At 41.5% G+C, this 141,161-nt stretch overlaps 13 protein-coding genes and 1 long non-coding RNA gene across 16 annotated transcripts in view; 7 read left to right on the top strand and 7 right to left on the bottom strand.

The window, feature by feature from the left end:
• The first annotated feature begins 8,912 nt into the window (after positions 1 to 8,912).
• Positions 8,913 to 12,230, top strand: LOC127782921 (probable protein phosphatase 2C 44). The gene is made up of 5 exons (XM_052310202.1): positions 8,913 to 9,050; positions 9,152 to 9,299; positions 11,197 to 11,331; positions 11,409 to 11,563; positions 12,132 to 12,230. The coding sequence occupies exons 1-5, from the start codon at positions 8,913 to 8,915 to the stop codon at positions 12,228 to 12,230; spliced, it is 675 nt and encodes a 224-aa protein (XP_052166162.1).
• A 21,191-nt stretch (positions 12,231 to 33,421) lies between these two features.
• LOC127781661 (uncharacterized) lies at positions 33,422 to 35,147 on the bottom strand. The gene is made up of 3 exons (XR_008019041.1): positions 35,000 to 35,147; positions 34,748 to 34,807; positions 33,422 to 34,443 (listed from the first exon to the last, which is right to left on the bottom strand). It is a non-coding gene; the product is annotated as an uncharacterized LOC127781661 (long non-coding RNA).
• On the top strand, positions 35,024 to 42,979 carry LOC127781659 (cycloartenol Synthase-like). The gene is made up of 18 exons (XM_052308666.1): positions 35,024 to 35,218; positions 35,468 to 35,653; positions 35,776 to 35,865; positions 35,983 to 36,180; positions 36,518 to 36,602; positions 36,993 to 37,159; positions 37,510 to 37,698; positions 38,444 to 38,557; positions 38,652 to 38,771; positions 38,851 to 38,973; positions 39,379 to 39,477; positions 39,900 to 39,956; positions 40,436 to 40,482; positions 40,555 to 40,698; positions 41,193 to 41,370; positions 41,829 to 41,909; positions 42,092 to 42,175; positions 42,582 to 42,979. The coding sequence occupies exons 1-18, from the start codon at positions 35,024 to 35,026 to the stop codon at positions 42,780 to 42,782; spliced, it is 2,358 nt and encodes a 785-aa protein (XP_052164626.1). The 3' UTR covers positions 42,783 to 42,979.
• A 2,054-nt stretch (positions 42,980 to 45,033) lies between these two features.
• Positions 45,034 to 46,796, bottom strand: LOC127781660 (putative disease resistance protein RGA1). The gene is made up of 2 exons (XM_052308667.1): positions 46,477 to 46,796; positions 45,034 to 46,168 (listed from the first exon to the last, which is right to left on the bottom strand). The coding sequence occupies exon 2, from the start codon at positions 46,152 to 46,154 to the stop codon at positions 45,126 to 45,128; it is 1,029 nt and encodes a 342-aa protein (XP_052164627.1). The 5' UTR covers positions 46,155 to 46,168; positions 46,477 to 46,796; the 3' UTR covers positions 45,034 to 45,125.
• Positions 46,797 to 48,578: 1,782 nt separating this feature from the next.
• On the top strand, positions 48,579 to 53,597 carry LOC127781425 (serine/threonine-protein kinase STY13-like). Its single transcript, XM_052308378.1, has 3 exons — positions 48,579 to 48,889; positions 49,407 to 50,384; positions 52,847 to 53,597. The coding sequence occupies exons 2-3, from the start codon at positions 49,471 to 49,473 to the stop codon at positions 53,184 to 53,186; spliced, it is 1,254 nt and encodes a 417-aa protein (XP_052164338.1). The 5' UTR covers positions 48,579 to 48,889; positions 49,407 to 49,470; the 3' UTR covers positions 53,187 to 53,597.
• A 521-nt stretch (positions 53,598 to 54,118) lies between these two features.
• Positions 54,119 to 58,017, bottom strand: LOC127781424 (YTH domain-containing protein ECT1-like). 2 transcript variants are annotated; one of them, XM_052308377.1, is made up of 9 exons: positions 57,891 to 58,017; positions 57,115 to 57,185; positions 56,868 to 56,994; positions 56,453 to 56,529; positions 56,083 to 56,380; positions 55,894 to 55,961; positions 55,297 to 55,782; positions 54,930 to 55,142; positions 54,119 to 54,796 (listed from the first exon to the last, which is right to left on the bottom strand). In XM_052308377.1, exons 2-9 carry the CDS (start codon positions 57,178 to 57,180, stop codon positions 54,443 to 54,445), a joined length of 1,689 nt encoding a protein of 562 aa, XP_052164337.1. In that variant the 5' UTR covers positions 57,181 to 57,185; positions 57,891 to 58,017; the 3' UTR covers positions 54,119 to 54,442. The 2 variants fall into 2 exon arrangements, with proteins under 2 accessions (XP_052164337.1, XP_052164336.1); XM_052308376.1 differs by having other exon boundaries at positions 56,868 to 57,039.
• A 5,105-nt stretch (positions 58,018 to 63,122) lies between these two features.
• Positions 63,123 to 68,549, bottom strand: LOC127783246 (chloroplast envelope membrane protein). Its single transcript, XM_052310485.1, has 9 exons — positions 68,392 to 68,549; positions 67,494 to 68,261; positions 66,815 to 66,900; positions 66,405 to 66,578; positions 66,146 to 66,260; positions 65,557 to 65,654; positions 64,549 to 64,684; positions 63,964 to 64,104; positions 63,123 to 63,671 (listed from the first exon to the last, which is right to left on the bottom strand). Exons 2-8 carry the CDS (start codon positions 68,097 to 68,099, stop codon positions 64,036 to 64,038), a joined length of 1,284 nt encoding a protein of 427 aa, XP_052166445.1. The 5' UTR covers positions 68,100 to 68,261; positions 68,392 to 68,549; the 3' UTR covers positions 63,123 to 63,671; positions 63,964 to 64,035.
• Positions 68,550 to 74,919: 6,370 nt separating this feature from the next.
• LOC127781214 (glucan endo-1,3-beta-glucosidase 6-like) lies at positions 74,920 to 79,996 on the top strand. Its single transcript, XM_052308140.1, has 4 exons — positions 74,920 to 75,035; positions 75,123 to 76,068; positions 78,521 to 78,851; positions 79,096 to 79,996. Exons 2-4 carry the CDS (start codon positions 75,722 to 75,724, stop codon positions 79,900 to 79,902), a joined length of 1,485 nt encoding a protein of 494 aa, XP_052164100.1. The 5' UTR covers positions 74,920 to 75,035; positions 75,123 to 75,721; the 3' UTR covers positions 79,903 to 79,996.
• A 3,307-nt stretch (positions 79,997 to 83,303) lies between these two features.
• Positions 83,304 to 88,894, top strand: LOC127782218 (26S proteasome non-ATPase regulatory subunit 1 homolog A-like). The gene is made up of 12 exons (XM_052309307.1): positions 83,304 to 83,569; positions 84,512 to 84,681; positions 84,779 to 84,893; positions 84,979 to 85,147; positions 85,277 to 85,411; positions 85,501 to 85,820; positions 86,085 to 86,220; positions 86,317 to 86,565; positions 86,660 to 86,880; positions 86,999 to 87,257; positions 87,357 to 88,064; positions 88,188 to 88,894. Exons 1-12 carry the CDS (start codon positions 83,418 to 83,420, stop codon positions 88,515 to 88,517), a joined length of 2,964 nt encoding a protein of 987 aa, XP_052165267.1. The 5' UTR covers positions 83,304 to 83,417; the 3' UTR covers positions 88,518 to 88,894.
• Positions 88,895 to 93,836: 4,942 nt separating this feature from the next.
• LOC127781732 (ethanolamine-phosphate cytidylyltransferase-like) lies at positions 93,837 to 98,443 on the top strand. Its single transcript, XM_052308741.1, has 10 exons — positions 93,837 to 94,004; positions 95,230 to 95,633; positions 96,108 to 96,343; positions 96,474 to 96,646; positions 96,936 to 97,007; positions 97,115 to 97,182; positions 97,309 to 97,426; positions 97,558 to 97,617; positions 97,710 to 97,832; positions 97,952 to 98,443. The coding sequence occupies exons 2-10, from the start codon at positions 95,263 to 95,265 to the stop codon at positions 98,021 to 98,023; spliced, it is 1,293 nt and encodes a 430-aa protein (XP_052164701.1). The 5' UTR covers positions 93,837 to 94,004; positions 95,230 to 95,262; the 3' UTR covers positions 98,024 to 98,443.
• A 278-nt stretch (positions 98,444 to 98,721) lies between these two features.
• On the bottom strand, positions 98,722 to 100,208 carry LOC127781735 (uncharacterized). Its single transcript, XM_052308744.1, has 3 exons — positions 99,968 to 100,208; positions 99,354 to 99,621; positions 98,722 to 98,938 (listed from the first exon to the last, which is right to left on the bottom strand). The coding sequence occupies exons 1-3, from the start codon at positions 100,067 to 100,069 to the stop codon at positions 98,928 to 98,930; spliced, it is 381 nt and encodes a 126-aa protein (XP_052164704.1). The 5' UTR covers positions 100,070 to 100,208; the 3' UTR covers positions 98,722 to 98,927.
• Positions 100,209 to 100,568: 360 nt separating this feature from the next.
• On the bottom strand, positions 100,569 to 103,199 carry LOC127781733 (uncharacterized). Its single transcript, XM_052308742.1, has 4 exons — positions 102,887 to 103,199; positions 102,669 to 102,729; positions 101,799 to 101,943; positions 100,569 to 101,119 (listed from the first exon to the last, which is right to left on the bottom strand). Exons 1-4 carry the CDS (start codon positions 103,077 to 103,079, stop codon positions 100,868 to 100,870), a joined length of 651 nt encoding a protein of 216 aa, XP_052164702.1. The 5' UTR covers positions 103,080 to 103,199; the 3' UTR covers positions 100,569 to 100,867.
• A 1,843-nt stretch (positions 103,200 to 105,042) lies between these two features.
• Positions 105,043 to 108,543, bottom strand: LOC127781734 (reticulon-like protein B23). Its single transcript, XM_052308743.1, has 4 exons — positions 108,229 to 108,543; positions 106,161 to 106,302; positions 105,508 to 105,577; positions 105,043 to 105,377 (listed from the first exon to the last, which is right to left on the bottom strand). Exons 1-4 carry the CDS (start codon positions 108,447 to 108,449, stop codon positions 105,262 to 105,264), a joined length of 549 nt encoding a protein of 182 aa, XP_052164703.1. The 5' UTR covers positions 108,450 to 108,543; the 3' UTR covers positions 105,043 to 105,261.
• Positions 108,544 to 138,251: 29,708 nt separating this feature from the next.
• LOC127781475 (glycosyltransferase BC10-like) overlaps positions 138,252 to 141,161 on the top strand; it is a 10,900-nt gene continuing 7,990 nt past the window's right edge. The window contains exons 1-3 of one of the 2 annotated variants that reach the window (XM_052308433.1): positions 138,252 to 138,493; positions 139,740 to 140,217; positions 140,697 to 140,795. In XM_052308433.1, the coding sequence (XP_052164393.1) occupies positions 139,885 to 140,217; positions 140,697 to 140,795 (432 nt within the window). In that variant the 5' untranslated portion in view covers positions 138,252 to 138,493; positions 139,740 to 139,884. Of the gene's footprint in view, positions 138,494 to 138,544; positions 139,144 to 139,739; positions 140,218 to 140,696; positions 140,796 to 141,161 lie in introns of those variants that run through there. The other variant, XM_052308434.1, reaches the window with a different exon arrangement.

The following is a 141,161-nucleotide window of genomic DNA, read 5'->3' on the forward strand; positions in this document are numbered from 1 at the left end:
CATCACCTGTACCATGCACATCACCATGTGCATCATCTACAACATCTTATTTGGCTTCTTGTGGAGCTGCAACTGTAGGAAGTGGATCTAAGTCAACTTGACACTGTTGTCGAGGTCTCTTCTTTGTCTTTACAATATCCTCAATTATTTGGTCTTCAACAAAGACAACATTTTTGCTTCTCAATACCTTCTTTGCTACTAGATCAAACAGCTTGTAGCCGAACTCATCCAAACCATAGCCAAGAAAGATACACTGTCTTGTCTTTGGATCAAGCTTAGACCTTTCATCTTGAGAGATATGAACAAAGGCTTTGCACCTAAACACCTTCAGGTGGTCATATGATATGTCTTGGTTGTACCATACCCTGTTAGGAACATCTCCCTGCAAAGGAACACTTAGTGAGAAATTAATAAGATAAACTGCAGTCATCAAAGCCTCACCCCAATAATACTTTAGCAACTTTGCATGTGACAGCAAGCATCTAACTCTCTCCTCAATTGTCCTGTTCATCCTCTCAGCAACTCCATTCAGCTATGGTGACTTAGGAGGGGTGAATTGATGCCTAATTCCTTGCTCCTTGCAATAAGCATCAAATGGCCCTATATACTCTCCTCCATTATCAGTGCGAAGGCACTTGATCTTTTCCGCAGTTTCTCTCTCAACTGAGGCTTGAAATTGCTTGAACACAGCTAGCACTTGATCTTTGGACTTCAAGACATAAGCCCAAACTTTTCTAGAGAAGTCATCAATGAATGTGAGAAAGTATTCAGCTCCACCAATTGACTTTGTTGTCATCTTGCACACATCAGAGTGAACCAAATCTAGCACCTCTGGCTTCTTGTGAGGAGGAAGACTCTTGAAAGCAACCATGTGCTGCTACCCTACTAGCCAATCTGAACACTTGTTCAAATGAACACTTTTCATCCCTTTCAGGAGATCTTTCTTCACTAGCTCAGTCATTCCCATCTCACTCATGTACCCAAGTCTCTTGTGCCATAGAACACAAGAGTCTTCTTTCTCTAGTGCATTCACACAAACACTAGAAAGCTTGGCCGAAACATGAAACAACAGTGAAACCATTTCACCTCTTGCAACTACCATGTTACCCTTGGTGAGCTTATGCTTCTCTTTGCAAAGCAAAGGAACTAAAATTATGTTGAGCCGAAGTGCTTCAACATGTCTCACTGACTTGAGCACAAGTCTAGTACCGTTTGCAGTCTCCAAATGCACATCTCCCTTTCTATCAATAGCTGCTTTGTTATTGTTGCCCATCTTCACAATACATAATCACCCGATGTGTAGTTTGTGGAGTACTCTCTATGGGATGTGGCATGAATGGTAGCACCGCTGTCCGGTATCCAAATCATCTCATCATCACCAACATGATTGATGGCTTCCTCTTCAGAAATGACTCTGACTCTCTCCTCAACAGTGGAACTTGTGCAATGTTCTGTCAAGACAAGCATGTCCTCAACTGCAGAAGTAATGCAATCAACATCACTGTCACTATCAACGTCTTGATTCTGAGCTTGCTTCTTTTTTTTTTTGTTATCTCGCTTCAACTTACACACAATATGTGCAATTGATCTTTTTTTCGTCTACATTTAATACTCCATGCATGTGTCCAAATATTCGATATGATGGGTGAAAAGTTTTTATTTTGGGAACTAAAGAGGGCCTCAAGCTCAAGCTCTATGTCGTCGCCATGCAGCTACGATCTAAACTACAAGTTCATCGAGACGTCATTGCCTCTAACAAACGTGCCGTCACGTCGCTTGCCACCGGTAGTCTGTTGGTATTTCTTAACGACATTACTATAAATATAATTCCCAGCAATGGTGCAGAAATACTCCTGGTATATTATGGTTATAGAGTTCATCCGCAAGCGCACGGATATACCATTATAGCATTTTACCCGAGAGTATTCCAAGGGTATCATATTTATTTAATCCCGTGAGAAGATCATAGTAGAGAGAACCGGACTAATAATTTATATGTTACTTGTAATAATCATAGTCTAAGTAGGGGTTAAGATAAATCAAGGGTAGAGTGACACACAAGCAGGGAGCTACTCATTCTCAACTAAAATATCTAATCTAAGTGGAAAGAAAATAGAAAGAGAATCTATTCCTATACTTCTAGTATACATAATATACATATATTCTAGTTAACTAATACCCTCTATCTGATGCCCTCCTGGTACTTCGAGAAGCCACCTCTGACTGCCGAGTTCTTTACGACAGCCAGTCATGACCATATAACCGGGGCTAAATATGGAGGAGTACCCTCCCCAGGAAATTAACTTAGGACTATATACACGCGCGGAGGAATACCCGTACTGAGCTGTCACCATCAGCGGCCCACCACTCATCCGCAGCATATAACCCCAAATAATGATATCCCGTAGTTTAGACACCACGCCTAAACTACCAGATACTACTCTAATATCATCGTCATGACATAGAGTAATTGCATAAGCAAACATTATACCCGTACTGATGCATCTCCTAGATAAGCTAGCAGTATAATCAGTATAACATGAACATAATGTAAAGTTGGCATTCATATACTCAGAAAGTATTCCAATACCATAAATGTATAAAGAAGTGTATTCTAATAAAAGTACAAAGCTTACAAAAGAGAAAAGGAGAGCAATTAGAGCCATACCCGAATTCTTCCGAAGGCTTCCGGACTCCGAATTCTACTCTATTCCTACTCCACTAGCTTAAGAACACTAAACTAAACTTGAGAGAATATGAGAGAGCTTTGCTTGAGGTGTGTGAAGAGAGTGAGCACATGAGAGCTCCTTTTATAGCGTCCCAATGATGGTTATGGTAGTTCGAATGGTCGGAAATGCCCTCTAACCATCATTGGGGAACAATCCTGGACGTCCACGCCATACCCTGCATCCAACGGAGTAGATGGGGGTTCGGCCAAACCAGCTGGTCCAATCCAGCCCATTTTCGGCTGGCGGCCTCCTGGACTTCTCCTCTTTGCAGACTTGTGAATTTTGACCCAATTGGTCGTGTTATTTCTGAGTTCTTGGCTTATTCATACATAAGTCTGATTCTCGACATCGTCCGATTGATTTATCGTCTGAGTTTATGTCGATTCTCCTCCACTTTATGGTTATTCTCTGCAAAAGGTTAGTAGACCTAATACTAGTGGAATATTATTATTCTAACATGAATATGCATTGCAAGCATAACTAGTTCTCCTCTATTTTGGTAATATTGACGGTCGAAACTGATCGCTAACGACCGTCAACACAGTCGTGCCTACCCTATGCGCCCTTCACTGAACCACGGGCCCCACAAACTGGATGCACACGAGGAAGATGAGGACTCAGGGGCACTTTGGTCATTTTGAAACATTATATCTCTTTCTTAATTCAAAAATAATAATATAATAGATGTTGTATTCAGTAGTAAATAACCACGTTTTGGTAGTGTCTTTTCCAAAAAATCAACTTCTACGGTGTCTACTAGTTAAAATCGCGAAGTCGAAGTGTCCAGTTACAAAAATTTAGCAGAAAAGAGAATTAACGTACCGAATTTTCTGCACACCTTCCTGAACAATTGTTCAAGCCTAGAGGATTTGAATAGGCGATGGAAAACGTTATAGAAAAAGTAAAGCGGAAGCGGGATCAGATATTCCAATCTAGTGTAAAACAAGCAAGCGAGCCACCACTATTTAGTTGTATCATAATATCAAATCAACCAATACATACAACTAGTTACTTGCGGCAACACAAAACAAAGCTACTCACTCCGTCCCATAAAAAATGAATCTAGTACTGGATGTGACATATCCTAATACTACGAATTTAGACATAGGCTGTGTTTAGTTCGTGTGCCAAAATTTTTTGAAGTATACGAACACACATTTGAAGTATTAAACGTAGACTAATAACAAAACAAATTACAGATTCCGCTTGTAAACTGCGAGACAAATTTATTAAGCCTACTTGATCCGTCATTACCAAATGTTTACTGTAGCATCACATTGTCAAATCATCGCGTAATTAGGCTCAAAAGATTCATCTCGCAATTTACATACAAACTGTGCAATTGGGTTTTTTCGTCCAGATTTAATGCTCATGTGTCCAAACATTTGATGAGACGGAATTTTTAGAAGTTTGAAGGGAACTAAACACCGCCATAGGTATGTCCAGATTTGTTGTACTAGGATGTGTCACATCTAGTACTAGGTTGGTTTTTTATGGGACGGAGGGAGTAATTTGCAAGGAGTATAGTAATTTTACCGAGAGTTGAACCGACGATGTATTTCATATAGTTTAAATCCTTGATGATGAGACTCTACGTATCACACTGGTGGAGAAACCATCTTTACTCCCGGTTTATAACCCCCTGTAGAACCGGGACTACGAATCCAGGACTAAAGATAGCTATCTTTAGTCCCGGGTGAAATAACCAGGAGTAAAGATCGATCTTTAGTCCCGGTTAGTAACAAGGATCTTTAGTCCCGGTTAATGCTACCAACCGGGACAAAAGAGAGGATAGGGGCAGTCCCGGTTGGTCCATTTTCTTTTTATTTTCTCCCAAATCAAGTGGGATGTATATACCCAGATCAAACAACAAATCCCCAAATCGAGTGTCATGCATATACCTAAATCAAACCCCAAACCCCAAATTCAAAGTAACATCACAAATCATTCACATCACAAATACAAATCCTAAGTTACTTACACACAAATCAAATACATCACAAATCTTAAAAAAATTACACACAAATCAAATGCATCACAGATCGATTATACATCTCAGATCCATGCAATGAATCACAAATTCTAAAAAAGAAATCATGCATTTCTCAATCACAAATTATAAAAAAAAAAGAAAGAAGAGCCGGCGCGCTGCCGCTCCGTGCGCGGCCCCGCCGCCCGCACCACGCGCTGCCCCACTGCCCGCCACGCGCTGTGCCTCACCGACCGGCCACCGCGTGAGGGCGTGCGAGGCCACCTCCGTCGCCGCCCGGCTGCCGCATGAGGGCGCCTCCGCGCTTCCCGGCCACGCGAGGCCGCCTCCACGGCCGCCCGGCCGCCGCCGTCTAAGAAGTGGGGAGGAGACGGGAGGGGGCGGATCCAGAGGAGTTGAGAAGTGGGGAGGAGAGGGGAGGAGGCGGATCGAGAGGAGGAAGAGGAAGAGATGGGAGGAGGAAGAGGAGGAGATGGGGTGAGTGAGGAGAGGAGGAGATAAAAGGTCAGAACTTATTAACTGATCCTCCCGTGCACCTCGGTCCTGCACCTCGGTCCTCTCGATCTCGCACCGTGCATGTCGATCTAAATAGATCTTTAGTCCCGGTTGGTGTCACCAACCGTGACTAAAGATAAAGGAGGGGTCTGACACCACCTGCCGTCTTTTAAACCGGGACTAAAAATGATCTTTAGTCCTGGTTGATGTTACCAACCAGGACTAAAGATCAAAAAGTAGCTCTAACCTTTTGAACCGGGACTAAAGATCATCTTTAGTCCCGGTTTTTAGTGGAACCGGGACTATTGTGGATTTCGGCCGACCGACCAAAGATGGTTTCTCCACCAGTGTCAGTTGAGAACCTCGAGACCCCTTTTTTCTAACCTTATCCTCTATTAATGCACTCCTCTTTCACTAAGGTATCTCTTTTCCTTACCGGGGGAGGGGGGCGGGATTCGGCATTTACAAACTTCATCAGCACATCACACACATTAATCAGTGGCTAAAAGATGACTATCCTATACATTCTGATTGTAAATCTAAACTGAGAAGTCTCTTGGTTTAGGTTTAACCAGCGACGGAAGTACTACTACACACGCATGTTTCTTTTCTATTAGACATGCATGTCTTTTTCCCCTTCTAATAAAATTTTCTCTTAAATTACTTATCCGATCTATAATTCGATCACACTATTATGTTCGTTGCAATTAAATGATCTTACATGATTATGTTTTGATGAAAAAATATTTATATTTGTAAATTACTTTTATTGTATACGTAAGTTACTTTTATCATATATATATATATATATATATATATATATATATATATATATATATATATTACTTTTAGATTTGACTCAATTACTTCTTATACATTCATAATGCTCTAAGTTGATTATTTTCGTTATTATTTTTAGTCAATTCTATAATTTATGAACTTTAAATTTAATTTTTAGATAGTCCATATTTTTTTCTCCCTACAACGAATTTACATCTAATGTTGTAATAACTTACTTCAATTTTGTGCTAAGTTACTGTTATGATTGATGTAATTTACTTTTAGACTTTATTATGCTAAGTTACTAATGACTTTATTAAATTATAGATCGGATAAGTAATTTAAGAGAAAATTCTATAAGAAAAAAAAGACATACACTATTAAGTAAGTATCAATCAAAGTGAGGTCAACTAGGTATATGCATGTTGTGTGTAGGACCCAATGCTTTTTTTTTTTTGAAAACCACGTGCAAAAATAAGGTGTGATTTCATCTTTAGTAACACGGTGGTGGTCACGGATTAAGACTAAAACACACTACTAGCGATGTGTAGTCACGTCCCATAAAAAACATAAACTGTACCGTGACAATCCTATTGCTAATTCTGGTATTTCTGTTAAGTTAAGCTTCCCATCGTTCAACAATCTTCACTTCAGCTCCCTCTAATTTCTTCCCTTTTTTCTGTAATTATTATTATATTTTTATTACTACTATATTATTATTAATATTAATATTATTTTATTACTTGCTCATGCCGGGCTCACCCCAGAAGCAACCAGCCAAGACGAATTCCTCGCCGAGGGTCGGGACCCAACATCGGCTGTGGAATCCGAGCTCGATCCCGGCGGCCATGATCGGCGGGCAGCCGGCGACGGCGTCCTCCTCATCGCCGTCGACCTCGTCGGGGCGGCGCGGATGGCAGCAGCCCGACATGCTCCGGGTAGGTAACGCTGCTGTTAACCTCGGTGGATTAGAGCACCCCACTTCCCTCTTGGGTTAATTCAATTTCCACTTTGCTCCTCCGCCGCTGGGTCAATTAGGGTTCGATCCGTCCGGCCGCGTCTCGGTCCTTACTCCTGTCATAAGGCTGTATTTTTAGTCTGCCGCTAATCTGAGGAAAAGGAATTTCTGTAGCCAACTATCTCTGACGACCATATGCTCCAAGACAAAGCAGAAGGCCCGGTTTGTTTTTGGATTTTATCCTCCATGAAAATAACTAAAGTGTGCTGCATTCAGCCTCGATTTTTTTTTAAACCTAAGGCGGAACTTTGTTCCATTTTTATATTTAGAAGAAGAGAATTGACCCAGTTAATATAAGGAAAACCGAACCCGAAAACTATACAACTGCACGGTTAATTACGGAACCGGCTAAAACCCACCACATAGAAGAAAGCAAGGGACCTAGCTACACAACTAGCAACGATGGCGGAGCCCAAATATAGGATATCATTGCCAAGCTAAAACACAAAAGCGGCCCAAACAGCTCCAACATCACAGAAGAGGTGTTATCGTTGCCGAGCTAGCCGCCCAAGCGACCCAGCAGCGCCAACTTCACAACCGCAACGACAATGAAGCCGCGAAAGTCGCCAGAGCGAAAGCAGCTCCGATATCCAATAATGGACATCAGCCAAGCCACCAAAGAGCCACTTCCTTCATACGGCCAGCACTAACTCCTTGGAAGAGACTGCAACTTATCATCGTTGCCAAGCATCGCCGCACCCCATCGGTGAGCAGCTCCGACTTCATCAGCAGAAGCAACCAAAGAGCGTATCGCCTACCACAAGAACGAAGCGGACCCAAGGAAGCGAAGGCCTCGCCAAACGCCAAGGTATGAAAGCTTTAGAACCGAAAAAGACCATCCACGGTCGTCGATGCATAGGAACTTCTCCGAAGTGACGCCCCCAAGGAGGACACGACGCGTAACGTCGTCGCCGCTCGTCCGAAATTGGAAAAGGTTTTCACTTGGAGATTTGTGGGGAATATGAAAGAACACCATGACGACGTCTCCAAGAAGGTTAACGGCGCCCATGGGCGGCGACGTCATCGAACTGGCCAAAGGCATGGCAAGGCTTTCGCCAGCGTCTTCACATCACACACACAAGCACCCCACATCGACGACCACAGAATAGTCCATGACGTCTCACAAGCAGTCATACCTCGATGTAACCAAACATGCCAGCGCATCCACATCCACACATCGCGAGCAGGAGGCTCGCCGCTAGCGAGCAACCCTGCCGGAGCCCGCCTCGACTCCGCGCAGCCGCCGAGCTCGCCGGAGCCCTCCCAAGCCGTGCAACGCGGCCACACACAACCGCCGCCCACGCCACGCCCGCTCCCGATCTCCTCCTTCCCCGCCGCCCAACTCCTTCCCCACTTTCATATGCTGCCGCTGACGTCGACGCGCCGTCAGCCTCGATTTTCAGTTCAAGACTTCTGCGGGGCTCTTGACCTTACTACTGGATTGCAAAAAATGTTAAATTACTCAATTGAAATATTCACTGTCCCCCCTCATATTTAAGTAGACACATTATGAAATATAAGTATAACTTCCATCCTTTTCGTTTGTCCTTTTTCCATTACTTTTTGTTACATTATATAACTGAAATTTATAAGTAATACTACTAGATAAGTATTTTAATGATAGCTCTACGGATGCGATTTCTATGTCCCAACTTTTATAATTTTACCTCATGGAGTCACACATCCTTCTATTGTTGATTTTGTTTTGCGATAGTTTGGTTAACTTAGCCTTGTCAAAAACGATACTATTCACGGGCTTCCTTGTTCCATCTGCATATAAGTAAAGAGTGCAGTGTGTCTCGATTCATCATCTTCTGATATTGGAAGGGGACGGAGTAAGTTGTCAACCAACAAGGTAACGCATGGATTTCATCTACTGGAGGGAAGATCTGGCCATGACATGGAAGACTACCATGTGGCAGAGTATAAGTATGCAAATAATCATGAATTTGGTCTGTTTGCTATTTATGATGGCCATTTGGGAGATAAAGTGCCCAGCTATTTGAAAGCCAACCTTTTTAACAACATACTGAAAGAGGTATCTCTGTAAAACGTGAGATATTGAGAAGCATCTTATCTTTATTCCATTATTTGTTTTTTTGGGGTATTTATTTTGTAATATTTTTGTTCTGTTTGCAGCCTCTCTTCTGGACGAACCCTCAAGAAGCAATTAAAAATGCATACAGCTCTACAAATAAGTATATTCTGGAAAATTGTAAACAACTAGGACCGGGTGGTTCAACTGCAGTTACAGCTATTGTAGTTGAACCGAAAAAGACCATCGACAGTCGTCGATGCATTGGAACTTCTCCGAAGCGACGCCCCCAAGGAGGACACGACGTGTAATGCCGCCACCGCTCGTCCGAAAGTCGGAACAAGGCTTTCACCTGGAGATTTGTAGGGGATATGAAAGAACGCCATGACAATGCCTCCAAGAAGGGAAACGGCGCCCACGGGCGCCGTCGTCGTCGAACCGGCCCAAGGCACGGAAAGGCTTTCACCAGCATCTTCACATCACCCACACAAGCACCCCCACATCAATGACCACATAATAGTCCATGACATCCCACAAGCAGTCATACCTTGACCGTAACCAACGGCAAAGACGGGCCCTTGGCCACCCTCGAAACGCCATCAATCCGCCACAAACTTCTACAGCAAGCCGGAGCCTCCGCCCTCCCCTACTGTTCCCCACGACCAGGATAGGGTCCGGCCAAAGAAGGGGGGGAAACCGAAAGGAGGGAGAAACACTCGGCCGACAACGAGGAAGTCACCACCGCGGACGTCAAGCCCCATTCCTGCTTCGCGCCAGCACAAGCCATCGTCCCGCCAACTCCACATACGCACGTCACCGCCTCACGCAGCCGCCCCGCTGACCGGCTGCCCTGGCTATCCGGCGTAGAGGCGACGGATCCGACCACGGACTAGCCAGCCAGGGCGGTGCAAGCCGGCGACCAGCCAGGCGGCGACCACAAGCCAGGGCGGCGCAAGCCAGCGGTCCACGCCACCGCAGCCACCCATCGTCGCCGCTACCACCGCGCCACCACGACGGATGCTAACGCCGACACCGCGAAGTGCGAGCGAGCCGCCGTTGCCCGCCAAACCGCGACGTTGCCCCTCCGGCGGCATCCGCACCGCCGCAGCATCTGCCGTCGGCCCGACACGCTGCCGTGGACGGACGCCGACGCCGACGCCGCAACCACGGCGCGAGCAAGCCGCCGCTGCCGTTGCCCACCCACCACGATGCCGTCCCTGCCTGCCGCCGGTCTCCGCGCCGTCCAGCACCGGCGCCGACCTCTCCCCCGCCACCAGCCGCCACCTCCGGGCGCCCCGCCAGATCCGGCCGGAGCCGGCCCGGATCTGGACGGGGAAGCTGCCGCCGCCGCCTCCTCTGGAGGTTCCCCCGGCCTGCGAGAAGCCCCACCGCCGCCGTCCTTGCGGCCGCGCGGCTTTGCCGGCGGCCGCTCGGGCGGCTGCGAGGCAGAGGAGGAGGTGAGGGAGGGCTGGTCGCCGCCGCGTTCGTCACCCCAGAGCTGCCCTGGGTGGGCGACGCGAGGGTCACGGGCCGAGTCTCAGTATGCGACAGGACGTTCGGCGAGGCCTTCGCCTTCTTGGGTCCACTTCCTTCTTGTGGTGGGCGACGCGCTCTTCGGTTGTTTCTGCTAATGAAGTCGAAGCTGCTCGCTGATGGGGTGCTGCGACGCTCGGCAACTATGACATGTTGCAGTCTCTTCCAAGGAGTTTCTGGTGCTGGCCGTGTGAAGGAAGTTGCTCCTCGGTGGTTTGGCTGATGTCCATTGTTGGATGTCGAAGCTGCTTTTCGCTTTGGCGACTTCGTGGCTTTAGTGTCGCTGCGGTTGTGGAGTCGGCGCTGCTAGGTCGCTTGGGCGGCTAGCTCGGCAACGATAACACCTCTTCTGCGATGTGGGAGCTGTCGTGTAGCTTTTGTGTTTAGTTTGGCGGCGACGTCCTACGTTTGGGCTCCGACGTCGTTGTTAGTTGTGTAGCGGTGGGTTTTAGCCGGTTTTCCTATAATTAACCGTGCAGCTGTATGGTTTTCGGGCCCGGTTTTCCTTATAAACTGGGTCAATTCTCTTCTTCTAAATATAACAGTGGAACAAAGTTCCGCCTTAGGTTTCAAAAAAAAAAAGCTATTGTAGTTGATGGTACGGATATGTGGATAGCAAATATAGGTGATTCAAGGGCTGTTGTGTGTGAAAGAGGAGCCGCTAACCAACTTACTGTTGATCATGAACCCCACACGACAAATGAACGGAAGAGGATTGAAAAGCAGGGTGGTTTTGTTTCTACTTTCCCTGGTAAATGTTTTGTTCTATCATCGTTGTTTCTGACCACGACATAAAATTTCATTGATTCATTTACCATTTACTCATAGGTGATGTTCCTCGAGTAAATGGCCAACTTGCGGTTGCCAGAGCATTTGGTGATCAGAGCCTCAAGGCACACTTGAGCTCAGAACCAGATGTTAAACATGTACCTATAAACTCGAGTGTAGAATTTGTCATACTTGCTAGTGATGGATTATGGAAGGTATGTATTTCCCTTGCCAAGTTGCTGCTTCACTTAAGCTTTTATAGATTATAATGCAAAATTATTGTATTACCTTGTATTGGAAACTGGATTTCCAATCGAATTCCATTCCCTCATGTTCTTTCTTTTGGCCAAGTTTATATTTACCATTTTTTTGTGGAAGATAAGAAAAATCAGGATACCTTCCTAGGACTGATGTTACTTACTCCGCCACTTAGCTTGATCAATGTGTCTTTTCTATAACTTGTTGAGCTGTTCCTGTAGTCCTTTTTTTGTTGCCTGGCCCTATTCATGTAGTTTAGTTCTTGACCTCACATGGTAAACGGTTATGAAATGACTAAAGTCTCGTATAGTCACTTATGACGTGTTCTTCAAGAAGTTATATCACCATTGCCTACAATTGCATATAATTTATTTATTTAAGTAGCCTCACATTTTTCTGTTTGTCTTTATAATAAAAATCCATATATTCATGCACAAGAAAACCAATATGTGAGCCATATTTGGTCTCTGACATTTTAGTTGTAAAAATCAGTTCGTCATTATCTCTTTGCTGGCTTGAGTGAAGGTAATCAAGAACCAGGAAGCTGTCGATCTGGTGAACTCTATCAAGGACCCACAGGCCACAGCAAAGCGACTAACATCAGAGGCTCTTGCGAAGAGATGAGTAAGGATGACATTTCATGCATCGTCATCCGTTTCCAATGCTGAATTTCGTGCCATCCAGCCAGTGAGTCAGCAGCATTCTTGCCGTGAATCTTCCTGTGCCCAGAAGTGGTTATTACCCAGGTATGGTATTGGTTATTTCGTTTTGTGGCTCCGTGTGCCAGATCTCTGTACATTGCGTGGCTTGTGGCATCTGGACTTCTAGTAAAAGACAGGTTTTCAGCCAAGCAAGGACAAAGTAAAATAAAGTTTAGGTTTGGGTGTTCATCCTTCTGTAAATAAATAGTATATATATATAGACACACACACACGTTAGAGTTGTAGCCTTCCTCTGATGAAAATAAATAAAATTCAGTAATGGACAGCCGTAGACGTTGCAGATTGTTGTAAACTTGTAAATTGAGTGAGTTGAACTCTTCCTGCCAATATTGTACTGTACTTTTGTTATTCATGGATGGAATCATACTCTGGCTTGCAAAACTGTTATTCCCCTCCAAGACTTGATATGAACAAAATTCAGAAAAGCTCCTTGGACTTGTCACTAGTACAGATCCTTCCATCTATGACGGCCCCTAACAAGACTGGAATTTGCGGGCCGTCACAAGGAAGTACAGCCATGGTATATCGGCATAAAACTAAAGCCCGTCACGGATGACACTTATCTGTGACGGGCCATAGTTGAGGCCCGATTGAGATGAGAGTTCCATATCTCAATCGGGCCCTAAAAGAAGCCCGTCACAGATGACAGTCATCTGTGACGGGCACCAACTAGAGGCCCGATTGAGATAAGTTTAATGCCCGTTACAGATGATACTCTTATTTGACAGGCTTTTATTAAGGCCCGATAGAGGATTACTTGTATACCCGTCACGGTTGATTGTTTTAGGGCCGTTACAGATATTTGTTGCACAGTATAAATACCCCCCACCACCTAGTGTAACTGTATCCCACTGTTCACTATTTTGGTGGGAGGCTGTAGGAGGCGATTTTTTGTCTTTTTTCCAAGGAAAACAGAAAATTCCCAAAAGTGATCAAAATGAAGCAATCAAGTGACTAATATTAATCATTAATTGAGCAATTTCATCACGTCTTACTTTTGCAATACTGATCTTATAAGATATGCCTCTAATTTTTTTTTATTTTGTAGCAATTGATCGAAGTTGGATGTATGCGAAAAATTTGAAACGTCATTCTACGGAGTACAAAAAGGGTGTAATAAATTTTATGAACGCCGCGGAGGAGGATCGGAAAAGAAGAAACAGTGATTATATATGTTGTCCATGTGCAGATTGCAAGAATGAGAATATGTTTGATAGCGGAGAGGATGTACATGGTCATCTGATACAACGAGGATTCATGAAGGGGCTATACATGTTGGGTGAAGCATGGAGAGCAAGAATCAGGAAGTGGAGCAGCAGCAGACAGAAGTGGTGCGCATAATCAGGAAGATGAAGATGAGCATGACATGTTTATACCTTCTCCATTGGGTGGTGAAATGGTTGATGTGGATCACGATCTGCTGCAAGACATGTTACGTGACGTTGAGGACCCAGCCCAGAATGAGAGAGATGGAATGAAGTTCAGCAGGTTGGTCAGTGATTCTGAGACGCCTCTGTACGCTGGATGCAAAGCAAAACACACTAAGTTGTCAGTTACCTTGGACCTAATGAAGCTTAAGGCAAGTAGTGGATGGACAGACAAGAGTTTCATAGATCTTTTAGGAATTTTGAAGGCTATGTTTCCTACTGAGAACATATTGCCCGAGACGACATACGAAGCAAAGCAGGTTCTGTGTCCACTAGGGTTAGAGGTCCGTAGAATTCACGCTTGTCCAAACGACTGCATATTGTACCACAAGCAATATGCAGACTTGGATGCTTGTCCTGTCTGCAAGGCTTCTCGATACAAGCGAAAGAAAAGTGCTGACAAAGGAAAGAAGTCAAAGAGGGGTGGTCCGGCAAAGGTTGTGTGGTATCTACCTATCATTGATCGTTTCAAGAGAATCTTTGCTAACCCGAACGAAGCGAAGTTAGTACGTTGGCACGCCACAGAGAGAAGGAATGACGGTATGCTTAGACACCAAGCGGATTCGATTAAATGGAGGAATATCGATCGAAAACACAAAGACTTTGCTGCCGACCCTAGAAACATGAGGATATGTCTGTGTACGGATGGCATGAATCCTTTCGGTGACATGAGTAGTACTCACAGCACTTGGCCAGTTCTTATTGCAAACTATAACCTCCTGCCATGGTTATGCTTTAAACGGAAATATATTATGTTGTGTTTGTTAATCCAAGGTCCGAGGCAACCCGGCAATGATATTGATATATTCCTGGAGCATGTTATCGACAATCTTGAGATTCTTTGGAAAGAAAGTGTGGAAACTTGGGATGCATATGGACAGGAGAACTTCAAGCTAAGAGTTCTATTGTTCTGCACCATTAATGACTACCCTGCACTCGGTAATCTTTCCGGACAAACTATAAAAGGAAAGAAGGCATGCTCCGATTGTGAGGAACATACACGAAGCCGGTGGCTGAAGAAATCATGAAAGATGGTATACATGGGTCATCGGAGGTGGCTCCCGCTACGTCACGCATTTAGAAGAAAGAAGAATTTTTTTAACGGTAAGAGAGAACTTCAGCTTGCTCCCAAAGATTTGTCCGGAGATGAGGTCCACAATATGGTCAAGGACATAAGCAATGAGTTTGGGAAGAAAAGAAAACGTAGCAAGACAAAGGAGAAGGGTATGTGGAAGAAAAAAATCCATATTTTGATGGCTACCTTACTGGAAAGATCTTGATGTCCGTCATTGCATTGATCTCATGCATGTAGAAAAGAATGTGTGTGAGAGTTTGGTTGGCCTAATGTTGAATATTCCCGGGAAGACAAAGGATGGGTTGAACACGCGCCTTGATCTACAGGACATGAATATTCGCAGTGAACTCCAGCCCATACGAGATGCAAAGACAGGTAAAGTGTACCTCCCTCCAGCCTGCCACACATTGTCGAAGGATGAGAAAATCGCAATATCATGCTTGAAGGATATTAAAGTTCCGTCGGGCTATTCAGCGAGGATAAGTAAGTATGTTAAATTGGATGATCAAAAACTTGTTGGAATGAAGTCTCACAATTGCCACGTGCTAATCACACAAATCTTGCCAGTTGCTATCAGAGGCATTCTACCACCAAAAGTGTGTCACACGATCCAACGTATGTGCGCCTTCTTCAATGCAATTGGACAGAAGGTTATAGATCCAGAAGATCTAGATGGGTTGCAGGCCGATATTGTGAATACCCTCTATCACCTGGAGATGTTTTTCCCACTGTCTTTCTTTGATATACTGGTTCATCTCCCTGTTCATCTGGCGAAGCAAACAAAACTATGTGGCCCGGCTTTTCTAAGGGAAATGTGGCTGTTTGAAAGGTACATGGGAGTTCTGAAGTCGTACGTTCGTAACAGAGCTAAACCCGAGGGGAGCATCATTGAGGGTTACACGACCGAGGAGGCTATTGAGTTCTGTGTCAATTACATGTCTAATGCCGATCCTATCAGAGTTCCTGCGTCTCATCACGAGGGAAGGTTGTCAGGTGTTGGCACAATCGGAAGGAAAAGAATTAGGCCCGATCAAGCGTCCTACGCACAGGCTCATTACGCTGTGCTCCAACATATGGCAGAAGTTGGCCCATACTTTGAGGAGCACTTAGCGAAAATCCGAGATGAGAACTTGGGGCGATCTGATGCATGGATTAACAGAGAACATAATTCTCGGTTCAACTAATGGTTCAAGAATCGTGTGACAATGTCCATGGATGTCCCAAATGAGACAGTACAGTTGTTGGGGATGGGACCGTCTTGGACCGTAGACACATGGCAAGAATACGATATAAATGGATACACATTTTACACCGTCAAACAAGATGACAAAAGCATAGTGCAAAACAGCGGCGTCCGTATAGATGCATTCCAGGATCAAGTTGGTTCAAACACATACTACGGCCGCATTGAGGAGATCTAGGAGCTAAACTACGTCAAGTTCAAGGTTTCTTTGTTCTGCTGCCGTTGGGTGAATCTACGCACTGGTGTCAAAGCCGACAAGGAAGGTTTCACTTTAGTAGATCTATCAAAGGTGGGATACGCCGATGAACCATTTGTACTTGCGAAACAGGTCGAGCAGATATTCTACATAAAAGACCCTTTAAACAAGAAGATGCACATCGTGAGGGATGGAAAGCGCCGAATTGTAGGAGTTGACAACGTCATCGATGAAGAAGAATACAACCATAATCTTCATGTAAGACCTCACATTGACCTTGACAATGATCCCCAAGAGCCTGTGGCATATGTTCGTTCAAATCATACGGAAGGCATAACCTTGTGACCGATGCATTTGTACTTATCTATTGTAATGAATGAAGTATTTTGTTTTATTACAAAGACTTGATATGTGTAGTCATTTATATGGCTAATTTTGTTTTATTACAAATGACTAAAATAAAAGTTGTAGATCTTGATGAGAGGATCAACTTTGTTGTTGACCATATTTCCATTTGAAATCATTTAGTATTTACAAATGTTGTTTAGATTTGTCATATATTCAAATTCAATTTCAAACTGTTGGGAAAAAAGTTATATAGAAAAATGACCAAAATAAAACTTGTAGATCTTGAAAGGCTCTACAACTTTGTTGTTGACCATTTTTCCATTTGAAATCATTTACTATCCGAAAATGTATCATGACTAATAAAATGAATTATTACACAGCAGCTATATATTTTGCACTCACAAATACAAATACTTCAAATGGAAAGATGGAAAATGAGTCATCGGTGACGGGCCTTAGTTTAAGGCCGATAGAGATTAATCTATCTCAATCAGGCATTGCCGTAGGGCCCGTCACAGATGACTCATCGGTGACGGGCTCTATACTAATGCCCGATTGAGATGACATTCAGGCCCGTCACGGATGACTCATCTGTGATGGGCCCTAAGATAATGCCCGATAGAGATAGATTAATCTCTATCGGGCTTTAACTAAGGCCCGTCACCAATGACTACTTTTCCATTTTTCCAATCAAGTCTTTATATTTGTGAGTGCAAAATATATAGCTGTTGTATAATAATTCATTTTATTAGTCATAATACATTTTCGGATAGTAAATGATTTCAAATCGAAATATGGTCAACAACAAAATTGTAGAGGTTATCAAGATCTACAACTTTTATTTTGGTCATTTGTCTATATAACTTTGCTCCCAACAGCTTGAAATTTATTTTGACAATATGACAAATCTAAACAGCATTTGTAAATATTAAATGATTTCAAATGGAAATATGGTCAACAACAAAGTTGATCCTCTCATCAAGATCTGCAACTTTTATTTTGGACACTTCTTCATCCGACAAAGTGATAGTTATATTATTCATAAAAATCACATTTCTCTCATTTGGTTTATAAACATCAACACAGATATGTCAATTTTGTAAACATTGGTACTATCACTTTGTCGGATGAAGAAGTGACCAAAATAAAAGTTGTAGATCTTGATAAGTTGTACAACTTTGTTGTTTATGCCTTTTCCATTTGAAATCATTTAGTATTTACAAATGTTGTTTAAATTTGTCATATATTCAAATCCAATTTCAGGCTGTTGGGAACAAAGTTATATAGAAAAGTGACCAAAATAAAAGTTGTAGATCATGTTGAGAGGATCAACTTTGTTGTTGTTGACTTTTTCATTTGAAATAATTTACTATTTACAAATGTTGTTTAAATTTATCATATTGTCAAAATCAATTTCAAGTTGTTGGGAACAAAGTTATATAGACAAATGACCAAAATAAAAGTTGTAGATCTTGATAACCTCTACAATTTTGTTGTTGACTATATTTCGATTTGAAATCATTTACTATCCGAAAATGTATTATGACTAATAAAATAAATTATTATATAGCAGCTATATATTTTGTACTCACAAATATAAAGGCTTGTTTGGAAAAATGGAAAAATAGTCATCGGTGACGGGCCTTAGTTAAAGCCCGATAGAGATTAATCTATCTCTATCGGGCATTATCTTAGTGCCCGTCACAGATGAGTCATCCATGACGGGCCTGAATGTCATCTCAATCGGGCATTAGTATGGAGCCCGTCACCGATGAGTCATCTGTGACGGGCCCTGCGGCAATGCCCGATTGAGATGACTCATCACTCTACTATAACTAGGGTTTCTCAGATCGGATCGAAAATTTTTCTAAGTCCCGCTAGAGTTTCCTGCCTCCTTAGAACCCTAGCATCGCCGCTAACTCCTCCTTCGCCGCCGTCGTCCTCCCTCGCCGCCACCGCCAAACAGCCCACCACCGCCGCCACCAAGCCCGCCGCCGCCACCGAGCCTCTACACTGACCGGCGTCGGCCTTCCTCGTCGTCGCCGCCTGCCTCTTCACCGACGCGAACAGCTGCCCCCATGTCACACCCTAAAAATTTCAAATATATAAATTGTTGTTTAATTGGAATTATTAGAATTGATTTTAAAAGCCTAGAAGAGAAGATCTATTTTTTAAATAATAAATTCCAATATAAAATGGGGCCAGATAAAATTTTATTAAATACTTTGCTTAATTCTATAATTCCTAGATTTTTCTGGGATTTATTTGAGCTAAGGAAGTATTTTTAATAAATGGAATTGCATTTCATGAATAATTTAAATTGGAAAAAGTTTTAAAAAGTCTCTTTTGGCTTTGGGCCGAAAGTCGGCCCAAAACCCTCTCTCTCCTCCTCGGCCCAAGTCGGCCCAGTCCGCAGCCGCTGCTCGCGCGCGCGTCCGCCCGCTGACAGGTGGGGCCCGCCTGTCAGGGTCGTCGTCTTCCTCCCGACGAAACCCTAGCTGCGCCGCGCCGCCGCCGCCATTCCAAATCCGGCCGATCCTTTCCGTTTCCGATGAAATCGATAGAGGGGAAATGATCTTCTCGATCTCCTCTATCTCTTCTCTTTTGGAATCATCGGCTAAAATCGTTTGGAAATCCGTGGATTCGATCTCGAATCGGATCGGTCTCTCTCCTCCGAACCCTAGACTTTCCTTCTCGTCGCCGGCCGCCGTGGGCCTTCGCTGCCGTGTTCTTGCCCCTATAAAAGGACCCTCGGTGTCTCCGCTACCCGTCGCCACCCTCGCCTTCGCCTCTCGTCGTCCGGTCATCATCCGCCGTCGCTTTGGTCGCCGGTGAGTTCGCCGTGCCGTCTGCTACCCGTAGGTGCTCTCTGTTCGCGCCGCCACGCCGTCGTTCGCCAGCGAGCTCGCGCGGTTCGGTCGCCGCCGGAGATGACGTCATCGCCGACGTCATCGATACCGTCCGCCGTGGTCCGGCCGTGGACCAGTCGATCTCGGCCGTTCGTTTTGGATGGATCGATCTCGGCCGTCCAATCTTGTGAACCGTCACCGTGCACCCGGTCCACCGCTAACCCTAGCCGCTGACGCAATAAATCCTCTTTTCCTTTTCAAAAATAATTCATTATTGCGTCATAATTCAATTAAAATCCATATAAGTGTTTTAATCCGATTTAATCTTTAAAAATTCATAACTAATTCATCTTAGCTCGGATTTAGTTGGTTCAAGTCTCTAATTTTTTCTAAAATTGAGATCTACATGTTAAAAATATCCACATGTACTGTTCATGCTTGTTTATGTGTTGTTTTGGTGTTTTGCTCTTTTCTGTTTAGATTCCGACGTTTCCGGAGAGTCCGTTTTCGCAGGAGAAGAATTTGAAGAGTTCCAAGGCTAGCAAGGCAAGTCACACAGATCCCAAACACAATTCCTTTGAGCATGTTGATCCTATATTTAAATTCTCTATTTATTTCAACTGTGCATTTAATTTTGAATGTCACCGGGTGGTGTGAACCTGTTTCTTTGTTATGGCCAATTTGCATTGATTACCCTATTTCTTGATTACCTTGGGTTATTATAAATTGACTAGTTGAGCTTTATATATTAGTTCAGCTAGATATTAGATGTGATTGCTTAGCCATGCTTAGAAACTTTAGCACACTATTGGGATAACTTATGACTCACTATTATTTAATGATGGCTTAATGATGACTCATGATGGTTAATCATGATTGGTTAATTAATTAATTTGCCAACTAAAACCTGATAATGGTGGGTTGTGAGCACATGGTTTTGATGGTCGTGCTCATGACAATTAAGGACCGGTTCACGAGTTTCGGTTGTGAAACATTAACCGTGCCAACCACAAGCCAGCGTGGGCAACGGCTTTACCTTTTGTATAGCATAGTTCATTGCGGGGCACCAGACTGAGAAGTGGCGGAGATAAGCCCACGGGGGTCGCTGGGGAGTCCATGCCTTGTTTATAAGGGGGTGATTATGATCCAGGAACGGTGCGCTGTGGTGGATTGTGTTGTGCGAGGGGTACTGTCACAGCTCCTTTCTGAGGTACCGTGATGGTATCAAGGCGCATGGTGACATGTCGTGGGGCTGTGTCTTGTGGGTACAGTGGTACACCTCTGGTCAGAGTAAAACTATTCGAATAGCCGTGCCCGCGGTTATGGGCGGGTCAAACAATGTCTTTCGTGATTAGTTTCACACTTCTCACCATAATAAAAGATGCTATAACTGGTAATAATCTGATTAACTCCTAGTTTGGAATGGTATATTCCTGGTTTGAAGATAGAACTGTGCAGCCGGGATTGGTTGTTCAGAATGGTTGGGCCTATGCAACAGGGTATGTTGTATAGCGTTGGATTAATACTGTTTAACTATTACTTAACTGTTTTATTAAATTCTGAAATGTTTATTAAATGCTGTTTATGCAAATGAAACCCTACTATGCCATCCTTTGTTATCCTGTGCACTTGCATAATTGCTGCGTGGCTTGCTGAGTATGTCATATACTCACCTTGCAATCATTCATCAGAGGAGGAGTTCTACAGTGATGCTGATGGTGTGGAGGATTAGGTGTAGCCCTGGTCAAGCTGCCTGTGGAGTGGAGTCGTCTGCGCCGTTTATCTTATTTTTTTTCCCGCTGCTTAGATCTTTATTGATTGAGAGGAACTATCTACCTCTGTAATGACATTTTATTCGCTTATTAATTAGAGTAATAATTGTACTCTATTATCAATTTGTTATTGTGTGCCTCGGCTGATTCCTGGACGAGGGTTCACACACATGTAAGCGTTTGGAATTTTGGATAGAAATTCCGGGCGTGACACCCCACCAAGCCCGGCGACGTCCTTCCTTATCGCCGTCGCCTACTCCTCACCGACGCCCGACGCCACCCGCCCGACGCCGACCTGCCCGACCAGCGTCTACACCGACCGGCGCCGCCCTCCACCGAGCCCGGCGTCGCCTCCACCGACCGGCGACGCCCTCCACCGAGCCCCCTCCCCCCCCCCCCCCCCCGGCCATCCTCAGGTGAGTCCTCCATCGTGCCGCCCTCTGCTACCTGTGGTGAATGATGAAATGTGGATGTTGGGATAAATTTAGTGATAGATGATTTTAGTGATTGATGACATGTTGATGAATAGATGAAATATGGTGCATTAATGAATTTAGTAATAGATGATTTTAGTGATAGATGATTTTAGGGATTGATGATATGTGGTGAACGAATGATTTTTTTGATTGATGACATGTTGATGAATAGATGGAATGTGGTGCATTAATGAATTTAGTGATAGATGCATGATATGTGGATGAATAGATGATATGAGGTGAATTTATGATTTTAGGATTTGATGATATGTTTAATTTATTTATATGACAAAACCCCTAAGGCTGCTCAATGTATATCTCTTCCTCCAAATCACCATAAAGAAAGGCTATCTTCACATCCATTTGCTCAACCTCCAGATTGAGACTTGCTGCCAAGCCACCAAGGATCACTCTAATTGATGTCATCTTCACAACCGGTGAAAAGATCTTATCAAAATCAACATGTTTCTGTTGGTTGAATCCTTTCACTACCAATCTGGCCTTGTACCTTGGATGTGGTGTGTGCTCTTCATGCTTGATTCTGTAGACCCACTTGTTCTTCAAATATTTTTTTCCCTTTGGCAACTTCACCAACTCATATGTGCTATTCTTATGCAAGGAATCTATCTCCTCTTGCATAGCTTTCTTCCACTCCTTATGCTCATCTTCTATACGAATCTGATAGACATGTCTGTCTATATATATTCGTAGTACTATAATGTGTCACATGCACCTAAATTTTTTTATATTTTACTATGGAGGTAATGTGTCACATGCACCTAAATTTTTTTATATTTTACTATGGAGGGAGTACCTTATATGCACAGTACCGCATGTTGAGTGGCACGTGATGAAGTTATACATGCATGTTGGCATGTGTGCGCTGCCAAAGCATTTTTCTGTATTGCTAATTTATGGAAGCGACCCTTTTGGTTTATTGCTCATTTCATTCTATTACTGTGAGATGTGCAATTTAGTTTATTTATATGTTTGATTTATTTATAAGTGACATTCAATTCACTATAATAGTTTGTAGCACAGAATTGTGTATTTTCGTTATTTTGAAAAAAAGTAGACGATGCCTCAGCAAGGCGAACCAATGTCGACGACTACTAGTGGGTCCTCAAGGGCACGTACTCCTAGGACAGGGAACAAAATCCCTAAGGAACGGTTCCGCATAACAGCGGTGGACCAAGTAGGGTTGCCGACATCTCCAAGGAAAATATTGAGCCGATTTAGGTCTATATGCGGGGTCATAGGGAGGCAGAATTCAGTATTCTGCAAGATGATATCAAGCACGTGCCGGCCGCAGAGAAGGACATTGCTTGGCTAACGTTCAAGGAGAGCTTCGATTATCCTGCGGAGCATGAGGACCGTATCAGGCGGGCTGCTTTCAAGGTTATGGGCAATGCTTGGAAGAACTTCAAGACTAAGCTAGTCGGCAAGTTCGTCTACAACCCGGCGAATCCAGATCCAAGAGAGAAATTTCCTTGGATCACAGAACAGGTCTGGGAGGAATTCCTTGCGAAGAAGTCGACCCTCGAGTCCAGAGCTAGTAGCGAGGCATATCACTTGCTCTAGACCAAGAACCAGCATCCGCACCGGCTTGGCACCGCCGGATATGCCGGTAAGGAAGAGGAATGGCAGCATGAGGATGAAGAAGCGGAGGAATCGAACACGCCGCTCGTGTTTGGCAATATCCCACACCCTCGGGCTAGGAACTGGGCCAGGGCTAGGTACCAGAAGAATGCTGATGGCACAATCTTCATGCCAAATCCAAAAGATCAACGAGTGTACGAAGCTATAGTAAGTATCTAGTCAAACTAGATGTTCGCATTGTTTCCCATCGTGCAGTTTATATAACCCCACTAAATTGTAATGCAGAAGGAGTTGGTTGCCGAGCAACAAGCCTCACAAGAGGCCTGCTCTCAAAGACGCGAGGACGACCTCCTCACAAAAGCGTTGGGCAACAAGGAACACCGTGGACAGACACGGGGCGTTGAGTCTTCCGTTTCCTGGAAGTATGGATTTCCAGACTATGCGTGGCAGTACAAGAAGCGGACTTCCAACAAGGCGAAAAAGATGCACGCCTTGAAGCCAAGATCCGGGCGTCGATAAGAGCTGAGCTGACATCTGAATTCGACGAAAAGCTCGAGTCGATGAGGGCCAAGATTAGGCAAGAGATCCGAGAAGAGCAACAGAACCCCCAGGCCGCCGCTGCTGCTGCGCACGAAGAGTTAGAAAGTCCCACCCAACAACACAGCAGTTGCGCATCAACTGAGTTGGCGAAAAATCCAACATCGGTCGACAGCGCCGTCGACCACATAACAGTAAAAATTTCATCCACAATGCATGAAAGACTTAACAAATCCATATGATATATAATATTCTAAAAAAATTGATGAATCTATCGCAGGAACTAACGAGCTGCACCCTCACAGTTAGGGTGATGCCGACCTTCACGGTTCCAGCAGCCGAGGGACTTGCGTACAAGCCGACCCCAGAGACAAGAGTGCATGGAGCGTAACTTAGGGGCGATTGTGCAAAAGTTCAAGTCGACTCGGTGAAGCCCGAATACGAGCTGTTCCCACTGAAGTATCTACCGAACGACGAGGTCCTCTCACTAGGAAATGCCCGTGGTACCTTCATCCAATGGCCCAAGGACCTCATTGAGATCAGGGTTACAGTGAGGCCAACCACTACACCAGGCGGTCGTCCACCAAAGAGACCCGCCTCTGCTCCTTCAGCCCCTCCTGCTCAAGATCGTCATGCACAATCTTACGATGTGCAATTGTAGTACAACACGGATTTTGGGGAGGACCGAACGGAGGCCGACAGCAAGGCGATTCATGAACCCCCACCGATGAAGAAGAGCAGGAAGGCACACTCTTCCCCTCAGAGAATTACTCTTGATAAACCCGAAGCAAAGGGGAGAGGAAGGGGAGGAAAGGTGCAGGCCTCGCTTCTAGCTCCAAGGAAGCTAGATCTGGGCAAGGGCCAGGAAGAGACTAAGGGCAAAGAGGTCAAGAAGAAATACGTCACTCCACAGGAGTTCCAACTAGGCATGCCATTGGTTGGAGATGACGTGCTTGCCGCAATGGGCACCGCTTGCAAGGACCTTCACGTATACTACATGGAGAAATCTAACGCCGGGAGGCCGAATAAAGCTACCGATATCCTTGGAGAGCACGATGGAAAGCCATTCCTTGGTCCAACAAATTATATCGTGGTCGACTTCAAGGATCTATTCGACCTCTACAGGCTCCGAGTGGTGGACACAAGCCTCCTTAAGTGCTACTCCTTGTAAGTATTGTCGCCCAACTCAATCTGGTAATAACAATCGGTTTAACTCGCTTACAAGATCGTTTATCCTGTGTGTAGGTTAAGTTGGCAATGGTGTCAGAAGAATGCACCGGAAGTTGCCTTCCTTGATCCACAAGTGGTCACTGTCACAAATCTCCAGAATGACCGTCAAGGAATGGTCAACTACATCTACGACACCTTGTGGTCCCGCCGAGACAAGGAGTACATCATGTGCGCCTATAATCAATAGTAAGTGTGTTATCTAAATATACACAACAGCATGACACATTCCTTCAGTACTTAATTAACTTTCACTATATTAATGCCGTAGTGCCCATTGGATCCTTCTGGTCATAACACCTAAGTGGAGTACATGTCACTACATGAACTCCAGAATTGATAAGAATGCATATGATTCGACCCCAATTCAACTAGCGATAGATGAAGCGTGGGCCCAATACGTGCAAAGAGGAGGCCTCAGGAAGACAGGACATGACACCCTCATCCACAAAAAAGACTTCCCGGTGAAGCAACAAATAGGTGACCAGTGCGGATTCCATGTGTGCTACAACATGCGCCTTCTGTACAGAGAAAAGGTGAAGACTTTGGCTGAGTTTGAGGTCGCTGGTCTCAATTGTGATAGACTAACTACATTTTAGTACTTATACATGATCGATCAACTAATCTGGAATTATGACAATGTAGGGCACAATAACCAAGTCTCTGTCTACCAGCTTTGAGGAGGTTCACGAGGAGATAGTGTTGACGAAAAAATCGAACACGCCGGCCTGGGAGATCTTCTTAGCTCCAGTGCAGGTCCAAAGATTGGTGAGATGTAGGCGTGCCAGTCAGTTTGATCCTGCAACTGACAAGATATGTAAACGGCAGATAAAACAACCGATCGGCTGACAAGCCGATGGAGTAGTTCCAGTCGATAGCCGATAATAGCCGATGCCGATACCAGCCGATAGCGATTGGGTTTAAGCAATCGGCTATATGTCCAATGTAGATAATGATATAAAGGCAATCGGTTGATGATGATGTAATAAAATAACAATATAATACAGTGTAAACCAATCGGCAAATAATGATATGATAAATAAGCATCGATCTGAAGGTTAAAGCGTACATCAGCTGGAGGTCCGATGTCATAAAATCCACAAGATTAGATTAAACAGTGAAACCTTTGTTGCGATCGGTTAAATCCAATTTATATGTATATGCAATCCTTACAAGCCGATGCAACGTCCAGATAACTTATCGGCTAGCACCCCGATAAAACATTAGCATGAACCTATTGACTTAACAAGACTTATATTATCAACAACAATCTAGTAGGTCGAACCTAACCGATGCAGCACGAGATTGTATATGATAATCTAATACTCGATGAGCCGATAGATCTGTCTAATGTGATGGATATAACAAATCTATTTAGAACAGCATTATGATTGTACAGATATATCGGCTAAGACAGGAGATCAGACCTAACCGAGACAGTCCCAACTAAACCGATGCGTCTCTAAACACAATACAATTAGAGATAGAATTGAGATATCAGGTAGGCAAATATATCAACCAAACCAGAGCGATCCAAGAGATCGAATCGAAGTAGCCTTGAACAACACCAACGTAGCCGACAGATTCACTAGGGCTCGATAGAACGTAGGACTTACCCCTTCGCTGGAGATCGAAAGCCGATGCAGCCCCACGTCAGGTGCCCAAATTCCGCCGGAAGATAAGTAAAAGCCTCAGGGAAGAGGGTGGCGATGCGCCGAGAGTATTGTTGATCGATAGATTGATAGATTACAATGACCCTGGGTGTACATATTTATACCCATAGGGAGATACTAGTCCTTGTCGGACAAGAAAGAAACTAAAAAGGAAAAGATAAAGTCCTTATCGGACACTAAACATACTTTCCTAAAGATAAAAGGAAACTAACAAACTATGCGTAATTAATAGATAAAATGTCATGTCGCATCCTTCTTGAACTCGAACTCTTCTAGATAAGCTTCCTTTGATTGATCCGACTCCACCAAGAACACGACATCATGGCGACTTGACTCCCATCGGCTGATTCTAGAACTTTGAAGCCGATACTGACTCTAAGCCGATGGTAACTTTGGGCTTACCAAATTTCATTGTTAACAGATAGCCAGCTTCATCCTCCGCGAAATAATTAACCCCAAAGGAATGTTTAGGCTTAAACTAAAATGATGAACAATGTTGAACTTTTATGTTTAGGCAATGATGAACACTTATTATGCAGCTGTGATGATGTAACTGTGATGCTTATATTTATGTATATATTTGATATGTTTATGTTAAGACTTGCTAAATAAATATTTGATCCAATTAACTCGGTTTTGCAGGTGAAATATGATAAATATTTGAATGGATATGAAATATGTGAATGGATGTGAAATTTGAGATGGCTGTGAATGTGTGATTGTGCGAAATATATTGATGTCTGTGTATGTGAATGCATATGTATATGAATGGGTGATGCTGGGGAGCTGGGGATATTGGATATCTATGTTTATTTCCGTCATTTTTGCAGCGGGCATGGCTAGCAAAGGCCTGAGGCTAGCCAAAAAACAAAATTTATTTTTTTTGTGGATTATAGTCATCTGTGACGGACCATAACTAAATGCCCGATTGAGATGATGGTCATCTGTGACGGGCTCTAGTTTAGGCCCGATTGAGGTCAGTAGTCATCTGTGACGGGCTCTAGTTTAGGCCCGATTGAGGTCAGTAGTCATCTGTGACGGGCTCTAGTTTAGGCCCGATTGAGATGAGTATCATCTGTGACATGCTCTAGTTTAGGCCCAATAAAGGTTAGTAGTCATCTGTGATAGGCGCTAGTTGTGGCCCGATTGAGATAGGTCATCTGTGACGGGCTATAGTTTGACTGGTCGTCTGGGTCAAAGCTATCGGTGACGGGCTTTACTTAGGGCCCGATTGAGATAGATTCATCCATGACAGCCGTTTGCCCGATTGAGATAACTCTTCACATCAGTGACTTCTAGCTTGTGACGGACGCCGTGCCCGATTGAGATGGGGCTTACCGCCCGATTGAGATGAGGGTATCCGTTCTAGTGTATCTAATTCTTGCCAAGTAATGAGGTAGTTAGATGAACATATTTTTTTTCCCATGATTCATATGTTTTCCTAAGTATATTCCACCACTTGTAGCTTGTGCACTCAGGCAAATTGGCATGATATGCAGTGACACTTCCAAAGTACCACGAGTTAAATATGCCAAATTTCAATTGTGCACCTCAAATAAGTACTTTGGAGTTTGGACTAGTTGGTTTCCAACTTGAGCTTGAAGCCATCTCAGAAATGTGAACTTATATTGGAAGTTATGAAGACAAGAATACTCAAAAAGGAAACAAGACATGCATTAAGGGGTGTGTGGTTTTAATCGTGAGGTCATATCTTCAATTCCCAACATAGTCATGATTTCTTCTGTAAAAAAAAAAGTTTGGAGAGACATCTCTCCCTTAAAAATCTTCTTTTTTTACTTTGGATTGCTAGCAAGGGTGGAACCATGTCACTCCCAGGTTGACCTTTTCAGGGCCAGCCCTGGAGGGAGGCGGGCGGACCATATAAGGTGCCACCTGGGAAAATCCATTTTCGCAGGCAAACAGCTTAAGAGGTGCGCTTGTAAAAATACCTTTATTTTGGCTAGGTGATCCGCCTGCGAAAATTAGTTGTGGCATTTAAGTAGACGTGGGAGAAATCTGAAACATCATATATTTCTAAGTCCCTCACCTCTCCTCTCCCTCAGGTCTCCTCTCATCAGCGAATCCGGCGGGCTAGGGAAGGGAGTAGGGGTGTCGCTCCATGGCCACGGTGAGTTCGACAGCGGGGGCGGCAGTATCCGGCGACGGCGACGCTGGTGGGGGGAGGAGGTGGATTCGGCGACGGTGACACGTGGGGGCGACGTATCCGGTGATGGCAATGTGAGGGGACAGCGGATCCGGTGGTACGGGAGCCGCGTCCGGTGACAGCGATGCGTGAGGGCAGAGAATCCGGCGACAGCGAGGCAAGGGTGAACCTTGCTCGTGGTCGTCTTCCTCGTCATCATGGAGGCGGTGGCGCAACCCCCTCTCGGGTGGCGGCAGAGGTGCAGCTCCCCTCCCCTCCCTCGCCCTGTCCCTCCTAGATCTGGTGGAGGGGCGATGGTGGCGATGAGCCCGGAAGGGGGAGGGCGGTAGCGGTTGGGGAAGGTGGCATTTTTTTTTGTTCGCCGATAACATGTTCGCAGGCGATTGACTATAGCGCCTGCGATGATGGAGATGCCACCTGCGAAAATGATTTTTGCAGACGGGCCGCTGCGCTACCTGCAAAAATCATCAGCCTTTGCGTACAGACGGGCCTTTTCCCCAGCCTAGGAAAATGATTTTCATAGTAGTGACCGTAATATGCTAGATCAGGGATGAGCATCTGTAATCAGTGTGCCGGGAATGTAGGCTACGGTTGAAGTTGAACCTCGTTAACAAATATCGTGCCTCTTTATCGTCTTCAATATTGGATCTTCTATGGTGTTTCTTTCGCTTTCAGTTATCGATGTGCTATCGGACTATGGCTTTAGTATAATTTAGAGCAACTTGCTAATTAATTTCATAATGTTAAATGGCATGTACCACTAAATATAATATTTATCCTTTGTGGCTAAAAAGTATTTATCGTTATATTGTTGTCATGCAAGGAAACAAATTTGATAGTGATATGCCGATCAAATAAATAGTTAATCGTGCCAACGTGAATGTCTTTTTAGAAAATTAAGATCAAGCTCTTCGCACGGTGACAAAATCACCCATAAAAAGTGCTAGAACTGATTGTGCCGCTATAGGAGAGTAACCTCATGAAAAAAAAAAAAAAGGAAGGGCAACAGAGGAGAGGTTGCATGTTGCAACACCTGACCTGGTTCCCTCGGCCATGCAGGGAGCTTATCCTGACCATAATGTTACACATTGACTAGCTACCGTGTATTGCTCCTGTCCAATCTAGCAGATTGCACATGTATAGCATGCATGCTTAGCTGCTATATTGATTGGAGTGCATCACTATCACTATGTGTTCTATAAGCCTGTGTATCTATCCCTCTCCACTTGTGGGGGAGAACACCGGTTCTCAATTCTTCGAACGCTTCCGCTTTGTACGTTTGGGATGGTTGTGGTTGAACAGGTGTCGTAACTTGCTTGGACAAGAAGGGGCCCACTGTACGAAGTCAAATTTAGCTAGAGGCACGCTCTAATGAATGTTATTAAGGTAATTAAGAATATGGCTAATATGTTAGTATGATCGGTGGGGTCTAACCTGTTAAGAAAATATAATTAAAACATACTTAACCGTGTGAGTAACCAACATATGGGCCCAAGGCCACTAATGGGTTAACTTGATCGGTCAACACATTGACCGTGGTCCCACATGTCAATAGCCCAAGACTTTTCTAATTTTTTCAATAATTTTCATATATAAGATGGGCAGGACCCAACGGTCAGCGATTCAAATTTTTCCTTTAAGAAAATAATTCAAAAAAATAAAAATATAATTCCTATGCAAATCAGCAATTATTTTAACAAAATGAAATGTGAAGTAATCTTTGAAAATCGTAACTAATTCAAGTCAACTCCAAATTGAGTGAAACTTGATTCTAAAATTTTGTAAATTTAAGCCTTACATTCTGATTTAGAAATAAAAACGGTCAAAAATATGTATGTATGCACTATAAAAACTAGCTTTACACAAATAACACTAAACCATCCTTGAATCCCTATATGCACAAATGTGTCTGATAATGGTGGCTTGTTGAGTACGGTTGCTACTCACATTTACTTACTTTATTCTTTTAGAGGGAGAAGAGTAGGTTAGAAGAGAAGACCTTGCTAGCATGTCCCTGTGTTTAGTAGGATGAACGGAGTGTCAGATGATGCTTGTGGGCATGTTGTTACCCACTAATTTGGATTTCCGCTACTGTTTATCTGATAAGATGTGACATCACTAGCCTTAGTAAAGGTATTAAACTTTTTAGCCTAATTTCACTTTGATATATGTTTTGTACTAGCTATGTATGTGTGTATAACTACTGATTCAAAGATTAATATAGGAAAACGCATGAGGGTTTATTTTTCTAGCTTATTAACTGTAGCTCAACGAATTTTAATTAATGAGTAAATTACGCTCGTGGTATAAGAATTAGTATGTGGGTGCAATTCAGATAGTCAACTTGAAAATTGAGCCGTGTAATGCAAGAACTTTGCTGGTTTATGCGTTTTGGTCAAAAACAGTACTACCACTGCTGGGAAGGATTTTTTAGTCCCGGTTTGCAATCCCTTTTAGTCTCGGGTTGTAAACCGGGACGCTCAATCCGGGACTAAAGATACCCATCTTTAGTCCCGATTAAAATAACCGGGACTAAAGATGGTAGAGCCACATGGTTGGCGCTATCATCTTTAGTCTCGGTTAGTGTTATCAACCGGAACTAAAGTTTTTTTTTCATTGTTCTTTTTCCTGCTTGCATCTATTCATTTCGAGCACCAACGCCGTCACCCCCAAATCCCCACATATCATTCACAAAATCATCCACAAATCTTAAAAATTCTACAACAAAATTTACCAATCATTCACAAAATCTAAAGAACTCCACAAAGCCACAGCCGCCACTGCCGCCGCTTCCGCCGGATTTGGCGGAAGGGAGGCCGCCGCCCACCGCCTCGTGCACCGCCGCCGATTCTGCCGCTCGGCTTCCCCTCCCGCTAGATCTGATGGGGGGAGGCCGTCGCCCGCCATCGCCCTCGTCACTGTCAACGGAGGAGGGGGAGGGGGAGGGGGAGGAGAGGGGAAGGGGAGGGGGAGGAGGAGGAGGAGAGGGTGAGAAAAATGAGAGGGGAGGAGGAGATAAAGACGAGGCGGGGAGGCGGATGAGCGCGGCTCGGGGGGCCAGGGCAGCTATTGGCGATTTTTTTTCTAAGAGTAAATTGCACTTTGAGACACCTTTTTTAACCAGTCTTGCATCTTGGACTAGGGATAAAGTAAGCTTTTCACCTTGGACTAGGTATTTTTCCCAAAATGTTTCAATTTAGGCTTCTTGTTCCTCTAGCTCCCTCCCTCTTTCTCTTCACTCTACTGCCGGAGATCGATCACATGAGAATCCTGACCTCTTGCTTGAGCACATTGCCAGCATTGTTCACGCTTGAGCTCTATCTTTATTGCTGCCGATATCGTGATGGGCTAGCTTAGCACGAGCAAGGGCTGGTGAAGATGGAGGTAAAGCCGGATAGCTCGTCCAATGATCTTGATTTTGGCACCTATCTCAGCGCGCCTGATATCGGTCTGGTGGAAAATTTGCAGAAATAATTCGAATGGAAATAGAAGAGGAATCAAGCGAAGGTAACATCAAGGGGAGGCAACAAAAGAATAATTTTATTGGCCTCTTGCTCTCTGCTGCCTTTATCATTACCAAGAGCCACTGCCTTGCCTTACTTCGCTTCCTCTAATCGACCACTGAGTACATGAGTGTGCCTCACTCACCAAGCCCGACTGCTGCTAAGAGCCATTGCCAACATAAAGCCTACCACTGATGGAAGAGTTTGGTGATCGGAGTTTGGGAGAAGACAGGGTGAAGGAGATGAAGAGAGAGGGGTGGTCTAGAGTGCAACAAAAAGGAAATATTAATTAGTCCAAACTGAAAACATAGGTAAAGGGGTAGTTCAAAGTGAAGCTTGGTAATAAAAGGTGGTCCAATATACAATTTACTCTTTTTTTAATTTTGGTTCCGGTTGGTATAAACAACTGGGTCTAAAATGGATCTTTAGTAAAAAAATGATTTTTTAGTCTCGGTTAGTGTTACCGATCGAGACTATAGATAAAAAGTACCCCTGAACTTTTGAACCGGGACTAATATAATTTTTGCATAATCTAGCAAAGATCATTTCTTTAGTAATGTACCAATGATTTTGTTGATACGCATAACGAGCGGGAGCACACTGATTTACTCTAGTTGATACGCATGACAAACGGGAGCACACTGATTTAGTGTGATTATGTGTAGAACACATTTCTGAGACTATTTAAGCTCAATCCCCATTCGATTATTTTATTGCAAAATTCTTTCGTATTTTATTTTCAGCTGATGATATACACCTTTTTTTCCCGGTGCACCACAAATCCGTCATGAGGCAACAAGGTTAAGCGATCCTAAGTAGCATGGGCCGTATGTTATAGCCAAGGAAGGCAACTCACATGGCTGCCGTACCCTAGCTGACAATATTTTAAACTTAAACACAGTCACTAGTCAAAAGTTGCACTAAATTACACCCACTTATCAAGTTACTATAACCCACCTATCAATTTCTTATACCGTGAGCTTAATTTACTCGTTAATTAGGCTATTATGGTTTAGAATGCTTTCTTCAAGCAGACAGACAGCAAATCATGCTACAGCTACAGGAGAACAAAACACTTCATGTCAGTATGCCACACGTACATGTCTTGCAGCTACTACTCTCCCAAAAAAACGAATTCCTAGCTACGAACCTGGACACACATACGAATCTGGACACATGTGTGTCCAGGTTCGTTGGTAGAATTGGTCTTTTTTTAAGACGGAGGGGGTATGAACCAACAGTGCTGTCTGACAGAAGAAATTACTCTGTCAAACAAACTCAAAATGTTAGTAAATTCAGCAACAAATGTACGAATTCAGTACTCTTGTTGGGAGATGATCTAAGGCACCTGATACAAAATAACGCCGGTACGTCATCAACAAAATGTTAGTACAATCTGGTAAAATTTTACACGAAGATCAGATCGGCATGCGAGCGGCTGAAAACCAAGCTGTATCAGACCGTGAAGACGATCAAAATGTGTGAAATCGCAGCAAAGTTAAAGAAGAAAATACATCGAAATCAGGGGTTTGTGATTTCTAAACTTTCACCAGATCTAATTGCGCCCGGATAAAATTTCAGATAAACCATTAGCATGGCTGATCCCCTCCTCCTGAGATAGATTTCAGTGGTTGGTTCTGGCTCTCCCAGAGCTCCAATTGAACAAGGAGGCATTTGCTTGCACACACATGCACCCAGTTGCATCAGACTCGCATGACCAGGAGGCAGAGGAAGCCAGAACAAGGTTCATGCTCATCATGCACGCAGAAGCCATTTCTCTCATGCTTTCAGCTGCCAAGCTTCACCCAGCACGGCTTGCGGTTCGCTCCTCCCGTGCGTGCACAGCTCAAGTGAAACCGCCTCATCACTTCCATGTGATCATCATCCTCCTCAGCTCCCAGAATCCTAGGGGCATAAATAATCTAGCCGTGGCATCTCCATTCGATCACCCTCATCGATCGATCCGCCCGATTTGGTCTGGCCAGCTTTCGTCTTCTGATAGATGGTTGCTTTTATACACCTGAAACTAAGGCAATTAAAGCTTAAGTGTAAGTACAATGCCCCTCTTTGTTTTCCTACATTTTAGCATCTGTTTATGACCATGATGATGATGCATTGCTGCTTTTAAGGTTAAGGTGCACATCGAAAAGATTTGCTACTTGCTTGTAGACAAGAATCGCATAAAATGTAACAATGGTTTCAGAAAGGAAATGCTCATACTAACGAAAGTTTCATGACACAATATTTCAGATCTTTCAAGGAGGAATAAGAATCAACCTGTCAAGTAAAAAGTTTTAATATTTGTATGATCAGAAAGGGCATACACCAACCTAAATTTGCTGTGTAAGAAAGTAGCTAGCTGTGCCAAATCATTGTCACCTCAGTCAGATCTGCCACAAGCACGTACACATATATGTGAAACCGACTAGCTTTCTTGCCGCTGGAAAAACTCCAACGTACAACAGTAAATGATATAATCTCAATATCTAGATATAAAATATCCTTTTTGGAAACTTCTACAACGATAATATATATCGGTTTGTCCTAAAAACTCTTTTTTTGTTCCAACAGGTAAGACTTACAAGTAGCAGAATAGTTTCTACAATATGTGGAAGCTCAAGATTGCCGAGGGAGGACCATGGCTAAAGAGTGGAAACAGTCATGTCGGAAGAGAAACATGGGAATTTGACCCAAATTTTGGAACAAGTGAAGAGCGGGAGGCGGTTGAGGCTGCACGGATAGAGTTCCAGAAGAATAGGTTCAGAACAAGACACACCTCTGATGTTTTGGCTCGCATGCAGGTATAATGAAAACTTAAGTTCAACTATTGCAAAGAGCTTGATTCGTACCTCGAATCAGACCGCAGCAGCATCTGTATAGCTCTATAAGAAACTCACGCCAGTCCTTGTAACACCTGACATTAGCCACAAGCATATGCATTTATAGATGTGTAAACAAGCATGAAACTAATCCTGAAAAACAAAACTAAACAGCAAAGGGAACAGCACAATATGATGTTTAGTATCCATCTGGAATTTTCATTTTTGCAGTTAGCTAAGGCGAACAACTTCAGTATTGATCTACAGAAAGAAAAAGATGGAAACCCCATAAATATTGACACAGCTACAGTATCAGATATACTGAAGAAGGCACTCAGTTATTTCTCAGCCATACAGGCATATGATGGGCACTGGCCAGGGGATTTCCCAGGCCCACTGTTTACCACTGCAACCATGGTAAGATAGTAACATACACAATCAACTTCATGTCTCCTGGGATTACCATCATATCATACATCAAGTTTCCAGCATCAATTCAATTTGACAGGGATCCTTATGTTTGTTTGTTCCAACTGCAGATCATAGTTCTATATGTCACAGAGTCATTAACTATTACACTGTCATCGGAACATCACAAGGAGATCTGTCGATATCTGTACAATCGTCAGGTAACACTCAATAGTTAACAGGAAGTTAATGGCTACTTTTTAAGTAAATACACCTAAAAGATTAGTTATATTTCATATAAGATGTGAACAAGACTTAACTCAAAGTTTGTGAACCAGAACATCGATGGAGGATGGGGACTACATGCAGAAGGTGAAAGTTCCATGCTTAGCACAGCTCTCAATTATACTGCTCTGAGACTACTTGGGGAGAATGTTGATGATGGACCAGATATATCCATGCATAAAGCAAGAAAATGGATACATGACCATGGAGGTGCAACAATGATACCGATCTTGGGAAAAGTGTGGCTCTCGGTAACAATACTTTCAGCTGTATCCTAGTTCTATACTCAAATACGTTTTCAGCTAGTAATTTTACTAAGGTGGCTTGGGATCTCAAGTTTCCACAAGTTAGTTTAATTTATCAAATATAATAATTACCTCACCTGAATTAAAGATCTTTCCACCTACAGAAATCAAATGGTTAATACTAGTCAATGAGAACATCAAAATGATTTGGAAAAGCAAGGTTATCAAAAGTATCAAGTATTGTTTTAGTAGTATGTTAGTTATGCAAATTTCATTTGATTATGGGAGTGGATCTTCCACTATCTACATTCCCCTATTGTAAACTGTATATTTAATATTACAGGTGCTTGGAGTTTTTGACTGGTCAGGTGTAAATCCTATTCCCCCAGAATTATTTCTTCTTCCATCTTTCGTTCCTATCCAACCAGGTAAAATTTTCTTCCTTGCTATATGTTCAATTATATTAGCACAGATCTTATCACCAGACTTTGAAATGAAACATGCTAGTTAGAACATATAGATTATGTTTTAGTTCCTGAGGTCAAGTCGTCTTCTGCAATTACTGAGCAAGAAGTCCATAATAAAGCCCCTATTTAGAGAGATATGTTGACAGGAAAATTACAGGTGATCACCATCATCAATGATGAAGTGAACTTCATTAGCATAAAAAGCATTATCAATTCACTCATTAAATGTTGATAATTTTGTATTATTCCATTACTTTATCTTACAGTTGTTCCATCTGTAGAAATAGAGTAGCTATGTAAAATAGAACAAATCAAATATCATTATGGGTGCAATTTTGTTTTTGTATGCAGGACGATTATGGAGTCACTTCCGAATGGCTTTTATTCCCATGTCTTATTTGTATGGAAAAAAGTTTGTCGGTCCTATAACAAGATTGGTTATATCATTAAGGGAAGAGCTACATATTCATCCCTATAAAAAGATTGACTGGAAGGAGGCACGCAAATTATGTGCAAAGGTCAGTTCACTAAACTTAACACATTTCTGCACGTGTTTGATACATATTTCTGATTAATCGCACGAGAAATTTAGCAAGGTACTCAGCAACAGGTGCTCGCTAGGCCACCTCAGGAATATTTAGATATAATGCCAACTAATATTATGGTCTATGTATAGACATCTAGATATGTCAGATATTACTAACATCATATTATCAGCTACTATGAAATAGAGCTAAGATGTGCTCCAATGCTTGCAATATTCGCATGCTTGTTGTAGTTAAATATCAGATTGTTTATCAGAAGATTCAAAGTCCGTATAGCTTGAATCAACTGCAGTAATTTTCTTTCATTGTGAATTCAAATGTAGGAAGATGCCTATAATCCACATATGTGGCTACAAGAGTGCCTATCTGACTGCCTTTATAGTTTTGGTGAGCCGTTTCTTACACGTTGGCCAATTTCCTACATGAGAAAAAGAGCTCTATACCAAATTGCTGAGTTCTTGAAGTATGAAGATGAAAATTCTCAGTATATCTGCATTGGTGCTGCACAGAAGGTAGGAGTTCTTCCTTGTCAAAATGAGACTCATACTTACCCTAGAAATCTCAGAAGAAAAAAAAGCAGTAATAGCTTCTTATTCTCAGTTTCCTTTTAACAGATTGAGAAGCTGAATTACCAACTAGTATTTTTGTCCAAAAGTTTCTCATGAGCCTGCAAATCCTGCATCAACTGCATTCATTTGCTTTACAAGCATCCCCATGAAACAAGAAGTACATAGTATAGAGAACTTGGTTGAAAGTTAAAACTGCATATCTTTAAAAAAAAAGGTCGAAACTGAATATGCATGTGCAGAGCGCAGACAAATGCAAAACAAAATAAGACTTTGATATTTAAAATTAATCAATTTTCATGGAGATGCAAAATCTTACACAGATTGTTAAATCGAATACACATTTAGCATATATATAAGGTTTAGCTAAATGTTTATTCTCAGAAAGTGCTTAAAGGTAAATTTCAGGCTTCCTTATACATGCATAGTGAAAGACACTATGTTCAGCAGACTTGTTTTTACAGAATGAGTGCACTTCTGAAAATGCGTGGTAAAATTCTAGCATCATTTACTTCTGAAAATACATGGTAAAACTCTAGCACCAATTTTACCATGTATTTTCATTAATTGAACACTGCACAGTGCACTCATTCCATAATAATGAGCCTGCTGAACATAATTTCTTTTTCTATGCATTTCTTTTGACCTGAATTTTAAGCTCTAGCATGTGAGTGAACATTATTTTGAACAGGCATTATCCATGTTGTGCTGTTGGATTGAAAATCCCAATTCAGATGCATTCAAGCGTCATTTGGCTAGAGTAGCTGATTTTCTATGGGTTGGCGAAGATGGCATGAAAGTTCGGGTAAATATAAGATCAGTTCATTTTATACATCTACATCGGATTGCAATAATTTGTGCGCCAAAATTGGTAAACACAAACCATTGTCCATTCAAAGGTCTGTGCGGGTCAATTATGGGATGTTGCTTTCGCAGTCCAAGCGATATTAGCGTGTAGCATCGCAGAAGAATTTGGAAGTACCCTTAAGAAAGCACATGGTTTCATAAAAACTTCCCAGGTATTTTTGGCCAGAATTGAAATTATATTAGTATCTTTCTCGCAACTTACTGCTTAACACTACTAACTTAAATTTTAAGATTATGGACAATCCTTCTGGTGACTTCAGCAGAAAGTACCGTCACATATCTAAAGGAGGATGGGCCTTCCAGGTTGCAGATCAGGGGTGGCAGGTTTCAGATTGCACAGCAGAAGCTCTTAAGGTGCAGATCAAAATTTAAATATTAAGTGAAGAACAAATTAGCGCTACCTGATGCAGACATGGGTCAAGCAGGGTTGATTTTCCATTTCTATTCATCTGTCTGAGTTTAATTGATTCTGATCGATTATGCTCGAAAGTAAAACGAAAACTGAAAACAAGAAAAAGGCATGGGTTGATTTTCCAAGTCTATATTCATCTGTCTAGGTTTAATTGATTCTGACTGATAGCTCGAAAGTAAAACCAAAACTGAAAACAAGAAAATGGAGCATGGCACATATGCACCTAAATTCCCCCCAAATCTGGTGTTAATGTCTTTAAGTTTACGATACCATCTGATATCATTATACCATACATGGAAGATGGAGCACACAAATCTACAACAAAGTAATACAGTTTATTGTTTCAGGCTTTGCTACTGCTGTCAAAGTGTTTGTCAGATGGTGCAGATTATCAAACGGAAACCTACTGCTACTTTGACGCGGTGAATGTATTACTCTCGTTACAGGTGATTATTCTGCAGCGCAGACAGTACCACATACTATAGCATATGATTTGGACAGAGTTCACCTTAAAAAAAAATCTACTGCCCAAATAATTCTCTAGTTCCCTAGAACATTAATCATTTATTTTGCTATCCTATCTGTTACTCCCTCTGTCCCAAAAAAAAAAGTAGCTATTTTTGGTTATGAAGCCAGAAATAGCTACATTTTTAGGCACAGGGAGTAGCTAGGAAAGTAAGGGCCCTATTCTTGAGGTCAAGTACTATTCATGTCATCACGCGAACGGTGAACAGCACCCATGGGTACTGTAGAAGTCCAAGTTATCATATAAAAGGGACCATGAAACTCCATTGTAATTAAAGCAATGAATAGACAAGAGAAAGGATAGATGTAGAGTAATAAAGATTTGACTCTGAATTCTATGCAGAACCCAAATGGTGGGTATGGAGCATGGGAGCTAGCTCGCACATATCCATGGATGGAGGTAAATCTGCTCAGCACCTCAACCTAATAACTGTATCAATGCACTAATAGTGTAACTGTAATGGCCTACGTATGCTACTATCCTCTTTCTTTATTATCCTATTATTTGATTTAGGAATTATATGATTAACGCCACTGCATTCTGTTATTGTTACACATATCTAGAATATACTGTCAGCTCAGAGTTCCAAACATAGAAAAGAAGTGAGAAAATATTAATGTGTTATTCACAGTCACAAGGCATACTTCAGAGCATTAGGACTATCAAAGGTGAAGGAGAGTATGCTATGACTTGCAGAATTCACATTTAGGATACATAAATAAGAGAATATAATGGAAGCAAACTAGCTGAATAAGTTAAATACTTAGATGGCACATAATATCAAGGATTTAAGGAAATTAACGTTAGAGGAGCATGGCAGTAACAAATTATATACATCTGAAGCACTAAATAATGAGAATTTGAATTACGTTTTGCAGATTTTCAACATGACAGAGATATATGCAGACATCATTGTGGAGCATCAGTGAGAATTTTACAATCTTTCTTTCTCAAATTCTCCTATTGCAGAATGCTATAACATGCACACATACTGCAGGTACGTAGAGTGTACCTCATCAGTCATCCAAGCATTGGCATTGTTCCGGGAGAAGTACCCTGGGCATCGGAAAGATGAAATAGATCAATGCATCAGGAAAGCAACAGAATTCATCGAGAAGTTACAGAATGATGATGGATCATGGTCAGCACTCCTTAAAAAAAATACTATAGAAAATTGAAGTACTAATTAAATCTATCAATTAACATAACCCTAGTTACATAGGAGAATGACGGCATTGCTGGCACACTGCCTCTGTTTAGAGTGCTCTTGCCAAAATCTAAGAGACAGTATGCCTAATCCGGTGAAACTAAATGATTCACCAAATCGCCAAACAGAATGGGCTAGATCATCATGTTCTGAGTTGCAACACATATTTCGGATTGACAATGTACTTATGTACAGATAAGAAAACAATGAAAATTGAGATAATATACAGTAGCAAAGCATATTAAGAGAATCAGTTGCCGATAGCATTACTAGTAAAGACTTTTGTATAACAGAAAAAAAATAGACTGGATCGAGGTTAAATAAATTCAATGGTACATATTAGATTTTAAAACACTGCTACAAGTAAATGTAATACTGATAGCTGGTTGAGAGATTGGTAATTTGGATTAATTTTTTTTTTTCTACAGGTTTGGATCATGGGGTATTTGCTTCACGTATGGAACATGGTTTGCAATAGAGGGTCTGTCAGCCGTGGGGCAGTGTTATGATGACAGCACCTGCATTCGGAAAGCCTGTAAGTTTCTGTTATCAAAGCAACTAACAAATGGTGGATGGGGGGAGAGTCATCTTTCATCCAGAACCAAGGTAACACTCCCGGAATGCTTTATTGTGTCGATCAACTTTAATTTTTGACAGCTTAGATTAAGCATCGGGTTTAGGAAAACTTCTATCTTTCTTTGTCTTGAAATAAATTGAAGACAAACAGATAGCATTTTCTAAGAACTGGTAATCAGGTAATAACACTAGGAGCTAAAATCATCCTTAGATTAATTAGCTGACAGGGTCACTCTAGAAAAAAGGACAAACAAGTAAATGACATGCATTAATTGAAACAAAAACTGAAAAATCAGAAGAGCATGCAATGTCACTGAAAGAAAATGTAATAGCTGATATTTGACTAATTAGAGGCCATCTGCATCTTTTTTTTTCCTTTCATAATAATTACAAAACTCCATTATTTACAATATGATTGTTTGAAGTTGGCTTGCATTGCTGTATTTGATTCTTGAGGCTGATTGTGTGCTATTTCAAATCATAAACAGGCATACACAAACCTAGATGGGGAGAAATCACATATAGTCAATACTGCATGGGCAATGTTGGCACTCATGAAAGCTGGACAGGTATTACTTCTCTCAGTAAGAATTTGAAATGGTCAAATTGCAAAGAACGGCAATAGTAATGTGCAGTCAATGTATGTTTAGCCCAGAATAATTCAACCAATTGTGTAGCTTAAAGACTCATATTATATTGGAGTATAATTCAATGCATTTAAGTATTTAACCAACTTTTCTTCTGAGTTCAGGTAGAGAGAGACCCCGCTCCTCTGCACAAAGCAGCAAGACTTATCATGAGCATGCAGCTCAGTGATGGTGACTTTCCACAAGAGGTGACTGCTACATGACATTTGTATTATACAATTTGATGTTAACTCTTGACTTTCCATCGTATAAGAAATTTAAGCATAATGGAACAATTATTAAAGAGATCTGAGTGAAATTTAAAAAAATAATGTTTAAGTTTCCTGCAGAACACCCTAACCAACCTTTCTATTACAGGTTTTGGGCAATAGATGACTCTTGTTATGAGTTGCTTACTAATAATTTACCACTTTTTAGAAATTGTATGGGAAGTTATTTGAAACTAAACAATGAAATCTGTACTGCATTCCCATTATTACCCTTCATATTCTCTAGGAATTGTCCAAATGCTAGCGGGTCATGTAAATAGCCTAAACCCTTAGCACTCAGTGCTGTTCACACTCATTTACTAATAGTTTATTTGTTTTGCTGTAGGAAATGATCGGAAGTTTCTTGAAAAATGGCCCCTTGTGTTATATGGCTTATCGCAATATATTCCCAATATGGGCTCTTGGAGAGTATCAGAAATTAGTATTTCAGAACTATCAGACCTCTAGCATCAAGCAAACAAATATAGCTCCATCTGCTGGCAATGCTGCTCTGAAGAATTCAGCAAGTACAACAGCGCCAACTTGATTTCTTGGCAGAATCAAGCAAACAGTCCAGTGTATTGTAGGTCATGTGAAAGAGTACAAAACTCTAAATCTAGAATCTGCTGTATTGTTTTGGTCGATTTTATGAGATCCTTATGAATTTTTTGTACATTCTTTAGATCTGTGCAAGAACATGTACATCACATTTCACATTTAGGTACTTTGAAAAAGGATAACAAACTTTGCCCCAACTTCCTGGTCCATAAACCTAATTCATAAACTGTTATAGTGATGATACTGTTAACATAAACTTTGGTACTAAATGTATGCTAACACACCTCTTTTTGCTCCAACAGCAGAAAGGCAGCACAGAATTTAACAGAAACCCACAAACTATTCTAGTAATACCGAAAATATGTGTTCAATACAATGCATGAAAGTGAATTCTGAAGGTGAAAAAACACATATAATGTGTTGGGCGTGGCCTGTGGGGTTAGAGGAAAGCAAAGAGTGGTGCACTCCATAATACATCTCGCGTTGCTATGGTGTAGAGGGATCAGGGCCAGACCGTGGCCTCTGACATGGAAAGTGGAGTTGGAGGCCACAACCATAACAGAAACCAGACTTCTCCGGTGCATTTAAAGTTTTAAACAGAAACAATTTAGGGAAAATTAAACTCAGATGCAATTATAACAGAAACTCATCATAGATGGCAAAATAAATCTCTAGCAGGAATATAGCTTGACAGTCACAGATAGACTTTTCCTTCGGTGACTAATCACACATTTCTGAGAAATGTATGAAACTTCATTACAAGGCAACAAATACAGGTTTAAGATAAATCAAGAAATGGACAGGTAAGTAAAACTATTTCCCATCTATAATGAAATACGTAACTAAGTAATTCAACTTACTGAAGAACATTCTGGATGTGATGGAGTAATTTTCCGATATGTTTTCTTGTCAATTGTTATTTGGGGAACATGGGAAATGAGATGGAAGTCTTCCCCTGATTTAACAGCACATCTTCTGCTCAACTCAGGACAGCCATTGATCATAATTTTCTTGAGAGAAGTGAAACTTTGAATGAAATCTGGCAGTTTCATTAATCCATTGCAATTTCCAATACCAAAATATTGAAGAGAGGTAGCAGCAGAAATAAAGCTCCCTGGAAAACAGACTAGCTTCGGAAGCCCAACAAGCTGGAGCACATCAAGGCAAGCCAGGCCACCCATGGCTTCTGAAGGTTCCAACAAATCCAGCTCATGGCAATTATTAATCGACAATGTTTGAAGTGTGGAGAGTTGATTCATGGTCGAGGGTAGAGTAGCCAACTTTGGACAGTTGAAGATGTAGAGCTTTCGGAGGGAAGTTAGACTACCAAATCCATTTGTCAATGATGATAACTCAGCACATGAATTTAAGAACAGAAATGTCAGTGAAGTCAAACTACAAAATCCATCATGTTCTGATAAATACTTATTCTTCAGTGTGAGGCACAAGAATCTAAGGCTTATAAGTCTATGCACGTCCTTTGGCATCTTCTCTAATTGGTCGCACCGACTAAGTTGCAGTGTTTGCAAGTTCACCAACTTACATAGGGAATTCGGTAAGAACTTAATTTTCCCATTCCATTGTAGATCCAGGTACCTTAAGTGCTTAAGATTTCCAATTGAACTCGGTAGCTCATCAAAATCAACGTCAGAAAAAATAAGAACACGCAGGAGTGTAAAGGTTGACAAGAAGTTGTCAAGAAAAGCTTTAGTCATGGTCCCATTGTTATCAATGCTTGCAAATGTCCTTGCCTTGTTTGCCTTTCTCAGGTGCTTAGGAAATTCAATCTCTGTTGAGAAGTCCTTGTGATCCCACACAAGGTGCCTAACCTTTTCAGATAAATCTTTACTTTCACAATTAACGATAGCATGCTCCTTATGGCACACAAACATCGCAAGATTATGAACAAGATCATGCATTTTACAACTTTGAATTGAGCCATTATAAATAACATAATGGTCTTGGAAAAGAGATCTTTGATCCAGTTCATTAAAGTATTGTCCTCCAATAGTTTCTATTTCATCTCCTTCTCTGGTTTTATGCAATAACCCTAGTGCCATCCAGAACATAATTAAAAGCTCTCTCAAAATCACGTAGTCTTTTGGAAAAACAGATAGGCAAGAGAAGCATGCATTAAGATGAGGTGGAAGTGCATCATAACTCAATTTTAAGGCTGGCAATATATCGCATTTATTTTGCTCAATATTCCACAGATTTGCATCCTTAATACGCAACCACTTCTTAACATCCTGTTTACCAAACAGTACAGACCCCAATGTCTTAGCTGCCAAGGGAACACCGTGGCATTTCTCCACAATACATTTGCCAATTTCTAACAAGAGTGTGTCCTTTTTTTCCTCATCTCTGAATGCATAGCGAAAAATACCTGCATACATTCATCAAATGAAAGCTCTGGCACATAGTATGGCTCCAACGTCTTCACCACCGACGCAACATTCATATTACGTGTGGTAACTACAACAACACTTCCTCTTCCACCACTAGATAGGAGGTTTTTAAGTTGTTCCCAGTCATTAACATTATCACTCCATATGTCATCGAGAACTAGTAAATATTTGTTTTCCTGTAAAAACCCACGAAGCTTGTTTTGTAGCGTTTGCAGGCTCAGTTGTTTGTTGCTTTCACCTGTATCTGACTGGATTATGTCATCCAATATCTTCTTTAGATCAAATACATTAGATACGCAAGCCCATAAGTTCTTCTCAAACATTTTCTTTATCCTCATATCATTGTACACTAGTTTGGCCAGTGCAGTTTTCCCTATGCCTCCTAAACCAACAATAGGAAGCACAGAAAAAGCATATGCATCTGCAGCACTCAGTATGATTTCAACAATCTTGTTTTTTGCTTCGTCTCTACCAACAATGTCTAACTCATTGATGAAGGAATGTGTTTCCCTGGTATTGCTACTGAAAAATTGCGTATCTATGATCTCCTCTGTTAATGCAAACTCCCTTCTGTTAGCTGCTATCTCATCAAGCTTTTGACGAACTACTGTTATCTTATGGCTCAATTCGAATGGGTAAACAAGCTGCCGACTGACCCCAGCATAGAAACCATTATGAACCTTTTGCTCCAAATCTTTGGTGGCCACATCATCCAGAACATCATCAATGTCGTAGACGACATCCTTTAAATCTTCCAGCCACACTTTAAGAGCACAAGAAGTAGACTGCTTGCGCTCTGCATCTTTAAGAACACCACAGATGGACTTCAGAGATCTTTCCAACTTCCTCACTTCTTTCTTGAAATTCCACGCTGATTTAATCTCGCTGGCAGCACAAAAGGCCGCTTTTCCAAGAACGGAGATTGCAAAACTCGATAGATGCACCTCAGCCATATTTTGCTTGGCAACTGCACGATAGCAAGAGCATCAAAACAAACATCCATGAGAGGAAATCTGATGTCATAATACTATTACTTTTTTTTTAATTAAAAAGAAAAGAACCCCACATTACAATACATTAATCAGTAAAACCTAGCATGATTTAAGATTTAAGATCCTGGTAAAATCAGACTCACGGAACTAATCACATAAATGGATGCCAGATGAAGACGGCTGCAAGCCCTACATTGCAATCTATCCAATCCATCTGTGGGGATTGGAGTGGATCTAAGCTCAAAATTAACCTTAACAAACAAGCAAAGTCCAGGACACGCACCAAAACCCACCGCTTCCTTTGCCCCCCTCCCGTTCAAGACGGACGCGTCAGATCACCGAGCACCGCCGCGTGGCAGGAAGACGACGAGAGGGGCGGCCTGCAGTGACGCCCTCGGGTTTTTGGCTCCGCACAGCTTCTTCGGCCTCACGCGGTGGGTGGGGGGTGCGGTGGGCGGTGAGCGGCGGCGACGTCAGCTAGGTCAAACCGCAGCGGCCAGCGGCGGTTTTTTTTCCTTTCCCCTTTGGCTTCGCTGGCGTAGAGCACCGGCGTCCGGCTGGTCGCCGGCGAGGTTGCCAATGCCGGTATTCGTCTTCTCCGAGTGTGGGTAGTAGCAAAATGGGCAAGATTAACTTTGTTTTTCACTTTAAATATCTTGGTTGAGCTACAGTTGAAAGCTTGAATTATTTTAAGAAAATAAATAGAACAACCAAAAATAATTTATAGATGCTGTAATTTAAAAATCCAAAATTAACCTAATACATTTTTGTTTTTGCAAGACTTAGTTTAAATTTTAATATTTAGACTTTGGTTGTGGCTAACAAGCCAACTTATATAGTAATCGGTGATAAACCTATTGTACGAGAGTAACTAACAAGGGATATGAGTGATGATCTGAGAGTATGAGCCAAGTGGATTTTTTTTTCTCCCATCAGATGGCCTATTAAGCCAAAGAAAAAGCCAAATTTTGAATTTTTAAAATTAAGATTGATTTTAAGATATTTTTTAACGTAGTTTCTTTTTCAGCATTGGCTTTTATATAACCGAGAACACATATATAAAAGTTTTACCTACAAATTCATTTTTATTTTCTAATAAGTTGTTTTGGCTTATTAGAAAAAAGCCAAACGATGGGGCCCTTTGTGAATGGAAGAAAGAAGAGAGATTGATCGACTTAAATTTGGAGTTGATTCTTGCTTTAAAATTTATTTAGTTATTTTTTTAGGGTGAGTTTAGTTTATTTAGCACCTTAATAATTTGGGCAATAATTTTCTCTTGATAATGTATGACCTCGATTAGTAATGTATGAAACATCTTCGTATGTCCCCACAAATAGGGCAACAAAATTCATCTAAGTCTTTCAAGCTAAAATCTTAGTCATCTTAGACACGATTTTTTATTTACTAACAAGGTATAAGAAACAAATAAATACAAATGATGAAGGTGAAAACGACTGTAATATATATATAATTTTATTATTGGAGTATGTATCAAATATGTTTTCCTTTCCAGTAATTCATTGCCTCAATTGCTTATATGTATATAGCCACATTATTGTAAAATGTACAACAACTCTTAAATATGTTATCGGATGTGAACTAGGTTTTATAAACTCAAAAAATATAAACCATATAGACATAAAAGTCTTATATTTGTTGAATGTAAAAAAAATTCCTACATGACGTGTTAACATAAAAGTCGATGTAGCATTGTCATTAAACTTACATCAACTAGCACGTGAAACCAAACCCATCGGTCTCTTCCTCCTCTTATTCCTCCGTCATCACTATTCGAAGTCGGCATTTCGATTCTCATCCTCAGTCTCTCTGGTCATCATCATCGGCCGCACAGCAAAACCACCGTACCATGATCTTGCAGGTGCCATGTCCAACCGGTCAGAAGAGAGAGGGGGTTCTCTTCCATCATAGCCGATATGGGAGACGATTTTGTTCAGATTCTTCAAGGCATCCTCGAACGCTTCGCGGATCTCGCGTTTGCTTCCTACTCTTCTCCGACGAGTTACCGATTGTGCTGGGCTTCTTTGCCGATCATGATCGACACTGCTGCTACAAAAATTCAAAGGTAAAATTCCATTTTCTCAAAAAAAAATAGTAGATGAACACCTATTCTTTTATGAAGATTAGCTACAACTTACACCTATTGCAAAACAACTCGTTGCAAAAAGGGGAGAGACCAAAACTTATTGCTCAATGCAAGAGGGAAGGATTGCAATGCTCCCATTTGTACGTAATCCTAATAAAAATAACAAAACACAAGAAAGGAAATTTTCAAGTTCTTCTTTTCTTTTTCTTTGGAGCAATATAATTCTCTCTCTCTCTCTCTCTCTCTCTCTCTCTCTCTCTCTCTTTTTTTGGCACCGCTTTCCACCTCCTCTACTCCTCTTCTTTTTAGCGAAGCAAACCCTCACCTCTTCTCTACTCTCTCTCTCTCTCTCTCTCAAGCTCGGCGGAGGCGGAGGCAAGCAAAGCCTTCTCCCCTCGCCTCACCTCGCAATCCACCTTGGGCGGGCCGTCCGGCGAGCTGAGCGCGGCGGCGCCCTCCTTTCTCCTCCCTCCCCACGTGCGGCCCCGTCGGAGCACGGCGGCGACGAAGAACCAGGGGGGTGGGGGGGCGAGGAGGAGGGCATCATTCCACCGGCTGATTCATTCTTCTTGGCTCGAGTCGAATTGGAGAGGTATATCGGCTCTTCTCTCGTACCGCCGCGCCACTGGAGATGGATGGATGGGCGCTTTGCATGGCTCGGATTAGGGATCCGTTCGGACATGGCTTCATTTCTTTCCCAAATTGACCCGTCCAGTTAATTCCGTCCCGGTTTCCTTCTTCTTTTTTCTTTTTTTCTTTTTTTGATGTGTGGGTGGTGGGTGCAGCAGTGGTAGCTATTTTTGTTTCCAAAAGGTGATTTTTTTTTTGGGTGGGGGGTGTTGTTCAGATGAACACCCAAATGCCCCGCGTTTGGGCGAGCGAGTTGTAGTGCTTGTTGGAACCAAATCTGTGATCTTTGCGGTTTATGCTGGTACTATGTTTGGTGTGATCTCAGAAAATCGAATTTTATTTGGGTTGCTTTTATGGTTGGTACCGATGATTTTGGCGAAGAATCGTGGTGTGATTGTAGGAATGGGAAGCTTTGATCCGTTCGGTTTGCTGTAGGAGCATGCATGCTTATGATCTCTCTTGGGGTTCCTCCTTTGCAGGTAATTGCTTGCCTTCTGAGGAACTGCGCGAGGGAGCGAGGAGTCGTGGAGCGACTCTTGAAGGATGGCGGAAGGTGCCAAATTCCATGGGATCGTTGGCGCTGTTGGCGCGCATGATGTTGGCGGGAACTTCTGTGACATGGGGTACTACCAGAAGCTAGGGGAGGGCTCCAACATGTCGATCGATAGCCTTAACAGCATGCAGACAAGCATATACGGTGGTTCGGTTGCAATGTCAGTGGACAACAGTAGTGTTGCGTCTAGTGACTCTCGTACCGGGATGCTTAAGCATCCTGGCCTCAGGGGTCCAGTCATTGTGTCTAGCTATTCTGTCGGGAACAGCATTTTCCGTCCAGGGCGTGTGTCGCATGCCTTGAGTGATGATGCATTGGCACAGGCTTTGATGGACTCTAGGTTCCCCACTGAGACACTCAAGGATTACGAGGAGTGGACCATTGATTTGGGTAAGCTGCACATAGGGATGCCATTTGCACAAGGTGCCTTTGGGAAGCTCTATAGGGGAACCTACAATGGAGGCGATGTCGCAATTAAGCTTTTGGAGAGGCCAGAGGCTGACCCTGAGAAAGCTCAGTTGTTGGAGCAGCAATTTGTGCAAGAAGTCATGATGCTCGCAACGTTGAGGCACTCAAATATTGTCAAGTTTGTTGGTGCATGCAGGAAGCCAATGGTTTGGTGTATTGTGACTGAGTATGCGAAGGGCGGATCCGTTAGGAATTTTTTGAATAGAAGGCAGAATAGGTCTGTCCCACTGAAGCTTGCAGTGAAACAGGCATTGGATGTTGCACGTGGCATGGCATATGTTCATGGCCTTGGATTTATTCACAGAGATCTTAAGTCAGACAACCTATTGATTTCTGGAGACAAATCTATCAAGATTGCTGACTTTGGAGTGGCTAGGATTGAAGTGAAGACTGAGGGAATGACACCTGAAACAGGAACTTACCGCTGGATGGCTCCGTAAGTTGGCATACATGCTCTTTATCTTGCTTATTTTAATCAGTAATTATCTCAAATTCGTATTAAGACAATGCTGTTTTATTTTTCTTCACTCGGCATTACCCAAGGCCACAGTATTTCTCAAATGGTAAATGCAACACATTTGCAGTCCTTGTATGATAAAATGCAGTAACCTATTCATGTGAATTAGTAGCTAGGTATGCACATGTGTTCTAATTACATGCAATGGCACTGTGCCAGTCCTGTTATCCATAATTTATCCTTTTTTTTTTTTGCTAAGGCTGGTTATTATCTTGAATGATTCATGCATCGAATACTTGAGTTATGTGAAAATGCATGGTCATTTGCATGTAAAACTTTTCTACTGGTGCTGCCCATAACTGTAATATTTTACTTTTTTTGTTCTCTGTTTTTCTTATTCTCCTCTGAAATCTAGTTTGGCAGATCAAATTTTATAATATGTGAAACAAGCATATGCTGTGACAGGAGATGTCTTGTAAATTCTTGTGTGTGGCTTCATGGGTTGAAATATATGAATGCTATTTAGACATAGTCCAAGAGATCTCATTCTAAAATTTTCATTACATACCTATATACGCTTATAATTGGTTTGTGGGTGCTAATATTTAATAAATTATTGTTGTTTAAGGTATTGGATTGCATTAACCGTGCCCTATGAAAGCATTTATGCACTAAACCCTCATTCTTTGCTGATAGATGCACAAGGTGTTCATCTTAAGAGCATTGAAATTGCAGCTTGAATCTTCTAGTTTAGATGCTTGTTCAAGATATATTTGTTGCTAATTCTCGGCTACAAAGAAAAGATGGCAGCATCGGTTAACTCAGGCCTATCCTTGGCATTAGGCACACCAACTATTTATTAGGTGAAGATGGATCAATTATGAATAGGATTATTTGGATAGGGTTTCTGGATTTAACAGACAATCAATACTCATTCAATGTTGACTAACCGGGTAGTCTGGATATCAGTGCCACATAAGGATAATTTGGACAAAAACTATTAACCGTACAACCTAGTAACGCAAAAACCCTAGCCCTTAGAAATAATATGTCTCCTGGCTTCCGTAGCTAACCTAACCTTCAGTAAGGCATGCTACCAGCTAGAATTTTGAAACCTGTTTTGCCGATAAAGGGTGATTTCATGGGTAATGAAAGCATCTGCACCCCCAAGAGAGCCTTGTGTAGGTAGGAAAGCTTTAGAGCAAGAGCAGCATGTCAACATGATACACTCCATGCGATTATCCACAATCATCAATTCCCGTCCATGGGATCTATGAGTAATCCTATCAAAGATCTTGCCCCTGCCAGCCAAATGACCTGCGTTGGTCAGCCATTGGTACGATTTGACTGGAAAAATTGAAATGTGCTCCATGATTGTACCATCACGATCTGTGCTGCTTGGATAATTAACTATTTTCAGTTTAAGGACCCCTTTGGTTTGTAGGAATAACATAGCCTAGGAAAGCTTTTGAAACAAAGGATTAAGTTCTATCATCTTCCTATAGAAATTGAACCATGTTGCTTGATTCCTGTGTTATGAGTTTCTGCGTTCCATAGGGGGGCTGAGTCCTCTGCTGACCCATCACAGCAAAGCCCTTGGCAGTTTCCACGTTCTCTAGGTCATGATGCTGTCCAGTAGCTTTGCCTTCTTTCTTGTTCCTAATAGAATTGTTTATGTTCTAAGACAAGATTAACTAAAAAGTTGTGTTTGAAGTGTTTGCGCAAAACAAACTTGTGCTTTACCCTTTTTAAGGGTAAGCAACTGCACAAATAGTTTCACTTCTCTTAACTATAGCTTAAATGCACAAGTGTGTTCCTAGCTAAGCTAAGGTGCAAAAGATCAAAATGTTCATGTATAATGTAATGTTGCTTAAACAGTAAGGTAATTGCATGCATGTAACTACCTGGCAAAATGTGTTATTTGAAGCAAAAAAGTTCCTATGATGAACTTTCTGCTGTGCATGATGCATGAATAGCGAGTGTTTTGTGTTACAATATTAGCAAATTAGCACAAAGTGGTGGGTTTTATTTAAAACTTTGCAGAGAGGAAAAGTATGCTATTTGGTTCTTGGTGCAAAATGCTGTTTATATCTGGCAGATTTACTAACTACAATTATAACTAGCACTTCAAAAAAGTCAAGCTTGAGCTTTTATTCACTAGTCTTGGCCTGTTATGGAGCATTTTCTCTCATAGAAATAGAGCATCAAGTTTATTCCTTTCTTATCCATTAGATTGGACCAGCATATTTTCTTATAAAGTATGAATTAGTGTTTGGGATTATAGTGCCTATCCTGGAACCTGGATAGGTGGATAAATTATTGGATCTCTATGATGTTCATGTTCAAATATAGTGCAGTATGCTAGAATTGGATCAATTATTGCTCATTGTGTTTTTTTTTCATTGGTTCTAGTCATGATAACTTTTTATTTTGACTTGCAGTGAGGTGATCCAGCACAGACCATATGACCAAAAAGTCGATGTCTACAGTTTTGGCATCGTCCTGTGGGAGCTAGTAACTGGGAACCTTCCTTTTGCAAACATGACAGCAGTGCAAGCTGCATTTGCGGTGGTGAACAAGGGTGTCCGCCCAGCCATACCCCATGACTGCCTCCCTGCCCTCGCGGAGATCATGACCAGGTGCTGGGATGCAAATCCTGATGCCCGTCCCCCGTTCACCGAGGTGGTCAGGATGCTGGAGCAAGTGGAGATGGAGGTCGTTAACACTGTCCGGAGGGCCCGCTTCCGGTGTTGCATCTCCCAGCCAATGACCCTAGACTGAATCACAGCCAGGATCCAGGGTGGAAAAAGGCAACCTGGAGAAAAGTTAAGTCCTGTGTACCTATCATATTAATAGGCCTGTTCTGCAGAGAAGATGAAAGCCCAAGCTGAGTGTACTTGGCGTCGCGCGTTCTCTTCGTTTACCCTAGACAATACCTAGTATCTATCGTCAGACTGGAATGTATTAGCGGTAGCTTTTTATCTTTGACAACAAAAAAACACCATGCAGGGCTCTTGTTGCAACAACCGCATGTTCCTGCTGTATGTTATCTGTTGTAATCATCCTGCTTAGAACATGTGCAAGGCTGCAAGGCTTGATGCCTAATAGTATATATAGCATATGTATAATTACCTGGCATGTGTCATACCTGTTTTTATAGTTCTGGCATGTGTTTTTTAACCTGCTTCCGTAGTTCTGAACTTCTTATTGATGCAGCTTTCATGGTTAATGTTATATACCATGTACTATTAACTAGCATGTGTTTTTCCCTGTTCCCATAGTTCTGAATGATACACCTACATTCTTAATGGTATATATAGCATGTACAGTTATCTGGCATGTGTGTTTCATAGTTTAGAATGATGCCAAGTAAATCTGTCATGGCATCACGCCAATTTCCTCCTTGTGGGTTCTTGAGCATATCATGGTATATCCTGCGATGTGTTCACTAGTTTGATTGCTATAATAACCGTACCAAATGCTTTCAGGTTTGTTCAGTGGATCAGCTGGGTTTTCAGTTCTGAATGCTTCCCAATTAGGTTCTCCTTGTATCACAAGTTGAATATTTCAGTCATGAAGTACCGCGTGACCAAAGGAGCTTTGCTACAGAATTGTGCTACATGAGAGCTTAAGAAGCTCCAAGTTCACAAGAAAAGAATGGCGCTCTGCAAATATACAAAGGATGGAACCAGAGAGACATGAGACTGGAAAGCTACCGGCAGCATAATTATGCAGCTTCTTATGGCTAAACACCACGACTCACATTGAACAGCATTCATGACGCAACACAAGTAAAAGCGAAAGGGAACACATTGAGACAGGAAAGAAGATTGACAGCAAGAATTTCGGAACTATGATATTGGAATTATAACCTAAAGGGAGGTGAAACAAAGCCTATAATGTTGTACAACTGAAGCAGCAGCAACACCTGACATAACCAACCTGCTCTTTTAACCCTTCTCACCTCCATAAGAGCATCATATGATCCAACTGCTGCTCCAAATTAGTAAATGATATGGGGGAGAAAATCGACTGCTTTACTCCACAGGGCTAGCGTTCGTGCTCGCCGTTCCATCTTCAGCCTTGGTGGTTGCGGTGGACGCTTCATCAGCTGAAGAAACACCCTCAACTGCAGGCTTGCTTTCGCCATTCTCAGTTTCTTTTAGCTGGACAGTCTGACCAAATGTGTCTGAGATGTGGGCCATAAGTTCTCCTAGGGCCTTATTCTCTGCTGGTTTCTGCAGCTCTGGGCTGGCAGGCTGCTGCTGACGTCTATTCTCCTGCAAGGCTTTCTCCCGCTGCTCATAGAAGTCGAAGTCTTCAAGAATGTTCGTCTCCGATTCATGGTTCTTGAAGATAGTTAACATCTGCAGACCATGTTCCAGCTTCACCTGCATGTTTTGTCTCTCAAGTTAGCCATTTTCAGAAAAAGCTACATTCACTAGATGTTTCAGAAAAGCAGAGATCTCTACGGAAAGATTAGGATTAAATCAACAGAAGCTGGCAAAAAGACAGCTTTTTTACCTCCTGGGTGTCCCTGCTATTAGTTACCGGTTTGTTGTCATTGTTCTCAAGAATGATGTGCCGCAGCAGGTTGTTCGGGACATCCTTAATAATGTGCCACTTCACAGGGAACTGGCCACTCCACTTGTCCTGCTGCCAATAATCGACACTTTTGTCAAAATCGACAGGTCCAATCATCTCAGCTACACCACAGAACTGACCACTGCCATTAACCTGCAAAAAACGAGGTTATGGATCAATTTAAATAAAATCTTTAAAAAATCAGGACATAGATCAAAAGTAGTCTTATAGAAAATCAGCTTTTTGTTACTTGCTTTTTCCGGTAGTACAGAGAATAAAATAATAAAAAAAGAGGGGCTTGTCTTACCGAGAAAAATAGAAAAATAGGGCAATAGTCTTCTTTTTCTTTGGCCAAGCGATAAGCAGAATCCAGCTTTCTATTCCCACTAGCTGTACTGGCCCAAACATTGTACTTAATGCTCCTATGTACATGGTCCTCAGTGTAGGACTTTATTACAAAAAATTTTGCATCCTTGTATTCAGTGACAAAATCAGGGCGATTATACAGTTCACTATCAACCAGAGGAACATTTTTCTCATTTTTGTCATCTATTGAAGAGTTCTCTGTGTCTTGTTTCTTTGGTTTTGTAGCACGTGGCCCACGGTTTTGCTCATTCAGGAACTCAAGAGCACCATTCTGAATACCAAATGGCATGCTCCCTTTCTGTTGATTGGCGCTTAAGTCAAAAGTACCAAATCTGCGACCAGAACTCCAACTTGGAGTAGTGCCTCCAAACTTACCACCTTGTTGGCGTGGCTTATAGGATCCAGGGGCATACATTGACCCATGATGCTGCAAAAACATACACCGTCAATGCTGGACAATGAAGAGCACAATAAACATTAGGACTGACAATTTTAGTTCAACCAGTATTTGCCAAAGCCCAATTGCAAGAAAGCATACCATTCCAAAGGCCAGCGGTGTGTTCCCTTGACCAAACAAACCAGGAGTGCTGCTTGGTTGGGTGGATGCTGCAAAAGAAATTCATGATTTGTTAAGCATTGGCCTAATCAATTATTACAACAGAAATAACTTGCAATCATCAAAAGTTCGACTTGAAGAACAGCAAAGATTGAAAAGGAGAAATATTACCTCTGTCAAAAGACCCGAATGGTTGATGATAACCTGGTGTTGGCGAGTAGAGAAGGCCGTCAGGAAGGAAGTACTCCTGCTGCAGCATAGGATCTCCTTGAGACATTCCAGTGGCGGAATTAGAGTATCCCATGCTAGGAGAGGCTGGTGGCTGGTAGTAAGGACTTGAGAAGGGAAAGTGCAATGGGAGGTATGGCTGGCCATCTCCAACGCCAGGAGAATAAGCTCCATACATCATTTGAGGGTTGTTTGCATATCCAGGAGATAACATGATTGACTGGTTGTCGTTGTAAATTCCCTTCAGCAAAACAAGATTAAGAAAACTAAACTATGAAAAATGGAAAATAACTTCAGTAGTCATAGTACTTACAGGTGATACAGAATGGAGTCCTTCCATATTGACATAATGGGGGTATTCTTCCCATTGGCCCAAATGGTTCAGGTATCCTACAGGGGAAAAAAAAGCAAAGAATATTAAATAATAACACTTCCAAAGGAGTTACCTTGTTAAAGAACAAGATACGCAGATTGAATAATATGTTCGCCTCTCTCTCTCAAGATTTCAATAGAGGCAGTTAAACAATAGTGAGATCAAAATAGTAAGGACTGATGAACACTTAAAACTGATAGCAACAATCAATCATGTTAGTACAGAGAAAACCAAATTTAGAGTTAAATATCTGAAACTTTATCTTCTAATACCATGGTTGTGTACATTTGGGGATTAAATTGTCCAACAGAGTTCAATCGTCAATAATAACACATAAAAATGAATGTAACCTAACCTCCAGAATAGATTGTTTGTGGCTGAGGTGCGTACACATTGGGTTGGTAGAAAGGTTGTTCTCCACCTTTACCCAAAAAACTAGCCTTCTCTTGTGCACCCTTTGGTGATTTTGAGGAGCTAGCACCCTGGGGAACACTAGTAGTCATTTTCTCATTTGTACTAGAAAGAATCTGATGCAGAGAAAATCAACCATTAGTAAATAGCGCGACACCTATTGTAGGGAAAAAAACTGATAAGACAATTACCTGCTCTTTAGCAGCACTCTTGGATGCGTTGTTCTCACCTACAATTTCTGATTGCGGTGGAATCATGCAATCTACATAACAAGCACAGTTACAAAGATTGTAACATCCTCATAGCGGTTATCAAAACTTAAAAAATGAGCGAAGTAACTCCACAGATATATAAATATATATAGAAAGTAACTATATCCTACAAACCATCATAGTACAGCATATTAAACAAAAATGCATAAATGGTTTGTACTCCACCAAAACTATCAACTCGTTCTACATGAGCAAGCATTTAATAAACGCTTTACAATTGCACATGTCCTTTCATCAACACTGCAAATCAGCCTTTTGCATACACAGCGCATAACCAACATGCTCAAATCAACACTGCAGCAGCAGCAGCAGCGACCTATTCAAATACCTCCTCCGATTACCCAGAGTCGAGAGGACGCTTTAGTCCTTTTTAACCGCACTAGAATTAGTGAATTACCACCTACCCGCTCGTACTCCTACCGGCGTAAATTTCCAAACTACGGAATTATTACTTAATTCTCCCAACTTTTCCCCCCTCGATAGCAAACTGTCCTGTACGCGTTAGCTCCCAGGGGCGGGGAGGGGAGGATCAAACATGTGACAATATTAGTACCAAATTTAACGCAAACTAAGAGAGAAAAAAAACCTTCCCAGATCTAGAACAGAAGCTAGGGTTCACGCGAATTCGAGGGGAGAAAAACAGAAAGAGCGCGTGGGTAGAGAGAGAGATGAGAAAGAGGACGATGGAAGCTTACCGGCGGAAGCAGCCGGGCGGACGGCGGCGCCTCGCCGGATGGAGATCGGCGCAGGCGGCGGGCGAACTCGCGCGAGGAGACGGAGTTTGGGGGGGAGTCGACGCCGAGGGGAACGGGAAGACTTTGGTTTTTGACAATCTAGCCCCTTTTAGAAAACTTATTTTGTAAATAGACCCTCCTAAAAGCTCGTTTTCGTGGATAAGGCCTTTCAGCGGTCTATCTATACATTAAGCTTTTTCTAAAAGGGCCAGATTGTCAAAAATCCAGGAACAGCGGAACGTGGACGGGAGATACTTGACCAGTTTGACCAGGCTAAACAATGATTTTGGATACAATTATGCTTATTACTCCGTTCGGTTTTTTAATTTTCTAACGTTTGAGGATGATCTTACTCCTACTTTTCTATTTTATCTATACTAGCAAAAGACCCGTGCGTTACAACGGGAAGTGTAAAGATCAGAAAATCAAGGAAAAGTTAAAAAAGACTTATATTATGTAATTAATTGAAGTACAAATTTCCTTAAAAATTTGGATATTATTTAAGTTGGTAGGTGTATAATTAAATTAATTTACAAGTAAAATAAGTGTGAAAAAAGTTATATGGTTGGATTTAATATTTCAAAATTCTTCATAATTAATTACACTCTTTGAAATTTTATTGAAATTTTCACAACTTAATTGCTAATTTTGATAATATAAACATAATTTCAGCATTTATTCTTCAACCCGCGAATTGAAATTTCCCGTTCGTTCTCTTCTGGGTAACCGAAGGTGGAGTGTTATTTGATGCGGACTCTGGATGATTTGTTGTGTGTTGGACTTGGGATGTTGCAGGACAAAAATTGGTTGAGGACGGACGGAAATTTCACCGGAAACCTACATTAGATTAGAGATAGAGAATATATAAACGATGAAATCGGATAGAAATTGGACCTTTTTTCCGGACTTTTTTCTGCCCTTTTTATATACAATCGGACTTTTTTCACTCTTTTTTTCATTTTAGATGAACAACGGAAACATTTTAAAATTTTTTAAGTAGTAGAGATAAAGATTAGCCATTTTCGTTTTCTTAGGGAGTGCTGTCACGAAAAACGTGTTTTTTAAAACAACTTTTGTATAGATATTTTTTGCGAAAAAATGCACCGTTTAGTAGTATTAGAAGGAAAGAACTCAACCTTAAGGGACCTAAACTGAACTTATTCCATGCCCATGAGGCGGCCTGGGAACCGCGGCCCGATGTGGGAGAAGCCGCAGCCGTCCGATCTGATCGACAGTCTACATTGATCCGGATCTATATAAAAGTTCAGCATCCCAACCCTAACCCTGAAATCTTTTCCCCTCCCCCTCACTCTCTCTCTAAATGACGGCGCCAACGGTGCCTCTCCCCCTCCGCCACGGCGGCGGCGCCATTCCCCCTCCCCTTCCCCCACCGCCACGACGCTGCTCCCCTCCCCCTCCCAAGGTGGCGGGCAGGGGCAGCGCCCTCCCCTCTGTCGGATCCAGCGGGAGGGGAGGAAGCGGCAGCCCGGCGTCCCTGCAACGACGGCACCCTCCCCTTCCGGCGTCGGTGTTTTTGTACTTGTGATGTTCTTGTGTTGTCGTTGTTGTTGATGAAATATGTTCTTGTGTTCTTGTAATAGTGTTTTCTCTAGGATTTGGCCAAATTTGATTCGGACTCGCATTAAGCGTCAAATTGAATTGGACTTTCTTTTTTTTATGTTTTTTTCGCCCTTTTTTTTTTGTTATTACGGACGATGGAAGCAAATTGAATCGGATTTTCTTTTTTTTTAATTTTTTTCACCCTTTTTGGTTATTAAGGACGATGACACCTCTTTTATATTTTTTAAGTAGTAGAGACTAGAAAAAATGCCCGTGTGTTGCAACGGGTGAAGTCTATTTTTAATCTTATTATTGTTATATGGTTTAGTTAAGATGAAATTCACTCTGGAAGTTTGCTTGGATATATATATATATAGTAAATTTGTTTGGTGCTTCATGGTGCCCGGGCACCGTTGTTGAAATTGAGTATATACCCAATTCAAATGAGTATGAAACTTTTTTAATTACTTAGGTATTAACATTAACTACTTTACTAACTAGTTCAAAGCAAGTTTGAACTGAATTTGAACTTGTTTTTGTTAGATTTTGATTCTAGGTATATAGCATCCATACATATAATTAGTTAGGTATGTAATCATGGATTGTGAAATAAAGTTAAATTTGAGTTGTTTTGTTGATAGGTATAGGTATGAATCAAATTATTATAACTAGGTATATACTCACAATTTGAAAATTTTGAAAAATTTGAGTGATTTTGTGCATTTGATACCATGGTGCCCCATATGTGTGTCCTATATATATATATATATATATATATATAGAAAATCATGAGCTGCAGTTAGCAATCTGATCATCTCAAGTTAGCATGTAAGTTTTTTTAAACATATTTCTTATATGGTTTCTTCTATATCACCAAAAGTAAACGATCTTAAAAACTGACTTAAATATGGATATGTGTTTCCAAAAGCAAACGAACTTAAAAACCAACTTATACACGGATGACGTATCAAAATATCGAAAAAACATCTTCAATTTTTATAATAGTAGAGATTAAATATAATCTTATCGTATTTTCAATCGGTACTTGTATGCAGCTTGTGTGGTTATAGCCATTTATCTCAAAGCTTGATATAGCCGGTTCAACTCTTGGCACCTCAATTTATGTTTTTTTTAAAAAAAAATTTTGGTGTGTTGCGCGAGCTGCTTGGTGACGCCTGTCATCACGTCGTCTTCTAGCGCATGGCTCGACGTTTATCTCACCATGTTGCACGAGCTGTTTGGTGATGCTTTGTTTTCACGTCATATTCTAGCACAACCTGACCCGGCCCATGGTTATGACGCTGGCATTCTGGCAATCACATCGTCCTCCTACGTGACGCCATCACACAACTTCTTGGGCTCCATGACGTCAGCGAGCGGCTAGAGGCAAGCCAAGGTGAACATGCAGCAGCACTTGCAATTAAAATGCACACAGGAGTTTATGCGTTGTTGGCTGGTTGTCTAGGAACTCGTTGGAGTTGATGCACTGTTGGAGACGAAAGCATTCGAGTGTATGCAAGGGTATAGAAGTCCAAAGTAATCATTCAAATGCCAAAACATCAAGAATTCTCATGCAAAGGACCCAAGCGTCAAACATCAAGAAATATAGTACCTAGGGAGTAGATTTTTTTGGCACTACTGCACTGGGAATCTGGGACACTGGTGTCTGACAGTATGGTGGTGTTTGAATATTCTAAAGATGAGATTAAGTGTTTCACGCAAAACGAGATGGTAGCAGCGTATGATTAATTGAGTTTTAATTATTAGAAACTTGAAAAATGGATTAATCTGGTATTTTAGAGCAACTTTCATATAGAAAGTTTTCACGGGAAACACACCGTTTAGCAGTTTGAAATGCGTGCCACGAGAATCTAAAATTTCATTCAACAATTGTTGGACATTCGAACGCAGCCTATGGCTTTTCATAACACGTTGATTATTTGATCAAGCTGAAATAAGAACACTCAATTACATAGTCACTTTCATTTTACGGTCAAGCACGGATTGGAATAAGCGCCGGTTTGACATGAAGTTCTTGAAAACACAGGGCATCGAGATAAAATAAAAATTTATATGCTTGTTATTCATACATCTGGTTAGGTTAGAGGATCAACCTAGATTTTCACGAGCATAAGCAGATCCTAGATTGCACATCAAGGGTGCTAGCCACATCCTCGCAAGAGAGAGAGAGAGATCGAGGTGCTAGCGCATAGTGTAACCATCACCATGCGCACCTTGCATCTCAGCACAATGAAATGTGTAACCTATCTTTTATCCAAAATCAATCATTTCATTTCGTTTAATTCGTAGCACACCAGAGATAACCATTTCTCAAATTCCTCTTTCTTATATCGATTAATGTGTATAGCTGTTCTTTTCAATGCATCTTTCCTTTGGCACAAATGCAGTAAGCAAGCTTATTTCGTTAAATAGTAGCTTCCGCACTCTTTCTACTTACTAAAATTAATGTGAATGATCAGGGCCCTTTAGAGGTTCTAATCATGGAGCACAAAGCTACCAAAAATGCATAGTTTCCTTCAAAAATAACTACTCCATTATATGTAGTGGCTATCTCTCTTAACTTATCTTACATGTATTGGTATCTCTCATAACTCCTTATCATTTTTCTTTTACTTAAATGTTAATTTGCACTAATATTTTTCTCATAATCAAATAGATAATCAACTGCTTTTTCCTACTTCTCCACTACGGTGAGCACTGGAAAATACAGTGTAAGATTCAAAAATTATAGTATAAATATATGGAATTTAAAGTATAAGATATAGCATAGTATAAGATTTAACCTTTTTCCTTGAAAAATATGACAACAGAAATATAGCTAGCCATTATTAAATATTGGTTATCCATGCAAGCATACTACCATCGAAAATAATCAGTCAAATCTGCCATTCACAAATATAGACATTTCTTCTTGCTACGCATGTAGAGAAATACTTCCTTCGTTTCATATTATAAGTTGTTTGACTTTTTTAAGTTAAAATTCTTTAGTTTTGACCAAATTTATAGAAAAAGCAATAACATCTACGACACCATATTAGTGTCATTAAATTTTACATTGAATATATTTTGATAATATTTTTGTTTTATATTTAAAATATTAATATATTTTTCTATAAATTTAATCAAGCATAAAGAAGGTTAACTAAGAAAAAAAATGCGTAACAAGACTTATCGAAGTGCGTAACAGGATGGAGGTAGTAATCACTAGGCACTCAAACGCTGAAGCAACTACGTCAGTTTTTGACTCGAGTAGTTAGAGATAAGTATATTAGTACTATGTTTGTGCTTATAAGAAGAATGTAATGAAGCACGTCACCAGCATTTTGTTCAGCTTAAAAGCATCCCATTAGAACCAAGTAATTTTCCAGATTTGTGCAGAAAATTGAACTAGCTCTTGTGAAAATATTTCCAATTTCTCATAAAATTCATGTGGTCGGAAGTAGGAGGATCAGATCTTTTCAGGAAGTCAGGAATGTTCAGATCGACTTCTGCAAACAGGCCTTCAACCTGTACCCACCTTTTCTGTTCATCAGACAAAATTCCTGCTACATATTGCAGCATGCAATTAAACCAGGCACAAAGATATTTTTTTTAAAAAAAAATCCAACGCATAGATCGAATTCACCGCTTGTAAAAAAGGGAGCAATTTCTGATTGAAGCATAGGCATTTCCTCACATGCATGAATTGAATAATTTCCTGCAGGAACAAGAAAATAGTCTCATCCCGCACACCAAATTGGACCTAAATTATTTTCTTAGACTGGCCTAAATTCCTTGATAACATTACAAATGCCACAAGGAACTACAATGGAGAAAAAAGGGGGAAAGGCAAATTCCTACTGCAGCCTCTGCTGTTTGTATACATATACATAGTTGTTTCGAATTTCACATAACAAAAAGATGAAAACACAGAAGGTTCGATATGTGAGCATCCTGGGACAAAATCGCTCATTATCGGTGAATACCGCATCAGAGAGAACCTGAATATTCCTGGATGATATGTGTAATCAGCACATTTTTTTTTATGTGGAGAGTATATATACTACAGAATGTTATGTATGCCTTTTGTAGGGTAAGCACTGGTTAGGGCGACCTCCGAAATTGCAATCCATGGCAACTATGTTGGCATTTCATCAATCAGACACTAGCCCCGAGTGAGCCCTGCAGCAGAGTAGCTTTCTTCAGAAACTCAGATTCAAATTTGCTTTCTCAATGAACGATTAACTGCTCACAGCAATATGTAACTAGTTCTTTTGTCAATCAGACATGTTTATCTCTGTTTCATTCACAGTCTGGTTCAAAAAGAAAGAAAGAAAGAAAGAAAGAAAGCCAATATTTCAACAATTTAAGAAAGAATCAAGAAGCACCTCGCAAACACCATCACAAAAAGTTGCTAATGAACCTTTGATAACAACACAATACAAGCCAAAGGTATATAACACCGAATACATACCTGGAAGGATGGTCTTCCCTTCAAATTCTTAATGGAATGAATTAAGCAGATCAAATTCCTGATGGAAAGTCTCTAATGACGCTTTATTTCATCCAAAATGTTACCCACACTAGGTGATAATCTTGGAAGGTATTTGTATACCTGGAAAATAAGGAAATAAAATTAAGTACGTCGAATTGTTGATCTTATCAAGAGAACATGTATTTCCAGTTATTAAAAAATGCAATGGGTTCTAGCACATGCAAGGTGAACAATTGATTTAAGAGCAGTGTCAGGAAATGAAATTGTATCTACAAAAGGTTGTCTTCCTAATAACTGTCGGCCCAGCAATAAAGTTCAAATCACTTTGTAGAAAGACTATAAAACTTTCAGTTAATATTATCTGAAATGTTAGCGCTGAGTAGCCAAACGTGAATCTATAATGTTATCAACTTTGGGTGAAACTAGTCATAAATTATGAGGCCTTAACAAACACTTATATTCTTTTTTAAAAAAAGATAAAATGAAATAAATGTTTTTTAAAGAATAAAATAAATGTTCATAGCCCTATTAGCTTGATTGTGTGAAGGCAAGAAGTGGACTGACCCAAAATTTTATAAATACATCCAAGGCAACAGGAACCAGACAAACAAAGAAGGTGATTGCAGCTTGATCGGCTTCAAGGCCGTAGTGCTCGAGAATAACTTCTACCAAAGAATGCCAACCTGACTCTGAATGGTACCTGTGAAAATGCAGCTAAATGATGTTAATATAGTCAACAAGATCACAGACAAACCAAAACAATGTTAACCTTGTGTTACGTTTACATGAAAACAAGAAAAAAAGCAGAAACAAAATTACAAACTATCCATAGTTTGTTTGAAACAGAAAAGATGTCATGATGTATAACATAAGCATGAACAGGAAGAATTCCATTATTCACAAAGCAGTTCATATGCATTTGTGTGAATTAACTTCTAACGGGGTACTGTACCACTTAGGTTCACTATTCTAAGTTTCTAACTAGATGATAAATAAGATTCTGCCACAAGAATGCTACAAACATCTTTGAAGAGAGAAAAAAATGAAGAAATATTAAGATCATATTTGAAGTGCGAACGAAGAAGAAACACAGAACCATCTGCCTCATTCCTGACAAAAAAAATAGCTATAATATTTCTTCCATGCATTTTTACAAACTTATCCATACTTATGAGAGAATATTTAAAAAATCGCTCATGAATCATGATGACAAGATATAATGAATTGCTTTCTAAAACATGCTGCTGAGTATCCCCCTGATATTAGTTTCTGAAAAGAAAAGGCACTCTCCCCTGGAGGGAGCTCTGGCCTCCTCTTTAACTTCTTTGAACATTTTGGACGAATCTTCTTTTAACAAGAATTACTTATTTAAATGTATGATTTTTTAGATAAGCAGGTAACACATGAGAGAGGTAGGTTAGAACTCATGTTATTCGCCTTTAGTTAGGTTGCTGACATCCATTATCCAGCAAAAGAAATAGCACAATTGTTTAGTGTATGCTTTGTTACAAACTAGGTTCACACTAAAACCACATGTATATACTAACTCAAGAAAAATGAATTGTAACTCACCCTAGAAGGATGTCTGAAACTAGAATTATAAGGAATGCTTTCCCACTGTCTGAAATATTATTTAGTAACTTATATCCTGTGAATTTCAGCATCGCAACCTGAAAGCTTAGCAGGCAATAAGAGTAAGTTGTACGCAGGATAACGCTAAGCATTCAATGGGAGAGAAAAATAGGCTACGATGATGGATAAGATAGATTGATGAATTCATTGTACATAAATCATGGACTCCAGGTATGTGTTACTAAATGATACTAACAATCAAACATATTGCAGAAACTGAGGTGGTCTTACTACTGCACTAGGTCAGAAAAGTATGATGTATAACCAGGTACAAATAGAATGGGGGAATACTCTGGTCAGTTCATCACTGCAGTTCTTTTGGCACAAAATCATCATGTACTATGTATTAACAGCAGAAATCGGATAACTCTGAGAGAGGCCTAATAGTGCAGAAATTTGTCAACTTGTGGGGTGTTTATTTATAACCAATCACTTAGCTCACATGCACACTCAGAAAGCTGAAAAATTTATTGGAACACAATCAAAGATGGAAAAAAAAAAACAAAGCTGCTTATCTGATAAAACATACTTTGCTCTGGTTGAAGTACATAAGAAGGAATAGGGAAATTCCATAAACCATGTCAGACCAGATATTTGCAAACGCTTTTCGGTTTTCTAATCTCCATTCATCTCTCAACTCTATCCTGATCAAGTAGCAGAGCAGATCTGTTAAGATTGAACATATGAAATTGCAGGATAGAAGGTCCATTGCTCATGTCAGACAATGCTAGTGCATCAACAGAAGTTACAACAAGGCAAGAAAGTATAATAGTTAGAGTGTTTCTCACGCTTTTTCCCGCAACTCTGACCAGAGCTCATCATCAGAAAGTGGAGGAGATTTACCAATCTCTACTTCAAAACGATATCTTGCTTTCTCAGTATTTATGTCCTTTACCATCAGGAGTTTCTGGCTGCGCCTTACATCAAGCAGCTCAGCAGCAAGTGGTACCTTCTGGACGTACCTGTTATTGTGTAATGTTCCATGTAATCAATTCTGCATTTAGCATAGATGATTATTGATCGCATGTAATTTCAGAAGCACAGAGAGTGAGAAACTGAGAATATCATCAGTGCTTGAAACTTCACCTTATAAATTCCTAAACATCAGATTGGGTGTACATGGAATGCATTTTCTTACATTAAGAAGTGAGGGGAAAAAGTTAAGAAAGTAAAAATGGAACACTGTGAGAGGATTTACCTTTCCAAAAATGGCATCAGAACATAGTCATGAACCAGAAAATCCAACGCCCATGGAATCACAATCAATAATGCTAGAAATTTGGCCTGAAAGTGCAAACTTTCTTTTGTTAGATCCAATTTGCTAGGGTCTTAATATAACAATATAATGCTGCTACACTTTTTAACATTTTTAATTTTTAATCATCAAAATGGTCAAAATACACCAGCCACCAGATGCAAAATCATTACCATCAAAATGGACCCTCAGCGTTCGATAATATTGTAAGGTGTAAAGATTAAAGTTTGTTGCTATATTATGCACTCCAATATTATATAGTACTACCTCTATTTCATATTATACGTCATTTTGGCTTTTTTACCAGTTAAACTTTTTTTAGTTTGACCAAGTTTATAGAAAAATATGGTAACATTTCCAACACAAAACAAACGTACTATCAAAATATATTCAATGCTATATTTAATGAAACTAATTTGGTGTGATAGATGTTGCTAATTTTTTCTACAAATTTGGTCAAATTTAAAGAAGTTTGATGAAGAAAAAAGTCAAAACGACTTAAAATATGAAACGGAGGAAGTAGCTCATCATATTCAAAAAGCATTACAAGTATCTCATGGTTATCACTGGACAGTGGGTTATAATATTTGGTGACAGAAAACAAGATAGGTAAAGAGCTCACCGAATTCGTTGAAGCATACAGAAAAACCCGGTCTTCAAACAGCATGTCATTGTAATCTTCATCTACAGAGTCTCTGAAAGTTTCAATCAAACCTTTATCCCTCACTATCTCTGTAGGATCATCCGTTATCAGGTCTGACACATCCAAATCCCCACCCCAGTCACCGCCGCCATCCCCCGCTGTGCTACTGCCCCCGCCAATCCAATCCTCCCACGAGCGCCCTTCCGCGTTCATGGCATCCTGCCGCGCCTCCCGCAGCTCGACAATAGCCTCGGCCTTCCTCTTCCACGTCTCAAACTTCTCGTCGTCCGACAGCCCTTCCTCGCCGCCAACCTCCTCGAGCAGCTCCTCATCCTCCCTCCAGCCAGACAAGCTCTCCTCCTCGTCGTTCCAGTCCGAGAACCACGCCTTCCACCACGGCCGCCGCGACGGCTGCTTCTTGGGCCGCCTCCTCTTCTTGGCAAAAGCCACCAGCTGCCTCACCCTACCCCTTTGGGAACCAGTGTCGAACATCTTGCATGCGCAGACCCTCCGGCGCCGGATCCTCCAGTCCACGAAGAGCCGGAGCGCAATGCCGCCTTCAGAGCTTACCGCGGAACGGCTCATCAATCAAAGATCACGAAACGGAGACCGCATCATCACTCAGAACAAACCGGGGAATGCGCATCGGGACACCGTCGAATCTCCCGGGAAATCAGCCGCAATCAGCATCCTTCCTCCCCACCCGCCACCGCAGCAGCAGCAAGCAACAAAAGCCTGACGGATTAACTGGAGCATATAATTGCAAAGATATCTTGGGTTAGATTGCTAACACTAACAAACCCCTCAATCAAAACACAATCCGAGCAAAGCAAAAGCTAGTTCAACCAGCAACCACAGCAAGAAATGGAAACCACACCTATGAATCGAGAAGAAGAAGAAGAAGAGGACGGCGCGAATGGGGATCGATACGATGGGGAGCCCCTTGGCTGAGCTGCTTGCTGCTGGTCGTTGGGCGGTGGCGGTGGCGGAAGCATCCACAGAATGGAACGTTGGGAGTGGATAAGACACGGGAAGGGGACGCCCGTTCCGTTCCACGGATGGCGCCATGTTGCTGGGCTACGTAACTAGTACCGTATTGGCTGTTGGGCCCATTTGTCCGACCCTACCTTTGGCCCAGAGATATCTTTCTCTCTCTCTCTCTCTTCTTTTTTTAACATCCTATATAAACTGTACTCCGTCAAAAAAAAAAACTCAAGCAAATATGTGACATCTCCTAATACAATAAATCTGGACAGCCCTTTGTCTAGATTCGTTGTACCAGAAAATATCACATCCCCTCCTAGGTTTACTTTTTTTTGGGACGGAGGGAGTACTTTGATTATTTGACATCCTGACTTACCGTCGTAGACTCGAGAAGGTCCCACGTGGTCATTGCCACAAGTGTTAATACAATCAAATTATCAAATTTTATGACTTTGGCGTGACCTCCTATTGTAAGTTTGCGACATCGCTACGAGGGCCTTGCTACCTACTGTATCTCCTATCTCAAAACATATATTATATATTGTGTTACGCAAAATTCTTAAAGAAAAAAACTCTTGTCGACAAAATTGTCGACCATTTCATTAACCGGATGGGAGTTCTACGAAACCTAAATTCAATAACGGGTTACAAAAATTGTAAATTTAATCATAGTGCACTACCTCAACCAAAGACGGAGTGCCCTATACGACATAGTGGAACACGTGACCCAACTTTGCTGTCCAGAACCCAACATCTTCCCTTCAAAAAATAACCTCTTATTTTATAATCCAGTCAAAGCCAAATGCACTTTTAATATAATTTTAAGATCTTCTTGTTCTATTTTTTAAAGTCTCTTTTTCTCTTTCACTTATTTAGCTAGAACAAGCTTGTTTTTTCTCGGCTACAGCTACCTCAAAGAACTAAAGCTCATGATGATGATGTGAATGTGCATTCCAGGCAGTAAAGGTTCCACTATATTTGTTCGCTTAGTAAGGAGAACTGAATCACTGCTTTATGATATGATAATTCTTCTTAGTTCCTACTTAGTCATGATCATCACCATCGTTGTCAGTTAGTAAGTTCCTTTGGTATAGCTCTAGTTGACGTTGATCACATGAAATTCATGCAATTTTTCTATATTTATATAGATTGAAGTAAAATGTACTCTGTTTATTTAGTATTTGTTAAATAGAAACCTCTTTTTTTGTCTTTTGACACGGGCTGAAAATCTTAGCAACGGTCTAAGCATCAGGCCGGCACCAATCCACCATGTACTGTCACTGATCAGCCATGACCTAGTGGCAAGTGGCTAACGTGTTTGATCCACCTAAACTTTGAGGTGTGCTATGTTATTGACCTCAGCGGTGTTAAAGTTCTATAGCTTATAGTTTTTCCTATCATGAAATATTATGTGATGACAATATATATAAGATGGATCCACACTAATTAGGGTTGCAGAGGCTCCATTCCATATATTTTCCCTTAGGTAGCAGTGGGTCCCCTACATATGAAACTCAATGTGCACCCTTTCTCCTTTTTCCTCCTTTTCTTTAATGTGAATTGACAATATGGAACTATGTAAAAGAAAGAATCAACAATATGGAAGCAAAACAAAAAATTTAGGGTCCCAGGTGGAAAAATTTTGCTGCAAGGAACTTGAGGGACTAAATCAGTGACTCCTCTCGTCAAAAAAAAAATTGCGATTCCTCTTCCTGGAAAAAATATTTCTCCCTTTCTTAAATACTATCATTTTCACTAGCTAAAGGTGAGTGCAAAACAACAGAAACAATGTTATGTGAAATTACTCCCTCCATGGAGAATCATATGATTTGTAGCTAGAGTGAATGATTTAATCCCTTTTTTCTATAAAGCTACTGCCCACTAAATACCTAAAGCTCAACATGCAAGCATAGTATTTATTAGCATGTCTAAAACCTACATGCAAGCATGCCACATCAACCCATTAAACACACAAAACTCAACATATAAGTATATAGTAATTATATCTGCAATTTATTTCATTCTAAAACTAAACATGCATACACATGCTAAATCATCATTCTCAAATCATTTTCATAATATTTCAATCCAAATCATTTCATCATTTCTCCAATATGTAACATACATCCCGCAGCAAAGCGCGGGGCATCATCTAGTTTGATAATAAAGATAAGCCTTAACTGTTGATTTCATATTTATCTTCTTGTTTACTTTTTGTTTATTCTTCAACATGAATTGTGATCGTCATACCTGATCTATATATTTTTTTTGAGTTAATTGCACTTTAGGCTATAAATTTTTACCAAAATTTTACTTTGGACAAGGGGTAAAGTTATCTTATCATTTTGGACTATATAAATTTACAATAGTTTCAAATTGGACCACCCTTCTTCTCCATCTCTTCTCTTTCCTCCTTTTTTTCTATTAAGCACCTGCGCCATGGATCTGAAGGATGAATAGATGATCAAGCATAGCACTGGGATCCCTTCTCTCTCTGCTCTGTTCCCGTCTTCCCGAGCTTGAGGAGCCAACAAAAACCAAGCCTCATGATCGCTGGCTGTTGTAGCTGCCGAATGCAAGCTCAATAGAGTGATTTGTTCTAAGCTCACATGATTTTTTAAGGGAAAAAATAGAAGTCAAGCAGCTAAATCAAGGAGTAAAGAAATCAAGGTTAGATGAAATATTGATTGGTTTATTGTGTTGCTGATAAGATTGCTAATGAAATCAAGGAGTGGCAGACAAAAAAAGTGGTTCAATGTACAATAGAGGGTAAGAAATCCTGGACCAAAGTGATAACATTAGAAATAACCTAGTCTAAAATATAACTCACGCAATAATAGCCGACCCAAAGTGCAATTCACTCTCTTTTATTTTGAAGGAACAAGTTTTTCACGGTGCACAAATACGTTTTTGCATGCACACTTGATATAGCATGCTCTACATCTACGATATTTTACCTCAGGTAAAATTGATTTACTTTATATTTTCCCTAAGATATGCACAGTATATAACTAGGGACTGCATATACATCATGTGACAGATTTTTTAGCATCCTATTATGCAGATTTCTTACCCTTTGAATCAACATCTAATGGATGACATTAATATACATAAACAAAATACATATGTAATTTTAGTGTATTTACGATGTAAGTCTAAAAATTACATATGTAATTTTAGTATATGTATGATGTAAGTATGAAAATTACATATGTAATTATAATGTATTTAGGATGTAAATCTGAAAATTACATATGTAATTATAGTGTATTTATGATGTAAGTCCGAAAATTACATATGTAATTATGGAGTAAGTACGATGTAATTAGTATGCGTGGGATCGTAAACAAAGTAGCATTGGAAAACACAGCTCAAATCGATAAATGATGGAGTCAGCAACGACTGATTTGGGCTCAGACACTAGTGAACAGTACCGTGGACCTAGTTAGCAGCTAGATGCTAGCACAGATCTCAAAAACCATCTGACGGCTTAAAAAACGAATGATGGAAGGCCCATAAATCTGTCAAACGATAGTTAGCAATTCCGATATAACTAAGTATGCATTCCAAGGGCAATCGCAATATAGAAGCTATAAAATAGTTTTCATATTCACCATATCATATAGACATTATATATAGAAACTATATATTCAATGGATAATTTTTTTCACAATAAATTATCTTCTATCACATGTCTTCTCTCTTCTTTCATCCACATATCTCCTCATTTTCAGTTTTAATTTTTGCGTAGAGTTGTTTCTTCATATTTTTTTCCCCTCTCTCCTCGTTAACTCTCTTACTACCTTGCCTTTTTTTTTTCTTATATGGTAGTATTTTAATACTATGGAAACTAACTGAGGTAGAGGATTAAGACTGCACTAAGGTAGTGCTGAGATGAGCATACTTTCTAAACTACTAGATGGTACATCTTATAGAAAAACTTACTATATTGAAATTTCTTTATAAATCAACAAATATATTTTTAAAGTTTATAATATTTAGTACTTAATTAATCTTGCACTAATGGATCGTCTCGTTTTTCGTGCCACTAATTAGCTAAGAACAACAGCTATATCAAACACAGCTTAAGAGGCATTACCTGCAAATGCCCAAAAACAAAATTATTTTTTTCATCATACCTTTTATTTTTAGCTTTCTTGTAAGTCAAATAATATCTTTATCCATTAATTTCTATAAATTCATATATTTTAACAACATATAAACTTATAAGTATTTCTCATGGTAAATTTAAAATTACAAACCTTATGATGTTAAATTATACGAACTCTTCTCGGAAAACTAATGATCAAAGATACAAATACTGACTTAGGACAAAAATGGAACAACAGGTAATTTGGAAAAGAGGAGTACAGAAGATTTCACATGCGAATAGTTACTAATACTACTACTCCCTCCGTCCTAAAATATAAAAACCTAGAATCGGATGAGACATTTCCTAGTACAACGTATCTTAACAGATCAAATTCTAAATTTTTATATTTTAGGACGGAGGTAGTACATAGTAGTAGTGCTTTTAAACACAATATATAACCACACACTTTCCAGATTTAAGACAGCTGCTAGTCGAGCCATTAGATCCTACTCCCCGCACTGCCCCAAACACCTTGATGCTCCTCTCCCTTGTTCAAGGCAAGAATTTCATGGACAGATTGGAGATGCTCTCTTTGCTTTCTAATTTGTTTAGTATATATATAGTTTTGAAAAAAGTTAGACAGATACTAAGCTCCCTTGCCACTCCAGAACCAGATCCCTTTTCCTCATACAAATCACTCCCTGTTGTCACCTATCATCTTGACAACCTCACCTTTGTTATGAAACAAATATATCTGAGCTTCTCCTAGCTAGAAGAAAATATAATTGTGATTTTGAGTGTTTGATTAATCACCATATACATTTCTTTTTTTTTTCCTATTGTCGATGAGTTAAGTAATGTACTGGAGAGTTATTGTCAGTTTCTTTTTTTAAAAAAAAAAAACTAAGCGCTGTTGTCAAATGGCGATGAAGGTGAACAATGCACTAATGCTAAGAAAACAGGATAAAGTAGAAGTGGAAGAAGCAAAGCCGGTTGCTCTGCTCATATCTCCTGCCCTCTTCTCTTTTTGTTTTTCTATTTTATTTTACCTGATGAGAGAAAGGTAAGAAACAGATAAGGAAAAAAAAAGGCACAACAAACTTCACTTTTGTTCATACTATATTTATTTGATATTGCTGGCTGCCTTTTCCTGCTCATATGCTTTATATGCTCATCATCACTACACAAATTCAAGAATTTCAGAAGGGCTGCCTCGTTTTCTGATGTTAACTGATCGATGGCCATTCAAATTGAACTCATGATTTAACATCCCCAGTCAAATAACTCCAAAGTAAAAATCTGCCCTTCAATAATCAATACACACCTTGCTAATTTATATGATCAAATGTTCTATGGTGTTTTGACACTGAAATTATTGCCATACCCTTCAGTCACCCCAAAAAAAAAAACCCTACAACCTTACCCCTATTTTGAGCAATTGTTTTTCCCTTTCAAAACGGCTTACATGAAACACAGCTGAAAATCTGAGGAGGTTGCACATATGCAGCACTAAAGCTGTGTTGGTTGCTGGCGGTTACCATCCGGAACAGTGCGCGTTAGTGCGCGTGGAAAACGGAACAGTCCATTAGTGCGTGATTAATTAAGTATTAGCTAATTTTTTTTCAAAAATGGATCAATATAATTTTTTTAAGCAACTTTCATATAGAAACTTTTTATAAAAAAAAGCATCGTTTAACGGTTTAAAAAACGTGCGCGCGAAAAACGAGAGAGGAGTGTTGGGAACTTGCTCTTGCAAACACAGCCTAAGGCTTCATCCTTTCTTTTTCCTTTTCATATATATATAGTTTTATACTAGTAACAGACCCACATTACAATTAGGGATGAGCTAGAGGGTGATTGAAGATAAAGCATTGGATCATCACGCGATGGGAGGAGGAGATGGAAGGAGGCGACTGAGCTTTTACCATAGTAGAGATATCATGCCAAACTCCTTTGTATGATTGTGTGATCTCTGCGGCTCTGCCACACGTTGCTCCACTGTGGATACAACTTCATCTCCTCTTAGAGCAAGTATAATAGTAGGCTATAAACCGGCTAAATACTGAGGTGGAGGAGAGAAGAAAGGAGAGAGAGGAGAAGCGGGCTGTAAACTTACAGTCGGCTTGGACACAAGAACCAAGAAGCTCTGTGAGAGAGACAAGTGGACCATGTATTAATTGTAAAGAGCTAACTATTATATGGGTAGTCTAAGAGAAGGCTACAAATAACCTTACCAACAGGTCGGTTGTATTATTAGCCTGGCTCTTAAGCTATCCATACTTCCATAGCCTTTTTTTTTTGTTTTGTTTCTCCTACACCTGGCAAGCCTCTCCTCCTGGAAATGCTGGTGATGAGTCCAACTGTCCATTACTTGTTGCTGTGATCTTCCTGTAGGTTACTACTACCTACTAACCTGTCACTCACCTGATCTCAACCTAGGGCATGTAAGTACACCCCTGCTGTTCATCTCTGCAATTTTTAATACTAGTAGTCACCTGGTTTCCCCCTTTTTTGAGGATTCTTGCTTGCAGCACAACCTCCACTTGTGGTGACCTATTAATGCCTCCTCCTCCTCCTGTCCCTGTCATGTCATGCTCTTGTTCCTGTGAGGCTGTGATCAGTGCAGACAGCTTCTTCTGCTACCCCCCACAAGCTTCCTCAAAGAAGAGATCGGCCACCATTTTGTGGTCTCATTTCTGAGCTCCCTTTTTGTTTCCTGATTGCTGGTGTTTGATTCCTGTTTTTTTTTGGCACAAGGAAATTTTCTCTGAATTTCAGTTAGTTTGAGGTCTCTGAATTTGCCTGCTGATTGCTGTGTATTTTCCTCACTTCTCTTGTTCCATTTCAGCTGTTCTTGGTACACTTGGCACTTGGCTGTGTACCAAGAACAAATCAGATTCCACATATATATAAGTTCTTTCTTGATCGATCAATCTTTCCTCTAACCTTTTGGTGTGTCACAAGGTTTGAGGCTGTTGATGATCATCTCCAAGAATCAAACATACCCACTCTCCCAGCCTTTTCTGACCGATTCCTGATCCAAGATTAACACCACACACAATCCACAAAATCCCCAAAAGTATCCCAAGAAACACCTCATTTCTTGATCAGAACACTCTGCAGAAGCAAAATGGCGCCGGCGCCGCTCGCCGGCGGCAGGCTGGTGCTGGTGGTGGTGGTGGCGGCGGCGTGCATGGCGCGGTGGTCGGAGGGGATCGGCGTGAACTGGGGCACGCAGCTGAGCCACCCGCTGCCGGCGAGCACGGTGGTGCAGCTGCTCAAGGACAACGGGTTCGACAGGGTGAAGCTGTTCGACGCCGAGGACGGCATCCTGGCGGCGCTCAAGGGGTCGGGCATACAGGTGATGGTCGGCATCCCCAACGACATGCTCGCCGACCTCGCCGCCGGCGCCAAGGCCGCCGACGACTGGGTCGCCACGAACGTCTCCAACCACGTCAACAACGGCGTCGACATCAGGTCAGACACTCGATCAGTACCCCAGCTCGCCAAAAAAAAAAAAAAAAAAAAAAAAATCTCGTTTTCGTGATGCCAATTGCAAGGTGTTTCGATGAAACGCTTGGCCGTTGGATTGGAAACGGACGCTCCAGATGGCTTCTACGAACAGTAAAGATAGGCTCTTAGGCTGTGTTCCTTCGGGTTGGGAACCCAACTCCTCCTCACGAAAAACGGAGCAGTTTATTAGCGTGTGATTAATTAAGTATTAATATTTTTTAAAAAAAATAGATTAATTTAATTTTTAAGTAACTTTTGTATAGAAAATTTTTGCAAAAAAACGGACCGTTTAGCAGCTTGAAAAACGTGCGATGTGAGTTGGGAAAGTGGGGGAAATAACTCGGCCTAGTTTGTATCCGAAAATATAGCAACCTATAGCGTTCAAAATCTATCTTGAAATATAACAATTTCCCTATAACTCACTTATCTGAACCAATAACACCATACATATTTTCTCATCTTAACCAATCATAACGAACTTTTATTTAGTTTCACCTATTTTTTTAATACCCAAGTAGAACTACATAAATCTTTGTATTTTTTTGGAAGGAGAGATTATCATTTTTTTTAGACAACATATTTTCTAAGAGTATCATATATATTGTGGTGCAAACATATTTTTGGTGGAATCTTGGTCTTTGTTGTAGAAGTTAAAAAAACAAAGGTTAACTAATTTGAGAAACTGAACACTACAAATAAAAACTTTAACATCACATTTAGGCTAAGGCATTAGTACTTTACTTCACTCTCAAGACACTGCAAGCCTGCAATAGCAACTAGCAAAGTGTTACTGTCACACTGTAGAGTTCCTGAAACCAAAACCAAAATGAGCATGTCTTCTTTGACATCACTGGTGTAGAAGCTTCACAGGACATCTAGCAGTCACAAAAAGTTAAGGTTCCCTTCTCTTTATTGGCAAGACCATAGCCACAAGCAACTGAAAATTCTTTCTGTTGTTCCAACAGTTCAATTGCAATAATCCTGCATGGCATATCAAAATCAAAGTCAGGGATGCATGCCTTTTTTTGTTTTTTTTCCTTTTTGCTCTTTCTCTTTTGCTCAGTGCTACTGCACACACACATCACACATAGCTTTGAGAAAACCATTATCTCTGGTGTTCATGATTTGCCACTTCTGTGATTGGGACATGTATGGGCAGTGATGAAATCATATTCAGGGGAAAAAGGCTAAAGCTCAAGAAACCGAAGGACACAGCAACTATTTTGAGAGGTTTTGACACGTTTTGGTTTAGGAATAGTCTCTCACAAATCACAATCTCTCTTGTGCCTTTCTATACCATCTTGTCCAGCCATCCAGAAAGATCATGTAGCTGCTGCCAGTAGCCACATCTGCATTAATCTTGTCTTGAAATTTCATCCACACTGTTTCTTATTACTGAAAGTAATCTCTTTTCACCTTATCTTTAAAAAAATATATTTTATAGCCCTGAAATTTTGGGTTGCTTGGAACCTAGAAGCCTCTAAATTCTGACCAATTCCAACAAAAGAATTTCATAGGTTATTAAAACCTGATATGTTTCAATCATTCAACTTTATTACTAGAGCCAATTTGTTTGAAGATTTAACAAAATTATTGTGGGGCTATAATTAATTGTGATGGTCACAAGAACATGGGACCATGCCACAATTTTTCTCGTTCTAGCATCATGAATTTCAGTGGAAAATGCCTGGCACAGAGGCATTCATATGGTATATGGAGATTTTCAGTTCTTCGCAGCATGGTCATGCTTCCCTGTCTGATGCAGATGTCTAACCGTGCTGAAGTGATCCTTGCCTCAAATAATCTTCCACCTCTTCATCTTAAAATCTCTTTTAGTTCTCTGAAAATTTAACTGTGTATATCCATGAATAGATATAGAAACCGGATTTCTATCAATTAACTTCAAAAAAAAATCTCTGAAAATATTCTGCTGTAATAATGTTTTTTTGTTTGATGAAAATGAATACGATACTAGTAAAAAGCTTTACTAGAATCTTAAAAAAAATTGAACTTTTATAGCTACCAGCTAATTAAATCCAACGCTTGAGATCTTGTTCGTAAGAGTAGATTTTTAAGTACTTACAGTGGTGTTTGGTTGTCCTAAAGATGAAGATGAAAATAAAGATTAAGTGTTTCACGCAAAACGAGGTTGTAATAACGTGTGATTAATTGAGTTTTAATTATTACAAATTTGAAAAATAGATTAATATGATATTTTAGAACAACTTTCATGTAGTTTTTGCACAAAACGCACCGTTTAGCAGTTTGAAAAGCGTTCCACGAGTATCTAAAATTTAATCTAAGTTTTGTTGAAGAAAAGAACAGGGCCATATATAGGGTCATATATAGAGAGAATTTACTCGATGAAAAAATGATGCTTTTTTTTTTAATTTTCCTGACGGATTGTGGTTGGCAGGTACGTAGCCGTCGGGAACGAGCCGTTCCTGGAGACGTTCAACGGGACGTACCTGAACACGACGTTCCCGGCGATGCAGAGCGTGCAGGCAGCGCTGAAGAAGGCCGGGCTCGCCGACAAGGTGAAGGTGACGGTGCCGCTCAACGCCGACGTGTACCAGTCGCCGACGGGGAAGCCCTCCGACGGTGACTTCCGCGCCGACATCCACGGCCTGATGCTCACCATCGTCCAGTTCCTCGCCGACACCGGCGCGCCGTTCGTCGCCAACGTGTACCCGTTCATCAGCCTCTACAAGGACCCCAACTTCCCGCTCGACTACGCCTTCTTTCAGGTAGGGGTGAAAATAGTATGAAAATTTTTCGACCGTACTAATGTTAGCATTCTTAAAATATAGTTTTTTCAGTATCGATTTGAAGTTGATACACTAAATAGTTAAATTCATAAATATAGTAATTATTCTTATCGTTTTCAAGAAAAAACTAATAGAAATTTTATATAGTTCTTTTAAGAACTAATAGAAAAATGGTACCGTTTCCGACCATTTCTGAACCGTTTTCATCCCTACTTTGATTCAGGGCTCGTCGGCGCCGGTGGTGGATGGTGGCGTGACATACCAGAACACGTTCGACGCCAACCACGACACGCTGGTGGCGGCGCTGCGGCGGAACGGGTACCCGAACGTGTCCATCATTGTCGGCGAGGTCGGGTGGCCGACCGATGGTGATGCCAACGCGAACCCGCAGTATGCACGACAGTTCAACCAAGGGTTCCTCACCCACATCGCCTCTGGCCAGGGCACGCCGCTCCGGCCTGGCCCCGTCGACGCCTACCTCTTCAGCCTCATCGACGAGGACCAGAAGAGCATCGAGCCGGGCAACTTCGAGCGCCACTGGGGCGTCTTCTACTACGACGGTCAGCCCAAGTACCCTCTCAGCCTCCGCGGCGGCGGCAACGGCAACGGCAATGGCAGCACGCTGATGCCGGCGAAGGGTGTGACCTACCTGCAGCGGCGGTGGTGCGTGATGAAGCCGTCGGCGAGCCTTGCCGACCAGAAGGTCGGCGACAGCGTGAGCTACGCGTGCGGGCTCGCTGACTGCACAAGCCTCGGGTACAAGACGTCGTGCGGCGGCCTCGACGCCAAGGGGAACGTGTCATACGCGTTCAACAGCTACTACCAGGTGAACGACCAGGACGACCGTGCCTGCGACTTCAAGGGCATCGCCACCACCACCACTGTCGACCCCTCTGCCGGGTCATGCCGCTTCATCATCGAGATTACGCCCACCGCCAACGGCGTCGCCATGGCGGCAACAGTTAGGGTCGCCGGCGTCATGGCTGCCATCCTCGCCGCATTCATACACTTGGTGGTGCCCGTGTTCTGAATGGCTCCAACATCCTTAGCTTATCCTCTTAATCATCATGTATTTATCTCTTGTTTAATTTAATTTAAACACGAAAAATAGTTGGTTTTGTTTATCTTGTTTATCGCCTCGCATCCTGCATTCAAATATTATCGGACGTGCTCCCCGTGTACCAATCACAGTAGTTAAATTTGTTTTAAAATTTTTACAAGTGAGGAAGAAAAAAAATCACAGCACATGTACATAAGAGAGGATTCGGTCCTATGACTTTTTTTTTACCTGGAGTCCCATGATCTCTTTTTATGAAAATAGCATGTTTCAAAGAGATTTTTGAAAAGTTACATACAAGTTGTAGTTACGTGCAAGTTATAAAATAATTATATTATGATTGTATTATAATTATATTTGTTAAATTTCCGAAGGAAAATTTATCAACAAGGGACTAGATAACAGCCGGCTGAAAAAAAATTATCTCAGCCAAATTTTCTGGTCGTCCGATGAACCACACGTTGCCATCTCATGCCTGGACTCCGTGCGCGCCTCCCACGCATGTTGCACGCACAAATAACGAAATGAGGATTTTTAATTAAAATGCCATTATCATGACAAATGAAATTGGCTCTGCCCTTTCCTCTAATTATCATGATAGGTTATCGTTTTTCCCATTCAAATCATTCATGATAATTAATTTTATAACTAAGTGGGAGAAGAAATAGAAAGCAATTAATTCATATACTTTTAGTATACAGTCAATTTCTAATTTACATATACTAGTATACAATCGTGAGGCCAATACCCCCTAATAGTGTCCTCCTGGTACTTTGAAAGACCACTCCGGGTTGCCGAGTTCTTTACAACAACCTGTTATGGTCGTCCAACCGGGGCTGAAAACGGAGTACTCTTGACGGTCCTTAAATCATAATATTTGACCGTCAATACCTGCATATAATGAAATAAAACATGATATCTATTATTTAATTACTTAGTCTGAGTAAGATAGATTTCCATTTTTGTGGGTTCATTATTTAGTATTTCGTACTAAGTGCTATAGGACTAGGACTCTGAATAAAGAAGGAAGTTCCTGCGCAAGTATTAGAGTTGTAATTAATAATTTAGACGTGGTGCCTAGGTTAGAGACTACATTTGTTTGTTGTGTATCCCATAGATTTGTCAGATGTAGGCGGCAGGTGGTGATAGACCTGAATCCCGTCCTAGTAATCCTCCACGTTGGCTTTAGACTTTTCGACTTATAAATTGGCTTATAAGTCTAAACAAAGAGCGCCTAAAGGAATAAGTTCACTTTGACTCCCTTAAAAGTGACCCAAATCTAATTCATGACCCTGAACTGCAAAACCAGATATCTTGACCCCTAAACTGTTAAAACCGGTGCAATTTGACTCCCTCAGCGGTTTTGGAGGACGGTTTTGCCGACGTGGCGCCTACATGGCGATATTGACCGAGTCTTCGTTCCATGTGGCGTTGACGTGGCACTTACGTGGCATTAGAATTAAAAATTATGCGTGGGACCCATTAGTCATTCACACAAAAAGAAATATGGGCCCACTGCCATGTGGGGCTCACATGTTAGTCCTCCCTGTCTCATTCCTTCTTCCTCCATGTCTCCCTTCTCTCTCTTTCTCTCCCCTTCTTCTTTCCCTTCGGCCGGTGGCGGCGGTGGTAGAGGAAGCGGCGGCATCAAGTAGCGAGCGGCGAAGGAGGTGGGTGGCGCGGCTCACCGCGAGGAGCAGGGTGGGCGACATCAGGGTGGTGCCGGCAGAGCGATGTGGCCGCGGCGGGGGGATCCTGGCGAACCGCAACAACCTTGCGCGCATTGCGGGGATCTGACCGATAAGTGCTTCGAGTTTTTCCCCTCACCGGAGTTCATTTCTCGCCGCCGCGACCGCATCCCGAAGCCTCCGTCGGTTTCACGGCCGCGAAGGCGAAGCCGCGGAGGGCGGGAGGAGAGCGGGAGGAGGAAGAATAGTCGGCCTGGCTTGCGGTTCCGCTTCCGCTGGGAGTCACCAATCCAATCCCTAATCCCGCGCTTCTTACTCTCCGCCATCTCCATGCTACGCTCGCTATGTTCCAAGTGATTGTCGATGGGGCTTTCTATGATTTTTGGGTGGTTGGGAACATAAGGCTCAAGTATAGTTCCCTATGTATTTCAGTTGGATTTATGTTGCAAGTTACGGATAAATTTTAGGCCTATACTAGTTTTACTTGTTTCTTAATCTGTATGTTACTTGTTCGGCTGTGATATCCATCTCTTTTGCAAATTATACCGCTATATCATGTAACGCTTAATCACATTCGTGAGCTAACTTACACCTCACGGTGGTAATATGGATTGTGCATCTCCTCATATAAATTGTTCTTCTACTCATTGAGCTTGCTTCTTCCACTTCAGGTGTGCAGAGAAGGGGCAAGCAGCATCTGCACAAAATCTGCTGGAGGCATCGTCTATGATTGCTGATTCCGCATCCTCTTCTCAGTCAAAGGCAGTAACGGTAGCTCAGGATACCATTGAGTTCTCCGAACCATCAGGGCACTGCGCCACTGCCTTTCCTTGTCTCCTGTCTCACGCATTTGGTCCCGACTGATGAGTCAATGGGGATGGCGGCGGGCAGGAGCAGGCCGACGTCGGCATCAAGTAGCGAGCGGGGGAGGAGGTGGTCGGCGCGGCTCACTGCGAGGAGCATGGTGGGCGACATCAGGGCGGCGCCGGCAGAACGATGTGGTCGCGGCGACAAGGATCCCAGTGAGCCGCCACGCCCTTGCGCATGTCCGGCTTGGAAGGGGAGAGAGAGAAGGAGGAGGAAGGAAGGAGACACGGAGGACTGACATGTGGGCCCGCATGTCAGTGGGCCCACATTTCTTTGTGTGAATGACTAATGGGTCCCACACATATTTTTTAATTCTAATGCCACGTCAACGCCACGTGAAACGAATACTCGGTCAATATCGCCAGTTAGGCGCTACAGCAGCAAAACCGTCCTCCAAAACCGTTGAGGGAGTCAAATTGCACCGATTTTAATAGTTTAGGGGTTAAGATATCTGGTTTTGGGGTTCAGGGTCATGAATTAGATTCGGGTCATTTTTGAGGGAGTCAAAGTGAACTTATTCCGCGCCTAAATGCACGGGTGAAAACGGTAGGGCATTGGGCCTGCTCTGGACAATGGGCCGAGGCCTGAGTACGAACAGTACTCCACCAAATACGGAGTGCATCGTATCCGTATACGTATCCGGGTGCCAATTCAATCATTGGTTTCCCCGATCCAAAAAAAAATCGGAGAAATACGCCCCCCGAAAGAAAATCCCAATAACCCAAATACGTAGTAGAGTACAGAATATAGTGCCCTACTCGGATTTCACCATTGAGCCCCTCCAAAACCTGCTATATTTACATCTCCGCCCCTCCCATCGAAGACGAGAGCTCTTCTTCTTCCCCTCCTCCAAGCAAAAGGCAAAAAAAGCCGAAGCAGCGCCGACGAGACGAGCATCCAAATCGTCGAATCCAGCGGCGGCGGAGGCGGGAGATGGCGGCGGCGGCGGTGATGGTGAGCTCGGCGAGCGGGCTGCTGGCGATGCTGCAGGAGCCGGCGGCGGAGCTCAAGCTGCACGCGCTCGCCAACCTCAACTCCCTCGTCCACGTCTTCTGGCCCGAGATCTCCACCAGCGTCCCCGCCATGTGAGTTGCTCCACCCCCACCCACCTTCAGCTGTAGTTTCCCCTCCCCGCCGGCCCGCTGCGCCCGATGCGGCGTTTCGCGCGATTCGGTTCGATTCGTGGAGTGAGGGGTTGGGGTTTGGTGCTCTATGTATGTGATGATGATGATTTGGATGAGAGGTGGGGTTCGGCTAGGAAGGTGCCGTGTGGAGGGAGGATTCATGCGATTAGTGTCGTTTGGCCTGGTTAGATTCGATCTGGCGATTTTTTTGGATGAACCCTAGGTTGGTTTGATCTGTTAGGCTGGAGATTTCGGGAGGGGATTATAATGGGCGGTTAGTTTCACTGGTACTAGAAAACCTAGGCTTTGTGTATGGATTATAGATAACTCAAACTTCCCTAACTGTTGTGGTTCATTCATGTATTATTCTTCGAGGAGTTGCTGTGGTCGAGAAAAAATATTAATTTTTTAAAAATAATTTGCGTTTAGGCTCGGATTGCCAAGGCTTTTGTTTGAAGGGTTCTAATGAAGCATAATTTTAATCTGAAAACGAGCAGGTGGAGCCTAGGTTGAGACTTCTTTTTTTCTGTTTATTATGGTTGGTTTGAGGAATATGCATAATCCTTGACTTTTAAGTGTCTGAATTGCAAGACTATACGCAGGAACATTTTGTTTGATCTTTAGCGCTTGTCCTGTCAAGTAAAAACATTGAGCTAAGACATGTGTCGTCTCGTTTCTTGTTTATGATTTGTTCATGGGATTTAATGGGAGCTAGATACATTGGAAGAGGCATGTCCATTAAATGTTTTGGCAGTTGCAATTTGGTATTTTAGTTTCTGGAAATTATGTTCTTTATTCATTGTCACTTAATAACTTGGTAGAACTTAATATTTTCAAGGACTTCTCTATTAAGCATGAAGTGTTTCTGGTTACTTATTTTATAATGTTATATACTTGTTACAGTGAGAGCTTATATGAAGATGAGGAATTCGACCAGAGGCAGTTGGCAGCATTGGTTGTTTCCAAGGTGTTTTACTACCTTGGTGAATTAGATGATTCTCTGTCTTACGCACTCGGTGCTGGACCACTATTTGATCCCTCCGAGGGTTCAGACTATGCTCAAACACTTTTAGGTGAGGAATTGACTAAATTCATTGCAATCTTCTTATTTTCATGTTCCAAAGAAACAATATTGACATAGTTTTAAAATTTGTTTGTTCCTTTCTTCAGCAAAAGCTTTAGATGAATATGCCAGCATCCGATCGAAGTCCTTGAAAGCAGCAGGTGAAGGGGATGAAAAAATGGACCCAAGATTGGAGGCAATTGTAGAGAGAATGCTGGATAAGTATGATAGAATCCTCTTATATCTTCTAGTAGCTCATCTGTAATTAAATGCAGTTCTCATCTCATTGATACGGAAACTGTTTCAGGTGTATACTTGATGGAAAATATCAACAGGCCATGGGTATGTCTCTTGAATGCAAGAGACTTGATAAGCTAGAGGAAGCGATATCTCGATCCGATAATCTTAATGGATCTCTTTCTTATTCCATCATTCTATCTCATCAATATGTTAGTCACCGTGAATATCGCTGTGAGGTAAGATTACATCATGGCAGATTTCAATTGTAAAGTCTGTCTCTTAGATTTCTTATTGGAATATACAGCATTCTTCATAAATTTTGGAATGCCATAAAATGACCAAGAACTTATGTTTGATCTATTCAGATTCTCCGATGTCTTGTAAAAATATACCAGACACTGCCAAATCCGGATTACTTAAGCATTTGCCAGTGTCTTATGTTCTTGGGTGAGCCTGAAACTGTTGGAAACATCTTGGGCAAGCTGCTTTCTGGAAGCAAGGTATGCTGGAAATATCTTGTGTTTTTTTTTAGTTGTTTAACTGCTGCTTAGTGTGTTTATTTGTCCTAACATGTGCTTTTGCTCTACAGGATGATGCTCTCCTTGCATTCCAAATTGCTTTTGATCTTGTTGAAAATGAAAACCAGGCCTTCCTCCTGAATGTGAAAAATCACCTTGACACGCTGAGTTTGCAGACTTCTGCCCAGACTTTACCTAGCGATCAAACTGCTGCTACAGAACCATCTGGAGATGCCCAAATGACGGATGATGCTATCACACCAAATGGAAATGCGCACACTGTAGATCCAAATGAAGTAGCGCACGCTGATAGGCTGACCAAAATTAAGGGGATACTGTCAGGGGAGACGTCTATTCAGTTGACATTGCAGTTTTTATACAGTCATAATAGGTACTACCTCTGTCCCAAAATATAGCTATTTCTAGAACAGTACCTTGTCTCAAAATAAAGTTATTTCTCCAACTACCTCCTCTCAACCAATCACACATTTTCTCCAATCATTCCCACCTACTTTCTTAATATCCGTGCCAACCTCAAAAATGCTTTACACTTTGGCACGGAGGAAGTAATGTGATAATATCTGACAAAATTATTGCAGCTGGTCATGCATTTAAGTTTTGAATCTTATGTTGATTTTGGTAATTGATTTGACAGGTCTGATCTTCTGATTTTGAAGACTATAAAACAAGCTCTGGAAATGAGGAATAGTGTTTGTCATAGTGCAACTATATGTTCCAATGCAATCATGCATGCAGGAACAACAGTTGATACCTTCCTAAGAGAAAACTTGGTACATTTCATAGTTTACCTATTTGTTAATGCAGTTCTATGCTCATGCATTTTTCTCCCTTTCTGATCTTCATTTGCATATAACCATCTGTTACAGGAATGGCTAAGTAGGGCAACCAACTGGGCTAAGTTCAGTGCAACTGCTGGATTAGGTGTCATTCATAGAGGCCATCTCACACAAGGCAGAGCTTTAATGGCCCCATACCTTCCTCAGAGTGGTGCTGCAAGTGGTGGTAGTCCATATTCTGAAGGTGGTGCCCTTTATGCTCTGGGTCTGATCCATGCAAACCATGGTGAAGGAATCAAACAATTTCTTCGTGAGAGCCTTCGCAACACTAGTTCTGAGGTATTTTTTCAGGGTCATGGTCTCTTATTTTGTTTAGACAGTCCCTATCACTGTCATGAAAAAATATTCTAAACTTTCAAATATTATTGTACAGGTCGTTCAGCATGGTGCTTGTCTGGGACTTGGACTTGCAGCTTTAGGCACAGCCGACGAGGAAATATTTGAGGATGTAAAGAATATTCTTTACACTGACAGTGCTGTGGCTGGTGAGGCTGCTGGCATTGGCATGGGCTTGCTTATGGCTGGAACAGCCAGTGAGAAGGCTGGAGAGATGCTTGCCTATGCACATGATACACAGCATGAGAAAATTATTCGGTAACTATTTTTTAAACTCTTGGCAAGCAAGTTCCCACTGTAATCTAGTACTAGGAATTTGTTTCTCAAGACGGTAAATATGTTCATGTTCTGATACACTGACTCCTCTTTTCTCCAGGGGCTTGTCACTTGGAATTGCATTGACAGTTTATGGCAGGGAAGAGGAAGCTGACACCTTGATTGAACAAATGACTAGAGATCAAGATCCCATACTCCGTTATGGTGGTATGTACGCATTGGCTCTAGCGTACAGGGGAACTGCAAATAACAAAGCTATCCACCAGCTTCTTCATTTTGCGGTGTCGGATGTGAGCGACGATGTCCGGAGGACTGCAGTATTGGCTCTTGGTTTTGTCCTGTACAATGAGCCTGAGCAGGTTAGCTTTACCTTATTGATTCTTTTTATTATCAAGATTCTTGTTTGATTTGAGTCACCTAATTTGAGCCTGACTTGCCTAGAATTATTTTCAATGCAGACTCCAAGAATTGTGTCTCTGCTCTCTGAATCATATAATCCGCATGTCCGTTATGGTGCCGCTTTAGCTGTTGGAATATCCTGTGCAGGAACAGGATTAAGTGATGCCATCTCCTTGTTGGAGCCTCTTACATCTGATGTTGTTGACTTCGTGCGGCAAGGTGCTCTCATTGCAATGGCAATGGTCATGATCCAAACTAATGAATCATATGACTCTCGTGTTGGAACATTCAGGCGTCAGTTGGAAAAGATCATTCTCGACAAGCATGAGGACACCATGAGCAAAATGGGTGCCATAATGGCTACTGGTATCCTTGATGCTGGTGGTAGGAACGTTACCATCAGGCTTCAGTCCAGGTCAAAGCATGACAAGCTGACTGCTGTTGTTGGCCTTGCCGTCTTCACCCAGTTCTGGTATTGGTACCCGCTGACATATTTCATCAGCCTGGCCTTCTCTCCGACGGCTTTTATTGGCCTCAACTCTGACTTGAAAGTGCCGAAGTTTGAGTTCCTGTCAAACACTAAACCATCGCTCTTTGATTACCCAAAGCCGACAACCCAACAAACCACGACTGCTTCAGTTAAGCTGCCTACGGCCATCCTATCAACATATGCCAAGGCAAAATCTAGGGCAAAGAAGGAAGCCGAAAGCAAAGCTCAGGAGAAAGCAGAAGCACCACCAAGTGAAGATGCTTCTACTTCAATGCAGGTAAGAGCTACAGTGCTATCTACCTACCTTATTCCTTTTTTGCCACCTTGTTCATGTCTTTGCTACGCAATGACATGTTATAGTCTCCAAATTACTCATGCTGGTCTCAATCCATGAATTCAGGTCGATGGTGTGGCGGAGAAGAAAGCCCCTGAGCCCGAACCGACCTTCCAGATCCTGACTAACCCGGCCCGGGTTGTCCCGGCCCAGGAGAAGTTCATAAAATTCCTGGAGGGCGGCAGGTACGAGCCTGTGAAGCTGGCGCCCTCCGGATTTGTCCTCCTACGGGACCTCAAGCCCACCGAGACGGAGGAACTAGTCCTCACCGACGCCCCGGCAACTCAGGCGACGAACGCCGCAGCCGCCACCGCTGGCCAGCAAGGCTCAGGCGCCGCCGCCATGGCCGTCGACGAGGAGCCCCTGCCACCCCAGCCATTTGAGTACACCTCGTGATCCCTTGATGATCCCAGGGCTAAACACTTGTACTGTTTGTTTGTAACTTGGTAGCCATGATGGAATCAAATGTTTCTTTCACAAAGCTTATGAATTGATTCTTTCCATTGATTTACTGGTTTAGTGTGTGGAAAAATTGTTGGTATTAGTCACCAGAGTAAAATATTTCACCTGCAAAAGAGGAGTTCGATCCAGATTTGTATTGGTGGAGTCTGGAATTGGATGCGTGTCATCGCGAATTTTCGTTTCAATTGGGGGGGTCCCATCATTGCTTTATTTATTCGCTAAGACGCTGCTAACTCGCAGTGTCTCGTGTGCAGCACGTGGGTATCCGTTTGTAATGTTTCGTGTCGCTCTCGAACGCGACCTGATGTGAATGGAATAACAGCAAATTACACGATTTTTGTCACAATTTATAGTTTGTGCCGTACAGTGTCGGGTATCCAAGCCGTCGCAAATAGCAATATTGGCTGATGAGCTGCCCTGATTTTAAATATAAATCCCAGATTAAAACTTTGAATTAGTTTGCGTTTTCTTTTTCACTTTTTATCATTTAACTTGCTTTTCAACCGCAATAAATAGAAGTATGAAAGTTTCACACTAGAACCTTTTTTTTTTTTCATTTTTGGTCATATGTTCTTTATTTTCATGATGCAGGGCCAAAAAAAAAGGCTTTAAAAGGGAGAGCCTAGATCTGTCTTTGCCTTCTCAAGTGCGTTTTATATAGATGTGGAATATAATAAATTTAAAACCGACAAATATATTAGAAAAGGCTATCTAGGCAACACTGATAAGAAAGATTTTATAAATGCTTGGCCCGAAAAATCCAGTTGATAATCCAGAATGGGGCTGGTTAGCGTGTGGTTTCATCACGCATGATTTGTTTTGGGTTGTCACAGCCACAAAATGATGCTAGTGCGTCACCCGCGAACCAACTTATATGTCAAAATAAACGAGTTTGTGGGTTAGTTTAGTCTATAAGTGGGTTTTCACGGATAGCCGCTTGAACCCTCAGCCACAAGCATGTAAATCCGGTCTTTACCTAAAGAAACTACAGCCAACATATTTATTTTATACTTTTACATATCATCGATGTAATAATTATTTTAAAATAAACGATAAAGGAAAAAAAATAAACATATTCTAAGATGGAGAGAGGACAGAACTGAACAACAAATAAGCACGCTAATAAACTAAACGAAAGCCTTTCGAAAAGGAAAGGGTGTTGGGAGAGTATTGGAAAAGATGATCATGCCATCTGCACCACCATGGTTTTGTTTGTTTGTTTTTCTTTTTTTTAAAAAAAAAAACACCATGGCTTTGTTTGGTAGCACTGTTCACTTCACCGTCAAGACATCTGTGAGAATCCTTGGACACTTTCTCCCACATGTGAGTGCGATTCCAAGCAAAATTTGGCTAATAAGGGCACGTACCGAGGCCTGGTTTTGATCAGATGAAGATATAAGATAATTAATCCATTCGGTTGGAAATATTTAGTACTCGTTCCATCCTAAAATATAATACTCCCTCCATCCACAAAAATTCCACATATTTCACATTTGAGTTTTTCTAAATAAGTTGTTCCTATTTGTAGTTTTTATGCATTCAAGACTTAAATAATGAGATAAATTAAATGTTTGATTAGAACCAAGAAGTCATCTAAATCCTCATTGGTTGCATGCTTACATTCACTTCTTGATTTTGTAACATCCAAGACGATTTAATTTCTCATTGACCTTGATGACAAAAGTAATATGTGTAACTTTTGTGGATGGAGGGAGTAACAACCTTACAGGTTTGTCCCAGAATATATAACTTCTTCACCAACATTCTCTTCTCAACTAATTATAACCTTCCATCATTCAATTTTCTCACCTACCTCCACTTCTCAATCAATCACAACATTCTCTCATTTAATTCCACCTACTTTCTGCGAAAGGGCCTGTAGCCTAGTGGTTACAAGAGCCTCAGTAGCACCTGAGGTTCTGGGTTCGACTCCTCTTGGGAGCAAATTTTCCAGGATTTAACGGCGTTGTGTTTTCAGAGGCGCCTGTGGTGACTTCGTCAATCTCTCTAGAATTTGCCGGCCCAGTCTTCGAAGATGCTCATAGTGGTGAGTGCGCGTGCGTTGTGAGTGTGTGCGTTGTACTGTGTAATTCTAAAAAAAATTCCACCTACTTTCTTAATATATGTGTCCAACACTAAAAATCATTATAAAAAAAATTCCACCTACTTTCTTAATATATGTGTCCAACACTAAAAAATCATTATATTCTGTCATGGAGGAAGTAATACTGACATTTAAGATATGATGATTCGATAAAATCTTTGACCGCATATAATTTCTTAAATTAGTTTTTTCTCGAAGAAAAAGTGTGCCAAATTTGTCTTCAAAAGTATTATCATAAACTTACCGGATTATATAAATTTGTTCCAAAAAAAGTTATATTACGTGTTAAATAAGTTCAGGAGAAGCATATCAATTTTTTTTGTTTTCAAGATAGTTATTACCCCTTTATCTTAAAATATAAAAGATTTTGGTTGAATCAGATATATTATAATATTATGAATCTGGACATCGGAAGTAGCGCATCGAACCAAAGGCCCCATTTTTTTCTCCAACAAAAGTTGGAAGAAAATTTAGATATTCGTGGTATGCATTTCAAACTGCTTAACGATGTGTTTTATGCGAAAACTTTCTATATGGAAGTTGCTCTAAAATATCAGATAAATATATTTGTCAAGTTTGCAATAATTAAAAATCCAATTAATCATATGTTAATACCACTTTATTTTACGTAAAACACTTAATCTTCGTCTTCAAACACTACCAAAATATTGTGGATAGGGTATCTATCAACTGCCACTCTATGCGCTGCTAAAAATAATCTAAGGGTCTTATGTTGTCCAAATGCCATAACAGCTTACTAGTGAAAAAAATAGTTTACATATACAACTTTTATTTATGTGTTCTTGGCAACTTATAAGCTAATAAAAATAAAAACACTGTTGAAAATATTTTAAAATCAACTGTAAAAATTAAGTTTTTTTTCTCTTTGACTTATTCTTTTAGTATTCCATCCACAAAAGTTACACATATTACTTTTGTCATCAAGATCAAGGAGAAATTAAATCGTCTTGGATGTTACAAAATCAATGAGTGAATACAAGCATGCAACCAATGAGCATTTAGATGACTTCTTAGTTCTAATTAAACATTTAATTTATCTCTTTATTTAAGTCTTGAATGTATAAAGACTACAAATAGAAACAACTTATTTAGAAAAACTTAAATGTGAAATAGGTGTAACTTTTGTGGATGGAGGGAGTACAATCGATGAGGATCTAAGGTTCAATTCAGCTACTTCGTACCCACTAAAATCAACTAATTATTAAATTGTCACCAGTGTAAACAAACACAACAACCAGCTGTATCAGGCACGTTTTATTTTTTTCTACGAATTGAATTATACCGTTCCAGAATTCATGACAAATTGACAAGTATACTAGTATAAGTCACAGAACAGTCCTTCACGTACACGTATACTCGTCATCGTCTTCTTTCTTCCTTCGCTGCTAATTAATCTCTCTCATGTTTTCTCACTTTCCATCTCCGGAGAGGAGAGATTATTTATTTATATTTATTTATTTATCACGGTCAAAGCATCGGGGTTGTGGGGCCCACACGCCCTCGTGTCGGCCGCTGCAGCGGGGCCCACGCGGCAGTGGCATGAGGGCCAACGCGACGTGCAGACTGGCAGTGGGCCCTCGCATGCTACGCGCCCCTCGCAAATATCGCTTCGTCTCTCCTGTAAAATTTCGTCCCGTTGCGGATTTGTTTTTTCTTTTTTTTTTTGCATCTAGACCCCTGTAATTTGTTGTTATCTCTAATAACTAGCCTACTCTAGTTTAAATACTACTGGCTCGTTTTGGTTGGAAGTCTTTTCTTTTGGTGTTGTGGTAGTAGAGTTCTACGAGACTTGTTAAATCGATATCAGTTATAGCTCAAATCTTTTCATAATTTTTGCCTCATCTCAGAGACATTTATTCGTATGAAAGAATTAAACGTTTCCGAAAATATTTTGTTAGGACTAGATGTTTATAGAGAGGAAGCTTCACGATACGTAAACCATGAATCTCCACCATAAGCTTATAGGGCTTTAGTCCCCATTTGCTAAATATATTAGTAACTATTAAGGAAGGTATTAAAAAAGGAATCAAATAAAGACTTGATGATTCGAAAGTGTTGGTGTGTTTTGATTGGAATAAAGCGAACAATGTTCAAAGGCAAATTGTTCCATCCGAATTTCATGCAAGATTAATATTCATGACATCCCATCCCTATATAGTATTTTTCTCTTTCCTTGTGCTTTTAGTTCATTATCGAGCTAGAATCATATTGTTCTCCGTTAACCTCACATGTACATCTCAACTCCAAATATGTTGCTCAATCTTGCATTAATCTCATCTTCTATTGAGTTTATGTAGCTGGCTATATGTGAGCTCATACCAGTATTACCACTACAGTCACTCTAAAGTTGAATTCCACTGTCCTTCCAAGTCGATGAGTTAAAAGAGTCGAAGTATCGCGTAACACAAGTAGTGTGAATTGCAGCTTGGCCAGTGACATTTCACTTTGAACCATACTTTTCCTAATCTGTTTTACTTTGGACTAGCTAACTTTACATTTATTGTAGTTTAGACCATCTTACCTTTCTTCTATAGCTAAGTCTAGTTTCTATTTGGAAAACATATGGCATGCGCATAGATCGGGGAGTTCGCCCGATGTGCCGAAACCAACTTGCATGAGGTTATTGATTTGCTGAATAAACAATTTTATGGTGATCAAAACTACTACTAGCCCAAAGTAAAAAAAAAAAAAATTCAAACAATGATCCGAAGTAAAACATCGGTAATAAAAAGGTATCCTAAACTACAATTCACTTATAAAAATGTTACCCCAAATCATTACAATCACTAAAACCAAGCACTTGAAGATGAATACGAAGTAAAACCATGGAAAACCAGAAAAAAAAAGACATTAGCACATGACTAATTAAGTTTCAACTATTACAAACTCAAAAAACATATATACTTATATACTTTATATTTTAAAGTAACTTCCGCATAAAGAACTTTCGCACGAAAACACATCGTTCAACACTGTCTGTAAGATGCACGTTAACGGAAACCGAGGTAGAATCAGTTTCTGGTATCCTTTCACAAGTTGAGGGACGGAATCGCAAAAAATACATATCGTGTGTGGGACCCGGAGAAAGCGGTTGGTGGAGAAGTCCAGCCGAGCTCCCCCCAAAACGAGGAGAGAGAGAGGAGAAGAGAAAACGAGGAGAGAGAAGAGAAGAGAAGAGAAGAGAGAAGCGCACGCACGCGCGCGCGGAGAGGAGAGGAGGAGAAGCGCGCGCCCGCCGCCGCCGCCGCCGCCGCCGACGGGAATCTCTCCGGGGCCGTCGTTCCGCCCCGATCTCGGTCCGTCTCTCCATCTTTACCTTCCGTCCGCGTGTGATGTATGTGCTTCGGTTTCGCCGGCGCTTTGCATTGCTCGAACGAGGGAGAATCCGTAATTTATTTATTTATTTATTTTTTTGGGTTGGGGGAGCGGCGGCGCCTCTCATTGAATCTCGCGCCTTTTGTTCTTGGGAGCACGCGGAATTTGTGCTGTTATGAATATATGCCTTTTTTTAAAGAAAAAATGATTTTGATTCTCTTTGATAGATAGTATAGGTTTGGTGGTTGGTTCGCGGGCGGATGGGACGGCGTTTGATGTCTCAATTGTTTGCGGGGATTCCGCTTGGGGGAGGGATTTGAAACATGTCTCCCAGAATTTGTGCTTGTTTTGTTTGTTTGGATTGCCAGTTCACTCTTTTAGAATCTGTTTCGTTGTTAAGTTGGTTGCTCATAGTTGACTGGTGTGTAAAAAAAAAAAAAGTTGAGCTTTGGCGTGAGCAATCGGAACCGATTTCTTCTCTCGTTTTGTTAATTTTTTTTACTAGTAACTAGTACTTGTCTAAACTATGCTATGGCATGAAGAACGAAAGATAAATTCGTTTGTCAAGGCTAGTGTTGCCACCTTTGGAATGGTGGATCATGGTTCCGTTTGTCGTCAGATTTCCTTTATTTGGCTTAAAATAATACATGTTCCAGTGGCTATCCTGTTTGATTTGTGATGCCTGGTGATATAGAAGGAACATTTCGCATCGTGCTTTGTATTGTATACTGAAGTTGTTGTTATGAGATGACCTGATGGGGAAAGGTAGAACACGGTTCATGCAATCAGCGTGCATTGTTTGGCTAGCATTGGCTGTCGTTATGTGGCTTCCTGCAAACGCAACATGAGTCTGTTGTGTATTCCTAACATATTTTTCTTCTCGCGCTGTAGCTTGATGAAATATCTGGTGGTTAGGATTTGTCCAGCTTGACTTGGTAGCTAACCACATTAGTAAATGTTAGCTATTTCTTGTGCTTATGCGTCTAATATCTGTCAAACCTTTCACAATAAATTATTTTTAAAAAAGGCACTTTCCTTCTATCCAATCACTTTCTTTTGTTTATAAAATAATAAAGAAATTAGGATGAATCTTCATTGGTTGGACAACGACACGATTTCCATCTCTGTGTATACCACTATCCTTTCGTGTCACAATTCTGTCAACTGTGGGATCTCATTTTGGTTGTTTATTCTCTGTTTTTTCAGATATAGTACCAAGATAATACACCTGCTTGTCAAATGATGATGGGTTTGCTAGCGTTTGAGAGCAACCAAGGGCTCTGGAATAGTGGATATTATTCCCAGCTGTTTGGGATTGGAGGAGTTATGGTCACTGTTGCCATTCTTTGGTTATCGACAGGCTACTTTGGAGGAATTGGTGCTCCTTTTGCCCCATATTTTTGGCCATATCTAGCACAACTTCCAAAGAAGAAGGAACGGAAAAGGCCTGTGAGAGTGTACATGGATGGATGCTTTGACCTCATGCATTATGGCCATGCAAATGCATTACGGCAGGCCAAGTTGTTGGGAGATCAACTTGTAGTGGGAGTTGTTAGTGATGAGGAGATTGTGGCGAACAAGGGTCCACCTGTGCTTTCAATGGAAGAGAGGTACTGCAGAAAATAGTTCTTGTTTTGTGCAATACACTATCAATTTCTCCTTAAAATTATGCTGTTGACGTTAGCAATAGGATTGCAAAATTGACTGGGAAAGCTTGTAGAATCACCATCTTATCATTTGATATCCAAAACATTTAAAAGCTAGAGTTCTAGACCTCTTGGAATTGGCAATCATGGAATTACACAATCTTCAATTGTACATTAACTCTAAAATGTAGGTTTCCTTGGCTCTTTGCTAGTATTGTGAGGCATGCTATAAAATATTCTGAATTCATTTTGCTGAAGTACTCTACTATGTTATTGATGATCTTGCATGCCCTTAAACCTTCAGCTTGTATTTTTTAAGGGATCAACTTAAGATATTGTCCTCTCAAGAGATTATAAACTGCCTAGTCCTAGGTTATTTTAATATTTTAATATTAACACAATATTCTGGTTCCCCATTGACTTGCTATTTCTGTATAGGTTGACACTTGTTAGTGGATTGAAGTGGGTGGATGAGGTCATTCCCAACGCGCCCTATGAGATCACGGAAGAATTTATGAATACCCTCTTCAATAAATATAACATTGATTACATTATACATGGAGATGATCCTTGTCTTCTACCTGATGGAACGGATGCTTATGCGTTGGCAAAGAAGGTTGGACGCTACAAGCAAATCAAACGCACTGAAGGTGTCTCAAGCACTGATATAGTCGGTAAGATGACCACATGGTTCAGTATCGACACTATTCTTTTGGGGATTGTATTCTCTTGGTGGCCATCAATGTCATATATTCCCAGTCTATTGTAATCTTAATGTGGGAACTGTGTTCTTTTTCCACCCAGGGAGGATACTACTGACATTCAAGCAGAAAGAAGCTGGCAGTATGGAAGCTACCACAGATGCAAATGTTGCTGTCAATCAGAACACTGGAGCTGATACATATGATAAAGTGAAAAGTCAGCTATCCAATTTTCTTCCAACATCTCGCCGGATAATGCAGTTTTCAAATGGACAGGTATGAAATTTTAAGGAACTCTGTTTTACTCACTTGTGTTGGGGCTAAGGTTACTCAACATTCTTATGGTTCCATGTGAGTGTTCTTTATTTAGCACGGTTATGGATAAAAAACTAACTCAGCTATTCTGACTGATCACGCACATTAATGATAATACACCCATTTGTATTGTTTCAATCTTGGTCATGAATGATAATGTTGACAGTATAAAGTTGATATTTTTTTTTTACATATTTCTATGACATGTCACTCTATTGCTTTTATTGAACAATAGCTCATATGCACTCAGGCTCCTTTGCCAGGTGCTCGCGTTGTGTATATAGATGGTGCTTTTGACCTTTTTCATGCCGGCCATGTTGAGGTAATTTTTATGGTTCATTTTATCATATACCAATAATTTTACCATAATTCTCCCAGTGGTTCACACATGTTCCAGAGTCAAGTATATATTGTTTTTGTTTAATGCAGATCCTCAGAATTGCTAGGCAACTTGGTGACTTCCTTCTTGTTGGTGTCCATGATGACCAGGCAATCAGGTACTTATTTGGTATCAGAAACTAGTTAATCATAAGCGAACGTAAAATACATTTGAGACCAATTCATGTTATGTGATTTCTCTTTTGAAAGTTCATATAAGATGCTTATGCAAATTAAATGTCCAGGGATAGAAGAGGGTATCGTCCTATCATGCACCTCCACGAGCGTACTCTCAGTGTACTTGCATGTCGCTATGTTGATGAAGTTATAATAGGCGCCCCATGGGAGGTTTCAAGGGATATGGTATGTTCACACATGTTTAGCTATGTTTGCATGAATAGGTTTAAAGAACTATTGTAGTGAACACAGTGCAGTGTCATGGCATCTTTTTGACAACCGAATAAGCCCTCACACTCTCTTATCAAATGATGCAGATCACTACATTTAACATTTCATTGGTTGTGCATGGGACAGTAACCGAGGGTAGTTCTGTGGTAAGCACTTAATCTGAATCTAATTACTGATTGAAATATTACCATAATGAGTTGCCCAATTTTCCTTGGAACTTAGCGAATCCATGCTGCAGGTCGGTATTGATCCATACGCCGTTCCAAAGAGCATGGGTATCTTCCAAACAATCACAAGCCCCAAACCTATAACAACAGTTTCAGTTGCTACCAGAATAATTGATAACCATGAAGCTTACAAGGTACATTTTCTGTCTCAGGGATTTATTACTTTATGAATAAAAATAATTTGTATTTTGGTCTGCTTGATCAGTAGTGTTTTCTCTACTTTACATTATTGCTGTATTCTTTCTGTAAACAGAAAAGGAACTTGAAAAAGAAGGCAAGCGAAGATAGATACTACACACAAAAGAAATTTGTCTCTGGAGATTAATGGCTAGAAATATTGTGGCACTTATTTTTGCACTAAAACAGAGAGGGGGGACGGCATGCCGCCACATATATTCAAGATAATTCTACAACAGAGATTGCAACAGTTACTCGGCTATAGAAAGGTCATAGTCAGTTATAATTGATGGCCATTCATCATGGAAACCAGCTCAAGGAACTAAATTAACAGCCAGAATTCAAATACATGATTCTTTTTCTTTTCTTTTCTTTTTTTACTTTTGTTGTCCCTGGAGGGGACAATATTCATAGCTGAACAGGTGCTCAGCAAACCACTGTTGTATACTTGTATGTTATTACTTAACAGTGTGTGGAGTGATTAGAGTTGCATACTCCCTAATTGTACCAATCGACACTTCTGAGACAATGAGCTGTGCGATGACCGTGGTCTATTTCATTTATTTCATTTGCCCTGTCCGAGAATTTTATGTTCACTTTGTTTAATCCATCAAATTTCTGATACTAAATCAGGGAATGCTGAAGATGAATTTGAGTTTTGAGATGAAATATCATTGGACACATGACGTTCTGGTTATAGGGCAGTAGACGACTAGGGCTCTCCAGGCTTCTGTCCGTTCAACAGCATCGTTACACTAAACATGGTTTTCTTTGGATATTTTATGTAATTTCTCACAAAATAATCTATACACGAAACTCATCTGGAAGAGAGAATCTGCAGATGAATTTCACATGGCATACTCTTAACCATCAAATCAGCATACATTGATCCGACATAGGCTAGTCTGGATCAGCACATTGTGGCATATGACAACATGGATTGGAATATTGGAAACACTCTATGCTAGTCACATGCTAACATCAACAAGTTTAGAGCAACTTGTAGGAGTTTGTCATTTTTACTCCCCCCAATTCCAGCAGCTTCTTACAGCTCAGAAGAAACCTGCATGGTAGGAACCAATCATTTCAATTAGCCAAAAAATAAAGGAAAATACTTAAAAATTGATATTTCACTCGCCAAATATTTCCAATATCCAGCCCACATGTCTTCATCAATACTAACTGAAGAAATAAAAAATCAAAATCAAGAACACTATGGTCATTCAGCTTGATCTACTACTCTACTAAAAAGACGCGAATATTAGGGAATGACCTAATATCAAATAATTAGAAGGGTGAGTCTTCGAACCCAAATCGTCTAGCCCACCACTTTGCGGAGCTAGCCGGAAGACCCCGTGTGTTTCTCGATCTACTACTCTACTTATTACTACCAGAATCCTGATCCCTGAAGGCTATTTTTTTCAAAGGTAAAATCATCACCAACATGGCCTAGTTAGCATCGTCTGCTGTTCACTAACCTGACCAGAAATGAGCCTGCTGACACGGCGGCGCCTGCTGCCGGAGCTGAACCTCGACGTCCATCGGCGCCGCGGCGGCGGCTTGGTCTGCTCTGAGTGGCGGCGTTTCTGAAGATGACATCTCATATGCAGTGTTCATAGTGTCATGGATAGTCTCTTGGCCCTGAGTTGGTAGCATCCATGATAAGGCCATGGTTGGCACAGTAGGATCAGGTTGAACACCTGCTGATGGTTTCTCTTCCTCCATCGTGTTTGGAATCTCACCATCCTGATGACAGCAAGAAGAGATGAAACATTAGAACTCATGGATTAGATGTTTCAATTGCCCTCAAAACATGAACTGAATTGAATGCCTCAGTTTATGTTCTTGGTTGCCACTGTGAATTGATAATGGTTTTAGGTTTCTGAAAAATTCAAGCAGAATATAGACTGATGAGGTGAGTAAAGTGAATCAACCATGGAATCTTGCCATGTTGATGGTCTCATGCTTTTCTACGATTTAGCCCAAATTCTGCTGGCTTCTAACACGATCTCGTAAAAACAAAATCCTATGTATATGAATTAGTACAGAAGAGAGAGGAGTGGACAGCATTTGCCAATTGCCATTGCCATACCTGTAATTTGAGCCTCTTAGGATCAAGAAAGATGGACAATCCATTGTTGGCCACCTCATCATGTTCTTTCCTCTTCATGTTCATTGCCACAAGATTAGCCATCTTCTAAGCTATGATGACAGCCTCAAGACAACCCAGGACATCTAGTAATTTGGAGTCTATTAATTAACAGAATTCAGCCAACTTATCTCTTGTGAACAGGAGTTGACTAGGCAACCAAGATGACTTGGTTCCTTGAAGTTCAGTTGTAATTTAACTACAACCATGGATGTTATTATGGTGTATTTGTGTTGACTAATTCAAGTTGACTTTGCACGTTTACAATGAATAGAGAGTACTTTACCCTTAGCTTTTTTTTTCCCCCTTTCCTACGGTTGTTTGTAGGCAAAAGAAAGGCCTTTTGTAAAACAGAAAAGGTCCAAGAGGCTGCTGGGTACAAAAGAATAGGAAAAAGACCATCAGTGATGCATTTGACATTTCAACTCTTCATAGAACAAAAGATTGGGAAATTCATGGGAATACTATGAGAAGATTACATGAAAATATTTTGATATTTGCTTGCTGGTGTTTGAGTAGAACGAGTGTTAAATATCACCAGAAATTCAATATAAGCACAACCGAACAAGCACTGTTTATTTCATGAAATTCTTATGGAAGAGATTGTATCATGTATTACAAGTTTACAACAGCAACCACAGCCAGATAGGTAGAATTAAGCGCCTGAACGGAACATATGGCGCCTTGGACATTTGAACTCAATTCACCTAATAGGTAAAATGAAAAGATAGCCTCAAAGCCGTAAGTTCAGTTCAAAACTCAACTCTTCTCAAGCAATGAACCTCATCCCGTTCTAATCAATGATTCTACAAGAGAATCACACAATACTAGGTGCCCTTTGCACTATTCGGTTGCGCTAACCAGGAGGAACTCCCCCTCGCACACTAGGTCACCACCAACGTAAGCTTTTCCTTCCATCTTGGCAAGACCAAATCTTTTCTGATACTTGGTCAGAGTCATTCTCATGATCAAGGTATCCCCTGCAATTACTGGCTTACGGAACCTCACTTTATCAATTCCTGCAAAGAAGAAATTGTCCCGAGATCCGCCAATTTCAGGCTGCAACATCACCAGACCCCCAACCTGGGCCATAGCCTGTGCATAAAGGTAGCCTCACATGAGGGAAGTTCAGATATTTGTCTACTTGATGATAGAACAATAAGCAATTAAAAAACATCCAGCCATGTCCTCATCTATTTATGGGTTCTAAGTTGCGCCATTGGTTCAGTTTGGATTATGAAAACATAGTTGTTGCAAAACCTTTACCATAAAACTTATTAGTTCTACAAGTCCCACATGAAATCATTGGTCATGGTACCAAATATCCATTACCCACCTAGTGCCTGAATACTTGGATATCAAAACTTTTCATCAGTTTGAAAAGGACAAGAAAGTAAACAAATTGATTGACGCAAGTTCCTTATTACTTCATAGTACTTTTCGACAGAGATGAAAAATGCAGTAAAATGGCTTTGAGAAAGTACTACTACTTTTTTCATCAAATTCAACTTTTTTTTTATTTTGTTAAATGAGATTGGTACCCTGAAAATGGATGAATTGAGTATCAATATGCTCAGACTGCAAAAAAAAAAAGATAGAATGAGGTCATAGTAAAATTAAATGAAGAACTAAGTAGCGTAGCATGGACTGGCATTTCTATAGATAATGTACAGAGACCACAATGAGAGATGATCAAACCTCAGGAAACAACAGAGGCCATATATACTAAACAATTTGATCACAGCACATGGATGCCAATATAGTGGAATCATACCTCAACCATGAGAACGCCAGGCATTATGGGTCGTTCGGGGAAATGCCCAGGGAAGAAGTTATCATTTATCGTGACATTCTTGATCCCAACTGCATATTCTCCTCCCTTGTACTCAATAACTCTATCAACCAGGAGGAATGGAAACCTAACATTCACATTCAAATGCACAAGTTAGAGAAAATACTAAACAATTACATATTCGTGAATCATCACCAATCATTTCTCTTGCTTGGGCTCATCAGGTGTATATCCACATAGGCGAGCATAAAAATATCCAAGATGCATGTTAGTACTTTCTAGTAAAAAAGACCATGCCTTTCTTCACCAAGTGAGCTCAAAGGAAATGAACATAAAGCTTCCATTAATTCAGAGGGCTATGAAGCATCTTTTTCTTTCATCTATCTATACTGCTTTAATGATGCTAGTGGTAGTGTCCGAGTCTGCCTCCAACGCCACAAGTTGACATGTAGAGCCATAAAATCCCCACACGTGATTGTTTTGCTTTGGACATGGCATTATATGCCTAATCAACTAACTATGCTATGAAGTTGCAATTTTTACTTTTGTCTTTATCTTTTATAATATCCGTTGCAACGCACGGGCCTTTAGCTAGTACTGAAAATAATAATAAAAAAGAGTATGAGGTTAACTCTAATATCAGGATATTGTTTTTTTTTTTTTGTTTTCAACAGATTGCACGCACAGTTCATATGCCTCTCATCGAACTTCAAAAGGGTATAATTTCGATTTGTATCGAGTAATTCGAATGGTTTCGCATTGCCAACATCTTACAAGCGAAATGAAACACACAAGGTAAGGCAAAGAGCTATCCTGCAGCAGCAGCAGCAGCGGAATGCGGTTAGAGCTCACCTGTGGGGCAGGATCTCGCGGATCTGGTTGATGTCCATGACGCTCGGGAAGGGAGGGAACCCTGCGAGAGGCAAAATAAACGAACATATCTCCCTCAGTTAATGGCGAACACAGGCAACCGATGCCATACGGAGCGAGAGAGATATATATATATATATATATATATATATATATAGAGAGAGAGAGAGAGAGAGAGAGAGAGAGGAGGGGAACCGGACTTTTCTCGATGGGGAGCGCCTCCTGAGCCTCCACCGCCTGGCCGTCGCCCGCGGCGCGGCGCGCCACGAGGCGCCTTCCCGGGGCGGCCGACAGCGCCGGCGCGCGTCCTGGGCGTGCTGCGGCGGCGACGCGGCTCCGGAAGGGGAGCGCGGATCTCGCGGGCGCTGCGGCGGCGGCGGCGGTGGCCTCCATTGGCGCGGCGAGGTGGGGATGCGAATCGAGGAGGAGGAGGAGGCGATAGGAACGAGGCTGGTCCAAACTGCAAAGAGAGTCGATGGGGGGTTTTGTGGGTTTGGCTTCCGGCTTTGGAACCTCCGCTTCCACCCTGGGCCTTTTCAGCGATTTCAGCTATGCTCTCTTTCCGTCTCTCTCGGTTTTGGAATTTGGAAACCGGTGTTTGTCTGGTTTGGACCTTTGGAACGGCGATTGTTTACAAAATTACTACAAGGGAAAATTTAGTTTCATGCCATGCCAAGTTTTCGAGTTTAGTTTTATACATCGAAAGGAAGTATAGTTTTACTACTACTTTCGTATGGAATATACGATGTTTTCGTGAGTTAAAAGAAAAGTTGTTAGGTTGTGTTCGGGACGGAAAATGACGTTACACATTAACGCGTAATTAATTAAGTTTTAGCCTAAAAAACTTGAAATATAGATTAATATGATTTTTAAAGTAACTTTCGTATAGAATTTTCTTTTTCAAATAATTAATGCACCGTTCAGTAAATTGAAAAACGTGTGCACGAAAGATGAGAGAGGTGAGTTGGGAAAGTGATAAAATTGAACTCACCCTTAGGTGGCTCCCAATATATATTTTTTCAATTTTGTGTTAGTTTGGTCATAAACTCAACATCATATACACTGAGTTCTTCTATATACTATTCTTTCCAATAACGCAATCTCAAATAGCACTCTTTCAAAGAATTTTGATTATTTGCTACCTAGGTCTACTAAAAATTGTTTTCATTTTTACCATTTTAGCTTAACCAACTCATCAATCTGGATGAGAAACAACCTTCTTGCCCTCTTTTTCTTATCTCAATCTAGTGGAGGGGGTGGAGGACAAGAAGAAGCCATGGAGAATATTTAGAATCGCAGTGAATAAAAATCTGGCTCAACTATCTAGTTTATTATCCTTCCTCTGCTGTTTAAATCTTTTATTTCCTAAACTAATTATTCGATCTACGATCCGACCACACTGTTATATTTGTTGTAATTAAATATTTACAACAAGCACAAGATTATATTCTAATAAAAGAAAAATATGTGTTTCAAACCGTTTAAACTTAATGTTTTATACATGATAGATACATGTTTCAACGTGTCTTTACCGTGTTTCACAACAGACATGCATTTAGTGACATTCAAAATGATTTTTCTCCTAAGCTACTTATCAAATCTACGATCCGATCACACAGTTATATTCATTGTAATTAATCTTTATAACAAGATATCACATGATTATATTCTGATGAAAAAAACATGTTTCAATTCACTAGCACTTAATATTTTATACACGATAGAGACATGTTTCAATGTGTGTCTCCTGTGTTTCAAAAAAAAAAATTAAATGTTTCAATAGTGTTTCAATTAAATGTATAACTGAAACATTTGACCGTCTAATTTTTTTAAGAAACAATCGGACGTCTAGTTTGAAGTTTCTTCCGTGTTTCTTTGTCTATGTAACATGTGAATATAGAAGCTAAATTTCTATCCATTATCTTAAAAAAGGCAAAGCTTTGAGCCCCAGATATCATGAGTTAGACCTAGAGAATTTTGTTGCATTTTCGCTATCGAATATGCCACAAATTTTGACAATTTGACCCTTTGCAAAAACTATTTTTACAAATGAACTACCGCCAAAACTTATTTAAAAAATGACCCTTTTGTTCAGTACCAAATTGCATGGTGCTGAATATGCGTTGGCACGCTGACTTAGCCTCCCATCCGCGGTGGCACGGCATTCATCGCCGGTTGACGTGGCGCTGAGGTGTCTAAATTCAGCGCCAGGTGATTTGGCGCTAAAAAAAAGTGTCATTTTTTAAATAAGTTTTGGCAGCGGTTTATTTGTAAATTTTTTTTCAAAGGGTCAAATTGTCAAAATTTGTGCGAATATGCATTAGGCTCTCATGTACAGGAATGAGATCCGTGGACAGGAAGGCAAAAGAACCACAGATGATATTTTTCTTTTCCACAAAGTTGCTAGCAACAGCATATGATATACAGAGGTGATGCTGCAGTTACAGGGCACCATGAACAACTGCAATGCAGAGGTGAGCCATGAAAGAAGCAACAGATGCTATACATACAGTTCAAGAAGCCATATATTGACCTGCAGAGTCGATCGTACACACAAACTAGCTGATGTACAGAATCATGTTGTATCCTGAGCGCCGCCAAGAGAATCTCTTCCTACGGGAACCCAAGAAGGGAGCTGATCGAAAAGATCAGTGCTTTGTGCAAACATGTAGAGGCAGAAGATGCAGAGCGCTGGTCACAACAAGTTGGGCAATAAATCATTTTAGAGAGAGAGAGAAAGAGAGCACAGAGGTGTTAAGTGATAAATATAAAGTATGCAGGAACAAATCGGATCATAAGTAAGCTAATGAGGTAAATTTACCTGCGTAAGCAACTGCGGCGCCTGACACCACCCTCCCCAAAGCTGCTAGAAAATATAGAGTAAAAACCACCTGCAAGGTTGTAGCTTACTGTAAGCTAAACAGTGTGTATATATGCACCTTTTATGTTATAGCTCAGGTATGACAGTTCACTGTAAGCTGAACAATATGTACATAAAGCTTGATGTAATTGGCCGAGTTCAATAAAGCTTCCATTATATAAAAAAATGACAGTTCACTGTGAGCCGAGCAATATGTACATACACATCTTTTAACAAGTACTAGGAAAGTTCACCGAAAGCCAAGCAATTTCCTTTGTACGAGATGGTTAGATGGTTGTTGCAAATATAGCTATCATGTCAAACAGCTCAGGCTGCATTAAGATGAAACAAGAGAAGATAAAATCAATTTATCCCTTAACAAGGGGTAATTGATCTCTTTCATTCCTTCTGTTTTTTAGCATCCATGGTGATAGAATGATAGGTGCAATCATGTAAATGCACCTGACCCCACATGTCAGGTTTCAATTTCCACAAGAGACTTAATTATATGTCAACAAGATAGCACTGATAGCTTGCGTCTTAAGAAGATAAGCTTTTCTTTGCTTCAAAAGTTCCTCGAAGAACAAACCTACAGTTAAAGTTTGATAAAATACCTTGAAAAAGAGCTTCTTATCATGTCCAGTTGCAGCCACCCTCAATACAGATTCAGCAGCTCCGATTGTGTTAGCCAAGGATGCAACTATACTATTCGCCATCTCTTGAGAAATCTGCCATTCAAGAGGATCCACGGGTACCCTACATGCAAAAAAAAAGAAGAGAGAGAGAGAGAGAGAGAGAGAGAGAGAGAGAGAGAGAGCAAAATAAGGATAGTTTACATGAACATTCATATCAAATGATCAAACATAAGTGTATAGCTACTTCTAACACAAAATGAGAACTATGAAAGACGAAATGCACATCAGTAGTCATCATTAACTCATCAATCACATAAATAAGCTGTATAACATAGAAACTAACAAAAACATCCAAAGCAAAGTACCACAGACGCCATTTTTTCATTCAATATTGACAGCATACACCACTTTCTATTTCTCAAATATGGTTACCGTATCTCAGTTACTGCAATAGCAAATTAATAACTGATACAGTTTCAATGGAATTTGGGGTAGTCTTGCAAGTAATAGCAAAAGCATGGCGCTTGCAATCTATCAACAGATCCTTCTATAATTTGGTGATAGAGGGATGTCAGCTAGCAGAGCAAAAATGTGTAGAGGAAAAAGGTATGCAAAGTATATTCAAAAGCAGATATACGATGATGTGAAAGAGTTTCGATTAGTGACTATTGCTGCTATAATTGTCAGGAATATAATGTTGCTAAGTATTAAGATTACAGTGGAAAGAAAAGAGAAAGGAAACAATACATTTGGGGTTGGAATATGTCAAGACAAAATCCATCGCTATTATTATGTGCTTTTATGGCTGGTTATACCAACAAAATATTAACATTCCTAAAAATACTAAAAATCTGGGGATCTAAAATTGAATAACTCTTCTTTACTTCCTATCTCCTTTGTACTTTTCCTTTTGAGATTAAAATTGAATTTGTTCCAATGTGAACCAGCTCTTAATTCTTATTCCATGGATGAATGATTGCAATCCCATGTTCCACATTCTTTACCAATGCAACCATCAAGCAACTACTGCCAACATCATTTTCCACTACAAGTCTACCAGACTACCACTATTAGCCTACTACTGTAAAAAATGCACAGCAGCAATCATAATTCAATCATGAAAATCATTGCCATCATCAATCAAAAAAATAAAATGTACAAGCTAAAAGAAACGCCGAACAAGAGTGCCAGAGACATTATCTTTATCATTCAACACCACCTTTTTTTTGTTCAAAACAAAATAATCGCTCAGATGTATTGCTTATGTGAACAAAATGCCAGGAACAGAAGTGTTTAATTGTTGATACATTTTATGTGTAACTTGTGATAATAAAAACAAAGCGCTTTACAAAGTAAAGAATTGATGAGTATGATAAGGAGGACTTGGAGCATGAATGTTGGAGGGAGAATATGCAAAAATGCAAAACCTATTTAAAACCAGAAATATGATGATGTGGAAGAGCTTACGGACAATTGACTATTGCTGCTAAAATAAGTTTGAACCTAGCGTAAGTCAGTCACTACTACCGAACTTACAATCGAAAAGGCCAGTGCAAGTTATGCATTTGGAGTTGGTCCCCAAAAAGAAGTGAAAAAAAAAACACCACTAGTTGTAGCGTTGTACTGTGTATGCCCTAGCAACGATAACACTAACATTTTCTAAAAATCAGTTAAAACCATTCCATTATACTTCCCTGCATCCTTTCCCCTTTCAGGTGAGAAGGAACGCTTTATTTCCTAGTGTAATTCAGCAATTAATCCCTACCGCAACGATCAAGAAAGCACCAAATCACAATTTGAAGTCTCCCTCTTTAGCGATGAACGCATCGAAACACAAATAAGCCCCCATAATTGATATCATCACAAGGTTGTAGGAATCAGCAACTACTGCTGAAATCCTATGCAGATACAACTAATACTAGGCTACTAAAGAGAGAACAAGAACTCTAGCTGTATCATCGAACCAGAAGCATCTGAATCAACACCACCAAGAAACAGCAAGAAACAAGCGCTTGATGGAAGAGGGAGGGAGGGAGGGTTTACTGACGAGATGTGGAGGTGGCGGAAGAGGAGGCCGAGGATGGAGAGCGAGCAGAGGAGGACGAGGAGCACGTCGGCGGCGAGCGACACCGCGCTGGCCCGCCGCACCGCGCAGTGGTAGTACACCAGCCCGCCGCACACCGCGCCCACCGCCCACCGCGCGGCCCCTCCTCCCCCTTCCCCCCTCCTCCCTTCCGCCGCCGCATCGCCGCCGCCGGTGGCCTCCATCCCGTCGCCGCCGGCCGCGCCGCCGCCTTGGACCGCCTCCCTCTCTCTCTCTCTCTCTCTCTCTCTCTCTCTTTTTTCTCTCCTCTCCCACGTGGGTTCTTTCGAGTGGACCCCACCTGTGTTATTCTCTCTTGGATTAATTTCTTCGCAGGAAGGTCCAAATGGGCCTAATGGGCCCAATTCGTGTAGATCCGTATTTGGGCCTGGTCATCTAGCTCCGTGCTGTGGGCCTCACTGGCCTGTTCGTGTAGACCCTGGTATGGGCCTAATGGGCCCAGTGACATATCTCCCAGTTTTGGGCATAACGAGCCTTTAGGGCCTGTTTAAATTGATGCCATTTTAAAGAAATAAGTTCATTTGTGATCCCTTAACTTTACATCGGATCCGATGTTTCGTCCTTGAACCAGATACAACCGGTCCCTGAACTGTCAAAACCGGTGCAAACGAGGTTCCTCGGTGATTTGGAAGGCGGTTTTGGCTAACGTGGCGCCTACGTGGCTAGTTTTACTAGGTCTTTATCCCACGCGGCATTGACGTGGCGTTTCCGTGGCAGTTCGATCCCAGAAAAAAAAAACTATGAGCCCAAATGTCAGTTATACAAACAAAATTAAGAACGCTAGCTGGGGCTTACATCTACTAAAGGACCTCCTTGGTATGCTCCAATACGCAATAGCACATCAAATTAACCTATTCGCCTGTGCTCACATCCAACTCCTCGTGCAGGTGTGGTTCTTTCTGTTCTTGAGCCATTTAGCTTCATCTGCTTTTTTTTTCTTACTAGCAAAAGTGCCTGTGCGTTGCACCGGGTGATTACGGAGTGTGTATATTAACCAAAAGTGTTGTTTGGTTTAGCAAAAGTGCCCATACGTTGCAATGGGAAGCATACAGATCAGAAAAATATGCAATTAATTAAAATACAAATTCGCTGAAATATTTGGTATTTTTAAGTAGGTATGTGTATAATTAAATAAATTTACAAGTAAAGCAAGTGTGAGAAATAAAATGATATGGTTAAATTTTTTTTTTAAAATTCTCCATGATTAGTTACACTCTTTAAAATTTTATTGGAATTTTCAGAGCTTAATTGCTAATTTTAATAATACAAACATCATTTAATAATTATTTAATTAAAAAAGAAAGAAACTACTTTCTTTTAGGTTTGCTTCCAATTAAACATATTCAATAACTATAATTGTTATAATGCTTTGAAAAAATGAAGTACAAAAAATGAACTTCTTCTATTTTTCTTCGGCACGAGGTACCTAAAATAGACTTATTTTGTCCTTTGTCGGTCGGCCCACAGGCCTTATGAAAACCCTAACCCTAACCCTAACCCTCCCCAACCCCCTCCCCCTCCCCCTTCCCCCCAGCCGCTCGGCCGCCTCCCCCACTCCCGACGCCGCCTCTCCCCCTCCCCCTCACCTCACCGGCGCTGCTCCCCTCCCTTCCCCTCCCTTCCCCTCCGGCGGCGCCGCTCCCTCTCCCCATCTCCCGCCGCTCCCTCTCCCCCCAGCCGGCCGCCTCTCCCACCACCGGCGCCGCTTCCCTTCCCTTCTCCCTTCCTTCTCACCGGCACGGCGTGGCGACGGCGGGCTGCGGCGACGGCGGCAGCTTCCCCCACGCTAGTGTCTCGCCAGCACAGCGCAGCGACGGCGGGGTGCGGCGGAGACGGCGGCGACGGCCGTCCCTCCCCCTCTCCCTCTCCCCGTCGGCGTCGAATTGGTGGATCATCTTAATTGCCATGATTCTTATCATATTTGGTGGATCATCTTAAGAGTTTTTACACGGATTCTTGCCAAATATGTTTATTCATGGACCTTCTGGAGTGTTTTTCACTCGGGTTTTTCTTTATGTCTTTTTGGTGTGTTAAAGCTAAAGCAGTCGGTTGGATGTTTTATTGAACGCCGCGTATGCTTTACTATATGATATTCGGTTGTAAAACCACTCGGTTCTTGGCTATATGTTTAGTTTTTTAACTAACCACATAGTCGGGGGCTACACCTAATTAGGTGCATCTACTCGATGCACCCGGTTTTATTTCTTTTTCGCCCTTCACAGTCTTTGATTTTAGTACTCGGGAGGCTAGAGCAGAAGGAATTGAAGCACTCGGATTATTGCTTTATGTTCCAAGAGAAGGCTATTTCGTCGACTGTAAAGGTCTCGGGGGCTACTGTGGAGATTATGGATACCCCATATCTACACGGCATGTATAGTCCGACTGGGTACGGGGTACCAGATATAGATAGAATATCTTTAAGAGGACTCAGGTTAGGTTCTAAACTTGTATGTCAAGGAAATATCCGGGATCCTAGTCGGTTACGATTGTATTTTATCTGTAATCGCATATTCCGTTAGGGATATGGACTGTATTTTGTAATACGGACCTCTTCCCCTATATAAGGAGGGGTCCGGGTCCCTCTAGGGACACGATTTTCTCCCAGATCATACGATCAATAATACACTCGGCGGATCAATCCCCGGACAGAAGTAGGGTATTACTTCTTGATTAAGAAGGCCTGAACCTATATAAAATTCTTTGTCTCCAAACCCATCCAGTTTTCTAGCTTGATAGCCACCTCCTTTTAGTATTGCCGAAATCTTGTTTCGACAGTTCGCGCGCCAGGTAGGGGTAGCGTCAAGTTTTTCACCGACTAGTGCGATGGGTTTCGTCTCCGGCATCGACGACTTCACCTTCCCTCCTGTGCAGGCGTTCCGGTTCGGCAGCCTCGACTTCATCACCAACGACTTCGGCAAGATTTCTCTCCTTGACTCGGATTCAAACCAGCCAGGGAGAGACCAGATCTCAGCCCCATTCGGTATTCCGAACTCGGCCAAGATCTACCCCAAGCTCATCTCGATCGAGTCGGCTCCAAACCACTCGGACGAGATCCCATCTACTTCAACACCACCAGATCAAGACGATGGGGCTTACCCGCCAATCCTGATGAAACTCCCCGACGATCTGGTTGCCGTCTTCACTACAAGGACGTCTTCTCCCGTAGGCCTAGGCGGGATCCGGCTTCAGCACCGATCCGGCCTAGCTTCAGGGAAGTCGGCGTCATACTCCAGCCACTCGGCACGGTTTCGACGGATCAATTGGAAGGCTACTTCAGCTCCCCCGGCATCGACTCACGACCGACAGAGATCGTAGAGTATGATGAATTCGGCTACCGCTACGACAACCGCGACCTCGACGACTTCGACGAAAGCTTTGAAGATAACTACACCCCTCTCTACTTCGGCGTCTTCATGGCCGATAACGAGACGGAAGAACAACGCCAAGCCCGAGAAGCAGAAGCACGACGTGTGCAACAGGAGGCCGAGCGACGCCGACTAGAAGAGGAGCGCCAAGCACAAGAGCAAGAACGGCTGCAGCGTGAGCAACAGGAGCATGAACGGGCTGCAAAGGAGGCCGAGGACCGACGACAACGAGTCTTGGACGCAGGGCGACGAGCGTGAGATCTTATCGGGCAGCAAGACGTTGAGGGGATAGCGGTCTTTCGCACCCCTCAACAAAATGCGGTTGCGGCGATCACTCTCCTTGACACCCTCCTCAAGGAAGACGCACTCAACCAAGCTGATCACGTTGTCAACATCTTGAACCAGACCAAGACCATGATTGCCGCCTCGGTCCCGGTTAACTCTGCAAGCATCCACACGCTGACTGGGAGCCGAGTCCCACATCTTCGATCCACAAGATTATCACTAGCCAAGCCTCAGCATCGCCGGCGCGGGATCCAATCGCAGGAGCAGGGGTCACGACAAGCGATCTGTCCACTCGCCTCCCGAACGACACAGGGAGTGCCGAGTCGAACAACCTCGCTCCCCACTTCGTAGGCGCCCCGTCGATCTTCGTGATACGATCAACTAGCGCCGCGCAGCACGAGGCTATGCCCACCGCCATTCACCGGATCGCTATGACAACAACGTGGATGGAGTCGCTGCCTTTACCAATGACCTGCGTCGAGTGGATTGGCCAGCCGACTTCAAGCCGACTGGAATCGAGAAGTATGACGGCACCACTAATCCGGAGTCTTGGCTCACCGTCTACGGTCTCGCAATTCGCGCAACAGGAGGAGACAGCAAAGCCATGGCAAACTACTTGCCTGTGGCTCTAGCGGATTCTGCCCGGTCCTGGCTTCATGGGTTACCCCGTGGCACGATAGGATCATGGGTGGAACTTCACGACCACTTCATCGCCAACTTCCAGGGCACCTTTGAATGCCCTGGCACACAGTTTGATCTCTATAACATCATTCAGAAGTCTGGAGAATCCCTTCGAGATTATATCCGGCGCTTTTTTGAACAACACAACAAGATCTCCGACATTACCGACGACGTCATCATTGTCGCTTTCACCAAGGGAATTCGTCACGAAGATCTAGTCGGCAAGTTCGGGCGCAAGCCTCTCAGGACGTCAAGCAGATGTTCGAGAAAGCCAATAAGTACGCTAAAGTTGAAGATGCCATCATCGCGTCCATGCAGTCGGGTACCACTTGGAAGCCAAAGAAAGATGCGCCGACTACGGGAGGGGGTGGAAGTAACAATCACAAGGACCGTAAGCGTAAGCCCGAGGAACTTGTTACGACTACTACACAATCCTCCCGACAACGTTCGCGCGTCAACACTTTTGACAAGATCATGAACTCCCAATGTCCGCATCACCCCAACTCCAATCATGCAGCCAAAGATTGCTTCGTCTACAAACAGTTTGCAGAACAATACGCCAAGAATGCACGGAAGGCCTCTAACGGAGATCAAAGCACGTCAAAAAAGAAGGACGATGACGATGATGCCCTGACAGGTTTTCAAGACCATCGCAAGGAGCTCAACCACATCTTTGGCGGACCTCTGGCTTATGAATATAAAAGAAAACAAAAGCTGACCGAACGGGAGATTAATGCTGTTCAGCCCGATACGCCCCAATATCTTCGGTGGTCGGAGACAACAATCATAGTTTGACCGCTCGGATCATCCAGACCAAATGGTCCACCCGGGGCGGTACCCCCTGGTACTAGACCCAGTGGTTCGCAACGTCAAGCTTTGCAGATCCCTCATCGATGGCGACAGTGCACTCAACATCCTCTTCGCCAAAACCCTGGATGACATGCAGATCCCTCGCACAGAATTGAAACCGAGTAATGCGCCCTTTCACGGAGTCATTCTAGGGTTATCCGCTACGCCACTCGGCCAGATCACTCTTCCGGTCACCTTCGGTACTCGGGAGAACTTCCGCACATAAAACGTCTGCTTCGAAGTCGCTAATTTCGAGACGGTGTATCATGCCATACTCGGGCGCCCGGCGTTAGCCAAATTTATGGCTGTCCTGCACTATACCTACATGATGATGAAGATGACCGGCCCTCGAGGAGTCATATCCCTACGGAGCGACATCAAACAAGCCGTCACATGCGACAAGGAAAGCTGCGAGATGGCCCAAACCCGCGAGATCGCAATCGCCCGAGAAGACATCCGACTGGCTGCAACCACGGCAAGCGAAGGGAAAGTGCCTACAACCAAGATCTCAAAGAGTGGAGAAAGCGAAGCCAAGACCAAGAAATTTCCTCTAGATCCTTCTGATCCTACTAAAACTGCTGTAATAGGCGCTGAGTTAGATTGTAAATAGGAAAGCGCGCTCATCACCTTTCTTCAAAATAATAGAGATATCTTTGCGTGGAAACCATCCGATATGCCTGGTATTCCTAGAGAGGTGATTGAGCACTCTTTACACGTTAAGGAAGACACTAAACCCATCAAACAACGACTCCGTCGCTTTGTACAAGACACAAGACAGGAAGGACGCGATCAAGGAGGAACTGACCAAGCTGTTAGCAGGGGGCTTCATTAAAGAAGTCCTTCATCCCGACTGGCTGGCTAACCCAGTCCTGGTTCGGAAGAAGACCGGGCAATGGCGCATGTGTGTCGATTATACCGACCTCAACAAATCTTGCCCCAAATATCTTTTTGGGTTGCCCCGCAATGACCAGGTAGTCGACTCGACCGCCGGCTACGAGCTACTCAGTTTTTTGGATTGCTACTCAGGATATCATCAGATCCAATTGAAGGAATTCGACTGCTTGAAGACTTCATTCATCACGCCCTTTGGGGCCTATTGCTATATCACTATGCCTATTGGATTGAAGAACACAGGAGCAACTTACCAACGCATGATCCAGAGATGTTTTTCAACTTAGATCGGTCGCAACGTTGAAGCTTATGTGGATGATGTAGTCGTCAAGACCAAGCAGAAAGATGATTTGATCACAGACCTAGAAGAAACCTTTGCGAGCATCCGTGCTTTCAGGATGAAATTAAACCCTGAAAAATGCACCTTCGGAGTGCCGTCAGGGAAGCTACTTGGATTTATGGTGTCTCATAGAGGCATAAAAGCCAACCCGGAGAAAATCAACGCCATCCTCAACATGAAACCGCCGAGCTCCCAGAAAGATGTCCAAAAGCTGATTGGTTGCATGGCAGCGCTCAGCCGGTTCGTTTCACGACTCGGCGAGCGGGGGATGCCCTTCTTCAAGCTGTTAAAGAAAACAGACAATTTCCAGTGGGGACCCGAAGCGCAGAAAGCTTTTGAAGACTTCAAGAAACTTCTCACCACTCCACCAGTTTTGGCCTCACCACATCTGCAAGAGCCGCTATTGTTGTATGTATTGGCAACTTCTCAGGTTGTGATCACGGTCCTGGTTGTTGAGCGTGAAGAAGAAGGCCATGTCCAGAAAGTCCAGCGACCAATCTACTTCGTTAGCGAGGTTTTGGCCGACTCCAAGACGAGATATCCTCAGGTCCAGAAGCTATTATATGGTGTTCTAATTACCGTCAGGAAATTATCTCACTACTTCCAAGGTCACTCGGTCACAGTGGTTACATCGTTTCCACTCGGGGATATACTTCACGATCGCGAAGCAAATGGGCGGATCGCAAAATGGGCTTTAGAACTGATGTCCTTGGATATATCGTTCAAGCCGCGAACTTCGATCAAGTCCCAAGCTTTAGCCGACTTCGTCGCCGAGTGGACCGAGTGCCAAGAAGATATGCCCAAGGAGAAGATGGAGTATTGGACTATGCACTTTGACGGGTCGAAGAGACTTTCAGGCACTGGAGCTGGGGTTGTGTTAATTTCCCCGACTGGAGAAAGACTGAGCTACGTGTTGTGGATACATTTTTCTGCATCTCACAACGTGGCAGAATACAAGGCGCTTCTTCACAGACTACGGATTGCGATCTCTTTGGGAATTAGGCGTTTGATAGTTCGTGGAGATTCACAGTTGGTTGTTAATCAAGTTATGAAAGAGTGGTCCTGCCTTGATGACAACATGACCGCTTATCGACAAGAGGTACGCAAGTTGGAGGATAAGTTCGATGGACTCGAACTCACCCATGTTCTTCGGCACAATAACGAAGCCGCCGACAGATTAGCTAATTTTGGATCAAAACGTGAAGCAGCTCCTTCCGACGTGTTTGTCGAACATCTTTACGAACCGACCGTACCAAGAAAAGAAACAGTTGAGGCCACGGACGCTCAAGACATAGCTATGGTTGAAGCCGACTGGAGAGAGCCCCTTATACAATTTCTGACCAAACAAGAACTCCCCCGAGATAAGGATGAAGCCGAGCGGATCTCCAGGCGTAGCAGGCTCTATATCATTCATGAGGCCGAGCTGTAAAAAAAAGTCCATCAGGAATCCTGCAACGCTGTGTCTTTGGAGGAAGGGAGACAATTGTTGAAGGATATACATTCTGGTATCTGTGACAATCACGCGGCTACACGGACCATTGTCGGCAAGGCTTACCAGCAAGGTTTTTTCTGGCCTACAGCTGTGTCCGATGCTTACAAGATTGTGCAGACATGTGAAGGTTGTCAATTTTTCGCCAAACAAACTCATCTGCCAGCCCAAGAGTTGCAAACCATCCCGTTGTCCTGGCTGTTTGCGGTTTGGGGGCTTGACATGGTCGGCCCGTTTAAAAAGGCAGTAGGTGGTTATACTCATCTCTTTGTGGCTGTCGACAAATTCTCCAAGTGGATTGAAGCTAAACCGGTCATCACAATCACGGCAGACAAGGATAGAGATTTCTTCATCAATATTGTGCACCGGTTTGGGGTACCTAATCAGATCATCACTGATAATGGCACTCAATTCACTGGCGGAGTATTTAAAGACTTCTGTGAAGACTTCGGCATTAAAATCTGTTATGCCTCCGTAGCGCACCCTATGAGCAATGGACAAGTCGAACGAGCCAATGGCATGGTACTCCAAGGAATAAAGGCACGAGTTTTCGACCGACTGAATCCCTATGCCGGCAAGTGGGTAGAACAGCTGCCGTCCGTACTTTGGTCCTTGCGCACTACTCCCAGTCAGGCCACGGGCCAGTCGCTGTTCTTCCTAGTCTATGGAGCAGAAGCAATGTTGCCTAGTGAGGTGGAATTCGAATCTTTACGTTTTCGCAACTTCCGCGAGGAGCGCTACGGAGAAGACCGAGTAGATGATCTAAACCGACTGGAAGAGGCCCGCGAAGCAGCCTTAATTCAGTCGGCTCGATATTTGCAAGGGTTGCGCCGTTATCATAATCGCAACGTTCGATCACGAGTCTTCTTAGTCGGCGACCTGGTTCTGAGAAAAATTCAAACTACACGAGATCGGCACAAGTTATCCCCCTTATGGGAAGGGCCATTTATAATCTCCGAAGTCACTCGGCCAGGTTCCTACCGACTCAAGCGTGAAGACGGTACTCCTATCGACAACTCCTGGAATATCGAACATCTTCGTCGTTTTTATGCTGAAGCATTACTTTTGTATTTCCCTATTTTGACTGCTAACATCAAGCTTTCCCTTGAAGTTATCAGTCGGGGGCTACTATAATAATAATGGAGTGTGATTTTTATCAATTCAATTCGCTTACTTGATTTATCGTTGCCTTGCTTGATTTTTTAGCTTAGTCAATGAGGACTGAAAGTTTTTTAATAGCTTTTGCGGGTTTTAGGCTCAATAAGGTTTGACAAAAACTTTTAAGAAATCAGAAGCTAAGTTTGAAATATTGAGCACAGCATAAATTCATCAGTACTGTACAAATTGTGCCTCCATCATCACCATTATCATGATCAGAATCATTGCTATGATATAACATCAATCAATATCAGTCTTTTCATCATCAGAGTTATCAGAACTAGTCGGCCGAAGATCGTTGTGCTGGAATCTCTCGACCACATCAACTGCTATCTTATCGGCGGCTTTCTGCGCATCGTTGATGAGGTCGAGAGCAGCTTCTTCGATTGTACCATCTGCGAAGCCATCAATGGAGTCAATATCGATCTTCGGGTATAGAGACTTGGTCATCGCCGACGCCAGGCTCGCACCCATACTTCTAGCCTCCTTGATGTTCTTAAAATATGTGTCCGGAGAAACTCTCAGCTTGTCGAAGACTTCGGAAGCATCGAATGTACTTGGACCATTGTTATTAAAGAACATGGCCTGGACGAGTGGGGTAGCAGCATTGGCAACTTCATCCCTGGCCCCTTCAAGCCTCTTGATCTTGTTGACCAAGACATCAAATTGTGCCTAAGACTTGATTTTGCAGTCTGCGCAAATAGATTTATATCAACAAGTGGGCATGAAGATAAGAAGTATTAGTCACTGGTACCTTCAACATCCTTCAGAGCCGAGTCCCTCTGTTTCGCCAATTCGACCTTGTCGTTCTCCAGAGTCTGGATCCGCTTCTCTAGTTCAGAAATCCTGGCGGCTTGCACTGTATTGCATCTTGATTAATTGATATCACAAGGATGGCAGCACAAGTAAGTTAGATGGAGACTGTATATACCCTTTGATGAACCACTCAGTTCGAAGTTGGATTCCTGGAGCTTGGAAATCCGATCCCTCAGATCGTGCTCAGTTTTCCTGGCAAGTTCTTTGGCTTCGTGCAGCTGGTCTCTGGTGGCCTCAAGGGTTCCGAGATGGGGAACTAATTTCTCCAGGGTCGCGGTTTTCGCTTCATTCCTAAGATGGATTCTCTGCAAAACAGTTTTATTGGCGATTGAGCTAAACAGCAAACAGGTTGAGGCTGTGCATGAAGAAACTTACGTTTACAATGCGGGTAGCCTGATTGAGTGCCTTTTTCAGCAGGCATACTTCCTCATCTTCTTTTTGCTTATTTATCACAATTCCCTGAGGTTGCATATCGTCGTCCCACCACTTGACCAGAATGGGAGGGCGCGAATCTTCAGCCGCTCGTATCCGGAGGATCTCTTCTTCATCACCAATAATTGGCCCTTGTGTACCCATGAATAAAGGTGAAACAATCGAATGAAGTCTATTAGATCAAGATGATTTCGGATAATGTGTTTACCTGTGATGATTTCCGGTCGGGGACGGGTAGGCTCTTGTGCTTTTACAGGAGAGCTGGATCCTGGGTCATTACAGCATCCTTTCCAAGAGGGTTTGTTCGCTTGAGCTTCAACTTCAGGGATCTCTTGGTTTGTTTCTGTGCCCGACTGGTTTTCGGTCGGGGGCTCTTGGTTAACTCCGACTCCAGTTTCGGCTGACTGGTTTCCAGTCGGGGGTTCGTTGCTGGGTTCTACATTATCGGTTGCCGATTGATTGTCACTCAGGTGATCTTTGGTAGTCGGCCCAGTTTCCTTTGAAGGATCCGTCTCCGTGTTAGTCGGATCAGAGTCTTTTCCAGAAGAATCTATGTCAGATGGCTTCCTACGAGTTTGAGTTGTGCTATCAGTATTATTTTAATAATAAATGAGCGTCAATACAAGGAAGATCGCCAAACGATTTGTACCTGGAAGACTTCCTGATTTTCAGCATAGGACGACTGGATGTTTTCTTCTTTGGGTTGGCTTACTTCGGTTGTTTTCCGGTCGCCTCTTTATTTCCAGATTTTCCAGCATCATCACCTTCATCATCACTTAGAATCAATTTCCTCTTGCGGGATTCTGACTGGCTGGCTGGCTTGGAAGTGTGTGGTTGAGTATCAGACTGAATTTTTGGTCCTCCACTCCCTTGACTAGTTTGCCGACGAGGTGATCGGCGCTGAGCAATTGGAGGATCCGACTTAATCAACGCGAACTCCTGAACATAATATTTTGAACTATCAAATGGCTTAACCAGAGATAAGAGCATGCTTTTGAGAAAGGTTGAGGTGTTTGAATACATACCGGTGGAGGAGGGTTGAAGGCGTTGTATGGCACTACTGGCAGCAAGTGTGAATAGCTGACTACGATAGCGTTTGAGAAGATCTTGTACATTCTCTCCTTCATGACCTTAAAATCAAGAGAATCTGGATCTTCACGGTTTGGATCATGCTTGCCGTCAAATTCGAAGGCTGTACGAGATCTCTCTTTAATTGGAGCTAGCCGGCTCTTGATAAAATGTCGGGTGATCTGTTCTCCTTGCAGACCTTGCTCCTTCAGCTTTATCATACGGTCCATCAGGTCTAGCGCCTGAGCGGCTTCATCTCTAATCGGCAGTGAGTTCCAAGTGTCCTGATAAACTGGAGGGAGACAGGAGTACTCGGGGAGTGCAGGCTCAGGGTTTTGTACATAGAACCAATTTGCATGCCAGCCTTTGTTCGAGGTTTTGAAGGGCATGTAAAAGTATTTTTGGCTCAAAGTTCCCCTAAGTTGGAAACCAGCCCCTCCAACAACACATGGTTTACTCTTGTTCGGTTGGGGCTTGAGGAAGAAGATGCAGCGGAACAAGGCAAAATGCGGCCTAATGCCCAAAAAAGCTTCGCAGGCGTGAATAAAGTTGGCAATGTGAACTATGGAGTTCGGGTTTAAGTGATGCAGGCTAATCCCATAGAAATTCAGAATTCCCCGGAAGAATCTTGAGGTTGGAAGGGAAAATCCGCCATAGAAGAAATGAGAGAATACCACGACTTCATGCGTGTCGGGGGTCGGGAATGCTTCGCCGAATGCTGGGCGCCACCTAATGATTTCCTTCGCCGGAAGAACGCCGTGCGCCACCATTTCCTTCAAGTTTTCCTCTGTTACATTGGAGGGTGCCCATTGGCTCTCGAAGCTTTCTCTCTCCTCCGCCATGGATACGAGTTGAGTGATGCGATTTGCTTTGGAAATGGCTGAGAGTGGATGAAGATCGGTGCGGTGGTTGTGCGGAAGGTTTTTGCGGAGTTTTGGAGGATGGATTGGACCAGATTGCTGAACCCTAGCTTCGCCGGCGTAGTTTTGCACTGTAGCGAGAAATGGGGAAAGTGGCAAGAGTCTCGGCGGGGAAGACGAAGAGGCGTTTTATTTCTCTTTGGCGTTATTAGGGTATCGAAAGTACTAATGGGCTTGGGCCTAAAACAGTACTTCAGCCCAATTCTATTATCAGCGTGGCCCGTTGTGATCCCTAGGGACTTAGGCATTTTTGCTTTAGCAATTTGTGCTCACAATGGTGTGGCCCAATGCTGTTAAAATCCTTTTTAATGCAGTTAGATGATTCTTTGGAATCACTACGATGCGAACAAAAAGGTACTCAACAGAAAAGTGTTATACTATTTTTGTAAGCTTTTTTAGGCTACAAAAGCTGTTTGGGTTGATTCGAGATGACGAGTTTTCTAATGGTCATTCTCTTGGCATGTTATATGCTTATTTTGATTATGGTGAGGGTCATAGCCTAAGCTATTTAGACTCGTTAATTGCCATGATTCTTATCATATTTGGTGGATCATCTTAAGAGGTTTTACTCGGATTCTTGCCAAATATGTTTATTTATGGACCTTCTGGAGTGTTTTTCACTCGGGTTTTCTTTATGTCTTTTTGGTGTGTTAAAGCTAAAGCAGTCGGTTGGATGTTTTATTGAACGCCGCATATGCTTTGCTATATGATGTTCGGTTGTAAAACCACTCGGTTCTTGGCTATATGTTTAGTTTTTTTAACTAACCACATAGTCGGGGGCTACACCTAATTAGGTGCATCTACTTGATGCACCCGGTTTTATTTCTTTTTCGCCCTTCATAGTCTTTGATTTTAGTACTCGGGAGGCCAGAGCAGAAGGAATTGAAGCACTCGGATTATTGCTTTATGTTCCAAGAGAAGGCTATTTCGTCGACTGTAAAGGTCTCGGGGGCTACTGTGGAGATTATGGATACCCCATATCTACACGGCATGTATAGTTCGACTGGGTACGGGGTACCAGATATAGATAGAATATCTTTAAGAGGACTCAGGTTAGGTTCTAAACTTGTATGTCAAGGAAATATCCGGGATCCTAGTCAGTTACGATTGTATTTTGTCTGTAATCGCATATTCCGTTAGGGATATGGACTGTATTTTGTAATACGGACCCCTTCCCCTATATAAGGAGGGGTCCGGGTCCCTCTGGGGACACGATTTTCTCCCAGATCACACGATCAATAATACACTCGGCGGATCAATCCCCGGACAGAACTAGGGTATTACTTCTTGATTAAGAAGGCCTGAACCTGTATAAAATTCCTTGTCTCCAAACCCATCCAGTTTTCTAGCTTGATAGCCACCCCCTTTTAGTATTGCCGAAATCTTGTTTCGACAGTCACAAGATCTCTTTTCTACTTACTCTCAGAGTACTATCTATCTTATTGCGAATGTCATTTTGGTTCCCTCTATTCAGTCAGATACTGAAATCTATTCCAAGATCAAAAGGTATGTACCCAGATAATAAGCCACACCATTATTAGTTCAGTGATGAACTTGATTGAGGTGCATATTAGTTCCTCAGGCTGTCCATCTAATCCTTCTTTATTAAAAAAAATGCTCCTGTTGTACAATCAGGTTTACTTAATTTTTCAGATCTTACTTTGGATTGGATTATAATGGATGCTCTTCTATCTCGATTGCAGAATAAAGCATTCTATCAAAAAAGGACAAACCATTGGGATATTTATAAGGTTAGTACAACTGTTTATCTTCAGTTGTAAAATGTTTCAGTCCACAATGTAATATTTTGGGATATTAAAAGTACTTTCTTTCTATTGACACACGCTTTAGACCCTAATAAACGACAATATTTCTTTTCAACCAGGGGGACGAGTTATGAGAGTTATAAGGCCCGAGCTTTATGGAAAAACACACTTTAAGGTGCCTTGTACCTACATAAATTATGTATAGTGTGACATTGGATCTTTGCTTTCATCTATCCCATCTGTTCTGTATGCTTTCCTTTTTGTTACTAAAGCTTCAAGCTTCAAATATTGATATTTTTTTGTGGTTGTGATGGAAGAATCAGATTTGAAAATATCAGTTTGTGTTTACTTCATTTTCAGTGTGCCTCAACTGGTGAGTGCATTGTCTACTTTGGCTCCATGAAGTTCATTCGCAATAACGTCCACATCAAAAATCGATTGAAGTAGGTGCTTTCCTTTTTATTTAAAGTAGATATACAGTTTGACTATTACTTCATATTGTCATCTAACTAATTCCATTTAGATTGTTCAAACTGTCGATTGTGCTTTGCTCTTTTAGCATTTCTCTGTTTTTCTCCTACTTAAAATCAGTTGACAACTTCAAATTTATTTAAGTTGATTAGTGATTACTATAAATTCACGCTGCAACGTATAGGGTATCATCTAGTAGTAGACATGTCGATACCGTGCTGTATCGCCAAGCGATTTTCATATGAGCACCATACTTCGTATCGATACGATACAACTAACGAAAAGGTGAATGAATGAGGGTGAGTACTAAATTATTTTTAATTTTTATAATAGTTATAGGTAAAGATAAAGATAAAAGTTTAACTTGTTCTTGCCACATCATCTGTTTCCAGTTCGCACTTGGACGCATGCGTTTCACACTTCATTTCCAATTTTGTTCCACGGGCGACACAGTTTTCTTGCACAGCAATGCTACCCCAGTGACCCCACGTTAGTTATCCCGCACAAAGTGCTGCAAGTGGGTTGACCCGTGAACTCGTTTATAGACAAAATTAGTGGAAAACCCGCGGATTGACCCGCAGGTTGCCTACTAATTTGACATATAAGTGGATTTATGGATCGACCCACCTGCATCTCTAGATGCGGTAAGCTGGACCACAACATTGGAACCCACTGGTTATCACTTATTTGACCTATAAACAAGTTCGCGGGTCAGTCTGCTTTTATCCCTACGCACCACACTTGTCTAGGCGGCGTCTAGCTTGGGATGCAAGCAGGCCACCTGCTTATAGGCAAAATGAGTGGATAACCCACAGGTTGGCTCGCGGGTTACCTACTAATTTGATATATAAATGGGTTTATGGGTTGATCCACTTGCTTCTATATAACGCGACAAGTCGAGTCATTACGCGAAAACCCGTGGATTACTCTTTATTTAACATATAAATAGGTTCGCGGGTCGACCCGCTTGCATCCCTACAACCAGACCACCACTTGGCCGAGTGTGCTTCTTAACTGATGGCCGTTGCCCTACACGTACCGGGCCACATGATTCTTAATAATCCATTAATTACTTGTTGCATTCATTGTATTAAGTCCAGTTCGATTGTTTTCTTTTTCAAAGGAACTCAGTTTGGTGGTTTTATTGATTTATTAGAAAAGAACAATTACGGTGTTTACATACTAAGAGCATGCTTTTACAACTTCGTAATTTTTCACTGGTAACAGAAAAACATCCGTAGTATCTCGTTACACATGATTTTTCATTTTTTTTAAGATAATGAAATATAACATCCCGACTTTGCTCAAGAGAGTTACAGCCAATTATTATATAGAAGCACTCAAATAAGAGTGTAGTTCAACAAATTATTGAAAACACCCAATGAATAAAATAAGTAACGAAACTAAAATAGGGAGAACACATTATTGAAGTCTATTTGTGAATCTCCAACCATAATTGACAAAAAGTTGTATAATTGTCATCTCAATCTTGCAACATGCAACTTTTATAAACTCTCCGTCGTCTTCACACTTTTGTAGTTACGCCCAGTATCGGAGCCAATATGTTACCCTGAAAATTACTTGCATATAAGAGATGGATGGTGATTTATCAAAAACCAAATCATTCCTGCTCAACCACAGAGCCTAACATATTGCAGAAGCTCCTACAAGTATAAGCTTGCTCCTTTTCTTGTCCACCCCAAAAGCCAACCATAAAAAATATGGGTTATGCTACTAAGAAGGTATAAACAAAAAAAAAATTGGATTGCTCTCCATAAAAACTTTGCATAATGACAATCAATAAAAAGATATTGGATAGATTTATTTTTCATGCAGAAACAACATCTCAAACTACCATTTCAATTCCGTCTTGCCAAATTGTTTTTAGTTAACACGACACCTTTAATGATAATGATTTTTCATGTAAATCCATAATTTTCGTTCATCCATAGTCGACTCGACGTCCGTCATGAGTCCACCTGCCGAGAACATAAGAGCCTGTGTTAGATTCGCTGTGTCAAATGCATGCATGTCGTCGGCTGTTATTGGATGGACAGTTTTTACACACGACTTGCAAAACAAATCCTATGATCTATCTACAGTGTTTCCTGATCAACAATTCTCGATGCTAAATCATATCTATCGACTCAGGCCAGTACTTGATCCCATGGAAAAGCTAGCATACTGTGTTAATTATAATGTGTATTTACTATTTCATATGTTAACTACAATGTCTAATCAATTATAATTTATATATAGAGGAGATGAATGCTGGAACGAAGCAGTAGGTTGCAAGGGGAACACCGAACACATGTGAGATAGACGTTGAAAGAGGTGAGTGGCAATTCTACACAAACCATGCATCTTCCCCTACAGTCAAAACTGATTTTTGCAAGTAGCCAAGCCAACAACCCGTCTCACTAAAAATCACCGTGTGAGCGTCATAATTGTACACGGAAACCAATTTTCACCGACGCCCTCCTAAGGCTATTTCCAATCCAAGACACTAGACATTGTTTCCATAAACTTCACATCATCAAGAAACTAGTACTAAGACACTACTCTTCCAATGCAAACACCATTATTCCATACTTAAATTTAATGCTACTTATCTCACATGATGTCTTGGATGTTGTGTAGAAATCATGTCTTATGCAAGACATAGTTTCCTTCTCTTTCCTCATTTATTCACTTGCCGCATCATTTTTCATCCTAGGTGGCAGCTTATTTAATGCTACGGACACTATTCTAGTCATTAGGTTGGGAATGGCCTAAGGAGGCTGCCTATGAAAGCTAATTATTCACAGACGACCATGTTAAGCCTCTTGACCGTGATTATTTGTTTTTACTATAATTAAATTACCTAGCTGTGATGATTCTTTCTAGAAAACAAAAACCCTAGCCACCGACAGACAAGCCGTCACCGTCATCATTGTCGGGAAAGCGGACCCACTGTTCCCGTGGCTTCAGGCCCCAGATCCGCCACCGTTGCATGAAGCTCATTTATGCTGCTGGATCTAGCCTCCCCGTCGCCACTGGATTTAGGGCCACGATGGCCGCTCCGCTCGTTCGATGCGCCCTTGCTTCGGCTGGTGAGGGCGAGGGTGGCGCGTGTGCGATGGTGATGAGAGGCTGCAAAGCTGGGGAGGAGGTGGCAGCACCCTTAGTCAACGAGGCAGGACAGCTGGGAGGCAGAGCACGTGCGGTGGTTGGAGGAGATGGTGGAGAGGAGGCATCGATTCGGCACTTCCGGTGTCCGCGGGCATCAGATCTACCCTCTCACGGCCTGTCCGCTGCCCCAGTCAAGGTATGGCGGCGAGAAGGATGAGGGATAGTAGAGAAATGGAGGATAGGGAGGACAGAGGAGACAAGGATGGGTGAGAGACTAAGAGAAGGCTACTATAGATTGGACTTTAGTGCGTGCGTTAATTTTAATGTGGTGGTTGTATTTTAACATACATCTTATTTCCACGTGAGGATATTTAAAAGACCGCTTGCAGAAATAATGATTTATACGCCCGATTGTGAAATTTTTTTTTACACATGGGCCTTGACCAGGACTCCCTTCGTATTTTTTCAAGCGGGTCCCTTTTTTCCTGCAAAAAAAAATGCAAAAATGATATTTTTATAATGTGGCTAACCTCCCGATGGAACGCATGAGTATTTTTACTAGTCTAGAAAAACTCCAACAACAAAAAAAGAGAATTTAGTGTATGCTACAGAGTTTGTACAATTCAACGATTTATCACCGATATTGTTACTTTCATAATATAGCACTATGTTTATCAATAATTTCTATAATATGCCATTTGACATGATACTTTTTAAAGAAAAAAAACAAAATGCCCTTATAGACATAGACGTTTGGCAATTGATTTGTCCCATTATAAGTTTCAACAAATTATGATTTTTCATGTAGCCTCGTTATAAATATTTGTGTATATATTTCAAGATTAATTTTATCTTACTATTTTTTTATAAACTAATATATCTGTTTTACTCTACACAAACTTTTGTTGATTTCTTAAATAATCTTTCATATGCTACGCAAAATATTTTTGTCGTATTATTTTTTGTAAGTGATTTCTCTCTCATATACATTTTATATCATTATAACTTGCAATCATTATATCATCATGCATTGCACATTGCTTCCTTTTCAGAGAGAATAATCTTAATTAAAAGGTTGCTGCTGGAGCTGGACCTTTTAGTTTTGTCCTGTTCCCATATAACTTTTTGTACTCCATAACAATGAAACGAAAGACTATTGTACAATCAACAAGATTCAAAGAATGTTTTAAGTTTTTCTATTCCTATATATACAATAATCTACCTCAAAAATTCTGGATATCATATCTTCCCATATACTCTAAATTGGCAAGTTTGCACGGACTGAACAAAAAAAGGAAACTATTCACATTCGAAGATGATAAGATGCTGATTTGTGGTATCAAATATGCAAAAGCAGAGTTGAATATATAATTGCGTACAAAAAATATAAACATCAACTTTTCGTTGTCAAAAGGTTAATTTGCATGGAATATTATACCTTGCTTTGGTTGTGCCTATATTCTAGAACAATTATCCACTAGGATTTTGTCCACGTCATTAATTAATTGTGTTATTCTGATCACATAAATCCCTTAATTAAATCCATTTTCATGAATCAACTTATCCAAGATTTATGTACATACTACTAATTAGTACATGACCTTCATGGCTTCTGTGAAAGGACAAGCACTACATTCTGATCCTATACCAACCAAGTCTCATGAAGCATCAAATCAAAACGATGATTGAAAAGAATCTATTGCAGAAAAAATTAAGGAACTACTATTACGATAGCGAACCAACCGTTGAAGTTGCACATGATTAATATCAAACTTAAATTTGAAGTTCATATCTTTTCATCTATAGGGGATTGAGCTAAAATTACTGAACTAACTAAATTCATCAAATCTAACCAAGCTAGCCGAAATATCGATATATGTGCACCTGGAGACACTGTTTTAAGCATATTTTTCTTGTCTCTTTGAGAAGGGTCACTTCAAAGGGTCCAATGATACCAAGAGTAGTAAGAAATCAAGTGATACTAAGATGATGTCGGACTTTAGAAGTGCCACCACAAATATGTTTACCATAAATCTAACTTGTCAATTAGTACATTTTGATATTTTAATCACATTATTTGTTTATTCTGTGACAACCATTATTAAGAATATTCCTTTTTATCTTCAGTTGAAACTCCAATTCTACAATAAATATTCCATTATTAAGAAGTTTATTAATTTCATCTTAATTACATTTCACTTGAACACATTCAAGATGTTTTTGAGCTAATCAATATATATTTTACAGTACCAAATCTGTTTCAGTTATATCAATGTATAATATATAGTAGTAAATATGCAGGATGCTAAATTTACGTCCCAATTGATAAATATGTCCTAGTTTGGCATAATGATTTGCAGAACCTGTTCCTTCCTATCTAGCTTTTTTTTTTTTGTTTGGTTCCTTTTCTTCGCGAGGACGTTTGGAGAGAATCTTCTTGTCTAGTATGGTATTCCTGCAAGTTATCAATTAATCCTATCTTTGTGTTGAACAACAAGAAACATATATGCTCAAATCAAAGCTGAATAAGTAGCGAGTAAGACGAAACCAGATTACTATTGGGTTAATTGGATTCATGCCACTGTAACTTTTGTGGTTTTAAAATATGCTATTACTATTTAGATAATTGGAACCATGCCATTGAAAGAAGTCTAAAATTGAATACATGCCATTCTATACAGATGGGACAAGTTTTAAATCGTTTTTGGCCACCGTATTTCCGTATAGGACCAAAATGCCCTTTCCTCCATCGTTGTAATTGTTGATGATGATGAGTTGGTTGACGAGTGCCCACGGTGATTTGGTTGACGAGTGACGAGTGCCAACGACTTGATGTTGGTGCTTGAGACCCTCACTGGAGCGAACGAAGAAAGCGCTAATCACCATCATGTCCAAATCTGTCCTCCAGCTCCACTCATAGGCCCTCCTCCCTGCCCATCCGGCGTCGTTGCCGTCGCCTGCCCCAGCATTAGCCGTCGTCGCCGGCCTCATCCTCAGCTTCTGCTACCACCATCGTCACCTGTCGCAGCCTCCGCCTCCATCGCCGTCGCGCACCATAGCTTCCGCTTCCGCCGCCCTAGCCTCCGCCTCCATCGTCGCCCACCTCGCAACCTCCGCCGCTGCTGTCACATACTCCGGCCTCCGCCTCCGTCACGGCGGGCCTCATCGTTAGCCTCCGCCGCCGCTGCCGTCGCGCACCCTAGCCTCAGCTTCCGCTTCCGCCTCCGCTGCTCGCCCTAGCTTCCGCATCCGCCGCCGTAGACCGCCCTAGCCTCAGCCTCCACCGTCGTCGCCCGTCTCGACTTCCGCCGTCATCAATGCACGCCCCAGCCTCCCCGCCGCCTTCCGCCTCAGCCTCCCCCGTTGTGCTTGGACAGATGGGGAATGGATTTGGGTGCATCGTGCTCAGCTATTGAAAGGAAGCAGGGGTAATTTGGTCTCTACGAAAATACGTAGAAAAAGAAGCCATCCAAAACATGTCGCGAGTGTACATCATGGCATGGGTCCAATTTCACACGTCTTCTGATGGCACCGTTTCAATTATGCAAATAGCAATGGTATATTTCAAAATCTTAAAAGTTATAATGGCATGAATCCAATTAACCCATTATTTTTAAGGATCGAGTATTACCAGGCAAGTGAAAGAACCATGCCTGAGCTCAAAACTGAGGGAAATCAAGTAACTGAACAAAGTCAAAGTCCAAGAAAACACAAGAAACACATGCAACAATAATCAATTTAATCTAGAGCACTAACATGCTTATACATACTAGTATATAGAGAGATGAGCTAAACCGCACCCAGGATGCGCTATAACTAAAACGCTCACTTCACGTACACCCTATCCACCCACCCTACCCCCCACAACCACCCCTCCCCCCAACCCCCACGGGCGCACACAACCTCATCCCGCACAAACATCCCCTGTATCACTAAGTGGCGAAGCCACATTGAAACTAGTGGGTACACATGAACCCTCCCTAAATTCATAATTTCAAACTTGAAAACACTAAAATGTACAGTATTGCATTGAAATTTTTTAGATTTTCAATGGTAGTGTACCCCTTTTTTGATGCTAGCTTCGTCCTTGGTATCACTGGTATTTGCATCAATAGTAAATGTATTCCTATCAAAAGATAGCTAGTGTCCATGCATGCTTAACTTAGTTACTTTTTTTTTACTCCGCACATTATAATTTGGTCCCACACATTGTCCCGTGAAACTGTGGTTTGTTTCTTATAGTAACTGTTTTACTATCAGTATATTTATTGTCCATTCGTAACGTAGTTACTATTGATTAGATTGGCCCCGCACAAAAACTGTTGTGGGGTCTTCAACGTGTCAAGTTAAAATGTTAGGAGTGGTTGAGTAGTAACAAAGTTACTTAATAAATAAAATTATTTGTATATTCGATTAGTAACAAAGTTGCTTATGTCGCGATTGTTCTAAAAAAGCCTGATTATTCGTAATTACTTGACTGAATCTTCAAACTACCGGTTTGTTAATTTTTGACATAGTAATTTGGGTGCATAGTTTGGTTCTCTAACTTTCCCATGAGTAACTAGATTACTGAGGTTGTTAACACATAAGTAATTGAGTTAGTAATGTTTTTTCCTTTCCTCCCCTACTCCTATCACAATTAGCCCATTAGTAAAAAGATTACTCAGTCTGTAGTAACTTGTAGTAACTGGATTACTAAGGCTGTTAACCCATAATTAATTAACCCAAGTACATATAGCCCGTCACCGATGACACTCATCTGTGACGGGCACACAGTTAGGCCCGATTGAGATGGACCTCCACTATCTCAATCGGGCCCACTTACTAAGTCCGTCAGTGATGAAGCACATCGGTGACGGGCTCCAAAGAACAATTGAGGAAACATGGCCACCGAAAAAAATGCATTTAATAAACCGCCACCCACCCACCGTCTTCTCCTCTCCTCTCTGTCGCCTCTGTCTCCTCTCCTCTCAACCCACCCACCACCACCCTCTTCCTCCCTCCTCTCAGCGGCAGCGGCTCCGGCGGCAGCCTCACCACCGGCAGCGGTGGCGATTCTCAGGAGGAGGTGGCGGCGCGGGGGAGGGGGCGGCAGATCCGGCGGCTGTGTCGGTGGGGAGAGCCGGATCCGGCGCCTACCTCCCCACCGGCGGTGACGGCGATGCTCGGGAGGGGGCGGCGGCGCGGGGGAGGGGGCGGCGGATCCAGCGGCTGTGTCGGTGGGGAGAGCCGGATCCGGCGCCTGCCTTCCCACCGGCGGTGGCGGCAATGCTCGGGAGGGGGCGGCGATGCGTGGGAGGGGGCGGCGATGCTCGGGAGGGGCGCGGATCCGGCACCTGCCTCCCCGCCGGCGGCGGCGGCAATGCTCGGGAGGGGGCGACGGTGCGGGGGAGGGGGCGGTGGATCCGGCGGCTGTGTCGGTGGGGAGAGCCAGATCCGGCACCTGCCTCCCCACCGGCAGAGGCGGCGATGCTCGGGAAGGGGCGGCGGCGCGGGGTAGGGAGCGGCGGATCCGGCGGCTATGTTGGTGGGAAGAGCCTGATCTGGCGCCTGCCTCCCCACCGGCGGCGGCGGTGGCGGCTCTCGGTGTTCACGCGGTGGGTGGGGATGGATCCGACGGTGTTCGCGTTCATCTCTCGATGACGGCGACGAAGATCCAATGGATTTGTTTCTGTGATGTAAATTGTGATGACATGTGGATTTGTTAACTGTGCTTGATTTGTGGATTTGTTAACTGTGATTTATGATGCAAATTTAAATTGTGGATTTGGGTAAATTTTTCTGTGGGTTTTGGGTGTGGAATTTTGGGGTGGCAGGGGCAGGTGGCGGCGGGAGCGGCCGGCGAGCTTCGGGCGGCGGTGCCGCCGCCTGCGGCTAGGGTTTCTTTTTTTGGAATTTTATTTTTTATGCGATTTTTTCTCATCCGTGACGGGCCTACAATTTAGGCCCGATTGAGATGAGGGTCATCCGTGATGGGCTATAGTTTAGACCCGTTTGAGATGAGAGTCATCCGTGACGGGCTTTTATGTTAGCCCGATTGAGATATGTATCATCCGTGACGGCCGGATGCCCGATTGAGATATTTTACTATATCACTGACCTTTGCTCTGTGACGGGGGCTCTACCCGATAGAGATGAGGCTTGCTGCCTGTTACAGATGACCTAACCTGTGCTAGTGGCATAAGCAGAAAGAATTCGATGGATCGACAGATTGTACACATTTTTAGAACAGAATCAATACCCTAATCAACATGACCATATGCAGTGAGAACCTCAGAAAAATGAATCCATCTGGTCTGTCAGAACACCAGATACATAATTGTATTGCAAAAAACATAACCTAAATTGCCCATGCATAACTTGAGACCACCTTTTTTTTATTCAGATAATTATGGTAGTCTGAATAAAAAAAGGTTATGTTAATTTTGTCTAGCATATCAACTAATAGCACATGAACCGTGTTAGGGTTATAAATACCACATACCTAATAGTAGTTGACTAAATCTCGGCAGGACCTACCACATACCATGTCTTATACGAGAACTGACTTTGAATATAGAGAGAGTTCTGGATAAGGAAAGATGACCAGAGTTCTACATGGAAACGACAAGGACTACTCGGATTGTATACATATTGGTTTCCCTAGTTCTACTTGGACAAGGGGACACCTATGGGTATAAATACAGGCCCCCTAGGAGGAGAGGGGACACAATCAACACCCACCATAGAAGACAGAAAATCAACATACAAGCCAACATACGCCAAGACAAGACGCCGGATATCGACTTCAGGGATAAGCACGGCTAGTCCCCTACGGTGTTTCCGGATACTGTCAGGAGAGACGAAAGCGTTGTCTCTGATCTCGCCGGGCACGAACTCGAGGAGGAAGACTACCCTGTTGTCGACTACGAGTCAGACCTTCAGACCGCCATGTTGACAACAGTTAGATAGACTACCCCAAATATTGTACTGGTGTGATTATGGTGAATAAGATCAATACCGACTTCGGCCAACGGGATGTAGTGTTATTACCTGACAATTCAGAGGCCCGAACCTGTATAAAAATCCTCGTCTCCGTCTCTTTTACCTTAGTCTCGCGTATATCCTAGTACCAACGATCCCCATACTATACAAATACCGGAATCGCGACATCAAACGTCGACAAACTGAATGTTGTCAGAAGACTAATGAACCGAGAGCAAGATTTCAGCGTACCGATCGGAAAGCTAAATTTGAACTGCCAAATGCTAAACTCGAGTTTTGTTTAAAACCAGTGCAACAAGGGACTAGTTGAAGACTACCCTTTCAGCATAAAATAGTTTAAAGTTTTATTACATTTGTCAGATAAAATAGTTTTATTCCCGCAAAAATTAAAAAGTTCTATTACATTTGCCAGATAAAGAGAGAGCGCACAGGTATATATAGCATGCACGCAACATGCAGCAGTGCATGGGCTAGGAGTTAGTACATGATAGAACTAGAAAAACCAGGCACCCGACACGTAGTCTCCTCCATATGCATCACGAGGATGCCTGCCGACCTAAAATTTGGCCCACAGATCTTGTGTAAAAGATGGAAAATCTAGGCAAGTGGTACGATAGGTCCCTTGAGTTTTCCCTCAAAGGCAAGCTTTTGTGGCCAGCTTGCAGTTTAGCGGTTGATTCTCCTTGAGAAAGTTGCATGGAATATAGAGGTCAAAATCCCGGAAAACGTAGGCCTCGCAATGTTATTCCATGTCAACTTTCCTTTGGCCTATAAATACCATTAAGCTGGAGCTTCACTTATCTTCACACAAGAGAGTATTCACAGGTCGATCGATCAGATCAAGCTGGGGATCGAGAGAAGAAGCTAGCTGTCTGCTAGCTAGCTCTGCTGGAAGCTAATAAGGGCCATGCACGAAGAGGCAGAGAGCAGGATGCAGCCAAGGATGACTTGCCGGCCGGCGATGGCCGCCGGCGACGGCGAGGTTAATTAATTGGCCGGAGACTGGCAGTCTGTCTGTTGATCCGGCAAGTTTGTCCTTGGCTACACCTTGCTCTCTTCTCGTCTTGTGTTGCCCTTGCTTGGCTTGGAGAGATCGATGCATGTTACAGCTCGATGACGATGCTAAATTCATGGATATGCGCGTCTAGGTATATATTCTGAATTTCCTTCTTTTTTAATTACACGACAGACGCACACGCGCACACACATCACTATACACGCAACACCATACTCACACCCTTGCAAAAGCGTCCCCTTACACATGTTCACATCGCTGATCTCACTAAAGTCCTGTTGAAAGCTTACCTGCATGTGCGTAATATTCATAGGCACCAGGATTTGAACCCTGGTGGGTAAAGTCATGTACCCACGACTATACCACCACACAGTTGGTGCTTCCCCATATATTCTAAATTTCTGACCGAGGTTTCGTGCACAATTTTTTTCTCAGGAAAGTGTACTATCCTAGGAAAATATGTGGTGGAAACCACATATGTAGTGAAAAACTTGAAACTACCGTAGAATCGAAAAATAGACGTAGTATATTATAATTTAAGTTTCCAAGTTTTCATTTTTTTATCCAAAGGTAGTTTCTAAGTTTCCACCACATATGTGGTTTCCACCACATATTTTTCCTACTATCCTGTATATGTAGTATATTTTAATTTAAGTTTCACAAACTTTTATTACTACATAGATAACCATTTTATATGTGTCATTGCAATTTTAATTAAGCAGAATGATATATGCACTAGCTATAGTAAAAGTTGTGAACTACTTTACATTATTAATTATTTAGTACTGATACTTAATTATTTAACCTAACATAGTCCTTCAAAGCGACCTAGCGGTTTTTCCGGCACATTTTTATATGAAGCTAAATTTTGAATGTATAATATTATTTGTTTTCTGATATACACCTTTTAAGTTTATTTCTACAGATATAATAGCTTTTAAAAGTAGAGTTGAATTTGGTAGCAGTAGAGTTAGAAAGATTTTTGAGCCTGGAAAAAAAATTCAATGTATGATGTATTCGACTACGAGCCCGGGTGGTTGCTCCGCCCCTGGAATTTGCAATACAACTCATATATAGTGTTAGGAGAATTTAATTTTCGCGACAAACCGACTAATTTTGCTTGATGATGCTATATTAGGAATAACTTTCCTGTAATTCAAAGAACTGCAACACAAATACATAATTTTATTATAAATCTTCAATTTGTCTGTCTGACAGGTTGGGACTTTGGACAAACACACGTGATCTACACAAGGAATACGATTACATTTTTCTAATAAAATCTTTTTACTGTTGCATTTATGTGATATGCTTAGCTAAAGTGTTAGTAATTAAAATGATAGTTTTGACTTAAATAATTGTAGTTTTGTGAATTTTACTTAAATTTAAATTGGTCAAAATTGTTGATAATATTAATGAGAAATTTAACCCTACTTTGTTTAAGCTTATGCTTTTATGCAGACTTTTCAGCTATAATGGGCATCCATACAGATATCGTACCAATGCAACCTTAAGGTGAGTCCTACGTTGATGCCAATTTTCACCATAAGGTGAGTCCCACGAGAAACAAATTACGACACAATAGTGAGCTTGCGGACATAAACAAGAACATGGTGGAAAGAAGTGAAAGAAAGAGCAAATTTCTATTTCTTATGGATGGGTTATAAGCTAAAGGCTAGTCTTAAGCTTAAGACTATTTCTTCTTGCTCCACAATATATAAGGTTAGGTCATAAGGGCTTATGACCTCTCTTATGGTTCCATTGTGGTTGCCCATAAACCAGTGGGGCTTTTAAGTACCTTTAAAGATGGATGAGTAACTCTAATCCGCATGAGCCAAAAAGAACTTGCTCAAACCCGGTTTTTTCTTAATAGTGTAATAGTATCCAATAAAATTAAAAGCTATCTATTTATTTGGACTCTAACTTTTAGCTTATACTCACTCCACTCCAAAATGATCATCATATTGCATACGTACAGAAAGACCAAGAAAAACTAATAACTCCGGCAACAAATCCGATATGCATGTTGGTTATGAATACTTGTGTACATGGATCCATGCATCAATGTCCATTTACTCCAATACACAAATAACGAATAGAACAGAAATATGATGATCATTTACGAATAACCTCAAAAAGTTATATGATGATCATTTGGAACGGAGGAAGTAAGTTACTATACTATATATTTTTTATAAAGTTACAACCCATTAACTTTAAAGCTCAACATGCAACCATATCATATCATTACCCATAAGCAATAATTACATATTTATCCTCGTGCAAGCATGCAACAGCATCTATAATCTATTTAATTCTACAAATCAACATGTAAACATATCCAGTCATCACCCCTCACATCATTTCCACAATCTATCTATAATTTTTATAATATTTAACATATACTTATCAATATGTTCCACATTAAAACGTATGCATCATTTGTTTGTTTTATGATAAGTAATAATAAACCCTGACGTTTTATTATTAATTTTTACTCCTAGCTTGACTGTAAAAAAAATACTAAAAATTGTTTAGTAATTCCCGCAGCAAAACGCGAGAAATCACCTAGTTAAGCTGGTTTGCAATAAGTCCAAACAAATATGGCCTTAGCAAACTGGTTGGGCAAAAGTTAGTTATTCCAATTCATGAGTATAATTTTTTAATTGCTCTATTGGTCATCCTAACCTAGACTAACTATTCCAATTCGTGAATGGAGTGATTGATCATCCTAATGAAGGTCAACTACTATTGAGTTGCAAACAATTTCTCATATTCTAACATCTAAAAAAATATAGAATTTTTCTATATATTTGGTGCTCAATATGTAGTTTTATGATGTTATAGTTTAAACCCTATAGTTTTGCAACAATTTCAATAAAATATTTGTAGTTTTGTAGAATTTACTCATTTTTAAATAGATAATTGACCAGAAAATAAGAGAGGAATTTAAATTTCCAACTCCAAAATGTCTAGGTATGTGCTTTTGTTTCAAGTGTGCGACCTAAATATTGGTGACAAACTTTTAAATATATTTTTCTCAACATAGATTATTGTATCTCGCCTAACAAGTCCAACTCTAGGTGTGTGACTGTGCTTTTTTTAATTATAAGCTAGTTCTTTTTTTTCTTTTAATGTGTATATTAAATTTGTGCAGTAGCATTGAACACCATAATTTACTACTTATATTATTTATATTTTTCTAACCGTTTGGTGGAGTGGTAGGTGTGTTTCACTGGGTTTCAAATGTTATTGCTCACAATTTTTATTCACACGCAGGTGTGCTTTCAAAAAATTTTAGAGATGATAGAAATTGATGGATGGGAGATCACACATAAGCAAGGTAATAAATAGCAAATAGAAGGTTGGTAGCAAATTAGTGTCTGCATAATTAATAGTGGTTACTATTATGGATGCTAAGTTTCAATAGTGGGATTCCATTATAACCATAAATGTAGATTATATACCAATACTAATACCAAGATTACTTAGAATTTAGAAAATTATAAGAATTATAAAACAACATAAATAAACAATATATTAGGAAGGCACATTAAGTTGTCATGAACATATATGAACAATAACTGTGCAATAGTGACCACACAAAGCCAATAACATATTACAATAGCACTAGCTTAATTCCGACCGATATCTCAATCCACTGTCGTAATAGCCACCCGTTACAAACACTATACTACTTCCATTTTAAAATATAGGGCATAACTACTTTTTAAAGTGGTTTCATAATATAAAACGTGCATGCATGCATATAATTAATTAGCACATTCTCTCCCCTAAATTATTATTATTTTAAATCCTATTACTATACTCACAAGATCTTTAATTTAATTCTATTGGTTGCATGTATTGTATTAATTGAGGTGATTCATGACAACGATGAGATATTAATTACTTTCTCTATCTGTTTTTGATAGTCATATTTTTAAATCTAAAAAAATTATTTTTGATAGGCATATTTCAATCCAACAACATATTCTCTTAATGACTTTCTCAGATTTAATGCGTAACTCTCCATTCTTTCACACAAGATTGGCTACATGAGCATTGAGAAATGTAAATATTAATGAATCGCTTATTTACGAGGAATGACTAATAATATATTTAAATGAATGATAAGTAGAATTACTTATCATTGGTCTATGTGTAATAATAAAATATGACTATGGAGGAAGTATTTCTTAGTCTTTGGATTAAGAATGTTTGTGCCTTATATTTTACCATGGAAGGAGTATATTATTTTACACGCATGTGCATTAGTGTGGTGGCTGTGCATACATTTTCTACTGCTACTACTAATCATCGAAACGGAAGTCCGCATGCGAGAATTCCAAGAACACACTTTTTGAGCAGGACGATGCCCATTTTCCATTTTCCATTTCCCCCCTGCCCGCGCGCGCGCGTTCTCCGCAGCGGCCGGGAAACAGGAGGAGAAAGAAGAAAAAAAAGGAGCAATTTTTCTCGGCCTCCTCTCCTCCTGCCCTGCGCCACTCACTCCACCCGGATCCTGCATGCGCTTCCCTCTCGGATCGGCCAATCGGACGCAAAGGTATGGGCACACCGCGTTTCTTTTGATTATATTCCCCGCCCTGTGATCGATGATGCTTAGTTGATGGGGGGTTCTTGGAGATGGTCGATTTGGTCTACTGATTGATTGAATCGTTTTGGGGAGGATGGATGGATGGATGGATGGATGGATTTTGCCTGGGGGTTAGAGGGGGATGGGATTGAGCTGCGTGATTTTGCCGCATTGATTCTGAATCCTTGAGAAATTCTGGTGGATTTTGGTGTGCATTGTTGTTCCTGGGTATAAAGCTGTCATCTTTAGGTGAATGCATATGCTAGATGAACTGTTCGTCTTCTTGCTTTCGGCAAGAGGGGAATTTGGGGGTGTAAGAAATCTGTGATTCCCTTCAATGTTTGGTTCATTTCGCGATTGCGTACTTGCAAATTTATGGTTGTTTACGCACATGTCTAAGGAGTTCTGAATTCCTGATACATATTGGGACCATTTGGGATATGACACATCGTATCACACGTTTTGTTTGATTAGAAGAACAAAGATATTTTAATTCCCAGCACAACTATATTATTCTCTTTATATATGATTCTGAGCAATTCTTGGCATAAGGGAATATGCAGTGGTAGAACGTGAGCTATTGATGGTTATACCAGAAGGGGAGCAAATGATGTATACAAGTATGGGCACTTCAATAGTAACATTCCAGCTGAATCGACCTATTTAGATTGCTCATTACTACAGTTATCCCACATGATACCTTGGTAGCCATGTATTACTACTGTTTGGTTTGCTTTTGCGCTTTTAGTCGTGCTGCATTCTATTGGCCTGCATAACGCTCTACTTGTCATAGACATAGCTCAATCATATCTGTGTTGCACAACTTATTATCTTCCGCAAAGACTGGCACAACTTACCCAGGGGAGGAACAGAAAGTGAATTTTGAGTAATCCTCATCTCTATTGAATATTGATGACTGGAATATGAGAATTCAATCACGTGGAAATATAAATTCCAAGGTTTCCAATATTTGGTTCTTTTATAGAAGTACAAACATGTATAGTGAAATCTGCAAACGGATTGACCTGTTTATGGACGTTTGCTGATAAGCAACATGCATGATTTCATCATCCATTTTCCTATTTGTAGAACAGGTCAAATCTTCTGTGAGCAATATTAGTTTCCTTTTTATAACCAGAGTAAATCATGTTATAAATTTGATTTGCAGTGGTATGTCTGATAGTTCAATTGACATCGCCCCATTTTTATTCTGCAGAGCACTTGCAGAAGCAAAGTGGAAGCTGCGTTAAGATTGTTTTCTAGGTCCGGTGAATTCTGAGAGAGATGAAGGTGCGGAGCTGTACTGTGAGAGGAAGAAAAGAGTGAAGTGGCATCAGCTGTGGCCATCAAGTGCCAAGGATATGAAGGTTGTTCCAGTGCCACGTGCAAGAGCAGCTCCAAGAAGTCACATATGGATACCAGTGATTCTAATTCTCGTTGCCGTCACCGTGCTATGGATTTACTTATACCCTCCACAGGATTATACCTATCCTGTTAGGGATTGGTATCCTGTTAGGGATTGGTTTCCTGCAGAACCTGCCCGGGAACTGACCGATGAGGAGACTGCCGCTCGAGTTGTCTTCAGACAAATCCTCTCAACACCTCCATTCCCATCCAGGAACCCCAAAATCGCTTTCATGTTCTTGACTCCTGGCAAGTTGCCATTTGAGAAATTATGGGAGTTATTTTTTAAGGTACACCATGAGTTCCCCCTTTTTTGTGCACTCATGCGTATGTACTATATCATGATTTCTGTTACTGATACTGAGCTTGTTATTCCTGGTGTACAACCTTTGTGGGTTTTATGAAGTAAATAAAATGAAAAACTTAAAAATAATGGTTGTTGATTTGTTCTGTTGCCACTCACCGGTTATAAGGAAGACAGTTCAGTTGAGTGGATTGGATTGAATTGGTTGGTATCTAAGGCACATATATCGTTTTCCTTTTGGAGCATTAATAGTTAATAGTCATGCAAATTGAACATAATAGGGATATAAATTTTATTCTACCCCCATAGATATTGGGCCACATTTGTACCTTTCTACTTGATCTTTCATGCCATGAAGCATGCCAGTTTGCTTCCTTTTAATTTCCTTTTATGCGTGGTATTAGACAATGTCATACACCTTTACTTGATTTGCCTTTTCTGTGGCATTTCCCATAATTTTTGCAGGGCCATGAAGGGAGGTACACTATATATGTTCATGCTTCACGCGAGAAACCCGAACATGTCAGTCCTGTATTTGTTGGCCGGGACATACACAGTGATAAGGTAATCATATTCTCAGTATGAAGCCTTGGTGAAATTGTAAGGCATGTGCATTTAGGACTTCTGAGGTGGTAAGATGCAGAGAATTTTCCATATTTCATTCAATTGTGCTACTCACATAACAAGGTTCTCTCCCATGTTTTACTGGTAATATATTTTTTTCCTCATGATCCTGCTTACACTAAAATTTCATAGGGCAATGTAATCTATGCCACGAGCTAATTGGAAGGAGGGATTCGGCAAAGATTGTATTTAAAGGAAGTAGTAGGACGCGGTCCTAGACCTTGTCGGCGCCGCGGAGCCGTGATCGGCGATGCACCCACGAGGCAGGAACTAAATAACTAGATTGATCTCAAATTGCTTGCATTA

Source organism: Oryza glaberrima, chromosome 8 (assembly GCF_000147395.1).
Source record: "Oryza glaberrima chromosome 8, OglaRS2, whole genome shotgun sequence".
Lineage (NCBI taxonomy): Eukaryota > Viridiplantae > Streptophyta > Magnoliopsida > Poales > Poaceae > Oryza > Oryza glaberrima.

Bases quoted from the DNA above. Each gene is read 5' to 3' on its own strand.
- LOC127781734 (XM_052308743.1), bottom strand. From the start codon at position 108,449: ATGGAGGCCACCGGCGGCGGCGATGCGGCGGCGGAAGGGAGGAGGGGG. The intron at 105,578-106,160 runs GTATTTTATCAA...ACAACCTTGCAG, and splicing joins ATAAGAAGCTCTTTTTCAAG to GTGGTTTTTACTCTATATTT. The intron at 105,378-105,507 runs GTAAATTTACCT...TGTTGTGACCAG, and splicing joins CGCCGCAGTTGCTTACGCAG to CGCTCTGCATCTTCTGCCTC.
- LOC127781732 (XM_052308741.1), top strand. From the start codon at position 95,263: ATGATGATGGGTTTGCTAGCGTTTGAGAGCAACCAAGGGCTCTGGAAT. The intron at 97,008-97,114 runs GTAATTTTTATG...TGTTTAATGCAG, and splicing joins TTCATGCCGGCCATGTTGAG to ATCCTCAGAATTGCTAGGCA. The intron at 97,183-97,308 runs GTACTTATTTGG...TTAAATGTCCAG, and splicing joins CATGATGACCAGGCAATCAG to GGATAGAAGAGGGTATCGTC.
- LOC127783246 (XM_052310485.1), bottom strand. From the start codon at position 68,099: ATGAGCCGTTCCGCGGTAAGCTCTGAAGGCGGCATTGCGCTCCGGCTC. The intron at 64,685-65,556 runs GTGAGTTACAAT...GCATTTTCACAG, and splicing joins GTTTCAGACATCCTTCTAGG to GTACCATTCAGAGTCAGGTT. The intron at 64,105-64,548 runs GTCAGTCCACTT...CTTATTTTCCAG, and splicing joins ATGTATTTATAAAATTTTGG to GTATACAAATACCTTCCAAG.
- LOC127781660 (XM_052308667.1), bottom strand. From the start codon at position 46,154: ATGGCTGAGGTGCATCTATCGAGTTTTGCAATCTCCGTTCTTGGAAAA.
- LOC127781733 (XM_052308742.1), bottom strand. From the start codon at position 103,079: ATGGAGGCCACCGCCGCCGCCGCCGCAGCGCCCGCGAGATCCGCGCTC. The intron at 102,730-102,886 runs GTCCGGTTCCCC...TGCCTCTCGCAG, and splicing joins GGCGCTCCCCATCGAGAAAA to GGTTCCCTCCCTTCCCGAGC. The intron at 101,120-101,798 runs GTATGATTCCAC...CTTTATGCACAG, and splicing joins CTGGCGTTCTCATGGTTGAG to GCTATGGCCCAGGTTGGGGG.
- LOC127782921 (XM_052310202.1), top strand. From the start codon at position 8,913: ATGGAAGACTACCATGTGGCAGAGTATAAGTATGCAAATAATCATGAA. The intron at 9,051-9,151 runs GTATCTCTGTAA...TTCTGTTTGCAG, and splicing joins TTAACAACATACTGAAAGAG to CCTCTCTTCTGGACGAACCC. The intron at 9,300-11,196 runs GTCGTCGATGCA...ATATGTGGATAG, and splicing joins ACCGAAAAAGACCATCGACA to CAAATATAGGTGATTCAAGG.
- LOC127781425 (XM_052308378.1), top strand. From the start codon at position 49,471: ATGGCGGAAGGTGCCAAATTCCATGGGATCGTTGGCGCTGTTGGCGCG. The intron at 50,385-52,846 runs GTAAGTTGGCAT...TTTGACTTGCAG, and splicing joins ACTTACCGCTGGATGGCTCC to TGAGGTGATCCAGCACAGAC.
- LOC127781659 (XM_052308666.1), top strand. From the start codon at position 35,024: ATGTGGAAGCTCAAGATTGCCGAGGGAGGACCATGGCTAAAGAGTGGA. The intron at 35,654-35,775 runs GTAAGATAGTAA...TTCCAACTGCAG, and splicing joins TGTTTACCACTGCAACCATG to ATCATAGTTCTATATGTCAC. The intron at 38,772-38,850 runs GTATTTTTGGCC...TTAAATTTTAAG, and splicing joins GTTTCATAAAAACTTCCCAG to ATTATGGACAATCCTTCTGG.
- LOC127781424 (XM_052308376.1), bottom strand. From the start codon at position 57,180: ATGATTCCACCGCAATCAGAAATTGTAGGTGAGAACAACGCATCCAAG. The intron at 57,040-57,114 runs GTAATTGTCTTA...TCTCTGCATCAG, and splicing joins AGAGTGCTGCTAAAGAGCAG to ATTCTTTCTAGTACAAATGA. The intron at 55,143-55,296 runs GTAAGACAAGCC...CGTTTTTTGCAG, and splicing joins CTATTTTTCTATTTTTCTCG to GTTAATGGCAGTGGTCAGTT.
- LOC127781735 (XM_052308744.1), bottom strand. From the start codon at position 100,069: ATGGCTAATCTTGTGGCAATGAACATGAAGAGGAAAGAACATGATGAG. The intron at 99,622-99,967 runs GTATGGCAATGG...TGCTGTCATCAG, and splicing joins CTAAGAGGCTCAAATTACAG to GATGGTGAGATTCCAAACAC.
- LOC127781214 (XM_052308140.1), top strand. From the start codon at position 75,722: ATGGCGCCGGCGCCGCTCGCCGGCGGCAGGCTGGTGCTGGTGGTGGTG. The intron at 76,069-78,520 runs GTCAGACACTCG...TGTGGTTGGCAG, and splicing joins AACAACGGCGTCGACATCAG to GTACGTAGCCGTCGGGAACG. The intron at 78,852-79,095 runs GTAGGGGTGAAA...ACTTTGATTCAG, and splicing joins TCGACTACGCCTTCTTTCAG to GGCTCGTCGGCGCCGGTGGT.
- LOC127782218 (XM_052309307.1), top strand. From the start codon at position 83,418: ATGGCGGCGGCGGCGGTGATGGTGAGCTCGGCGAGCGGGCTGCTGGCG. The intron at 86,566-86,659 runs GTATTTTTTCAG...ATTATTGTACAG, and splicing joins TTCGCAACACTAGTTCTGAG to GTCGTTCAGCATGGTGCTTG. The intron at 87,258-87,356 runs GTTAGCTTTACC...TTTTCAATGCAG, and splicing joins TGTACAATGAGCCTGAGCAG to ACTCCAAGAATTGTGTCTCT.